Source organism: Ascidia mentula, chromosome 3, assembly GCF_947561715.1.
Source record: "Ascidia mentula chromosome 3, kaAscMent1.1, whole genome shotgun sequence".
Classification (NCBI taxonomy): Eukaryota; Metazoa; Chordata; class Ascidiacea; order Phlebobranchia; family Ascidiidae; genus Ascidia; species Ascidia mentula.
Genome location: NC_138568.1, coordinates 10,395,192 through 10,514,999, shown reverse-complemented (window position 1 = coordinate 10,514,999; position 119,808 = coordinate 10,395,192). Strand labels below are relative to the sequence as shown.

The window sequence follows — 119,808 nt, the reverse complement described above, 5'->3', positions numbered from 1 at the left end:
TTCGAAGCCACGCGATTGTTCGTAAACAATTGCACTGAATCGTGGCCAAAAAAATTGGTTGCTTGATTTGACACAGTTGTTGCTATGCCACTGTGCACTGTGTAAACGATTATGTTTAAATGTGCGATTCCGATATCCGTCATATTGTGTCCAGATTAACTGCCTAATGTCTTGAACACTCGGGCATTTCCGATTTGCTGCTTTTGTCAGATGTCATAGCGTCAGTTACCACAACAACAAACAAGATAAACTGCAAGAGAACTCAACACAAAATTTCAGTGCCAGGAAAACACATTTCGAATAGCCGTCATGTGTGTATCAGGTTATTCAAACCTTGAAACCTTTTTCAGATGCGTTTCGCTGGCCATAATCTTACCAACCGGACTGCTATCGAACGGATGGCGATCATATTAACTGCATAAATAAGGAAGTTCTGTCTCGCGCCATCGCGTTCTCACGAAAGCTATTTGACAAAGTGTAAGAGTTCACACTTCACCATTCCATAGACCGTGAAAGGCGCAAGCAGACAGGGAAATTAAACCGACAGGGGAGCTCACCAAACAGGACGTGTGGCTGCTGTGCGGATGCAGATGATTAAATCAAATTCACTTAACCAAACAATTAAAGGGTTGCCTATTTAAGATGTGCAAACTACTACTGTCTACCAAGAAAATATTAAAATAAGTACCGGTAGCCATACAAAATAGGAACAAATTCTGCAAGAACTAACATTTCTACAATTGTTTCGTTTACCTTTCTACGTTTGACCTACTGCCAAGTTCGAAATTCAATCAACTTGAATCAAAACTAGGCGGGGCAAAAAAAAATTTCTTAAAAAATGTGGGTGTTTTAAAAGGTAGTTCCAGCGGCAACCAAGCTGAAATTGCAGACTGATGCAGAGAGTCAAAAAAAAGCCAATCGGTATCGCGTTACAGTAACGCAAGTGCGGGCAATCAAGCGCTTGCAATTCTAATTTCTAATCTCCGGACTAACGCGTCTACTTCTACCGCGCAACAAAATACTCACGACCGCTGCTCGCTAGAGTGGTTTCGCAGAATGTCGCTGGCTTTTTTAGTGACAGTGTATCAAAATATCACTTTCTACATTTCGAAAAACCTAAGTTTTAGCTTTTTTGTCTTTACTTTGCTTTTTTAAAAGCAATTTTCTCTTTCCTTTCATGTACATAATCCTGCAGTAATTCCAGGGTTTTCTGCGCATCTTCGGCATCTTAGTTCGTTGTACAAAGGCACAGGCGACGCGGCGCCCTTTGAAAGACAACAAAAGCCAAAGTTTGTATAAAAACTTTAGAAAAAACCCAACGCTGACGAAGAGGGAACGGCCTTGCAGTCGGTGTTTATACAGAACTTGCTTTGGCTGACAATTCAGCTCTTTTGTCAGCTGGAGTAGAAGATAGCACTTAACTTCTATCTCGTTGCGACCCCCGCAGCCCGAAACTACAACCGTCAACATGTTTACCCGCCGTGCGTCTATCACATCTAATGACGATTGCCCGCAACTAATTGTGCTGACCTGGACACGCCAACATTGCTTGAGACTGCAAAACGAAAATCTGCTTACCGTACTTTGGCACCTCATTGCGATATTCATGATCACGTGAGCAGCACGATCGGGCAGAGTTTTTATGCGGCGTTATAGAAAACATCTTCGTATAATTGCAGGTACGTAAAAGTACGTAAGCAAACTGAACTACCTTTTTGTCTTCACGTGCATTGATTAACACTCTTCCTATTTATTATGATAATAAAGTTCCAGAAAATATATAATTGCTAGCTTATTTAAATCTAAAAACGCCACAATTGCATTAGAAGCCACTTCCGAAAAGCAAGCCGTAAATTGTAAGCACTTGTATCGCTGAGAAAACGACGTCAATTTTCAAATTTGTACAAACACAAAAACACAATTACTACGAAGTCAAGTTTATCATGCACACTTATAATACCTTAAGCCCAGTACTATACCGCATACCCCGAACTGTTGCTAACTGGCCACCAACCAAGACATTGCGATCTGAGCGAGTCGCTTAGCGGAGTATAGTACAAAGTCACGTGACCGCCCCCCATTGATGACGCAAGCAACGAGACAGGCCTGAGCGCGAAGGGCGGTCGTGAGTCACAGCAGCGTAGGCCAGTTGAGAGGCGACGTGGGATTAAGGGATTTACATTCGATTTCCGTTTTCACAATGGTTCAGACAACTTATGCTGTTGCTGTCGTTCGCAAAGATAGATACAAAAATATTCAGAATGTATTCTCGAAACACAAAATATCAACGCAATTAACACATTCAGGAGAATATTGGTTTACACAATCTCTGAACAAAAACCGACGACCACATTCGCACAAACCTATCGTCATCATATTTCGCAATGGTTTGTTAAACAAGGCGTAACAGCTTGAAAAATGCCGCCTAATTATTCCCCAAGAGAAAACTAACCCCTAACCAAAGGGCGTACAACAGGATTTATTTCTATCGATTCTCCGTTTTTTAACTCACATTAAGAGACCGCTCGATCAATCGACCTGTCACCGTCGCAAAGGATTCCCATCCTTGCAAAAGTGGTCGGAACGAAAGCCTGCCTGGATCTGATACCGGGCAAGAAAGCTTAATTTGTCGCGCTGACCAAACGGACAGATCAAATCACATTATTGGGGGTGGTTTGGTTCGTAACTGACGGTAAACTGGACCGCGTTTGACACGGGGCTATTCGTCTCTCTGTGTCCTGTCGTGAAACCTGGGTAAGATGGAACGATGCAAGATTGTTGTTGGATTTTACACTGTCCTTTGAGATGCGTTTTAATACAAAAAGGCTGCCGGTGAGGTTGGTTTGATTAACAACACCCAGTAAAAGGCAAAAGCGTTTGATAAAATTTCTGTCTTGATTTAACAGATAACATTTCAAAGCAAAAAATATCAACAAAAGTTAACCCATTGGCTATTGAATTTAGGCAAGAAACGATTGATGTATTGATATCGTTCGTTTCTACTTCCAAATATGGTGCTAATATCGCCAACTGGAGAAACGCCCTAGTTACCAACACAAAAAAACACGAGCCAACAGCATAGTCGCGATAGTGGAGACGAAATTAGTGCAACGGGAGGCAGTTAACACTGTCCAGGCGCCGTTTGGAGTGTACTTTAACATGTCTGCATTACGTCGCCGTCCGCTCTTTCTCATGTGAGTCAGACGCACTTGCACCAACATGGGAATTAACTATAAGAATAGCGAGAGAACTTCAACTAATCCAGGGTAGCCATCATCAATCGCTGGGCGGCAGAAGGGTCGCCCGCTCCCGTATAGTAACCCACCTGACTCAGCCCGCATGTTGATATTGTTAATCCCCGTAGCCAAACGAAAAGGCTCGCGACCCCATTCGGCGCGCAAGCAGTGGTTTCGTCACGTTTTTATATTAAGGCGACTTGTTTTCTCCCCAGCGCAAACGGATAACTGACGCGAATTGAAAAATTCCGGGGTTCGATGTTTGGGGGATGTTTCACGATCGGCTGCTCCAGTTAATCCACAAACCAATAGTGTGGGCCAAGAAATAATGGACGGGAACCAAATTGGGAGGTGACACATAAAACACTACAGTTGTTCAGTATAAAAATATTTGGTGAATTTATCAAGTATCTTGCTACATCGATTTTTTCTTTAGTTTAGTTACATTTTGCGTTTATGTTTACACCGTTAATGTTTCTTTAAACAAATTATTCTCTGTACAAAGCCTACAGTTCAGTCATATACACTTGAAAACATATACAATACACTACACTATACTGCTTCCAGAAGTCGTGAAAATACCTCCTAATTACGACGAACATCAACCCTCATTACTAATGCAAGGAACCTCAATTATACATGCGTCTGTGCCAAGTCGAAACACATCCATAATCAGTTGACACCTGGCACTAAATCCTGCTGTCTGACATCCTTTCAACTGTTCGACCTAAACTGGAAGAACCTTACGGCTTACAGGAACTTTGCATGGTGAAAACGCTGCGTTTCGTTCGGTAGAATGATTCGAAAAGGTCCCACGCGGGCGACGTCATGCCGACCATTTGACCTTAATCCATGACGCTCTTCATAACCGGTGACTACAGCGTCGACTGCGTCGAATCTTCGACCGCAATGCAAGCGGGACTTGGCGACCCAGTGGGAAATTTTGAGCTGCTTTCAGTGTGGAATTAAACAACATGATTTGAAATGCATTTTGTCGTGGTTGTGCTTAGACCCTATGGTTTAAGTTTTGCCTTACGGCGGTTTGCGGGTTTGGGTTTCCTTTCGCTAATTATCCGCGGTTAAGTTTGTCGCCGCTATAGTCGCGGTATACGACACCGGATGGCAATTACCGCGCGACAATTTGTGAAACACGATCGTTTAAACTGTTGTTACAAGTCGCAGGTTACGTCTCGCACGAGTAATGGTTTGGGGGAATTCTCCCCCGATAGAACATGAAAAAAGCCTGTATGAAGTGTTTAAGTGAATTTTTTTCCTGACCTGTTTCTACAACTTGACTCAATGTTGAGCGAGTCTTTTTTGCTCGTTACTTCAAAATAAACACGTGTAAACACAAAAGGTTCTATATTTTTCTTTCATCAACTGGTATTCAACCCATTGGTATTCAACCCAAATAAATCTCTGTCTGTGCAATACCTGTGCACTGATTTAAGACAAGCAATCGTTTTGAATGACCTGATTTTTCTGCATTATTTACGTCTTCCAATATCCACTTCACCAATCTACGTCACTTCTGCCATGTGAACAGACAACTGTCAATCTCACATACAATTGTCGATATCTTAAACAAGATCGCGCTGCAGACAAACAAAAAAATACCTAAGTCTTCTCCGAACTTTTTAATCCGCGTGATGTTTTCCTTCCACCAGTCCAGTGTAACTCCGCGTGTGAATTCGCAACAACCAACTGCGAAGTTCACCTCGCTGAGAAATCGATACTGGAAACCGTTGTCTTGTTCCTCTGAACGCCTATTTGGAAAACAGCGGGATTCGTCTCAGCGGGTTTGCTTTCCCGCTGACAAAAACGACGTCGTCTCCCGAGCTTGAAGAAGCGACCAGCGTCGTAATAATGCCGCGTCCCGCTGTGCAAATAGGGGGGATGCGTTCATCTGGAGTGGAGCGCCATCGGTGAAGCAGCGTTTATTGTTTGGGTCTGTCATAATGGGATGGCGGGGCATAAGGCGATGCAGTTATCAACGAAAGCTCGGCATGATTCACAACATTTCGGCGGCAAGTTGCTTTTATCCAGCGGGCGGGAGAAAGAAAAGTTTGGAATTCTCCTTTATCGTTAAAGTTCGCTCGTGGCGACGATAGATTTTATCCATCCAGTAGCTGACCGTTGGGTTGTTCCGCCTCCCGTTCGACCTCTGGCTTATCTCATGTAGACAAAGTTTTTAGACAGGGGTATATTTTAGACAAGATTTTCAGACGTTCTTTATGTCTCGGTTATGTATCACTCCTCACAACATTCTCCCAACACAAAATACCCACACATTTTATATATTTGTGATGCTTGTGAGTTAATGAAAATGAGACTAAAATTGATTGATATGAGAAACGAGCACATAAATGAGAAACGAATTCTGTTTGTGGCAAACAAAGTCTATCATGGTCCATAGAAACAAGGTCCGGATATTTAATTAAATAGCTTTCATCATATTTTTGGACAAACTGTTCTCATGGATTAATTACCCACGTTTTATTGCATTGCGTATAGCTGTTTAAACCCGCGCGAACTCCCATATTTTACCCTCATTTTAAAACAGTAAAATTAATTTTCCGCCCATTCGGGGCAGAGAAAAGTTTTAATATATCAACAGATTGCGGACAAAGTACATTACAGATAGTTCAATGAGGTTAACCGGCTTAACATCAAGGATTTTATCCGGTCTCCCTTCACAATAAACTCGTCGAAGCGTTTAATGAAAGCGATGCGCTGCGAACTCCCAAGCCAATTATAGAGAAACATATCGCCAGCTTACAACCACCGCTCTTCCGTGCACTCTAAACTCTGACTGCTTTACTTTGATGCGGTCGGTCTTTCGCCACAGCTGTCCTGAGTTATTTTTGGTGAATGAGCATTGGAAGGAAAATAGTGTAATAGCGTATTTGGCTTGGCAGTAAAAACACTTCTTTCTGCACCGCCACACAACACTGTACAATGCGATTTTCACGTGTTTGCCGGTTCCTTCGTTGATGCTTGTTTCTACCCCACATTGAATAAAGAGACTTTTATCTTTACATAATCCAACGTTCAGCAATTTTTACCCGTCCGACCTTTGAAGGAAACTACAAAGTATAATGGAAGGATAATTTTGTCATATACTTTTTATGATGTTTATTTTGTCAGATTTACTTTAAAATGTACGACACAAAAAATATGTGCAAATATGCATAACTAGTTGTAAATTTCATATATTTGATACACTTCCCTAACATGCAACTAGAATGTGCTTTTGTCCCGTCCAAATCGCAGCAGAATGTAGTGAACAAGCAGTTGGATATGAGAAGTATTGATTCAGTTCGCAGTTCGTTATTTCTCAAAAGTTCGGTTTGCTGAGCGCCGTAACACCATGGGAAGCGATATCGCCACGACTGTCTACGTCTGACGAAAACCAGAGCAAAAAAACTGTCAGTTCGTTTTACCTAATTTTAAGAAATCGGTGGGAAATTGCTGCAGTCACAGCAATAGAATTTGAAGTTATTTTGCTTTTAAATATTTTATGGGCACCGGAAGAGGAACGTGAAAGATTAAATTGTTTGTGTATCAAAATATGGATGCATATTTCTCTTCAGAGAATTTAAATTCTTTCCTCTCAAACTTTTAAAATTCAAACAATCTGTCTATATTCTCATATAATATCACTTGTAGGTCAATTTTATTGCATTAAAAATTTCACGTAATAATGGGTCATTTTGAGCGATTGAAGGCACTGTACCACAATATACAGCTGTGCAATGGTCAGTAACCATCAGCCACCGAAAATATATTATTTCACTGCGGTTTCGGCAGCATTTTATGCCTAACTGACGTGAAACGCCCAATTCCTTTCATCTGTGCCCATTAGAGGAGAGCATTCCCACAGAGGCTCACTTAAATATATATGCATATACATACGGGATCCAAAGAGGACAATCTTTTGCAGCAAACGATCGGTACTTCATGAAACAAGCGACGGTGTATCAGTTTACAAACCAATCAATAAATATGTAAGACCTACTTTCAACATTTAATAATCGACCACGAATCGATTAAGAAATGAAAAATTATCGAACTTATGGCCCCTGGGAATGATTGATGTTCACTAATTGTTCTATTTACCAAGTGTGTTAACAGTTGTATCTGACCGAGAGCTTCACTCTGCACTGCACAAGAAAAAATATTTCAGCACGAAGGTTAAAATATATTATTTGTCAATGTTTTTATAAGTTATATGGACTACACAAGTGTGGCATTTGAAATTTCGAAACTTAAACCAAACAATGTTTCAAGGAACTACATGGTTGTGCTGGTTGGTAAATTTTGTTTTGCGAATAAATATTTCAAAGACTGATTTCAGCAGGGTTAATACCGCCGTGTATTAGTAAGCATGTAAATCAAGCAAGTTATATTATATTGATAAGTTTGTCGGCTCTTCATTCTCCTCAACTGTTTCACTACTTCCCATACTCCGGTAGAAATGGAACGTATTTTGAAAATCTTGAAAAATGGTAATGAATTGAAAAAATTGCTGCTTGAAAGAAATTAAATCTTGCAAAATTGTTTGAAGGTTGACTTGTTACCTGCAGCAATTAGTGGGTATGGGCAAATCATAGCATTTTGATATTCTCTTCTTTAGTTCGTCCTCACTTTCTGTTTTTAAACCGAATTGCGCCTTTTTCCACGTTTCAATTCCTCTTTCCTTCTCTGTACCTGTTGATAGTTTTTTCATTTGTTGTAAAAAATACAAACTAAATTTTTTGTTATCTTTGTTAAGAAATGCGAATCTGAGCTCAGAATCATGTTCAAAACGCCGCGTATGTTGTGGGATCAAAACACGACCCAAAAAATGTTTTAAATATTTGATTGCAAAATAAAACGAAACGAATATAACTAGATGATGATGATACCTCCAAGCTTACGAGTGGGCAATGTTGAAACTATGACATAACTGACCACAAACTGTGAGAAACAAAATACCCTGGACACGGATATTACTGTGAAAGTATGGAGATACAGGCTCCCTGAATAAAATAGTCTATATAGCAGCCTCGCACAGGCAAGGAATAGGCAGTTGCTATCTTATAACCTATATCGGGCGTTTCGTGGTTACTGGGGAGTGATGACCCAAGTAAACCCAACCAACCAAAACCACCGAGTGAGAGAACAGCAAAAAGCAATTGCTTACCTGGAATGGTGTTGTCAAAAATAAAGGCTAGCAATCCCCCAACAAGCATTGCAGTCTGAAGAAGAACTGTCAGTATTTGATCAATCTCAACTACCCCAGTGTTAATCACACCAGGATTCGCTTTCATCCATTCGGGAACAGTCAGTCCCATGAACAAGGAAAATCCAATGATAAAAAGATTTCTAAAAAGTATTTGGTCACGGATTGAAAGTGTTTTATGGCAAAAGAAAGATCATAAAATTTTATTACACACCTTGACGAGTTAAGATCGACGTATTGCAGGTTGCTGATACCGACGGCAGCAATCATACCGAACATGACACAAAACAACCCCCCGACAACCGGATCTGGAATGGCGACAAAAATGCTTCCAAACTTACTTAACATTCCGAGTATCACGAAAAGACCACCAGCAATTTGTAGCACCTGCAATGATCATGCAGTTGGTGAAAATGTTAAAACCCCATATATTATAGGACATGTTAGTATGCTAAGGAAATAGGGGAAGGTATAAATTTATGTGTTTTTTAATTTTCGATCACGGTGGCCACATACCAAGAAGGCATAGTGTTAAACATATTATACCCTTCTGCTGCCGACTCTTGTGATTCCTATGGCTCCGATGTTTTCACTAAATGAAGTTGTTGCCGTTCCTGTCCCAATTACTCCCGCTAGAACACAACCGAATCCTTCCACCAAAATACCCCTGCAAATTATTGTAACATTAACTTGTTTCCTAACAAAGAAAGTATTGAAAGCCCACCTGTTAATTGCATGGCTCGGTGGATTGGGGGCGCCAGACAGTCGTGCGCATGCGTAGTAATCACCAACCGACTCCACAAAACCGGCTATAACTCCAGCAAACATTCCAATCACACCAGCAACTGTGACTCGCGGCAAACCCCATTGACCAGGATATGGAAAGCGGAACCTGTTAATAGTTATAAAAACATATAATGACCCCAATTTCAAAGTTTCTTGTGTGGCGGTTGGTATAAATTTACACGACTCTTTAATGACAATTTTGTGAATACTGTACTAACCAAGGTGCGTTGGATATGACATTGGCTCGAACATCTGTTCTTGCTCTATAGTTGGGATGGTTTGAATCAGTTGGAAATACGTTTGTTTCAGTAAGTATTAGACTGAGAATCCAGGCAATGACGAGAGCGAACAACACCTAAATATCATTAAATTGAACATATGAACTTGACATGTGATTAGTGCCGGCTATTGTGATTGTGCGGTTTGTGTAGTTTTCAAACTAAATGCGGACACACACGATGGGCGCATTTAAACTAAAACTTACACGTGAAGTTTTCAGTTGAAAACAAAACTACCTTGAATGTAGTTTACGGTGACACGAGTATAGGTAAGCGTACAGTGTAACAACACAATAACAACTTACCGGAAACATCTTAAAAATGGGCGTTCTGGTAATGTGGCACTTCTTGGCCCTAGAAAAGGCCGGCAAAGGTACCTTGACGTTTTTTAGATACTGGGAGCACAAAATCATTACAAACGCAGTACTGAAAATAATAAAAAAACAGTACACTCCAACAGGTTAATGTAAAGAACCAGGACTTAAGTTTATGAATGGTGCTCATGTACCACTGCCTTCTACACACTGAATCGTAGTCCACAAACCATTTCTTACACGTGTGTAATATATGTATCTTTTCCATAGGCCTGTGGTGTTCTTTATCATTTGTGTGGTTATTTCATCAACAAGAAATTACTGGAAGTTCAGACACTTACAACATTGCTATTCCCCACTGTACAGAAGCATTAAAGTAAGCTGCAGAAAACAGGTCAAGTCCAATTAATGCCACTGCTGGTGCGATGGTGAGTGGACCGATAAAGCGCAACAAAAACCCAATGGCTCCAGTTAAGCCGAGCACGACCTGAAGCACTGAAGCAACAGCGATAGCGCCCTGCACCTAAAGTAATAAGAAAAAGTTTATTTGTTGCGAAATTTTACTTTTTAGATTGTCCACCTTTAATTTTAAAGAGGAAATCCCAAGGGAGGTTATTTATATATACTATTAGTTTCGTTTAATATTCACAGCAGTTAGATATTCAACCTTGATGTACGAATGCTCTGTCTTATTTTAGGCAATCCGTCGAGCTTTCATCGCTTATAAATGTCCGGCATAAATTTTAAACAACGTTTGTGACGCGCTGGCAGAATATGTTCTTATCCCGGCATAACTTTTGCGCGATTTTAACCGACCAAGATACACGATGCGAGTGGCGAAGCGTGACATACCGTAAAACCAACGTGTGAAACATTTACTTAAGGTAGCAGATTAGGCAGCGTTTAACCTAACTCTGGGCAAACCCTTATGTAAACCCTAACCCCAAACCTGACAGGACATTGTACTACATGGACATAATTATTCACGCTTAGTTGGTCGCGGGACAAAAGTTTGGTACTTTTTGCCAAAAGTAACTGCATAATCTGCCAGGACATTAACACATTCGTTTAAAAGTTATGATGACCTGACAATGATAATCACAGAAATAATTGTTTGGTAAGCGAAATTTTGCAGTAATCTGAACTAAACACATGTCTACATACAAATCCCTGGACAACTAATCATTTTACCTCCCTCATTCTCCTCATCCAAAGTTCATCTCCATTCACAATACTTCCATCTGTATCATTGTACAAAGTCTCCGAGTTGTTCTGGAATCCAGGAGGAAGTGGAGGAGGACACTGATTGTGAGGAAGTGAGAGGATGGCAAGAGTGGGAGGCAAAAAGCTGAATGTACCTCCTTGCATGATCGGGAGTCTAAAACGTTATGTAAGTCTAATAAACTTGATGGCATCGGTTTTCTTGGACGTTGCAACTATAAACAGCGCCGTCACCCGCGTACATATTTGCACGTTGGGCAAATAATTCAGTGGGTGTGAATCCCCTTGCGAAGAAAAAAACGTTCTCAGCAATGCCAGTGTTGACAGAGCAACTGAATACAAACAAAAGCTTTTTGGCGGTCATGGTATTTCAACAGAAATTCTTTGCCTGGGGCGCCAGTTTTATATACGATTGTTCGTGACCTTTTTAAACCTATAATGATTCTACACTTTCGTATATTCACATTCACTCAACTAATATTATGGTTTGCTGTTCATGATTTTCTTCACCAAAAACAATTAAGTTTTCATTTCGTGGCGTTTCCAATCCGGATTATTATCAACTTGTAGATGACCGCATAGTGTTAAAATCTTCATATAATTTACTGTTTACTTGAGTTTTTTGGTTAATTTATTCATGAGTTTTCAAATTCGGTCTCAAGTTTTGCCACTAGTATATAGAAGTAAGTCATGCTTGAAGTGGTTCAGGTTCTGTAAACAAGAGAGGCGAGTTTCATAGTTGTGCGTTGTACAACTCTCAGCGTTTTGTGTTTATGGTTCGTTTACATGATTACCTCACTCCGAATGTGGTTTGAAGTAAAGTGCAAATGCCCGAATTAAAAAACAGGCTGCTGATTAAGAAAGCTCTGGCCACGTCCCCGTTGTCATCGTTAGCAATACATAAACTTGGTGCCAAGAGTAGCGGAAGTCCAACCAGCGCACCGACAGCAATCAAATAATGCTACAAAGCAAAATACACTGCAATGTGAATTATATCGACATTTATTGAAAGATTTGCTTCTGGGGTTAAAATATGTTGACTTTTCGTTTTCTGAAGTCCATAAATTTGGTCAAAAGCAAGGGTGGAAATCGTTGTGATCATACAGTGCTGTAGAATGCATAGTGATTCCCGGAATCGCTTAATAGGATGGGCATTATAAGTTAAAATGTTTTATTTCTAACGTTTTGCTTTAATTTATTGTTTTACACTCACAGAAAACGAAACTTTAAACCCAAATGATTTATCATGACATCGATTATCCCTTTAAACCGGTTCAAATGAAACGCTCGTAGGAAACCTGCCCTCTGGCATTTTTAAACCTCAAATGTTTTGCCAACGGTCAACAACTGCGGCTGGTGATTTTTCAAAACTTCGCCAACTTACCATTGGACGGGAAAGGTTAAAAACAGATACTATGACATAAATGCATTAAATATCGTTAATGGTGACGCAGCTAAACCACATCGCATTTTACACTTTCACAAATCTTTTACGAAGCGAGATTTTGCCGCTTCTAAAACATGACGTCACTAACCTGCAAGCCGAGCACAACACATGTGTACCACGCCGGGGTATCTTCAATACCATAAAGTAGACCTGATTCATCCGACGAATTACTTACACTGTCAGCCCTATCTCTCCGTTGGATTTCAACTCCTGTTTCCTAAAATTACCAATGTGAGTTTGTTATCAATTGTCTTGCTCAAATGTCAATTATTCACAGTTGACTAAAGACACTTTTTGCACTGACCATTTCAAATACCGGATTTTCCGCTCCATTTGTTTGCTCCGTTTTACTATCCGCCATTGCCGGTAACAAAAATAGCAGCCACTCACTAAAACACAATGATTTGCGCAACACTATTCGCAAGTAAGCCGTCTTCAAAAATCAACCTCGGCAACTTGTTGCACGAGGGGATTCCCCGTTTTGCTGCGGCCAACTTGTGCCGCGACGGGAATATTTCTATCATGTTTCGCCAACCCACGAATGACTCACACATGAAAATTTGGTTTTGATATAGGAACGAATCAAGTTTCCCTTTTTCTCATTCAACGATAAATCCCAATGACAAGATATTCGACCTAGCAAACTACTTTGTGAATTAGTTTCAAACTAATTGTGTTTTTATTCAAACAAAACCGAGGAGTGGTTGGCTAACCCCATGCTTTACAACAATTACACTACATTGCGATGTATTGCTATTTGCTCATACAGATTATAAATACGCAAAATGTGACACTTTAGACAAAAGTATGACTTTTCATTGCAAAAGTATGTCCAAATATCTCATCCAAACAATATTTGATTTTATGACGTAAGTACAAACGAGGCTGAATCCGAAAAACTCAACACAGAAAAACTAAAGGCATAATTGTTTTTCACTAAAATGTAAAAATTTTCACACAAGGTTTTGTTACAACAACAAAACAAAATTGTACTCAATAAACATTGCTTTGAACTAAAAATAGTTGAAGTTAAACTGTGAATTTCTTTCTTGTATCAGTTTATCTGTGTATTTTCGTTAGATCTTTTACAAATATTATTTATCGGTGTTTCGGTAAGGTGACAAATTACTACGTTTCTACAACGTGATTATATTTCTGCTTGCCTTCTGTGAATGTTGTAGTTATAAATGCGACACAACTTCTGCTTCGTTTAAAATAGGATTTTCCTTACCAAATTCGGGTAAAAACGGAACGTACTTTGAAAATCTAAAAGAAATCAAAAACATGATGTTCCTATATCAACATTTATTCAATCTCCTACTTCATAAATCCCAACCACACTGGAATATAAAGGTTTACCTGCAGCAGTTAGTAGGGAATGGAAGATTATAACATTTAGAAATTCTTTTCCTTATAGTATTTGCGTCCTCTTCATTCGAACCGAACTGAGTATTCCGCCAAGTCATTATACCACGTTCCTTTTCAGTTCCTTTTATACAGTTATATAGTTGTGAAAATGGTTGTCAGAGACGCGATTTTTATCAAATAAACCGACTAAATTAGTGCCGAATTCAAAAAAAGTTTTCGATTGGAACATAATAATATAAAACCTCAGTTTCTGTCGAATAAGCATCCCTACTTTGCTGTTTTCAGTTCAATACAATTTTGTTCGGGTATGTTTTTTAAAATTTCACTTTGCCTTCACAACAGTTTTGCCAAATCAGTTAAAACATGGGATAACATAAGTCTTCAACACCGGGAGTTAATTGGAGGAAAAAGGTTAGAAATCTATGCTCTAGAGCAATTAATATGGTTATATTGAGAGCGACAGACAGTGCCGCTGTTTCAAAATTTATCAGGTTTGTACTTAGTTTGGTACCAAACTATACCTGGAATGGTGTTGTCAAAAATAAAGGCTAGCAATCCCCCAACAAGCATTGCAGTCTGAAGAAGAACTGTCAGTATTTGATCAATCTCAACTACCCCAGTGTTAATCACACCAGGATTAGCTTTCATCCATTCGGGAACAGTCAGTCCCATGAACAAGGAAAATCCAATGATAAAAAGATTTCTGTGCGTGTTTGCAACGATTGTAAAACAAAAAAAAATTGAAATTTTACTAAAAGGTTTAATCACCTTGGCGAGTTGAGATCCACGTATTGCAAGTTGCTTATTCCAATGGCCGAAATCATTCCAAACACTACACAAAAAAGGCCTCCAATTACAGGATCCGGAATGGCGACAAAAATGCTTCCAATCTTGCTCAGCATTCCGAGCACAACGAAAAGTCCTCCAGCCACTTGAAGCACCTTCAATGAGTTATCAATAGGTTTGGATCTGTTTAAGAATTTTTGACATTTCTAGCAATATTACTCTTCTGCTGCCGACTCTTGTGATTCCGATGGCTCCGATGTTTTCACTAAATGAAGTTGTTGCCGTTCCTGTCCCAATTACTCCCGCTAGAACACAACCGAATCCTTCCACTAAAATACCCCTGCAAATTATTGGAACATTAACTTGTTACCTAACAAAGAAAGCATTGCAAGCCCACCTGTTAATTGCATGGCTCGGTGGATTGGGGGCGCCAGACAGTCGTGCGCATGCGTAGTAATCACCAACCGACTCCAATAATCCGGCTATAACTCCAGCAAACATTCCAATCACTCCAGCAACTGTGACTCGCGGCAAACCCCATTGACCAGGATATGGAAAGCGGAACCTAAGTAAAATGTGGTTCAAGTTAGGCAACCTTTATGCCAAGGGGTAAAATGAAACAAGTTTATGTTTGGCTTCAGTCAATCGGATTAATTCCGGACGCAACGAATAATAACATGGTTAATTCTTCAAGCCGTTTGTCCTGGCAAAAGGATGATAAAATCCCTAGTTTAACAGCAACTGCCACTGAGATCAATGAAACGAGGAGATGTAAGTGTGAAAGAAACTGTCAATACATAGTGAGATACATAGTGAGATAGTGAAATATCCAAGTAAAAACAGTCAGATAAGGAAAAACGTAAAAACAACAATGTAACAAAATAAACGAAGCTAAAGCAAAGAAGTATTTGTTTGCACCGAATCAGTGTGAGTCCACTTATCTTTACTACGTACAGTTACATCAAAAACTTTAATCAAATACGTTCGATTCAGGTACTTTCAAAGGAACTTACCACGGGGCATTTGAAATAACACTGGCTCGAACGTCTGTTCTTGCTCCGTAGTTAGGATGATTTGGATCGGTTGGAAAAACGTTTGTTTCAGTAAATATAAGACTGAGAAGCCACGCCGAAACTAACGAGAACAAAACCTGTGGAAAGAGTTGTGAGAATATTGCAACCAATCAAAAGGAAACAAAAAATACCGGAAACATTTTGAAAATTGCCACTTTTTTAACACGACATTTTCTTGAACTGGAAAATCCTGGTATCGGTACTTTGACGTTCTTTAAATATTGAGAACACAGAATCATCACAAACGCCGTGCTACAAAACATATAAGCCTAAACTCAGTACCACAAAACAATCATATTTTCAGTAATTCAATTTAAATTGCTAATTAAACACAATTTTGGGGCAATAAAGTGTGCGGATCTTCTTAGATATTAAGTTGTTGTTTTCTGGGATAATAATTTAGCATGTGCTTTGTTTTGTGCGATTGGCAAACAATGTTTCAAAATCTCCGTTGCGAACACCACTAAAACTTCTTTTCATAATTTGTACTTACAACATAGCAATGCCCCACTGTACGGATGCGCTAAAATAAGCTGTGGCAAACAGATCCAAGCCAACCAATGCCACTGCTGGAGCGATGGTAAGTGGTCCGATGAACCGCAATAAGAAACCAACGGCTCCAGTTAATCCAAGTACAACCTGAAGAACTGACGCGACAGCAATGGCGCCTTGCACCTACACTTTCAAACACAATTGATTGATTTTTGTTTCGTTTTTTTTGTACAATGAAATTTATTGTATTGTGTTTGTGCACCTCCCTCATTCTCCTCATCCAAAGTTCATCTCCATTCACAATACTTCCATCTGTATCATTGTACAAAGTCTCCGAGCTGTTCTGGAATCCAGGAGGAAGTGGAGGAGGACACTGATTGTGAGGAAGTGAGAGGATGGCAAGAGTGGGAGGTAAAAAGCTAAATGTACCTCCTTGCATGATCGGTAGTCTATCACGAGTAAGAAAATGATAAACCTTTGCAACTAACAAGGAAATAAACATGTTGACTTTTATCATTTGGCCGAAAAGTCCTCGCCATTTTATCATACAATTATCTTGATAATTTTAAGACAGTTAAAACATTTTTTATTTTAATACCTGACGCCAAAAGTTGTTTGAAGCAAGGTACAGATTCCGGATGTGAAGAACAAACTACTGATAAGTAAAGCTCTTGCAACGTCCCCGCTATCATCGTCAGCGATGCACAAATTTGGAGCCAGAAGAAGTGGGAGTCCAACCAGGCCACCAACACTGATTAGATAATGCTACAAAATTAATATTTTTTGAAGTCCCACGTTTTCAAGATATAGGACGCCTCGTTTTCCCCATTGCGTTTTTACACAAGAATTTCAGTTGTGATGTTTAACTTTGTAACATAGAGAGGATTGTTTCAATTTTAAAATAAGCAATATCATAGGGGGATAAAAAAACTACTTGCGCTATTATGATGTTGGCTTGCACAGCACATAACCGCCATGTGCTGCCGCATACAAAACATCAAAACTATTTACGGGAGTTGTATGTTGTTGCTTCACCCGGAGATTGCATTGTTACATTTTCAAGGAATAAAGTTTGTATGGTTGAAGATATTTAACACCAACTCATCCAAATACAATTATTTGTCAGAAATTACAAACACATCTACAAACCATTTTACTACAAACCCGTTTGTCAAATTTATTCCTAGTTACAAACGCATGCACAAAATCTCAGACAGATCATTCATCCTTAGTTTTAGGGAATAAAGTTGATTGATGGCAACAAAGTAATGTGTCGCACAACTTTTTAAATTATTTTGACTTTTCGTACAGCAAACTTTGTAACTTATTAACTTGGAACGCAATCTCGGCTAACCAAATATATTTACTTTTCAGCCATTCTGGATTCCACCAAAGCCACGATATTATCGTTTTGTGTACCACAACCGATTGTTTATTCCGACAATTGCAGTTACCAAACATTTTGGAATAAAAACATTTACGTAAGTTTAACCTGGAAACCGAGTATGACGCACGTGTACCACGCTGGGGTATCCTCTACACTGTATAATAACCCTGTCTCATCTTTTGTTTCACTGTTGTCGTTGCCGGTTTGCTCAGAATCATCTTCTATATCGTCTTTCTGCAAAGGCTAAAACATCAAAACTTGGAATATCTCATCTGACAAAATTATATAAATTGGTTAACCAAGAGTTGCCTGTTCTAAAAACATACCATTTCAAATGCAAGATTATTTTCTCCTTTTCCACTTTCCATTTTGAAGGTAACTTGCAAATATTATTATCGTTATCGCGCTTTGCTCAAAGCATTTCCAAGCAAAACCGTTTTAGATCCAGAACAATAAAACCTCAAATCACCTCCTGCCGACTTTGTTTGCTTAGCAGTGCAGTTCTCCCACTCGCTGTAACAATTATTATCAGTGCCAAACTACTTACAACATGTACTGCCGAAAACTTGCTCGAAGTGAATGAAACCATGCAGTCACCAAACTACGCCATATGACTTTATTGTTAAAAACAACGCAATAACGTAAGAGCAGAAAATGAAATATAACATGCACGAAAACCAGAAGCAAATCACAGTTTAACTAGCTTAAGTGCAAGACAAGCATGATCATGTATTTTTTTCTTCTTTTTCTTGAGTTTAGTTATCAAAGTCAACATCGCAAAACACAAAGGGCATCAAAAATGTACAAAAACATTGCAATGAAGAGTTACAAGTGCAATATAAAAACTTAAAAATGTCCCCAAAATGGGTGGATCCGTCGGTTTCTTATTTTTACTAATTAGTCATAAAGGGCGCTATCATTTGATGGACATTACTATGCTTGGTGCAGTCTGACTTTGATTTAAACTTTTATGCAATCGACTGAAAATAAATTTGGTAATTAATCAGAGAAATGAACTTCAGCTGTCAGTCGTGACGTGATCGAAGGTATTTGCTTCATTTTTTGTTGAGACTGAAACTTAAAGGCCACAAATCGGTTCACTCTTGTAAGAATCTGCAATAAACAGTTACTTTGAACTTAACTTTTTGTTCAATTTTTATTTATTATCGTACATATCGCAATATACGATTAAGTTTGAAAGGTTTGTCTGGCTAATCAGGATAAAAATGATATATGATAAACATACTCTTATGGGAACGATCAGTATCAGTCACAGCGCTCAACGTATATCGTTTGGGCCGTCAATAGTATAGTTTGATCAACGAACTATTAATTTATAAAAAATAAGGCCAATCAAAACCTGCATGAGTTCAAGTTTTTTTCCATATAACTGCAAGCAGTAACATAGAGTCTGGATGTATGGTGACCCATCCTCGGTGTTACGCCATGAGTAGTAATCTGCAAGTGCAATTAGGAACGGTCAATTACTTCTGCTTATTTTCATGTCATTGCGACGCCTGTTGTTAATTTTTTGAACATAAAAGTCTTTTCCAAGGCTTTGTCAAAACGTCTTGCATAACTTATCTTCCAAATAGACGCAAAAACAGGTTACTACAAATCAATTTTGTGCAAAATATTCTAGTTTTTGTAAAAAGTTATCGTTAAAGAAGCGACTCGTTAATTAAAGAATATAAATTTAAAATGTATGAGCATATATTGTGGAAGCTGTCGGCAAAAATTGTTTCTAACTATTAGACATCAATTAGCAGCAATAGTTGCTGGACACTAATTGGTAGTCGCCAACCATTTACTTGGTTTAAAGTAAGTTAAGATGTTCACTTTTTTAAAAATGCCATAATCCGCTGTACGCAGAAACAACCTTCTGTGGTCGAGTGTGCAATGAGGAAGTCAGCTTCAACAGGTATGATGAAATGTTTAGTGCTTTCATCCACGCCGGCGTTCGATCCACCGATGGCGTCACATTGCACGTTATTGTAAAGTGGAGCTCCGTGATCTAGTTTTGTTCCCCTGCAAGCCTGTGTGGTAATTTGCTTTAATGACAAAACGTAAAAGAATTTACTCGACAAAGAGCCTGTACACGACTTTTGCTGACATTGCACATTCCTCTGAGTAATTATATCAATATAATAGTAATTACCAGCTCACATTGGCAACTTTTTTGAAGTCTGTAACAAACTATTTACAGATGTTTCGTAAGGTTTTTTATGCTTTCAAAGTTGCTTCAAGAATATTCGAAAACACACCTAGAATTTGAATCTTTTTGTTTTAACAAAAATACCTGAATGAAAAATAACTTGGGTTTTCCCGCCAAATCCGGGCATAAATCGGCTCCAAAATGGCGAATGAGTTCCTTGAGAGAATAAGATTTGTCTCTGGCATACAACCGATCTTCTTCGTCGCCATGCGTAAGAAAAGCACAAGCGAAACAAGCGTAATTGGAGAGATCAGACACAAGGCCTGGAAAGTTTGTTGGGTCGTTTTAGCATAAACTTAATGTAAACAACTAATTGAATTTAAAGACTCATTGGAGTAAACTTAATTTGACTTTCATACCTAATTAGATTGTGCTTGTATACTATTGTTAATGAAAAAATTAAACAACATGTTGTGACACTCCAGGTTTTTTAACCATTTCTTGTATGGCTTTGTAACACCCGCCCATTGCAAACCATATACATTGTGACGTAATGCCTTGTTGGCAGCAGTGCACAACTATTGCAAGCCCCGTTACGTGATGCATCGTATGTTTCTTTACTATCGACCTAAGTGTAAACATATCCCTATATTAAGTGCCAAATGATTTATTCACCGGTTGTTTTCTAGCAAAGTGATTCATTCAACATCCTGTGTTACCGGTGACAAGACACTGCTATTATTACTGAGACTCTACAAGCTATTATTCGGCTTGAAATTTGTTCACACAGTCTGATAATAAACTGTTTGTTGGGATTCAAGTGTTTTGCTGGTGAAATCGAGAGAGAGATATTTTGGATCGACAATTATAGAGACTCACGCTTTAGCGCCATCGAAGCATCATTAAGAGTTAGTCTACTGCAATACAGAAGGCAAAAACCTTACATCTTTGAAGTTACCTGTCAGGGCCTAACATCAATATAGGAATTAAATTACAAAGCGGATCGTTTATCATTAATTTATCGCCTGAATCTGAGCATATTTTTGACCACAGACAAAATAACGATATAATATTTTACTCACATTTGTCGACGAAATCAAATATTTCTCGCACAGTGAGATCTTCCATCACTTGAATTGTTTCAAAACCCATTAACTTGGCTGTTCGCTTAAGGTTAGCGGCATCTTTTCTTGAACCTTCTCGTGTTGATCGTGTTTTTACATCAAAGTTCTTGAAATATTGACAAATGAATAATCGAGTATTTTACAACAGTTCGGCATACCGGAAAATGCAACTATACCAAAATATTTAAAGTAAAATAGTCAACGAGTACAACAGTTTAACACCTCATGGTTGAATATGAAGAAACATCCGCGTTCCGGGCATCGCATCTTGTAAGAGAAATTTAAATCGGAATTTACATCCTTCTCCCTGGATGTAGACGTCTGTCTTGCTACACTTCCAATGTGTGGAACAGAGTCACTATCCACTGTGTCAGTTGAAGCTGGGCTGCAGTAAAATAAGTCTTTCATGCAGATTTTTGATGACATCAGGTTTTTAGGATGACAATTTTTTCGCTCCGTGGGGGCGACGTTTTAAACCAAACACTTTTGAAAACACCAATTCACAAAATATTTGACCCCAACCAGAATTTCAGACTAATGGCTATGCATCTGGTATTGATGGTCTTAAATTAGTCCAAAATAGTCCAGAAAACTTTGATGGAAACAGAGGTTTAGTGAAAAATAAACTATTTTTATCTATTCTCCACGTCACTATCGTCGCATTTGAATTCAAAGTAACTGGGAATCAAAAGGCAAATGAAAACATTGCACTGCAGGCATTTGAATCTGGCGAGGCTCAAGTCAGGTTTGAAATCAAATATGGACTGAACGTTTGTTTGTACATATCTGTCTCAATTTATATCATAATAAATATGTTTGGATCAATTGCGGTAACCTAAGTTTAACCCCAAAATACTCGACATCGCAATGTGACGTCACAACTATTCAAAAGAAAACTTATAGTCAGCTGCTATTTGTGGACAAAAAAAGTTTTCTTGCTTACCTGAAAAATTTCCGCATAAGCTCATATTCTGGGCTGATTTCGTCGTCTTCATAACGTGACCTGACACAAAATTTATAAAAGTTAAACCTCGTTTTCTTAAAAACATCAACGCGAACAAAGCTTACTGGTCTCCAGAAGGATACATCTCGGGTCGTAGACTGCACTCTAAAAACAACAAAACTGTTATCCAGTTGTAGCATGACGATTGCAGTGCGTGGTGATCTCGTTCGTGTAAATGACGTGCGTGGATTGTGTGGTTGGGAATGACGAATGTAGTGGGATGGTAGAATAATATGACTAAATATGATAATATTTGTTTCGGTAAACCAGAGAAATGCTGGTCATTTAAAATATCGAAATTATGGCCCTTAACGTTTTTTTTTACTACAGTTACATTTCATTTAACATTTTTTCGAAAAATAAAAGATTTTTTGGCACCTAATGGCGAGCCAGCAATGAGCGTTGTGTGCTGTATTTAGACTTGGACAATTTACACATTGTTGTTTGCTAAACTTAACCAAAATCCAACACAAGTATACATAATACATTATGTGCAATGGTATAAAATGCAAACAATTATTGAAGCAATGGAAGTTAAAAATTCTACACAGCATCTCAGTAGCATGGTATGATACCAAATTACCATAGTTAATTGCAGTCACGACCGGTTGGGACTATACTGTCTTAAAGGCAATGGCGTAATACTAACATTTAACGTGAAACTGAGATGTTCAGCTAATATGCTTTTTACCTGCTGCCCCTGTATGCTCCTTCCGTGGCATGCTTGTCTCTTAGCTGAATTTTGCGTGATCAAATAAAAATTATGTCGCAATTTGTGATCATTAGCCGTTCTTAACCCTGCCCAGCGTTGCGAAGTTAACTACACAAAACCCACGTCCTGCCATATGAACAGAGCGTGGTGGAGATGCCGGAAGCTTGTGTCATGACGTCACACGTCGCTTATAAACCTGCCAGTCGAGGTCACTTTGGGAGATTCAATATTCCTCCAGCATGTTGCATAGGGTTTAGATAGTGCTTTCGAATGCTGGCTTCCCAAAATACCCATTCCTCACCACACTTTCATGCATTTGAATTCCGGTTGCAACCCCTTAATGAGTTTTCGCTTTTAACTTCTCCATCAAACATAAAATTCAAATCCCAACAGAAGATTGGATTGAAGCTCTTCAGAATCAGTGAATATGCCAACAAGTCATATCATTGCAAAAATTGTTTTGTTTTATTTGTCAAGTAAACAAGTCAACAAAAAAAAATGATCGGGTACAATTAACCTTGGATTAATATTTCCAAAATCCTGTGTGGACATGTAAACATAAGTAACGTATGTTCGGCCATTACAGAAAAGTTGGTTTAGGAAACAAATGCTCACACCAAAACGTTCTTATTGCACCGAGTGCATTCTTGAGATGGCTTTCACAATAAAAGCTAAGCTTGTATGTCAACGATACATGTCTTTAAAATAGCAAAACTACACCAGCAATACGTTCACAATGAAAGCTTCAAAAACAATCATCACCCGGTTCTGAAAATAACGTAACATACTCAGTGAAGATCCTGTGCAGGTTTGAAATGTGGAAAAAAGCACAAATTTGGGTTGATTTGAAGTTTCAGAAACACCAACTCCGTAACGCACAAAAAGATCTTCACATTTATCATCTTGGGATTTTTACACTAAAAAACACGGTTGAAGTTCCTAAGGGAATCGTAACTGTTTTTGGCAAACCATTTCCAACAATCCCAAAAATTGAAGCATAATTCATACAAAATGTACAACTTAAAAGTAGAAACAGCGGAATTGTATTTATAGCTGGTTGCTTTTCAAGTGGTAAGTGCAAGCTATACGCACAAAAGGCACCGTCGGTTTGTCAGCCAGGCATTGAAAACTGGATGGTTTGGATTGTATGCTGGCCATTGATCTACGTCAGTAAAATAGGCGCGCAAAAACAGTGGAACGTCAGTAGGGCAAAAAATCTACAAGTTTAAGAACATCAAGTAAAACGCGTACAAACAAACATACTGCAAAAAGTTTTTACAGAATGTACCAGCATAAAAATGCTTGCTCGAACAAAAAACAATAAACTAGAAAAATGTACAAAAAATGTAATAAATATTCCTTAATCAGTGAAATGAAACTTATATACATATCGCATGAAAACTCAACATCAAATTGTCTGGGTGCGCTAAATAAGTTCTGTCCTCTATGAGGCAAACTTGCCGCGCAGCTTTTTCGTAAAAGACTTTCGCCATTTCAGTAGCAGCAATGAACATTCGGATTCAACGTGTGGTTTTTCACGTTCAAATGTCGGTTTCTAAATATTCTCTTCTTATTTGCATGTTGCCGACCTGCAGGCGTTGATCAGTGACCACCACTCGACTCGCATCCACCGGAAAACTTCGTCTGTGTGCGGAGTTGGATCGTGGTCGGCCAAAAGTAGGGGTGGTCTCACTGTGGTGCATGTGTCGGTCGGCTGAGCTACTGTAAATGTTTGTCGGAACGCTGACTTTGCGGAGGTTGTTGATCGGTAGAGGTTTGGACGAGGCAGAGGTACCAGGCACACAGAGGGTGTCATTTTTTTCTTCCTTTTTTGTGTTCTTTTTCGGGGGAAGCGGAGGAGGGTAGAAGTTGTCTGGTGGCGCCATAACGCGGGAAGTCCCAGCGGATAACTCTCGGTCGATAGGTGGCGCATCGGAGTTAGACTTAATTCGCGGGATACTCCTGTTAGTGGAATCAGGTTAGATATATTGCTTCAATGTTCTGTAAAACGATTTAACACGAATTTGCCACGATGGATGTTTACCACAACCCAATATGGAAATGTATGTTACATAATTTCAATTTAGGAATTTGTCAATGAAATCCTAAAGTTTACTGTTGAAATGAAAGCTCGTTAATAAACTTACTGAATGTTGTAGTTTCCATCGATTCTCCCTCTGGGATCTTCAACCTGAACAATGTATGCATTGCATTATAGAATGGAAGGCTACGTATAAACTGTGTAAATGACCGAGGGTTTACCTCAACCGGGCAGTGGTCGGTTTCGATTCGTTCCTCTCTTATCTTGCGGGGGAAATAGACCTCAGCAGTAAGTCGTGTGGTAATCGACGGAATCTGCTTTTTCTTATTCATTTTGTCAGTGTCCGAGGACGAATGAAATTCATAAGCAGTCATGCGATTGACTCTGGTCAAAATCTGAATGCAAAAGAACATTTTTAAATCACATGAGCAAAAAAGTTTCACTTCCGTGCTGTAAGCGACCCCATAACATTAGCAAAATAGTGGTTATTCCCAAAACGTTACGATCTATCAAACACATTTCACATAAAATCACTTTGCTTCATGCGCAATCGACAAACAAACCAACGGGAATATTAAGCAGGCAGTTATAAAATTTTATAATGCAAAGGGTAACAATTGGATCCGTTTTTTTTTTGAAGTTGCAACTCCAGTACGTGTTAAAACAATTTATATAAAATAAAGTTGGTTTTAATATCGTGTTGATTTAGCTTTCAAAGCAGACGTACTTGGGATATAAAAGTTACAATACCCCCAGTGAAAACTTTCCAGTGATTCAATAAAAATGATGATTCACCGTCAAGAGATGACAAACTCCGCGTTGAAGCGATGAAACGTTTAACACGAAATGACGTAACCAACGTTATCGCATATTGTCCGAAAGGATCCGACAAACAGTCTCCAGGATTGCGAGGCAGACAAGAAAAGAATCAGATAATCGCCATTACGTCACAAAATACAACCTGAGGTTTATACTCATTACAAAAGTCCAAAGCAACTAAACGTATCATTATAGAAGGAAAAGTTTCCTCAAACAATGCAAAATAGTGTGGAGTTACACAATCATCTACGACGTCTACTCACTGACGACATGAATATTGCGACACTTCCAGGCATTACGTCAGCAATTAACATACAGCGAGTAATAACGACAGGTGCATATTATGACGTAATTGGCCAACTGACATGTCGCAACACGCCCAACAACATTACCGTTTTCACTAGGGGAAGTCCCGCGGACAAGAGGGAAGGACGCTTGGGTTGGGAATATTGTGCAACGTTGCGACAGACGAAACGTCCCGTTTTAAGGTTCCCTTTGGTGTAGGTTTCGGCCACAGAACACGACATGTTTTGCCTAAAGTTTCGCAAACACACAATAGCGTGCAAAGCTGAGATATAGCGCGGCAATGTCAGAGGGAGGAACAAGCTTCTGCACCCAGGGAAATACCCTCGAATTGTACCAACAGGGGGTTTATGATATCAAAAAACGGAGGTCGCGACTCACGAGCTCGGCTTACAAACGCAAACAAAACCAAACATTCGAGAACCTGCAGTTACCAAACCTTACAAGGCAAATCTCCTAAACTCTAGTTTACAACAGGAGGATTCAAGAGTTGGAATCCACCCAGGTTATCAAAAATAGCAAACAATTCATGTAATCACCCAGTCAAACTTACCAGTGAAAATTTAGACAACCCAGTCCAAACTTTTTTTTGTAAAATGGACGAGGTGGCCTACGACCTTAACACAGCATTAACCTCATACCATCCGTAAGCCAAATTAAATATTGTGAATTATCTAGTTGGCATAACATATTTTATAAACTAAACAATAATTTATTACTGAACAATTTGGAATAAAAACACAAACCTGCATGAGTTCCATTGTATCACCCCATTTGTGCATACAAGCACACAGATTCTGAACAAATATTGATCCGTTCATTTCGTTTCTCCACGAATAATATTCTGTAAACACAAAACAATGTAACAAGAAAACCAAGTTTTTCCTAGTTGCAGTAACCTTCAGCACTAGTTTAACAGAAAATCGAATGACAAAAAAATAACATGACAATATTTTGGACCCTTTTTTTCAATATTTTGGAATTCAAGTTATCCAACAAAACATTGTTTTGTAGATTTTATTGATTTGTAGATTAATATTGACGACCTGTTCATTTCACCATCACACCCCACAAAACTAACCTGGGACAGTGGATTGCCCAATTAGAAAATCAGCTTCCACGGGAATAGTCTTAATCTGATCCAACACTCCATCCACACAATCGTTGGATGCAAGCCGTATTCCGTCAACTGCATCGCTTTGTACGCTCGGAAGCTGTGCTCCTTTATCAAGTTGGAATCCCCGACATGCCTGGACGTCATATTTACACATTTTTATGTGATAAAAAGGAAGAAATATTCGATGGAAAGTTACGCCTATTTTTTTTATCTTTTTGTCAAACCCCTTTTGAAAATGTGGGTAAGTCCAAATTGTAGCAAAGAACCCGTGCAACACGCACGCCTGTTCCCAATATAAATACAAGCACCCCCATACAGGAGACCCAGACCGTAGAAACGTCTATAAATAAGTATAACTGTCGCACCAAATCCCGTTTCAAAACACTGCGGATAGCAAACACCAAGCTCGCGTGCTGAGACTCATAACAGCACAAAGCAAACACGGCGTCACAATCCCAATCGACGAAGTCCCTCAGCAGGAAACCAAGCGTGACCCATTGCGCCATTGTGACGTAACACGGTAGCATTTGTCCACGTGACAATATTGTACTGATAGAGTTAATAAAATTACGGAACAGGGTTTTCACAAAAGGGGTCACAGTTGAATGGATTCATTTCACGAAGAGATTATTTGCGCAACAAGATGTTGAAAAAAACTAGTTCCACGTTCCGCCATAAAAGATGGTAAAAAACAAACCAATATTTCCTCAAAGCTTTTGGGTAAAAAGTAAAACAAATGTGACACGCTTGCACCTACCAGTAAAATTGCAAACTTGCTGAACAAGCGCCTTGCGAAGCGTGACTTAGCATTTTTAACAAAAATGATCCTGCTTGTCTTTTATAAATATTGGTTTAGATCGCTTACTTCGCGGTTACATAAGACGGACTTTTGCTGTTGCTAATATACCGGCGCGTATAAAATTCATTTACCTGAATAAAAAACATCTTCGGTTTTGCAGCCAGGGATTCGCATTTGTCTGGTCTGAACGGCCGAGTCAACTCTTTGAGTTCGAACTGTTCATCTTTCGCGTAGAGAACATCCTTATCTCCACCGTGCGTGAGAATACAAACCACAAGACAATCGTAGTTGCTGTGATCGGCCGTGGATACTGAAACAAAACAATTAGATCTTAAGGTTTTTCTAAATGCAATCACGACACTTAGTTGCACTGTACATTTACTGGCAGTTGAGAAAACGATATGCTGTGAGGGGAAAAACAGATTATAAACTTACGCAAGAAATTGTACAAAATATTTGCCAACTGGTATTATCGTGCTACCACGTGCCAAACTATGGGCGACTCGATGTTTATTGCAAAATATAACACATGTGCAAACAAACCCTAACGACCAAAACACGATCAGGTGTTGAGTTGAGTCCACGCGTAGTTATTGCAACATATAATGGGGTCAACAAACGCAAAAGTGGCAATTGAAAGAAAACCTTCTGATCCTAAGCAAATACTAAGCACGGGATACTTAGACCGTTAAAATCAATAGAGGATACGTGCGGACCAACTTGCTGCTTTGCTCGGCATAAAGTTCGAGCAAACACGAGTTGCAACACTTATATAACAAATGACATAATTATATATGTACACATGAGGCCTAGTATTCAATAAATTTACTGATATATGACGTCACGTCAATTAAATATCAACATATTGCATTGTTAAGTAAAAATGGGAGAGTAATACATTTGTAACTTCTTTCCAACATATTATTATTGGAAAATTTACCACAATCAAAACTTGCTTTTGAGTTGACTTGACGCCTTAAGGGACTTCGTAATAAGTTAACTTGTCCTGAGTTAATCATTGAAAGTCAGTTTGGGACCAAACTTCATGTTGTACGGCTGCTTTTTAGTAGTAATTAAACAAGGATTATTTTTTAACGACTATGATAGTAAAATGCAGAAAAATACGTCAAACTTACGTGTTTTTATCCACCATAGCATTTCCTCTTTGGTGCAATCATTAAATACACGAATGTATTCGAAGCCGAGATGTTTTGCTGTGTTTTGAAGATTGAGCGCATCTTTATCAGTCCCATTTCGCTTCAACAGTTTCAGGTGGGGATCAAAATTCTAAAAGGCATACTTGTGATTAAACCGCCTCAAAAAAATAAAATATTGCAAAATACGGCGCAACAATTCATTTTGGACTTTTAATCAGTGATATATTCGTAACAGCTGTGCTTGAATGTTCTGATTCTCGTATAGAAACAGAATTTACAGATCTGAAAATTTTCGTGTGAATTTGTTTTTAGGCAAATGACCCAATTTGAATGCCAAATTGCATACGTCTATTAGAACCTAAGCCACAATAAAAAATTACGCTATTTTCCATATATCGGCTCTTTGGTTGAAAATGCAATCATGAATAAGATTGCATTATCTTAACCATATTGTTTGGTAAACTTAAATAATATGCATTGTTGCCGAATTGTAACCTTTAAGGCAATAATAATTGCAACAATTGGTGACGAAACGAGGGTTTACTGTCAGTTGTAATGACCAGACATCATTAATACGCTACAGTACATCGTTGCGCCACAAATTAATACAACAAGACCACTGGTAATTAGCGCACTTCAGTGAAACATATTATTGCGCCAACTGACAATAGTGCAATTGTTGACATAACCATTTTACTTGCGTCTGTGTTATTGTGATTCAAAGGACAATTGGGAATTAGACGTAACAAGTTGACAAACGCAAAATACATCGTGTTTGAAAGTACAAGAGTTAAATGTGGCTTTTTTATGTGCACAATTATCTGCCAAAAAAACATGCCGAAGGTATGTCACAATATATTGCACATTCTTTTACATTTCTTAAACTAGAAACATTTGCCAAACATCCCAATTACCTTTTATAAACAAAGTTTTTTTGTAAGAAAAAGCCTTTACATATACACTGTTTCTTTTTTACAACTTGAACCTTTAGGTTATATTTATATGTATGTTTAAGGTAGACTTCTTGGCAATTAAATGAAATTTTACCAGCAATAATATTATGGTTTGGGGCGCAATATTGGTAGGTTATGTGTTGAATTTCATTTAAAAAGAACCCTTGTCCAGAAAATGGTAGTCAATACATCTAGACAATCTTACCATTTGGTTGAAGATGACAAAACAACCTCTTTCCATATGGTTCATGTCGTATTTAAACTCTTGCTCCACAGCAAGAAATGATGGTTGGATGGGTGCAGCGCCACTGATTTGACGATTAAACCCAGGAAGAGTTTGATCAGTCCAATCTGGGTTCGCATCACCTCCAGCGTCGGTAACATCACTTTTAGAATTTCTTGGTTTTGCTGCTACTTCCTTTTCAGCAATTGTCTTAAAAATATAATGCTGAACTGCACTGTTCGCATTCTCCGGTTTAAAAACAATTTCATCGCCATCTGATTCATCAAACACTTCTTCCAGAGTGATTTCTTTGTCTTGTCTGTAGGAAGAAAAAAGCCAAATTTCAAAATGTAAAATTTACATCCATTTGTACATTATATTAAAACAGGGGATGTTCTTTCTAAATATCTAAAAAAGAAGTCAACTATTTTCAAAGTAACACAACTTGATACAAACAAACAAAATTCACTGACGCAAAACTTCCGAATAAAGCTTCACCACCAGACACTCCTTTGGTCGTTAAGGAAAGATGTCGAGGAGGTTGTTTGTTTAACAAAACTGGACCTGAAACCCCAATGGTCAACACATTACTTCACATAACTTTCTAAAAAATTTTAATGAGAATATACAAACTCTATAAATACGCCTGTCAAAAGGTTTAATTTGTGTAAAAGTTGTAACAAGGCAAACCTGCTGGTTCTCGTCTGTCTGACTCTTGTGGTGGTGACATAGGTGGGGTTGATATATCCTCTGAAAAAATTTGTATAAGCCTTTTATTTAGTGAAACTAATCGTCAAAATGATATTATGAATACAGCAATACCATATGCAAATTGTATGTCTTGATGTAATTCATCATCCAGTCCTGGTCCTAAACATACCAACAAAAGAATAAAAAATAAAGGTAATGTAACAACAATTCTTATAGTTGATATTATTGAGAACTACAACCAGATGTGTTTTAACTATAGAAAACACAAATTTTGGGCATCATTGAATATTCTTTTACCTACTGTAGGCAAGAAAAAAAATCATGCTGGATATAGAATTTTTAAAATTCCGCAAAAAAACCTAACAATTTTATTTTTTTTACCTGTTTGGTGTGATCCTGGTGCCAAATAGAGAACTGGACTTCCACTAAAACCTCCAGCATCAGTCACATCCTGTGTTTGGGCACTCTGAAAAAAGTAAATTGTAACCGCATTAGTTTCTTAAAATTCATAGATGATATTGTAAAATAAATTATAGATCAAGTTAAAGTGTTTTCAATTTAAACATAGACAAACAGAATTTAAAGTCACAATGCTGATCATATTAAAAGTTATCACAATAATGGAAATAGTGGATGACAGCTAAAAGAAAACTTACATAAGTACCACCCAGGTCATTATCGCCTGGTGATGACATTTTTCTCCACAGTCTTCTTGTTGACAAAATTCAACTTTGTTGTGTGAATAAGAAGGTAACGTAATGATATTAAAGCTTCTTGCTAATAACTGTCAAACAAATTCAAAATATTTTGGCTGAATTGACGTAAAACGTTAGATCGTTTGTAGTCTCTTCTTGGCTGATTTACTTCTTTCCTAAAATTATGCTGTTAGGCACAACTGCCCTTCTGATTATAAAGGCGACAGAAATGTCGCAACAAAGGAACTACGATCACCTGATTGCTTTCACGACGCCACGGCTAAATTGAATGACGAACACCTGAGAAAGTCAGTCAGTCAACTGGAAATTATACGGAGTCAACTTGCACTTGATATGGATGAATGGCTGAGTGAAATTACCGTGAAAAAATATCTCAAGCGACTTTTTCGCAAAAGTTTCAAAAATGCTTTTAAAGTATGAGTGGCATATCCTTGGTAGTTGAAAAAAAATATTAAAAAATTAATGTAATAACTCTAATCTGAGTTTCATTTTAGTTAACATGATTACGCGTACTGTAGTTTCAACTTTCAACCGTGGTCAACAAGGTCAATATGCAAATACAACCATAGAGTGCAAAAACAATCTACAATTCTATTTTGATGAATTCTCGGAATTAATTTCATAAAAAAATTATAATGCTTGGTATGTTTTCCCGTTTGCTATTGGCCGTCCACACGTTTATTTTGTTAAATGAAAACAGTGTTGTGCAATAAAACATAAAAACATTGAACGAACATATAACCCACAATAACCCGCAGTTATTGTGGTAAAATATAATGATTTTCTTTTAGCATGGCATACTCATGTGAGTATTCTATGCTCCTACGTTTTGTTTTAGGAGTATCATTAATAAATTTGTTTTTACGGTTTCTTATGCTTTACCGTTAATCAGTTGTACAATTTAATAATTTACACCTTAGCTCAGTATACTTTCTATTTGGATGGACAAAACCGCTTGGTGCCGCTGCTGAATTGTTATGATGGCACAATAACAGTAATTAACTAAAAGTTAACGTATTGACAGCAATGCCTGCACACAGGACATGCAGAAAAGGCGGTTCAATAATTTTGCAGTGCATTCAAGTACTCACACTAACGAATACCCTTGGCGAATGCTTTAGCTGGATTTGTTACTTGAATACCGAAATGAATGAACATGGAAATGAATACAAAACTTTTTCGTGCAAGACATGGACGTATTCCTTTTTTTCGTTTTATCGAACGCCACAACTGCATTGACTATTTAGTTTCCAAATGCAGCGTGGTGTATGTGTATTGTTTCCTTCGTAGTAACCGAGTGACGCATATGATGATCGGCAAGTGCTCAGAGGGATGGGGTACGTCATACATCCGTAGTATAGCGAGAAGCATTGTTCCGAAATGCAAAGTGTGTTTCCCTAAACAGTTTAAGAAACGGAAAGGGTTGAAAACAGATAAATTGACAAGGAAAACGCTATCTTTCGTCATGATTTTACTTCTAAATTGAATTTCAAGCAAGACAGCTCAAAACTTATTTTAATCAGTTGTATACAATTAAGCCAAACAGAGAACCAAATGTTAAATGCGCCTTTTTAATAATTAATCAGACGATTTCGTACGATTGTGGTTAGTCGTGAGCTTCTTTTTGTTTTAATGGGCAAATGGCAAAAAAATTCTAAATCCAGGCAAACTGAACCAATTTGGAATGTGAGAAATGACTGCCTTTTTCAAACGCTAATGAATAAACTGCCATAGCCGACTGATGTGCTGTTTTGGTGTTCACGAGGGTGAATTGATTCCTTTTTGCGTGTTGATTGTAAAGTATGGAAAAAAGGAGTATTTGTTCAGTCATTCTTGGTAGGCCTTATGTAAACATACTAAGACCGAAAGTTAGATATCAAAGATTCTTTTTAGGTGACAGCACCTGTGCACCTAAAAGAGACAGGGGTTTAGTAAGAGCTAACAAAAGAAATGTGGCTTATGCCATTTACTTGTAAATACCATAAGGCTTATGTCAAAAGAGATCAATAATCAAATCAGTTAATCATTGTGCATTCTGGTTGCACAAATTTAGTAATCGGTAATCTATTTTTTCTTGACTGTGCATGCTTACAAGGGAATACCGTGGGATGAAATTTGTTTTGTTAACGACCACTCGCCAACAATTGCTCTCGAAGAACCAATGCGTTACGTATAAAATGAGTAGGCGATGATGCTGCTAGAAACAGTCAAACACGCACTGAGTAATAATAGCACACGAAAGCTGCAACACTACGTAAGTTAGCAGTTTAATGTTAATTGTAGTGGTAGATAAGCGTGAACCTGATCAGCATTCGACTATTGTTTTGTATTTTTATGTTCAAAATCCTGCCAGAAAGTAGGGACAATTAAACCACAATAGCTTGTGTTTGATCACAAATGGAACATTCTTTGTTGGTAAATTCAGCTTTTCTCTGATTGTTTTTTAGTTATAGTTGACAAAGTTTACAGATTGCTCGAGCGTACAGTCAGACTGTACCACGCCTAATGTGTAAATACGTAAAACCACACATAGTCAGTAGAGCATCACCTTTGCTGGTTGTTTGCATAGAAAGCTTTTACTTTTTTCCCCAACTACAGTTTTAAGTTAGGCATATTCCCTGCAAAATGTTTCGCAAAAAGAAACTCGCAAACACGCGGGGCAGGCGCGAAAAGGACATGGGTCCTGACAGGACACCTATGCGGGACCTTCTCAGAGAAGGCATATTTCGAACTGAACTTTACAGCAAACTGCTTGAAGTTATTGTCAACCGATTACAAAGCCAAACAAAAGAAATATCAGAAAGTGACTTGACACTGTTCGTACAACAGCTTTTCCGCGTGCCAGTAGATGAACACCGAAAACTGCTTGAAAAGGCAAGGAAGAATGGCCTATCTCAGCAGTGCGTGGTCAGGGTGCACGTACAAAAAGCTGAAAAGCTAGCCGCCAAAGACTCGAATGGCCTGTCTGATCCTTACTGTATGCTGTCCGTACTTCGGAACGCCCAGTTCGTGAACTTGCAAACCGCAAAATTGAGTGTTGTCAAGTCAACAAGTGTTAAGGAGTCCACCCTTAGCCCTGAATGGAATGAAACATTTGATATATTTGTTCCTCGTGATGAAATTGACGATTGTCATGTGCAAATACAATTGTGGGATTATGATGGAAACATCCAAGGGTCCTCGAAAAAGTTGCGAGGCATGAAAGGCATGGGGAGGTAAAACTACAATGTATACTTGGTTTTCGATATTGCATGAAAAATTCCTGTTGCATGATGATTGTACTCCTAAAATCTATCATATTCATCATGACTATCTGTATAAAGCCACTCCTTGTAACGACACTTCTATAAAAAAAATCGATTTATAAGTAACGGCAATATGTCCTATGTCCCATTCCACGTTAAACCACTTGAGCGTAAACGCTCTGCAATTAACTTACAAAGCGGATTTATTGGCCTGAAGGGTGTTTTGGCACAATGGATTGCCATCGTGTTTAAGGATTGGTCGCTTGTAATTTGGCCAAACTGTCGATGATTTGTTTTTTATGCGGCAATGCAATACGGTTTATGAGCACAATGCGTAGTCTACAATTTAAATACACTACACACGTAAGCGCAGTTACATGATATATTGGATATGCCTGGATACGTCAATAACAGGAAAATATAATTATGATCATAAAGGAATGCAACTACACTTAGTAAAAATATAACTCACCAAGCACAGTAATATTAGCTTGAACAATTTCCAGTTCAGTTGTTTAGCGAAAATGCGGATGTAAAGTGGTGTGCGGAAAGATGACAAATCCATCATTACTGTAGTGAACTCATATACTGCACGTATAGTGCGATCATTTTTAAACGTCACTGCTTTTCAATATCACATTGCAGTTTATTTTGCATATTCTACAAAAAAAGTTATACAACTAAAGTTTCTTACAACTAAGAACACGTTAGATTTTAATAATAGCCAATAGAACACGACGGATTTCTATTTCGTCATAAAATATTAACGGTCACTTTGCCGATTAAAACATTTCATTCAACACTAATTGTTGTTTGGAACAGGAAAATGAAGGAAGTAGTTACAAACAAGGATGACGAAGAAGATGACTTCATGGGTTTCAACTCAGTTCCTCTCACTAAAATCCCAACTGAAGGTCTGGATAGTTGGTTCAAACTCCGACCCGTTCATGCTTTACAGGTGACACCACAAGTTTATTACATGCAGTCGCACATTTGTCCACAATACGTTTCGGGCTGTGGTGGTTAGACTATTATAAGATTCGGAGCATATATACAATTGCATTTTGGAGCGTATGCCCTTCACATGCATAATTTACTTTGCTTCATTTGGCACGAGCTTGCATTCGAGAGGCGCGTCAATAACGTGTATAAATGCTTGAGTAAATGGCTCTGTGAAATGATTGCTGGTTCTGCACACAAGTGTTTTACACTTACTTCATTTCCTTTGCCTAATAAATAAAATAAATTTTAATCGAAACGCAAACCTTTAGCATTTGTTTTTGTCGAATATTGAGCACCAAAAATAGTTTTAAAAAAGTGAAAACTTGAGTCGTGACCAACAGAGCGGAACAGAAATTTATCTACACACTGCAACCGAAAACAGTGATGACGGTTTTGAAACCAAAACTTTTGCGTTTCAGAAAGTAAGCGGTCGCATTCGATTCAAACTCGAATTCAACCCTCTCGTTCATTCTCCTGGTGACGCAAAGCATTCCGATGACGTCATACTGGCAGCCCTTTTAACTGCAGTCGTGGATCGGGCCTACGCAGACTTCGAGGCAAAGGTGCTTATTTGAGGATTTCAATTAATCAGCAGGTTAAATTTAACTGGAAAACACAATAGTAATGATCACTATATATTACCCATGGGGTTGGCTGAATAAACCCAGCAATCATACAAGAAAACTGCACATTTTCGTGCTGGTTCATTTTTAATACCGGCAAGAGACAACCAACTCGTGTGATAAAAATAACATACAATACTGTCCAAGTTCTTTCCACATTTATGACAGATTGTTGCATGTACAATGGTCGTTTCAGTTACTGTGCATTGACATGGCGCGCACTTTAAAGCAATATGATTATTTGCCATCTTCCGGGTTAGTCATATAACCTACTCATTACCGCTGTGCGGAAGGTTTTGTTTAAGCGCAAACGATTGACTTTAAGCGACCGCCTTTTGGTCCCAGCCCAGCTTATCACTCCCCCACTTCCCGCATTACGTGCAAAAAACTGTGAAAATACATCAGGCTCAACAATAGCGACATCGTGATAGTTTCGCTTTCTTGTTCTTCCCCACCACAATGGCAATATTATGTAAGTTCAAAGAACTGAAATATATTTCACTCAAAACTATAATTAGTTCCCTTCGTGTCTGTAAAGCAAAAGAGTTTCAGGCGAGTTATTTTGTTTACTTTTTATGAAATATTCATATTGTCTCTATGACATATGCCCAAATTGTGAAGTTTAACGAAATAGCGAGCCGGGTTTTCGCTTCTCTTTAAACAGTGATTGTGATCAGAACCTTCACAACTTTTCAAAAAAACTTGTCGAACATGTTCATGCTTGTTGCTTTTGTGCGAATATTCGAATACGTCACTGCGTGTAAATAGAACTAGAAAGCGAAAAAGTGACGTCATGGCAAGTTCTTGAAAGAACTCACACCCGAGGTTAATTACAATAACCTTTCGAAACGCGAACGCAGCAAAACTTCCTTGTCGAGGTCTGGCGTCTGGTGTGTGCGGCCTGGCTATTGTCGACAACCATGTTACCTCAGTCTGAGGTTTCACCCGGGCCTTTGTTTGCTTCGCTCAAATGATCGTATGACGATTGCGCTGTCTGGCACCCCAAGTCAAGTTTGCAGCCCTGAGTTTTAGCGAAGGCTCTGATATATTGTTATTCATTAACTTTCCACTTGAAACTCGAAATCCTAAATAACAGCAAGCTGGTGTGTTTAGAAACTTTTACTGTTAATCTGCGATTTTTGTTTTTTTGTCGCACAAACGGTTTTATTCAGTATTCAATTTTATTGTTAGTGTATATTTCAAATAACATTTGCCACCTTCATCCAAATTGTTATTCGCATATTCCAAATATAACCAATTGGTCCATTTTAAACAACATTCATATGTTACATTTTCTGCAAGTTTCGTACTTGCGGGTTTAATATAAAAATGTGCAAGCAATATCAAAAGGCTCTCGATGTGAGCACGCAGTAAAATCACGCAACTGCTTAAAATGGCCTTCAAACTTATCAGCGAGCAAACAGACTGTGTTGACATGCGAGGGTTTCAGAACCTTGACATGACGCAAAGCATGGTTATAGTGGAGCTGGTGAGTGGCTAAACTAAAATAAATATTGTTGAAATCACCAGCTATATGTGGTGGTGACCATGATTTCAGTGGGTTTTTGCGATGAGCCACATAAGTGGGTCGTTAGCTGTCAAACTTGTATCGGGTATGTGGGTGGTTTGCGCAAAAACAACTGAACCAACAAAATTGTTGGACCCGATTAACCACACTGTTGGCAATATGTTTTTTACATAGGCAATTGCACATAATTAAAGCAAATATTAACTAGAGAGCTGAGGGAAGTACTGAGGAGTGGGACGGTAAGCTGCCTCGATTCGGCCAAACCCTCATTCAAGCGTTTTCCGAACAACATCTTGTAAAATTGCTTACGCGCGCCATCGTGCGGTGGGAAGTCTACATGGGGATTCACCTAAAGGTTGGAAAAATAAAGATTCTTGTTTATTTTGAAAACGATGTAGATTTGAATCTGTAATATGTTAGTTAACTGGTAAGTACAAAGAAAGAAAATTTGCTTCTGTGATCAATACTGATTACAATTCAGCATATTACCTTAAAATTGTTTCTTGTGCTCATAGAACGAAATCGGCTTGGACGCTCTGTTCATGGATGGTTTATTGAAGACCCTTGAAGCGAACAGTCAAGATTCACAAGAACAAGAAGCTTCGAGCGCAAACATTGCTCCGAGCAGATTCACGGTTGATGCTCTCGGCGTTTCGTTGTTCGACTTCATCAAAAAGGAACTGACAAAGATAAAGGATCACCGAAACGTGTTTTCTGCGCAACAGGTTAGTATTTGCCAAAATTTAACCAGCCACGCAACTTCAAAGTTTAGTAAATTGCTTTATAAATACAGAGTTCACACTAGGAAGGTTTTTGAAAAGCAAAGTCTCGTCAAGTGTCATCTTTTATAGACACGTGGGCATTTTAGTGACACATTGAAAAACAAGTTGTTGACAACAAACAATGTTCAGGTTGACGTTTTTCTCTTCCTATATTAATTCATTGCTTGTTTCGACTTGTTGCAGAATAATTACATCATAAATCTTGGTAACCTGCTTCTCATCTTCAAAAAAATTCGCAACATGAATTTATACAAGAAACTGCACAAGCGCACCCCCTCCCCGCCAACAAGTCCTGACGTCAGAGATGACGTCATCGCTTCACTCGTCGAGGGAACTGAAGATTATTACGTGACACTGTATGACAAAATGCAGGATGAGTCTTTGGAGGAACAGGATGGCGAAACCAGTGGAGATGAATCTCCGTTTGGAGGTACGTATTGTTTACATGTCATAATATAAACCTGTAACGCCAGTCATATCTAAAACCAACACTAAATGCACGAAACTTAGTGTTAAGTAAGTGCCATGTGTCACGATTTCAACATCATAATCTACTGGTAGGAAAAGCAAACATAGGAAATCAATATAAATCCATTTTTTTATACTTGTGTTAGGCCAAGAAGCAAGAATATTCATACGGATCGCCGAGCAGCTGTTCAGGGATCTTTCGTTCGGACAGACGATGTATCACGGGATTTTTGCAAAGATTCTCGACATCGATTATCATTCATACATTTTCCGGGTGGTGGAAAAAAATCTCGCCAAGGATATTAGCGAGATTATGTACAAAGTCAATAAAACGCTCAGCCTTATTGACGGTGAGGATCTCGTATTTGTCACTACGTACGATGGTAATTTATTTTCTAAACCGCTTTTTGAAAGCATCTATTTAAGATTATTTGTACATAAGATGCTTATTTTTTTTCAAATTAATGGCTAAGTTGGTATTTCTCTTTTTAATAAACGCTTTTGGCCTATTTTTAAGAAGAAGACTTATTTATTTTATTTGAAGTGCACACGAAAAATAATTTTTTACAGTTTTAAACTGGATTGAAAATGAAAAAAAGTTTAAACGTAACACTTTTAGCGTATATAGTTTTCAATTTCTACAAGTTTAATGAGAGTACAAAAACATTAAAAAAAAACTTTTTGGCTTCTTTTGTCAGATCCGAATAACGTCGAATCGGAAACGAAGAGCATTCTTCTGTTCAGACTCTACCTAACTATGAGGGATCTTTCCAGTCTTGCAAAGACCGCAAAAACACTGAACATAGAAATCAGATCCAACTCAGCGCGATCTTCCATTAAATCTGATACAAGTAAACATAGAAGTTAAAAATTTAAAATTTTTGAAAATTACTATAGATGACAATCTAAATTGTGTCTTTTTTATCTACTTTTGCTGAACTCCGACATTATTTCTGATCAGTAGATTTTCTTGGGTGAATTCGACCTGTAGATTGTTGGAAATTTTGGGAATCTAGCAGAACTTGTTGATGCCTTGCATTGAAAAGGTTTAAATTCCACTCCTAACTTACATAATATTACGACTTAACAAACATAAAGTGTAAAGAATCATCAAAATCCTGCCATAATTCACAACATTAAATCTCGACGTTTACAGGCAACGTCAGCGAAAACGGAATCACCGTTACGGATAGTGCCGATCCGAACCGAAACACGACAGATTTGTCTCGGTATTACGACTGGTTCCGACCCACAGTGATTCGATGGCTTCAGATGTCAAGAGGACGAACTCACGATAGACTCCGCAAGGCAGTGGCTCTCGATAAAACAGTAGCAGTTGACGAGATTGTGAAACACACTTCATCTGCTGTGGATACGATCGGATGTTTATCCGGGATAAGTATTTTTCTATTGTTATGTAACATATTATATATGCTTCCTACAAAGCAGAATTTTTCTAATTTTTACCGAAAATCTTCTTTTTTAACACCCATATTGCATTTTTTTAGGAGCTTTGTTGTTTAATCTTGTAGTGGTGCATTTAATTTGTTTTTGCTTCTGACTTCTATTTCACTTGTAAAATTAAAATATTACGCGCCCACCAAAAAATAACAAGCGTATAAATACATTAGAGATAGCTTTTACATAAAGCTCATTACTTTTGAGCCGAATTATTTCCGAATACCAGATTTATACCTTGGCCTATGCTTTAGCACGTGGTGGCATTCTGGAAGAGTTTAAGTTGGCCGGACCCTGTTGATGCTTACACTATCGCACTTCGTATGACCGACGACGTTGCGAACGCCATTGAACGTTACGCTGATCTCGTGCATAAAAAGCTTAAGGAGGTTGGATTCTTCGATGACGTGGGTCGATTCGACGTCACTGAGGAACTATGTTTGACCTTGAATAACCTACAGGTGTTGTTTGTGCCAGCTATATAAAGCTCATAAATGATTACGCATACTTTTATTTGTAGTACGTCAAAAGTTTCGTTGAAAATCTTCCAGAGAAAATGGAATTCGAAGCTATTGCCAAAAGTGTTGGTGAGAAAATGAATCACCATGTTTTGTTTGTTTATCTTGCAAACTAAATAATGGAATGTTTGTTGTTGATGACAAATAAACATAACCAGTATTTGGACAATACTGAAATATTTGTTTGACAAAAATCTTCATTTTGCCAAATATTTGTTACAATTCTTCGAATGCATTTTCATGGTACATCATGGCAAAATACTCTGACAGAATCACGATGAGAAGTGACTTAAATTTGATTAAATTTGCCTGAATTCAAATGCCCAGAATGATTTTTTCAATTTGAATCCAGATCAACATCCTGAGGGGTTAAACGCCGATCGTGTTCTGACCACATTCAAATCCCTCACATCTGTCGCCAAAATTGGAATGGACAAAAAAATTCATTCCATCACGAGTGTGGTCGGCTCCAAAATGAAGGTGTGATTAGCTGATAATATTGACGGGTGTTTAAATTCCTTTACACAAAATTTCGAAATCTTTTGTTGGTATAACTGATTAGTGTGTAAATGTATTGTTGTATTGGTTTTGTCTGGTATTCGTCTGTTTTGGCGGAAAAAAACAGCGACCAGAATTACAACGCTCTGGGAAGTGAAAAAGAACTTTTCGTTATTTTTTTCAGCCGGATATTAGAAGGTTTTTGCGAAATTATGCCCAGCAAGCAACCAGATGTGGGTACGGAGCAGATTTCCATCAAAACCAAGACCCGGCCAGTCGAAAAAAACTTCTTGGTGCCGCTAATGTAGCAGTGCGCCCTCTAATGGAGTATTTACACGAAAACACGAGGACATTACACGAATGGTTGTGTGAAGTAAGTTGGTAAATCTGTCCAGGGATGTTTTTTTCAATTTGGTGTAAAAATAGTTAAGGACACATACTCAAATTGTGCAAATAAAATGAAAAAGTTGGCTGCAGTTATTTAGGATGCGATAGAATCAATATTTCATAAATAAATCGACGTCGTTTGTTTTTTTGAATCACTACGACACGACTCAGTGTAGGCCTACTATCCCGATATGCTTGCTGTTTGTAATGAAACATAAATGTTTTTTTTTTACTTCTATACGTTTTTTTTAAATTTTCAGCCCAGCTTCAAACAAATCCTCGAAGTTTTGTGGAAAGTCACTGTCCAAAGTTTCCGCAAGTTGGCGCTCTCTGAATACGCGGAACATCGACCCTTTTTCTTCTTCCAATGCAGGTGCAAAGAGTTCCATTATAAACATGTCACTAAAACATACATCAGTTCGGTTGTAATTAAAGAACGAATACAAGTTTACTCATTTTCTTAGACACGTTCTCAATCATCATTTCGTTGACTTTTTCCACGCTGAGGGATCTGGGATTTCTATGAACCGCATGACTAGCAGTGAAGATTACCGCATTCTTGATTCGGAATTGAAAATGAGATGCGCCAAAACACAAGACCTGATGAGACTTTTCTATATGCAGGTTGGCTTAGTCTGCCAAGCATGTGAAAATAAAGTCAATATCCTGTAATAATTGAACAAATACTGATGCGGATTTGTGTCTTGTTCAATAACACTATAGGCAACCTTACACTGTTTACAGATGTACGACGAACAACAGCGGCTCGCAAGCAACCCCTTGTACGGATATATAAATGTGCACGCGTGGTACGACCCATTAGGAGAGGAAATCAACATTGACGTCATCAGTGCACATGAATTGAAGCCGCTTGACGTGAACGGGTTAAGCGACCCCTTCGTTGTCGTAAAGTAAGAATTTTCGCTTTGAAATTCTTCAAGTTCCAGTATGTATCAAATGAGAAATTACGAAAACTTTTCCTACGTCATACTCTGCTCACAACACCAACATTACATTATATATTTTATTCATGTGTGAAAAAGATATTTTTCTGCAGCTGGGGGGTATTTCATAACATGTGTCGAGATTAAAAATCATAACGGCGGGAATTGTCGTTCCATCCGGGGTCGCTACATAAATTCACTGCAGCGAATCAACCGTGCTATTTTGCAGAATTGCTCCCACAATGATGTTTCGACATCTCAGAGAAGAACAAACCCTTGTTGTGAAGAAAACTCTCGACCCCCTGTTCGATAATGAGAGTTTCGTTTTTTCGGTATCGAAGGATCTAGTGCAGCTAGATGGCGCTGTCCTGCTCATCACCGTTCTTGATCATGACGTCATCGGCGCGAATGACCTTGAAGGCGAGTCGGTGCTTCCCCTAAACATGCTGGACGGGGTTCCAAGGTAGGTGTAAATATTTGTAAAAACTTGATGTTGTTCAAAACCTTTCACTGCTTTCCCTCAGTGGCTCAAACGGACAAACGAACAAAATATCTCGAAATTTCCGTCTTCCGCTCACACAGCCCGGACTTTGGTGTACCAGAACTAACAAACCGAAATCCAAACAGGTAACGTAAATTTTTTACTCATTTCTGGAACAAGGTGTTTTGCAAAGATTCAAGTAGTGTAAATGTACGGGTATTTCGACACCCTGTGTCGTTTCAAAATCAGTTTTCTTCAACAAGTGTCATGACGAGTATTTTTGTTCAGATAAAAAGGGATTGAAATAAAGTATTTGATAAACCCATAACAAACAGTAACAAAACAGTTTGATCGTTTGAAAGGCAAAACATCCTTTTCTTGTACATATAATACTACTTAAACTCCTGTTGCCCCACAATATTTGCTCGTAAAATAACTGAAATGAACTTGACCTCAGGTTCGGGAGGCGAACTTGCAACACACAATCAGTCAAACACTTTCAAGTTTGAGTTCGTCTTTCTCGGGTTTGAAACTGAACGAGGACGGACTTGACTTCGAGTCAACACAAAACGCAAGCCCACTTATTCTCATCAGTGCAAGGTCGAGTTTTGATAAGGATGCGGATGAGTTTGCTCGCACGAGAAAACGCATAAAATCGATCGCCGAAATTGACGAGTGATTGGTTTATTTATTATTCAGTTGAACTTCTTTGTTATCGTGATTAAATTCCCAATGCCAGTTCCAATTTATTTGTCCCGAACCTGGTACTCTTTGGTCGTGTTTGTTATTGTGTTCTGCTTATGTCTCTGTGATCTTATTTCTGCGTAAGTATTCTTAATATATAGTAAGTTAAATGTGAAATAACCGCACTACAGTCGCTCCATTCTGTGCTGCATTTAACATAACGATGAACTAATGAGTAAACTCGTCTACGCAATCGTGTGATTCTTATCAAGGAAGTGCAGTGATAGCTATCTGTCTGCAGCTCTCAATGAATAATACTGGAAACAATTGCACGTTCTATTCCAAAGACGTCATATACAGCAAGTAATCATATTTTCTCAAACAAGCAAGCAGTTCATTGTAATGCAAGGATTATTTTTGGTAAACACTACTACACAGCAGTTTTTGAATTCTATTACGTTGGGAGTTACAATGGACAAACTATTTTCAACATTTTATAAGACAAGAATCTGATTGTTGCTTTTTAGGTGGTCAATCATTTTCTTGCAAGGTTCATATTCACGAAGACTTCGTGTGCAGCCAACCATAACCAGTTTGTGTTTTGCCCGCGTGAGGGCGACGTTGAGTCGTCTCCAGTCGTTGAGAAGTTCTCCTTTCTGTCACAGAAATATCGATATGTTATAGCATGGGTTCTCACCCAGTGAAAATTTACGGATTGCAAGGAAATTTTTTTCAAAAAGGAATTGCTCTTTTTTATATTCAAATCTAAAACGTTTATCAATTGTAAAAGCTTAGTTTCTATTTTTAGTATCAATGATAAAAACTGAATTTTCATTGGGAAGATTTTAACTTTAAAGATCAGGTATAGGGTCCATGGAATAAAAAGAGTTTTGAGAACCACTGTGTTAGAGCATAGGCAAGTTTACACAAAACGTTACAAGTTGTGATAAATATCTAATACAGGGAAGGGCTACATCGGGATAAATAATAAAGAATGCAGCAATATCCAATACCTTTTCACCCAGTTCACCTTCCTTTGCTCGAACGAACGAAACTAATATGACACTTTTATCACGACCCTGATATTTGTCAACAGTGTTGATTTCCACATTGCTGGCGTCATCACCTGCGTCACAAATGCTGCAAATTAAAGAACCACTAACATGGGCGTATACGACACACTTGGACAAAGTACTCGCACTCTTACCCTAGTTTTGGAAAGAATTATTCGAAGCGCTATGTGTCAACTTAATTGAATTGTGATCACAATTCCAATAATAATGTTCACTGTTTTTATTGAACAAATGTTACCAATGTGAAAAAAGAGATGACACATGATAAATTGTCTGACGAAACATCTTGGTTGAAAATAAAACTTCGGTTTTCCGTCATTTCGGTTTAACTTTACGGAAATTTACCGCTGAGTTTTTTCATTTGATCCTCGATAGCTTGTAGTTGTTTTCGGAAAGGAGCGATGACCCCAATTTGAGAAGATGGACAACCACACTAAATATATTACATCGACCTCGTATTAATTAATTTGCACGTCACACGACAATAACGAATTGAATCTCGTCCTTAAACCAGTAATTCCCAGCCCTTCCACACTTAAATTTAAAAACTACTTATACAGACAGGTAGTACTACGTGACAAAAATCTAAACGAAATCGTTATCTTTCACCTTTTTCAGGTGATATACATAGGCCTCGCATTTTTTTCTTATTTGTCCCAACGTTACCCTATGAAGCGGCCCCGTGATAGAAAAAAATACCTTGATGAGATTGTCAACAATTTCATACAGAAGTTGGGCTTCGTATAAATTTTGTATTCCACCTTCCACTACTTGTTCGTAGTTGGACGACTGTTTTTAAAAAAAAAACTTTTCAAATTGTTTGCAACTTGGATGTCGCCAAAAAAATCAAAAACATGTTCATTTGGTCAAGAAATACACAGAAGTTAGTAATAATTGCGGGAGTTCAAATATTGTTAAAACTTTTCACACATGTATGAGTGCCGGTAACTATTATAAATAAGCAGCATATGAAAACTACTTGACGTACGTCACTTGTATCCAAAAACAAAACACTTGTTGTTGGTTCCACTGCTCGAATCAACCAACTTCCATTATCACAATTCTTCAGATCTTCTTTCACCAAATTTATGCGTTCCAGTTTAACTTTTGCGTTGGCGACAGAATCGTGAGCGCACTCCAGTCTTCCTTCATATGTCACGTGATTGCTGAGAGCCATGATGTCACTGTAGCAAGAACAAACGTGATAATATAAACATAAAACGAACGAAGTGGAAATGGCCACAATATGTTGCATCAAAACTTTTTTTCCATTGTAAACTGAGTGCCCGGACAACATATGTCATGGTAGTGTGAAGTGTAATATAAGTGATATATGTGGCAGTGCGGGTAACTTTCCATTACAGTTAGATTTGTTTGCAAAACATGAAATGAGTTGCTACACATGAAGAAATACCTGTTCATCCTATATTGTAAAGTCAGTTCACACAAAGCTGGTTTGTGGATTGTTAAACGACGAAACAAGCTTTCATCTGCTCCCATCAATCTGCACAAAAAATCAATTATTAATGTACAAAAGGTGCATCAAGTTCCCTATTATTTTAACCTTGCATCACTGCTGACCACTAGTGGCGGGAGTTGTTTGTGATCTCCGACCAACACAAACCGCTTGGAGTGCAAGAGAGGCGACAGACAGGCGGGTTGGGCGATCTGTGAAGCTTCATCGACGATACAAATATCGAATAAAGGTCGGGGTTGAGCAGGAAGTTGGAAGAAGGCGTGTGAATAGATAGCGAGACAAGTACAACCCACAACTCTCTGAAATAAAAGGTAGAAGCATTTTAATCCTTCGTTTGGAATTCTTTTGAATTAAAATAAGTCGTGATTGTTGGGTGAAAAATGTTTGGTAATTTTCCAAAGTTCACCTTTTATAGTTATGATCAATTATTACGTTTATTTAACACTACTTGAGTAAAATGGTCACCCAAGAACATTAAAAGTGCAGAAAAAGGTTTTCAATTAAACCCATTTTCAAACCCACGGTAAATATAGAGTGGTATTTTTACTGAATGCAAGAAAACAAGTAAAATTTTTTTTACTGCTTCTTGGTAGAGTTTCTTCACTTGCTCTGGACTTTTGCATTCCCGTGCTTGTTCCGAGTAAGGGAGAACACTGGGATGGATGGAAGAGGTTTGACCGAGTCGAAGAAAATTCACCTTGTTGGGTTTGTAAAGATACCATTGACATTCACAAAATGCACAAACACGTGTAACATAGTTATAAACTATTTAGTAATATGAACATAAATAGCAAGCGAAACTTGAACAAATTCCTAATTACCATTTTTGAATGAAATAGGAATGCTTTTACACAACTAGAAATAATGCTTGTTAAACTTAATAACTGGTCAAGTGAGTTCACACTTACATTGCACTTAACCAGTTTCAGCAGAAGATTGTCGACAGCTGAATGAGTATATGAAGAAACCAACACCCGTAGTCCGCACATCAACAATATTCGAATCATCGCAACAATCGTCGTTGTTTTCCCACTACCTGGCATACCTGCAAATCAACTCGTAAAAACCCATTCGGTTGCCATTGCCCAATAACATGACACGATTTCATCACCGAGTTATAGAAGTGACAATTTTATATGTTAAAGCAGTATATGGAAAAGTACTTGTCACTTAGAAATGCAAAACAAATATCTCTAGAAAAACATTTGCTTTACTTGTTTTAACTGCATTGTTGGAAACTTGTATTTCTGTGAGAATGTTTCAGTCGGTTTAACATAATCATTTTTCACAAATCACCCTTTAAGGTGCTCTGGGGTATTTGACCAAATGTAATTTGGAAATATGCTCTAATCTACTAACCGACCACCAGCGTGTAATCGTTGGCAAGAAGAACCCGTTTAATGGCTTGTCGCTGGGTTCTGTTCAGTCCGCGCAACATTATCGCAACTTCATCTTTAGAAGAACGAGGAATGAAATCCAGGTTGCTTCCAAATGTCGGTTCACTGTCATAACATAAGAAATATACTCCCAATAAACACCACGGAACAAATAGATTGTAAATGTTAAATAACTGTCTCTAAATAAAAACTGTTTAAAAATGATGATTTTGTGATACTCACATGTGACCAATAATGATTGATCGGAGTCGGTGAAAATGCTCATCCAGATCCATGAGAAGAGAGAGGTTACTTAGTGAAGACTGGAGAGAGATTTGGTTCATCCAAACTTGACGGTCGATGCTGTATTTCATATCAGTCGGATATTTCGAGAAATCACTGTGATTGAAAATAATGTTGTTAGTGGATTTAAAACAAAAGTCCCAAATTGCGTATAATGACATAGAAAATATGAACTGAATCATCGGTAAAGTGCAATTACAACCAAAGTTTATGCTCCAGTCAATGTTGGCGTAAAGCTCAAAAAAATCCGAGTACACTCGACTAAGAGAAAGCGAAATTCGCTTCCCGTTCGACCACAATATTAAACACGGTAGAAAAACACACAGATGAAGTGCTTTTACCTTGAAAATATTTTAATAAGTCAGAGTTTAAGGTACAGTATAAGCGTAATAAAAGGCAATCCTGTGCTGAAATATCCAGTTGACTTTATTGCACAATAATGCACCAGCAACGTGAAGCCCAAATATAGTTTATCGGAAAATATGAGTTCGGCATTTTTCTGACCGTGAAGTGCGAATGGTGACAAATTCTTTGGATATTTTGATGATGGTCCCTGAAGCAATTGCAAGGTATTCCGGTTCTCTGCCGCTGATTAAAATCCCTTCACCCAGGGAAAAAATGTGTTTATCCGCTACATTCGAAATTCCATTTCTACAAAACACCGCAAAAAAGTGTTAACCTATTGTGACTTAGAAGCTGGCAAACCACTTGTATCAGATAAACCTGCACTATCAAACCAATTATCTTACTCTGCTTTGTTGAAACGTGTTTTATCAACAATTTTTAAAATTAATAGAGACAATCGTTTTTTTTCGGTCAAATACGTTTCAGAAAATGTGAAAAATAATTGTTCGTTGGGAAATCGTTTGGGAAATTACAAATATTTAGTGATAAATTTAGCTTTTACATCACAGTTTCAAAGCCACAATGCCAAGCTGTTTTTAAAAAAATATCATAATATATCGTGTTAACATTTTTTGCCAGTTTTTTGTCACCTTTTAAATGTTTGAAAGTAAAGCTTGTCATCCTCGGGTTTTACAGGATTTCCTGCCAGACTTAATCCAGTAATGCAACTTCCTTCAGATGATCTACAATATCGCAGAACTTAACACAAAAATTTAAGGAGATATTTCATAAAATCAGAAGATATTTTAAACCTTTCTTCCGGCGTCTTGAGCCAGAATCTAAGCTGAGTATTTTTTTTCGAGCTCTCCTTGCTTTCAAGCAACATACAAGTTATCCAGTGTTCAAAATACTTAAGTTCTTCATTGTTAAGATGGGCAACAAATTGGGTCATCAACAATTCTAGGTCGTTTGCAGGCTTTCGTATGTTTTGCAATTTGTCCACAGAACTACAAAGACATATAGTTGCGGAAAATTATTCAGCACAAAGTTTGTGCATAATTTTTATTAGGAACCAGTTTTCATTAACAAATGTGTCGAATTATTCATGTGTAGGTTGAGCAAAAGTGTTTTTTATTCAGCTACGATACTACAATCACATGGTAAATAACTGCTTTTATGCATTAATTGTTAGCATTTATTGTCAAACGATTCTTAAACAAAGTTAAAACTAAGACGTATTAGGTCGAAACAGTGGCCCTGTTTGCAGTTCACTATAAATAACACTATTGGTTCTCTTGCCTATACAAAGTTTAAACTTCTCATTTTCGCTTTATGTACAGAAGTTTGAATATTGTTGAAAGAAATGTCTTACTGATAAATTAAAGAGCAGTTGCGAAGCTGAGAACAATAGTGACAAATTCGAGTGTTTTCAATAGTTTCTGGCAGTGGTTTGGTGATGTACCGGTCTGTTGCACTTTCTTCATTAATATGTTTGACGGTTTTTCTGAGATGATCAGAAATCTATGTTGCAAAAATGAATATTTTGATTAAAATTTTTTCTACATTTATTCCCAGAAAAAAAGGGTGTATTTGATCAAATGATAATTATTGCAATGATGGATTTTGCAAGACTTTAAACAAAGAATGTTTGTGGATCACATTAAGTGTAGAAAACAAATCAAAATACAGTAAGTTCAACCTTAGCTAACAGAAACAATTCACACTGCTTGCTTGCTATGAATGTAACTTGTAACACAGCAAAAGCTGATGTGAAATAATATTTAAAAATTAAAAACATGTCAAATCTATTTCACCTTGTTTCTTAGCATCAGCACACCAAGTTTATCAGATCTTTTAAGCGGAATGCTCGACATTTTTCCAGATTTAAGGTACAGCAGCAATCCAGCTGGGAGGGAATTCATTGAAGATTTGGTATTTCGTCGTTCTTCGCAGAACATGGCATACACTGCAACCTACACATCGGAATAATCAACACAGATATAATTTCATTTTCAAATATTTTCCTGAAGAATTGGGTTATTGTCTTGTTTTTAGCAAACGCACGTTATGATATATAAACAAACATTAAAACATTACGTTGTGTATTTTTTAACAATAAAAATACATTACCAAATATGCATATTTTAGCATCTATATACAGGATCAATTCAACCAAATATAGTAACTTTTTACCTGTAAAAAGACTCTCAGTTGCAAGGGTGATTTTTGTGTGCATTTTATTGCTTTTATTATTACCACTACGTAATTTTTGCAGAAACTGACGATGCTTACTTAGCGAAATCGATTTTTTACAAATAAATCTGCTGACTTCAATCTGATCCTTGTTGCTTCATGATATTTTTACCTGTAAATGATGTTCCATAGAGTGACTGTCTTTTCCTGTTTTTAATTCCAATGGAAGAATTGTTTTTTTCTGCTTTCTTGTATTCACTTCCATTATTGTAAAATCACCAGTAACATCAATTTTGCCTTTCAAACCATATTTAGGCGACCAAATATTTTCCTCTATATCTCTTACCTAATAGAGAAGCCCAATATCAATAATAAATAATACATTTACACAGTATGAGTATATCATAATTGTCAAGGTTTAATTTTTGGCAGTTTTGCCAAAACAATTATTTAACATGGTATGTATGTGTGTTACCTCATTCATTGCAATACTAGCTTTAAACTTGTGGGTCATCATTTTATTCTTGGATTGAGAATCCCAAATGTTTGGTGGAAGACAAAAGTCTATCTGTCCATTGCTTGATGGTTTTGCTATAGTCGAGAATTGATTAATCCATCGAATTATTTGTGGAATATATGTTTGTACCTCGGCAAGAATTTCATTGTGTGATGTATTTAATGTAATTCTGCACAAAAATAGGAACAAAGATACACAAAAATATTATAATCCTATTCCAAAAAACACACAAGACAATTGCCTTGTCATGAAGAACTCACATATCTGCTATAAACTGTTGGGACGTGACAATTTCTTTTGCCATACTTAACAACTCTTCTGCTGTCATTTTACCATTGTATGCAATTGCTCTTTGAAAGAGAGCATGGACAACTGTTCCAACAAACATAACCGGACTGGCTTTTGCATCATCAGGTGCTCTTTCTGTGTTCTGTTACAAAATCAAATTGCTGCTAATGTAGCTTTATGCATTTTTTTGATTAGACATTTATTTTAAAATAAGAACAAAACTTTGCTGTAAAGAAAATTTTCAAATTAAACTTAAACTTTAATAAATTAAATTAAACAAAACTCTAAAAAAAAATTTTACCTTAAACCATTCATTAAGAACAGCACGTCTCATGCAACCAAGTGAATTTGACACAGTGGTTCCACTTATTAGTTTATCAGGGTGATGAACTAGCAGATTTTCTTTTGTACTCAGGGTTATCTTATCACAGTTTAACGAAGTATTATCATGTATCACATTCACAGTATCTCCACATTCCAAATTCAATTCTTGCCTTGAAAGTAAATTGCTTTTTTGAAAATACAATTTGTCCTCCTTCAAGACAAACCTTTCACAATAAGGAATATGTTGTATATTATTCTATGGGTTTTAAGGGAAATTAATAAGCGAAAAAAATGTAATTTCTCTTTACTTCAAGAAACTTCTTTTTAAAGTGACTAACCACTGATCTTTTAGATGAATTTTGGTAAACTGCTGCGTAATGTCATGCATTGCAGAACAGGTTTTTGCTGAATATCCATAACTGTCAACACTATTTTGAACATCTACAATTTTGTACCTATATCTTGATAAAGAGTTTTCTTCACTGAAAATCATAAACAGAAAAACGGTTATGCACAAACACAAAAATCAATACTATATGCTTTAGGTAACCTTAATTTGGTTCCATCTTTGAATTTTAGTTTCATTTCATTTAAAGTATCAATTTTTTGCATTGCTTCATCAAACAAACTTTCGTCCATTTCAAAATCATCGAATACCATATCTTGAGAACGTGAATTATCTTTTTTCTTACCATCTTCAGAGATTTTTGTTAGGCTGTCAACTGGTTTGGGGTTACAACTATTCTTGCAAGATGTTGATGCATTTGTTTGTGGCTTACTTTTGCGATTTGGGCTCGGTGGTTTACAAGTAAGGTTGTTCTTGTCTTCACAATTTAATGATAGACATATTGTACCACTAGATGACTTAGACTGATGTTGATGAAAATCATCTTGTATTTTGGAGGACATTTTGTTATTGTTTATTGCTGAAGATGTTGGTTCCATTGTGGGATCAGGAATATCAACCTCAGTTTTCACCTTTTTTGTACTTTTGACTGCAAAGGGTGAATGTTGAGCTTCTGATTTTCTTTTTTCTGCAATTGACCTTAAAGTAAAATAAAAATGGACATTAACTGACAATGTTACCTTTAAGTGTGTTCTCGCTAACAACACAAATCAAAATAAACAAAAACTTCACAAACACAAGTCAACATGAAAAAGCAAATCTGTACAATATTTTTGTGCTTAGGTTGGCAAACACAAAATTTGCATGTATAATTTACCATCACCCAAAGGTCAATCAATGCAACTTTATTTGGTCAAGTTTTTATAACTTGCCGGCATTCAGATTTGGGTTTCATGAAGATGTCCATCCTTCCCTGTTTTAGGCCATCCTTACTTTGTAGAGCTTTGTGGCTTGGTTGGTTAACCGCAAATGCTGTAATGCTTTCTGCAACAACATTAAAACATTCATGCCAGAGTGCGAAAATACTTTTGTGAAAACTTACCGATAATCCGCGCAATATTAATTAGCTAATACATTAATATACGAAAAAACGTTGCAATCGTCCGCGCAATTAACGATCGCCGAAATAAATCCTCCACGCAAAAAACAAACTTTCCAATCTGGTAGTGTAGTGATGTAACAATAACATTAGTCACTTGTTTCTGTTTACGATATTTTTTCACATAAACACCTTGAATTTTTCTTGGTGGTCTCTTTGGAACTTCATGTCGTGGCATGATCAAATAAATCACTTATCCTGTACTTGTACCAGAAACTTACGTTTTCTTTCCGCTTTGTTATTTACATTCAATAAATTCGCGCGTGTATAAATTGGGAAACCCCCTATTCAGAAAAGTGTTGGCCACTAGGGAGGCGGTCCTTCTAAAATGTGCTATGTGCAACTATGTGGAGCTATGTGCAACTATGTGGAGCAATGAGCAACTATGTGCAACTATGTGGAGCTATGTGCAACTATGTGGAGTTTTGTGCAACTATATGGAGTTATGTGCATCTATGTGGAGCTATGCGCAACTATGTGAAGCTATGTGCAATTATGTGTCGCTATTTGCAACTATGTGCAGCTATGTGCATCTATGTGAAGCTATGCGCAACTATGTGAAGCTATGCGCAACTATGTGAAGCTATGTGCAATTATGTGTCGCTATGTGCAACTATGTGCAACTATGTGCAACTATGTGCAACTATGTGAAGCTATGTGCAACTATGTGAAGCTAGGTGCAACTATGTGGAGTTATGTACAATGATGTGAAGCTATGTGCAACTATGTGGAGCTATGTATAACTATGTGGAGTTATGTGCAACTATGTGGAGCTATGCGCAACTATGTGAACCTATGCGCAACTATGTGAAGCTATGTGCAACGATGTGTCGCTATGTGCAAATATGTGAATTTATGTACAATAATGTGAAGCTATGTGCAACTATGTGGAGCTATGTACAGCTATGTGGAGCTATGTGTCGCTTTGTGCAACTGTGTGCAACTATGTGGAGCTATGTGCAACTGTGTGCAACTATGTGGAGCTATGTGCAACTATGTGGAGCTTTGTGTCGCTATGTGAAGCTATATGTTGGTGTGTATGTTGTTACTTCAACATATCTTTGCGTAGTTATTGAACAGTAGCCTTTATTTTGGCATTGTCTTGCATTGTTCTCCTTAGTTTTGTTATTGTGCCATCGCTGCAACAGTGTATATTCTTTGGTTAAATTTGTTTCATTACTAGTGTTTGCAAGCTATTTTGTAAGGAAAGGTATATTGGGCCAATTGGTAAATGAGTAACCTTGGTAGTAGGCGGTTTATAAGCGCGTTGGAAGACATATCATGACCAAGGCGTAACGTTACTTTGACATTGCTATAATTTCGCCTCATGGCTGTTTTGTGTAATAAGGAGCAGGTGGTTTGGGTCGATTTTTTTGCACTTTGGCCATCATGTGTTCTGGCCATTTGATATATTTTTTTTTCACATAATGTGCTGGGTATCTGTGCTATATAGACGTTATTCTATTCGTTTCACATCCAGAAAGTGGGGAATGATTTCAGTATTCCCGTAGTAAGACTGCTATTTTATCACGCGCAGCATTAACATTGGTTGTGTCTAATTAATCATTTGCAGGGTATTCTGTTTCCCTGACAAACGCAATGAGTCTCAAATGAAGGTCGGCTGACCTTTTGGCTAGTTGTCACTGAATTATCTGTTCACCTGTGCTCTCGACTGAGATGCGGGCAGGCAGAATAATCCAAATTATAGTTTATTAAAGTAGTCTTGTTCAAAATAGCATAGAATGGAATAGAATGGTCAGAAAGGCGAAAGCGTTACCGTATAAACTGGAAGTCACGTGATATGCGATATTGTGAGAGAAAGGCAGTGTTTCACGGAAGATACTTTTACACCAGGTCACAAAGTTTTTTCCAAACTTGATCCACATATAAGCCTATGTAACATGGAAATCTGTGCGAATATCAAAGCTGCGATTTCGTGTAGTATTTTAACTTAAATATATAAACTAAAATAACTGGTGGTGGCCCTGTTCACGCCTAATCATTAAAATTCGAACAGATTTCTGATTTACACAGACTTATATGTGGGTCAAGTTTGGAAAAAACTTTGTGACCTGTGACCTGGTGTAGTAGTATTTTCCGTGTTTCACGGGAAAAAGTTCTTATCAACACAGCTTCAAGCTGGGGCGTTGTCCCACAATGCAATTGCGATGCCAGCACCCTGGGCGTTTGTTGACATACGGATGAAATGCCAAAAAGCTATGGTTGAGAGGCCCCTAACTAACTTGTATCATTTTGAAAACCGAACTAACGCTGGTTCGATGAATTGTTTGATATCTAAACCATACCCATTATTTATATATAAAGTAGTGTAATGTTTGTAGGCACATACAAAGTGACTTTTATATTAGAGATACATTTTCAGCATTCTAAATGAATTTACAAACAGCTAATTCAAATTAGTCGTACAGGTTTATATGTACCGAATACGAAAATTTAAATGAAGATTTAGGCTATGAAACATGTAGCATACAACAATCGGCACAGTAGGTGGCACTTCGCTTTCTGCAATGCTATATTTTTGGTCATATAGTATGATCTTATTCGATTATGAATGATCCCAGTCTGTCAAATAATACGTACAATTTTATTCTTACCAATCCCGTTTAACGGGGCACAAGACAGGCACGATAACTTATCTCTTGTTACATAGCAGTTCACGTGGCGAACATACCTGGCACAGAACTTAGAAGCAAATATTTGAAAGAATGAAAGGAAATGAAAAAATTCAGAGGAGAATTTCAACAGCATTTGAAGACACTATACGCTGTGTTTACGCTCGCGTTGCAACAGTTGTCGCCGGTGATCTTGACTATTTGGCATACATTAAAAATAATTATCAATCCATATAACGTCAAGCACCGATTTTTAAAAAAAGATTGCAAGAGACATTTATTATCAGTATAGGATATTTCATGCTGTCTAAGTTCCTTAAAAACTTTATCTGAAATGTTGCAATCCGCTGGTTTTTCTCTTGTGTCAAAAGCAAGTTGGACTTTGTAAATCTCGAGGCTGTGTTGAAAAGGGTGTTACCCATCTTAACGAGGTTTCTCTAGTGTGGATCCGACGGTAAAGGTTCACGATATATTCCTTGCAGAAAACGTCCATTACATATGTTGTATGTTTTTCAATGATTTCTTTCTGGTATGAGTTTTAAGGTGAACATCTCTCTTGCTTTTTTGTCGAAACGTTTTTTCGCAAATTTCACATCTAAACGGCTTTTCTCCGGTATGAATTAGAAAGTGACTTTTTAGATTCCATTTTACAGAAAAACATTTATCACATACGTTGCACTTAAACGGCTTTTCTCCAGTATGAGTTCGAAAGTGCTTTCTGAGACTGCCTTTTTCAGAAAAAGATTGGCCGCATATTTCACATTTAAACGGCTTTTCTCCAGTATGAGTTCGAAAATGGTTTCTAAGACTGCATTTTGCTGAAAAAGGTTGATCACATATTTCACATTTGAACGGCTTTTCTCCAGTATGAGTTCGAAAATGCTTTCTTAGATTGCCTATTTCAGAAAAAGATTGATCACATATTTCACATTTGAACGGCTTTTCTCCAGTATGAGTTCGAAAGTGCTTTCTGAGACTGCCTTTTTCAGCAAAAGATTTATCACATATTTCACATTTGAACGGCTTTTCTCCAGTATGAGTTCGAAAATGCTTTCTAAGACTGCATTTTGCTGAAAAAGGTTGATCACATATTTCACATTTGTACGGTTTTAAACCAGTATGAGTTCGAAAGTGCGTTTTAAGAGTGCCTTTCTGAGAAAAAGATTTATCACATATTTCACATGTGAACGGCTTTTCTCCAGTATGAGTTCGAAAGTGCGTTTTAAGAGTGCCTTTTAGAGAAAAAGGTTGATCACATATTTCACATTTGTACGGTTTTAAACCAGTATGAGATCGAAAGTGCTTTCTAAGATTGTCTTTTGCAGGAAAAGATTGATCACATATTTCACATTTGAACGGCTTTTCTCCATTATGAGTTCGAAACAAGTGCGTTTTGAGAGGACCTTTCTGAAAAAAGATTGATCACATATTTCACATTTGAACGGCTTTTCTCCAGTATGAGTTCGAAAGTGCGTTGTTAGACTGTATTTTACAGAAAAAGATTGATCACATATTTCACATTTGAACGGCTTTTCTCCAGTATGAGTTCGAAAGTGCGTTCTAAGAGTGCCTTTTTCAGAAAAAGATTTCTCACATATGTTGCACTTAAACGGTTTCTCTCCAGTGTGAGTTTGACCGTGTCGCCTCAGATCACCTTTGCGGAAAAACCTCTTTGAGCAAAACGTGCATTGGTAAAGTCTGTCGTCAGTGTGTGTCCGATAGTGCGTTTTTAGATCACTTTTTCTAGTAAATGTTTTTTCACATACATTACAGCGGAATGATGTTTCTCTCATGTGGGATTGAATATGCCTCTTCAGGTATTTTCCACTGCTAAACAACTTTTCACAAATATCGCAGCGAAAACGATTTGCTGTTGTTTGAATTTCCATTTGATCTTCACGTTTCTCGCAAATTGTGAATTTGCTGCTTGTGCAAAGTTTTTGTGTTTTCTCTGCGTCACTAGAATGTACTCATATATCCAGACAACATACGATCAGTCCCTACTCTCTGCTTTCACTTTGCACATATATGCCACTTATATAAGAACCTGCGCTAAGTATATCCTGGAAGTGAAAAGCATTATTAAAGATTTCGTTTGTTTTCCTGCAATATTTAATGATCAAAGGTCACAAAAAATACTCTTTGTGTCATCTAAAGAAGAATTTGATATTACCTCTGATGAACTTTCTATAAGTTTGACCTTCCTGTATTGATTGTTAAAACCACTTCGCAGACGTTATCATTTTTTTGAAATCTAACTTCCATTCCTACGTCATTTCAGTAACAAAATTTACGACCAAGCTCATGTAGTGAAAAGCAGCAATAATTCAAGTTACGATCAGTTGCGATAACTCACACAACCTTACAAGTTGTAAGTTACAACCGCCAGAGGCAGAAAATCATCGAACCGTATCAACGTTACACAAAGCTTCACATAGCTTCACATAGTTATACATAGCTTCACATAGTTGCACATAGCGCCACGTAGCTCCACATAGTTGCACGTAGCTCCACATAGCAATAAAATGTTTTTACTTCATGAAATCTACCTAACCAGCAACACTTCTTTCACGTGACACAAGTTAACCTTCAATTCAATTTTCAATGTTACTAGAACAACTTTGTGTCCACGCTTCTGATTTTATAAAACATGTTTCGCTTTTTATTAAAGCACCTTTAGTTCTACAAATAACATAAACAGAAAAGACATAGTTAGATGCTAAAATGATGAAACGATAAAAACTGGCCGAACAGTAGAAACCTCTGGTGCTAACATACTGGACGACGCTCTGAGCAGGTGATGCGAGTGACCTACTTTTTTATCACCACAGGCTCTTGCTTAATCAGGCGAAACAACGATCAAAAAATTATAATACGAAATCATATAAAAAATGAAATGAAATTGGCGGGGCTCGCGTAACTGACGGCAAAATGAATTTTACAAAAGCTTCACATAGCTTCACATAGTTGCACATATAGCTCCACATAGTTGCACATAGCTCCACATTTTAGTCCAAGACCGTTATTTATGGCTTTCGCAAAATAAGTAAAAATTACGTCAAAAGCTTGTTCAAAAATGTTGGTCAAATGTTTTCCAAATAGTTTAGTAAAGTCAAAAATTGGGAAATATGTCATATTGCCACAGCTTTGTAAAATCGATTTATGCAGCCTATTTTTAAGTAGTATGAGCAACATGCATCGCAACATGTTAAGTTTACTATTTCTACGTTTATGCAGCAGAACCAGACAACGTTCCGTTGCCAAATGGCTGCCTCGCAGTTGGGTCGGAGAACTTTAGTTTAGAATCGTGTGCGGTAATAATATTAAAAAAAACTGGCATGTGAGGACAGTATACCAATGGCGATAAACGTATTTTTTTCCTGCTTACACACAGGAAAACTTTTGAAAGTTATTTGCAAATAATATGGTATTCAAAATTAAATTTGTGTTTTTTAATCAAAAAAATATTGGCTCTAATTATTGCATTTTGCTACAGTAACTCTACGGCAGACAGAAAAATGAAGAAAACATTGCAGTGGCCTCAAAATATTTCCAAGATACAATGGCAATCGTTTCAAATGCAGATTTGTCGTTTATACATTATATTACTTATTCCTTGTCCTTTTTCATTAAGTAAGTCTTAATTTCGGTTCCAGATAAAATCAAAACCTAATGTCGGTGATGAATCTAACACTGAAATTATGTACTGGGAGCTTTAAACTATTTGAATGTCTACAAAGCTATTGCGTGCTGAACAAAAAACAGAAAAAAGCTTGTTCAATGTTTCCTTGATAATCACTTGACACAAAGAAAAACAATGGATGCGAAGTCCGGGCAAATAGCTCGGGACGAAATAATAGCACGAATAACGCAGGGAATGCTCACTCACACATAATCGTAGTAACATTAATATTAATCAAAACAAAGTTTCAACAGTAAGTCGGTACAAAAATAAACAGGGACCAAAAAACGCAAAATTATAAAGACTGGGTACAAGAAATAGAAAGGACAAGTTTCTGTTGACGGAACAAAAAGTTATAGATTTAATTTATTCAAACACCGGGGTTGGGTTGTGTAGTTTATTGCTACACGTGGAATCCACGTTTGTGCTTCAAAATCCGATTGTTGAAAAAACGCAAAACGGAAAATAACTGAAAAACTAATTGTGATTGATGTCGCCGAAAGAAAAAAAAAAAAACGCTTCTCAAGGCGAAATAATAAATAAGCAGAAAAACGTAAATGCTAGTGAACACAATCGCAAATCAACTAAACGGAAAAGGAATCGCGCGCACATACAATGTACATTATTGTGTGTTCAGTCGGTGCGCTATCAGTGCAAAGTTTTCACAATTTAAGGGAAAAAGAATAAACATTTTATAGGGAATAGCGGTTTTCGAAAGAAGGGGTTATGGGATCGCCATACTGGCAACAGTACGCATTTTGTGAGGGAAATAAATAAGGATGTCCAATACACACGATATGAAATGTCGGCACGTAGTAATAGGCCTTTTTTGCAACGATACATTGTCGATTGAGGTTGCACTCACACAAAAATAGTTGGGAAGTAATTTCACGAGCAACCACTTTGTGGTTACTTTTATTTTTACGTGCAAGACGACTCGGGGTTTATTTTCGAGAAAATATTGGTTTGTTTTCAAGTGTTTATCGCGGAAGGTGCTTGGAGCATTGGAAATATCATATTTTTTCCGTGGGATTATATTGCACTGCGACCTGCGGACAGAGCTAAATATACAAATAATCATCTTTTAATAGTATCTGTGACAGATACATACGTATATGAAACGCGACAATTTTTCTCACGGGGCAACTCACAATAGGTCAAGTTAAGTACCGGCGCATTCGTACAAAAATAAATGCCTCTTCCTATTCGTGCATTCAATAACCGTGGCACAGTTCAAACAGGACAATCCGCTACGTCAACGGGCCCCTTGGCGTCATGGTGTGGGTGTATTGACCCTGGGGCGTGTACTGGGGTGTCTGGGGGTTATGAGGTGTAGAGTGAGGTTGGTAGTGGTAATTCCCCATATAGTTCTGCCCTGCAACCGCGTAACGCATCGGTGCGTAGTGTGACTGATGAACGTAAGGATTCGACGCTTCGGTATGATGGGTGGGCTGTGACGTCAAAGCTGGATGGCGTGCATACTGCGGGTAAGTTTGTTGGTGGTAGACGTACTGCTGATGATGTTTCTGCGGTGGTTGGCTCCAGCCTGTTGGTAACCTGCTTTCTATAGAATACGACCCGCTGATACCACGCTGTACGCTAGGTGGCGCATTGTAGCTGCTGGAGGTGTGACGCATGTGGCCTGATGGGGAAAAACCATAACCATAGGGCTGGGCGTTGGAACCGTGCTGTTGGTTTGGTAAGCTTAATGTAGGTGTTTGTACTGCAGCATGAGGTTGGCGTGGCCATTCATTGGAAGTGGGCGTGGAACTGAACCTTGGAGAAACGAGATTTTGTTGATGTGGAGACATGTGGCGATGTTGTTGGTTGGATAGTCGTTGTATATGTACATGCGGTTGCATGTGTTGCTGTTGTAGTGTCTGTTGTAGCAGTTTCGTTTGTTGTTGCTGTTGCAAAACTTCTGCATTTCGCTTTTCTTCCGCCAATTTCGCAGCCTAAATGGACGTAGAAATGGTTAAAAAACTTTAACCAAAACCAACATCCTATTTTATCCCAACCCACGCAAACACCATTCATCCACCCAAAATAGACATCATAATTACGTATATTTATCTTTGATATACAGCTGTTATGTCACACTAGAACTTGACTTATTTTAAATAAGATGCAGACAGGCCCACTTTACCGACCTATCAGTCTGATCAGTGCAGTGCCTCGGGACAAATCTATTAGACTTGACTAACAGTGGACATGTCTGTACCTCACAAAAGAAATATTTTTTGGTTCCTTGGTTTTAAGATGATTTACTTTATACCGGGTTATACTTTCCATGCTTTGGGTTTGAAAAAGGAAAAAAAATAATCAACATATACACTGTATTCAATACCGTAAAACATGCGACTGCTATTTACTTTTTTAAGGGTTCTTTGAGCTTCTTTTTCTTCATATTCGGCTGCACCATGGTTTCTGTAATTCATGTTCTTGTGTTGGTAGAAAACCATCGATATTCGGGATGGGTTGAAACGGTCGGGTTTTAGAAGTGCAGTGGTTGCATGTAACTCACGTTTGGCACATTCAATCAACACCTGTTACATATGTACAGTTGTGCGAGATGTTGGAAAATTGAATGAATTTATTAATAATTATCAAAAGTCATTTCAATTAAAATATCATTGTTAAATTAATATCAGGGGTCGATTAATTCGTCAATACTTTTATTTTTAAACGCGTGTATAATGTTACGGCAGTAACAAAACTATATAAAATTTGTTCGCTACAAGAATCGTATTTTAATAATTCACGATTATAAGGTGAATAATTTGGGCTGCCGCTTCTTACATGCAGTCGAAATCAAGCATAATGTTAAATTAGAACTTACCGAGCCATGCATGGGTGCGATCGCTACCCCTCCAACTTCACCATCTCCGAAACTCTCTCTTGCGTCCGAATAAAAAGTAGATTCCTCTTTTTTGATTTGTGGGTGCTGTGTTTGGAAGTGAACCCCGTGCGCTGGTGAATTAGCAGCGTAACTTTTCAAATTAATCTTCGGATCCGGATACGACTCATCGTTGCAAGGCTCTCTTTTGACTGGGTGGGTGAGAAACTGACCAGTCCCAGGATGGTTGGGCATGGAACCCATGCTGGGTAATGGAGAAGCATGCGGTGGAGTTTGGGAAATACAAGGAGAGGTGGTCGACATACGACGACCAAACTGGAAGGGCATGGGTGAGGGGGCCTGTCGCGGGGTAAGAGGTGGGGTGAAGCCGCAGGGGGGAAAGGTGGTTTTGGGGGTTTGAATTTGAGTCCCCCCAGGGCTGAAGATGCTCCCGATCGATGGAAGGTTATGATCGACGGACGGGGAGGGCGAGAAAGAGGGGTGACGACGATAGGGCCATCTAGGGGGTGGTGAAGCGATGGGGTCCATTTGGGGGTTCATTTGGTTGGGTTTGGAATAGGGTGCGAACATTGGGGAGTTGTGGTGTTGTTGCATCTGGTGTTGGTGTTGATTGTACCTGAAGAAGATTCGAACATGTTTGGAAATTTCTTGCAAAATTGCAATTGAAAGTTGTCGATGTGGTTTTCAATTAATGTAGTTGCTTCAGAAACAAAACTAGTGGATAATTACATTGTAATGACCACCAACACAATAAATATCTACAAAACTCTCAATAATAAAGTTGTAATCCGATATGTGGATGTAAAATGTTACCATGTGCTCTCCATCCTCTGAATTTGAACCATTTGTTGGTTTGCTGCAGATGCAAGATCCTCCATAGAGTGGGATCGCTTTGGACTTCTTCCCCGCTTCTTCTTGGGAGGAGTTGTGTAAAGATCACCTCGTCGCTTCTTGTCTTTGCGTTGTTTGCAAGTTCCCAACGGTTTGTCACGAAGTCGTATTTGTCTCGGGAAACTCGAGAGAATCTGTTGAAGTTGCACGAAATTCTTATTGTCAGTTGTGCACAAAAATACGTTGGGTATACGTTAGGACAGGACATGTTTGTTTCAAAAAGATTTGAAAAAAACACCATAATAATGTAAATAAACCCCACACGGAATTAAAGAATAAACTTGTGTTCACATTGAAGTGGTTTTACTGTGGCAAGTAGAGACGCTGGGATTTACCTCAATCGCTCCGCTCTCTATTTTCTCCGCAACACCGTCATAAGTTTCTTGCTCATTGGATAGATCGAGTTTGTAAAGTGGTAAAACATGAAGTTGTTCGTCGGTCGGTTTCTTTCCAACATCGCGAATTTCCGGTTTCGTTAAAGTAAGAACCTGGAAAGAGCAAAAATTCGAATTGTTTAAAATTATGACCTGATGACGGCATGAGTTGTTGTCGAAACGTGTTAAAAAAACAAATGTCTATGTTTTCTGCAATATGCTAAAAACTTTTTGCTCACAAAATTTTTCGTGAATAGCGTTCTTGAATGCTTTTCTACTTTATTGTGAGGAAAATTTATGCATTATTTGTAGATTTTATGTTCTTTACGCTTGATATCAATGAATTCAAGATTTTTTTCATGTGACATTCTCACCACAGTCGATCCGTTATCCATGTTGTTTTGATCTTTATGTGAATGAGCGCAGAAATCCATACATAAAGTAACTCCACTAAACGGTCTTCCCACCTCTGGTGGATTGAGACCAAGTCGACATTCACTGCCCTTTGCTTCATTTTCCGTCTGTAATATGAGGAGATGCTTAACTATTATTTCAAAGTTATTTCAAAAGAGATGGTTGTGGCATGAATTTATAGGATGAAAACGGTATATTCCTTAACACGTATTGTCTGATATTTTTTGGCGTGCTGAAATGAACAGCAGCTGATATTGCTTACAAACAGAACAGCATTGAAACTATTTTTATTTTTTTAACAATTTAATCGGCGGACAGAATATCTTTCATTTTGTGTCCATTAACTCAGGTATTTTTCGGACAAACTGTGTACAATATACAAACACTCAACGAAGACAAACTTTCCGCTCGCTTACATAGAAACCTCGCGAAGTTAGCAGCATACTGCGAGTAACATGATCACCAATAGACCGCCTACCTGATTCATATGAGCGTCGGGGGCAGCCATCCGGTATTTCACGCTCATATCCGATGCCAGATTCTGGCAGATTTTGGTCACCAGCTCTTCGGCTTCTCCATTCTTTGTGCCGTTCAGTTTAAACTTATTTGGTTTCACCGATCGAGCATATTTACATCCGTTGTAAAACATCGACCATGAGCAACCGAAGGAAAAGGATGCGCCACCTAGTGAGTCGTCGAAACCTTGACACGCGCACGTTCTCCTGGTAAACGAAGAAGTGTTACCAAGATGTGGTTTGTCAAGTGTTGCGGATGTTATGCGCCAGTTACTACTGAAAATACTGTAACATGAAGTCGGTTTTTCTTCGTGAAAATCCGAAAGTATGGGCGGAATTTTACAAAAAACTGGTTCATTTGCTTACTCTTCGTTCGTGGCACATCGTCTTTCAGTCGCTTCGCCGTTCGTAGGAACAAGTTCCACAAATTTACTGTAAACATAGTCGGCAGTCGGTCGGTCGACTCCTTCCCATAACATAATGATAATGGCGACAACTGCAGTTGGACAATGATGCTTCGGTCTCTTCCTGCAAACAACTAAGACTTTCTCGTCGACTCCAGATCGCCGTAAAATCTGAACAGGAATAAAAAATCAGTTCAAACACTTGTTGAAATTACAGAACTATACACACAAAGCACAAAAGGTAAGATTCAAATGCGAACATCAGAAAAACAGGGATCAACATGTTTTTTGTTGGTCCTTTTAATATATTTACAAACTTACCCATTTTGCGATGGGGCAGCCATGAGCGGTTTTCCCTTCTTTTCCAGTGTACTGAACCTACAAGCAACAGAGTGTTACAGCAACGTTCGTCGGTCAATCGCAAAGCTACTTGTTTATACGAAACCTTTTCAATGCGAAGAGCTTTCCCCGTGTGGCCACATCTCTTCTCAAAGAGTTTCCGAATCCCTTCTACTGATGAGGCGGCCCCCAGGTGAGTGTAGTAAGGTGCATCATCGTCAGTACCGTCAGAGTCTACGGTGACATGTAACACTATATGACCTTTCAAACTGATGGGCAACCTCTCGTAATATTAACATAAAGTGCGATGACGTATGATGCAGATTATTTATACGTTTGGTTACCTTTCATGACCTACGGTCAACATGCAAATTTTATGAACATTTAAATGTTAGTTACTGCGAGGTTTAACATTAGACGGTTTGCTTGATTTTTTTGGAATGTACCAAGGTAGCGGTACATGAACCGATTACTACTGTATGTCCTACAGAAGTTGGAAAAAGTGAGTTTCCATATCTATCCGACCAACAGCAACGAAAATATTCACACGCAAGCTTGAAACGGAAACTTAAATCATATTCACAAACTAACCTGGCAGACACGAGCACGGCGGGAAGACGGATTTGCGAACGGTTGTGTTGTTCGCTCCCTTGGTTGTAACAACCCGCCCCCTGAGATCGTCTGTGTTTACAACGGGAGTGGGGTGAAGTTTGGGGAAGTCTTCTGGGTGGTGTGGGGGCGTTGGAAGGGTCAAACCGTTCCCCGAACAAGGTATCGACTCAGAACTGGATTTTCTCGGGTGCAAACTAAGTGGAGTTTGAGGGGGGGTGTCCAGTATGTTGTATTTAACATGTTGATGGGGTCGGAATGTGGGCGGAAAATAGGGGGTTGGGGTATTCAGAGGAAATCTGGGTCTTGGTAAGGGGTTTTTTGGTTTAGTCAGCAAAATCCTGTCAGTAGTCGGTCCTTGGTAGCTATAACGCCGCAAGGTCACTTTGGGAATGTCTTTTACTTTGTTTTCACTGCTCTGCGAACTCAAGTCCAGGGAATGACTTCGCGGCTTGGCCGTCACTTGCGTGACGTTGCTAGGCATCACGGGCGTCGCCACGTAGGAGGTTGAAGCGATTGATAATAGAGGTAGTTGGGTGTGCAACAAAGATGAAAGGCTCGTAGCATCTGCGGTTGGTTGGACCGCAGGAAGAACGACCTCGGCAGGCAACGAACTCGAGTCCTGGCGCGGCTTCTCTGAACAAATGCGTCAGTTCAGCACACTTTGCAACATATATATTTTACCTAATTTCAATTGCAATGATCCAATATGCGGAAACTATGTCTTTGCGAATGCCTAGAAATGGTCGGTTGGCAAAAACGTGCTTCAGTATGCTAGCTACACTACGTTCTACTTCAAAGTTCTTTATTTTTGTAAAAAGTAGCAACAAAATCACACGAGAGTTTCGAATTAAGTTGCATTTATTTTTCGCCATGTCGCAATAAATTAGAGTTACTGGGGACAAATAAAAGCACAGTAATACAAAAGTAATGGCGGGACTTTAGTGCACAAAAAACGTTCGACAAAAAAATGACGCAAAAAAACCTACGCTACGGCCTCACCTTCTTTTGACGTGGGCACAACAATGGCGCCCGACGCCGAAGAGCGATCCGCGCTAAACTCGAGCATTCGTTGGGTTTCGGATCCCACCGAGGCCGCATACAAGTTTTTTGGCTGCTCGTTTGGATTGCTTCTATCAGCGTGTGCCAACAGCACGCCTTCGACGCTAAGTGATTCCACGTCTCTGGGCTGACCAGGCGCGGGTAGAGGGTGATGGTGGTGGTGGTGCGAATTATCGCTCAGCACCGAGGAAAGCTCAGCCGAGTCGTATCCACTTTCGCCTGGCGAAATGGTGGACTGCACGTCAGCCGGTGACGACGCTGCTTTCTGACCGATGTCTGCGTGGCCCTTATGGGCGGCAAAACCTTGTGGAGGTTTTCCATACAGTACTGAGTTCATAGTTTCAGCAAACGCCTTGTCCGAGCTTTCGTAAGCTGCGGTCTGATGTGGGTGGTGGTGGTGGTTGAGGTGATGGTGCCCCAGTTTGTTGCCATTACTTGCCTGCGGACTGTCTGGAACCGATAACCTGGCAGCAGCGAACGAAGCGCTGCCTACGTAGCGTCCCTCCAACGAGGTTCGCCGGTCGGCAACGTTCGCCCTGTTGTACGGCAGGCCGTTGATTGCTCCGGGCTGATGGGGTCGACTATCAAGACTGCTGCCAGGTCGGGCTAAAAAATGATTCGTGGTGCTCGAGGCGGATGACAAGGAGTCGGGTTTCGTCGGATCAACGCTGGATATTGTCCGAGGAGGACCAGCCGCCGTTTGCTGGTGTTCGTGCCACGGTCTGTAGGTCTGCTGGACGTTACCCAGCATTGAAGAGTTCTCAGCCGAAGGGTTGGCGCCAACATTAGGAGAGGTCGATAGATGAGGCATGGTAGCAACAGACGGACTGGATGTGGCTGGGTTTTGGTACTGAGAGGCCGGGGATCCAGTTATTAGCGCCGACACTGGGCTACGAAGGCTGCTGCCTGCCGAGCCGGCAAATGGACTATGTGTGACCCCGCCCTGTCCAGCTGGTGAGCTTTGCACCATGGGGCTTCGATTGGTGCTTCCATTGCTATTGGACTGGTCTGATAAGTGGCGGCTGGCTGGAAAACACTCGCTTGAAGTGTTTCGGCTTACGCGACGATTGCCGGCATTCGTATATGAAGGAGGTGGTTGTTGGATGCGCTGGTCGGTTTGGTTTCCAATGTTAGGTGTGGTTCCCTCATGCGACGACTGCTGTTGGATTGGACCAGCAGACATCCTAAAATTCCAGTTGTTACCATTTGGTATGGGATGGTTCATATTGCTGGTCATGTCGCCTGATTGCTGCCTGATTTGCTGGTGACGTGGAAAGCGTTGTTGGTCGTTAAACTGGTCAAATTGTGGTTGCTGGTTGTTGTAAGTTGCACCATACTGGTTCGGTTGTTGTTGGGGATATGACGCTTTGCTGGTTGGTTGTTGAAACTGGTACGACTGCGGTGGTTTGTGGTTGAAGTTTCCTTGTGTGTTGGGTGCAGCCCCTGGATGAAAGGGTGGTGGGAATTGTTGTTCGCCGCCCGCAGGATTGTAATCGACGGCCCCTGGATACTCAGGTCTTCCGTATGTCCTGTTCGGGTCTGCGCTGTTGGGTGGCGGAAAAGAGGGGTTGTTTGCAGAAAACCCGCCGTTCGGAGCGCTAAACGATCCAGAAGGCATCATTCGAACGTTTGTTTCCGCGGACATGGCGTCGTTGGGATACTGAGATCCTTCACGCTGAAACATCGTGGCTTCGTTTAATGGTCTTTGAGGCTGTTGATGAGTTGACGTGGGATTTTCTGAGCTGTGGTTTCCAGAAAAAGGTCGACTGTGAGGATCAAACGATGGCTGTTGAGCTACTGGTTTGCTGCTGTCAGCTGGTAAGGAGTGTTGTGAATGGTTTGCAGGGGTCGCATATCCTTTCTGGTTTTGCGGGTTTAAGTTGTTGTTGTTATATTGAGAGACCTTTGTTGTGTCCTTGATGGGACTGCTTTGTCCGTGAAACGGAGCAGAAGAGTTAAACTTACGCAAGTTATTTAGCAACTGGTCGGGTAACGCCTGACTCTCTGCACTCCCTGACCCAGGTCCCGGTCCAGTAGGTGGAGGTGGTCTTCCAGGGAGTGGTGGCTGTTCAGGGTTTAATGAAGTCGCCGGTTTTTCGAGTACGTTCTGTCCCCAGTAGGCACTATCATGCTGCGATACCCGCCGTTGTTGCGGACTCTGAAGCTGCTGTAGTGGTTGACCAGACGGGGGACCTTGGTTGTGCAATGGCGCTCCGATGTTCCCAGAACCAGCAGTGTCATTTAACGAGTTGTTAGAGCTGGGTCCCGCACTTGGCTGGTTAGCGCTGATATTGCTTTCAATTGCTTGCAGAGCCTGGTTTATGAAGTCGGATTCTTCGTTTGGAGGTCCAGTGGTTGGTCCACTCGGTTCAGTGCGTGGAGTTTGCTCCGATGAAGGATATCCGGTTTGGTGGTAAGGCGTTTGTTGGGGTGGGCCCTGGTCTCCCGAGTAAAAGGGTGGGTTGCCTGCGTGAATGTAACGGTGTGTTACTTGATTAGACGAAAGGAGCAAAAACTGACCATTAAGGTTAAATTAAAGCAACAATGACTTGTATTTTTGTTTTAGAATTGTGACGGAATACATTCTTGAGCCTTACATTTGTTCAAGTTATCGCAACGCGCACGGAATACATTCCTACCTTGGCGTTGGTTTGCAGGGTTGGCACTTGGTAAAGGATTGTCGGTAACTCTCGGTTGGTTCCTTGATATTGACTGGGAAGGTCCGTGCGAGATGTCTCCGAATTCCGCAAAATTCGGGTGCAAAGTCGGATGTACAAGTCCCTAAGATTAGACAAATTACATCATAAATCACTATTTGTTTCAATGTAAGACAATGTCTGTTTAAATATTTTAAAAGAAAGATTGTTTGAAAAAGTTTGAAAAGTTAAACGGCCGAAATTTAGCCGACTAACCTGAGGTAGATCGGCGGATACGGAATCGTCGGTTTTGCTTCTTTTCGATTCGTTGGGCACAAATTCATCAACGTCCTGCAAGAAAAATTTGATGTTAAGTCAGATACAGGTAACATGAACAAAGTCAAAGAAAAATAATGTTGCCGAGACTTTCCATACAAAAGCAAACCCATAGGCAACCGGTTGGGGGTTTTACTTGGCAACGGATTGATTATTGTAGGGGTTTCAAGGGCATCAACAAGTAGTTAATGATTAACAAGCATTAGAACTGTTACTACCAGTTGAAACGTCGGGTTTTATACAAACATCCGCAACCATAAAACGTATTTATCGATCATGGGCTAACTACGACGCTTAACATGTACCTTTCTTTCAAGTGCAACAAACACAATTGTCCTATTGCATGAAAACGCAAGAAATTGGTAGCCGTGGAAACCAGCGGACGTAATAGCTGGCAAGCTGCAAACGTACACAGCTGTGCCTCGCTATATAATCGATGACGGGAGTCACGTGAGCCGCTTCAATTCGAGTGACGCGAACAAAGGCACGTTCCAATATGACTTGCGCGTGTTTGTTTGCGTGTGCGGGTACGCCTACATGAGTGTGCGTATGTATGCACGGTTAAAGCTGTGTGAGGCTGGGACTGGGCGTTACCACACAGCGTTTCGTATTGTTTGGCATTGAACAAATGGCAACAGGTTGGGTACTATTGTATATGATACTAAGGAGTGGAATAATGTATGTGATGCATTTTGGGATTTTTACTAAAAATCACACTGTGGGTTAATTTAACCCCATTGGCATATTTAAGGGAATTTCATGGAACATACATTTCATCTACAAAATACAAATGACAAATAATCATGAGATAGGCTACTTTTAATTAAAATTATTGGATGAACAACATTTTTTAATTTTTCCAGAACCTCTACAAACCTATATTTATTTATATTACAGATATGCTGTATATATTTATATGAAAGTTGCACATTATGAAAATAAACGAGACAAACATGTATGCAAAACAACCCTTGCACCGGGACGCAAAATTTGGAGTATTGAAGGGGATTTTTTTCTATGGCGATGCAATTCTCTTTAGTCGACAAAAACAAATCCACATGGCAGACCGGCTAGTGACGTATAACTATCAAGGTTTAGTGTTGGTATCGGCCCATTTGACAAATTATTATTAGTCATTTCATCAAGAAACAAGTACTATTTTGCAATCAACTGCAAAAACCATCAGCCACAACATATGATATTTATTTACAACCATTCACACATTTACCCGTGCAACCTTTCAATTTAAAGAAATTTTATTGTGATTTCACTTACAATGTAAATAAAGTTTTAACTTGAAAATATCTGCTCATTGTTTGTATTCCGTCTATTTAAACTGGCACTGTAATATTATTCAAACTTATCAGGTAACACTCTTCACCGGGACGCTATTGATCACATTAAATTGTTTCAATCCATTTTGGCACATACCTTATTGATGATTTTCTCTTAATTGAACCAACAGAACTTATTAATCTCTTTTATGCAGAAGGCACTTTTTGCACAAATTATGCTGCTATGGAACAAAGGCTTGACTTTCGCTGAGTTGGGTATAAAGCATAAGCAAACTACACATTTACAATACAAAAACCTTCAAAAAGATTGATCAGTAAAAAATCTTTCTTTTAAACAACAAATGGGACAATTTCCTAGATCCAGTGAGACTTTGAAACGTATCTTGTGACCAAATGCCAGACACATTTATAAACGCGAATCGTTGTCACGCACTTTCTGGGGTTGTATTTAACCTTTCAGGAACAAGCTAACGAAAAACACTTTTAAAGGACAACTAATCTCTCCAACAGTTGCACAACTCGCAGGCACTTGTCTAAGCTGCATTAAAGAAATTGCGTGTGTTTTTTGGCTTATGTCGCAGTACGCAGGATATCCTTCTGGCTAACACATGCACGGAGCGCAACAGTAACGCACCACAGTCAACTCGATTTCTTCTTGCAAACGCACCTCGTCCGGTCTCTGCATAAGCGCGCGGGTTTGTGTATTTCAACTATCGACGCTACATCCCAACATAAGCATAAACTATCGCCGTTTGTCATGTCTATACCCCCACACGGAAAATGCTCTAAACTGCTTAAATCTCCGTAGTGACGTTTAACATTTGCAAAAGACTGTTAGAAATAGAGAGTTAGTCCGTGCGAGCAGAGTTGTACATAATACAAGGCCCGGAGCTATGGAATCGGTCTGGCAACGTTTTAACGCACAGGCTATCTCTCACTCTGAAGCTCGTAAGCATCCTCTCGTCGCCGGTTGACAATTTAGCGTAACAACCCGCCAACGGCTTTCACAACATAACGGAGGGAAGCTAACCGCAGATGAGAACGCGGCATCTGCACAGTAGGCGAACCACAATCGATTCGCCCGCGTAAAGGAAATGAGACGAGAGAGCGGAGGAAGAACGCTGAGCTCCACAAATGTCACGCGTGAGTGGGAGGCCGACCGTTGATTTTTGCCGACGTATTTTCGACACCAAACGAGCGTATCCAGCACAGCGAATTTCAACAATGCCACGGGTGTTGGTATAACGTAACGGTTTTTGGCGACTTGGAGTATTTGAACAAGGGCCCTCGGAGGCACTGATGTGTTTGTCTGACCCAGAAACGTGATTGTTGGTTGGTCATTTAACGCCCTGCTTGTCAACAACGTACATATATCGGATGTAACCAAGTAGGCGGAACATGATCAAATGCGTTATGTGTGATTTGACCTAAAACTCGGTCTTCTTCATCTTTAAGTACATGTACAACCAAACATCACCCTAGCGAACACATTAATTTCAGGGTTTGAAAACACAAACATATACATATTCTACCAATAGAAAAACATATAGATGGATATTATGATTATATATACCGCAAACATTGCAGTAAAGCATAAGATTTGGGAAACTGTTTTTGGTTTGTCCACACAAGTGTTTCCATGGCAAATACTCATTTCCCTCTGAGTGCACTCGACACCGCCGTCTTGCGGTCAATCAAAATGAGATAAGTTAACCGCTAGGTCGCAACAATGTGATTAAAATTCAACATCATCGCAACGCATTTCTGTCCAGTTTCTCGCCAACGCGTGAGTTTGGAAATCACCAGAATTAATGACAAGTCATGTATAATACGACACAACTGGAAACTTAACCAACACAATTGTGCTCAATTGGTACAGATTTATGAAATTACCAACTTTCGTCTAGCTCTTTATAAAATGAATTTGCTTTATTTGGGCAATTTCCTTTGCCGATGCAACACAAGCACATGCTCAAATACTTCGCACAATGAGAACGGCTTGCGTGACACTGAGCTATTTGGTAGAGGATGCATGACCTGTTTTGACAAGCGGTTTTCCTGGCGAATTTTTTGCATTTGACCTTAAACCAACAGAAAAAGAGATTCAGGGTCACGTGCCCTTCTGCATGAATATCCTAGTCATAACGGCTTGTTACGTAAAAGGCAGCATTTCCTCTAAAGTTTTGACGTAACAGAAAATGTATTTAATGCACGTATAATTTTACAGAGCGTTACGGCCAACAACATATAGCATAGTTTGTTTACTAACGATTCAATCACCACTGTTAAATTAAACATATTCCATCAAAAATATTTTTAACCGTGGATAGAACGACAGCAAATTGCTGGTGAAGCGGAATTGACAGCAACAAAAAAACTTAAAAAGTGGCTTTCTAATCCGTACACAAATCGGTCCACGGCGTGCCTCGCACTGTCGATGGCAAGGTGTTTGTATGAACAACCAACCGATGTGTGCATGTTTATCCGTTGATCTCCGAAATTAGATTGGGAGTCTTGTAGAGTGGTTAGCGAGATTGACATCAATACTGCTCCTTCTTTTGTTGAGGTCTCGCTTGGGCGATATCCCAAACCGAATTATGTTTTACGTCACGAGGTAAGTTTAGTCGTTTCAAACGGGTTAAAATTTCATCAATGTCAGTTTATATACACGTTGACGTTTTAACTTTTATGAAAAATAAACGAAAAAAGACCGAGTATTTCAACTCGGTAGATTTAATCATTTTGCCACAACAAAGCGCTCAAATCAGATACGCGCGAACCGGTTTGACCCCAAGCACTGACATGCGTTAACTTTTGATACGAAGTCCCCAAGTTAAACTCATAAAGTATAAACCCTGAAAGCACTCACTTTAATGCCAGATTATTTGGCGTTGTTGCATGCAAACAATTGTCAATTACCACTTGCCCAACTTGCAACGCAAGGCATTGGATGGAGTGACGACATGGTAAAAACGAGACGATCATTTGCGTACAGATGATTAATTACACCCAACAGGACTTTCCAACTTCGCATCTCAATTAAAAATACATCTCCTCCCCGCTTACATAATTTTACAAACAAACAACAACCATGGGAGGTTTAACAAACGGCTGCATGACTGATATCAGTTCAATCGCTTCAAAGTTTTTTCGGTACAAATTGTCGTCAAGTTATACTTTTAAGGTTACTGTAATGAGGCGATCGTCATCATTTCCAAGTACAAAGCCGACAAGGAAATATATGGGGTCAAATTACAGTCAAGTTTATTGTGAGCATGCGCGGTTGGTTTTGATCTTCCGGACTGCGTTGCATCTGAGTGATTTATGTTCCATTACGTGTTTTGTTTTGACCTCCAAATATAAGCCAGGAACGATAATTGGCATTTGAGTTTGTTGTGTAAACACAAGCTGCGCCCGCCTCGAGCAAAACGCCTCCACCGCAATCAAAAGAAAATAAATTTGTTCCAACAATTCGCAAGCGATGGTAAAGTGAAAATGAAAGACTGCTGTTTCAATGATTTAATATTTTCTGCGCGATGTGTGAGTTCACAACATGGAACGCCAACCCGTTAGATCAATAAACAAATATATTAAATGACAGAATAAATAACAAAATCTTTTCTATGGTGCAACGCCCCATAATTAAATAAAGACCGGTAGATAGTATGCGAATAAACAACGTGTCGCAGATTCAAAAACTTTTCTCGAAACTTCTCTACCATGAACTTTATGAGCAGGAGAAGAATTGCGCTTGTCAGTTCTTCAAACATGAACTGATGGCAAATTTACCTTTCTTTTTTCCTGCTTTGATGGCGGTTCGGGTGTTGGGATATATGGAGTTGTTCCAGGCTATAAAACAAAAAATATATAACATTAATCGAAATGAAAAAACCGTTTTTGCCAACATGAAAGCAAACTTAAAATTTGCTTAAGTTTGGTAGTGAAGCCAAATGGGACAGTTTGTGTTCCGGGATATAAAAAATTAATAGGGGGTCCATAAAACTGACCAAGGGTATGGTCGATTTTGAATAATTGCAGCATAAGGATTAGCTACCACACAGCAAGAAGGATCGTAATTTGTGGCAACGAGGCTCTCTTTTCAATCGATAATATTCCGTTGAAATATTGATGATGAATGCAAAGTACAACTTTTCTTCCTATGTACATCTTCCTAAACATCATCCACTTCGTAGAAATCTCCAAGGGCGCGTTTATTAAACATGTTAGCGCGCTAATTAACGCTCCGACACACGCGCTATATGGCTGAACTTCGGCCAGGTCTTGGAAAGAGATCGCATCTCATGTAGATTTTATCTGCGTTTCTGAATAGGTCAAACCTCTGTGTTGGGAAAACAAGCTTCTTCCTTTCTAACTGAGCGATACGTGTGGCAAGTAGACTCAAACATTGGGAGCCTTTTAAGTTAAGCGGTGACATTGAACGTTTACACAGGATTGGCCTACGAAGTGATACGTGGTTTCGGCCGAAGTTACGCTCACAAATATGCAGACTCAAGTCGCCTAATTTGACTTAAGATGTCGACATAGATCAAAACAATTCTGTGCACTGTTTTACCAGCGTAAACATTATTTGGTTTGTAACACCCAACTTACAACAATGATTTGTGTTTTCAGGTGTAAACATACGGTTTCAAATATACAAACCCTGGACAACGCGAAACATGAAGCAAAATATATTTTACAGCATGCAATTTGCACGACTACCCGCGGAAAACATATGTCAGATATCCGCACAGATATAATGCCCTGTGGGTCGAAAGTGGCGGTTAAGCTTATTTACATTTTAGACTGCAATGCATCGCGCGATAATATCTCTCGGCATCGTGGAGTGAATTGGAAATGTCGCACAACTCATTACACAGAAACTTCCGAAACCTTCCATTGTATTTTTTGTTTATTTCAATAAATACGTCTTTGCTTTGATAAAAGGTAGCTTGATTGATGGAAATATATTCGGGAATTATGGCAGGATTTCGAAAGATTTTTGATGCAAATGACATGAACCTTTTAGTTCGAAATGTAAACCAACGTTCGTCCTTGTTTTTTCTAAAAACCGACACTCTGGCTGCGCTATGAAATGAGTAACCGATTTTTTGTTTGTTTACATAAGAACACTTTCGACTAATTTCAGAGGATTGACTCAATGCACAAAACAAATAAATGCCGGGAAAAACGCCATACGGTACTTGTAGACTTAACACAGGTTCCGGCACTCAAAAACTTTTAATTAAAATTTTTTTTCCCGCGGGCCATTGATCGCTTTGTGTGCTCGAGTGTCAATCACAAAACTGGTGAATAGGCAGGTAAACAATCAACACCAGGCATGAAAAGAGCACTTGCCTAAAGGAACAACCACAAGCAATGGCTCCACGCCAAAGCGAATAATGGACAAATGTTACAGTTACAAATTGGCGGGATCACGTGATGAGCTCAAACAGAGAAAAATCGGAGTGAAGGAATTTTCCGAAATTCAGTTTCCCGTTTAAATCCAAGAAATTGCCCAAAGTTTAAACCCCAAAGCGTTGGATAAACTCCATGCAGCTTCAACGATCAGTTTGTTAAATAAGCAAATCCACTTTCCACAAACAAATAAAACTTACATCTAGTGACACATTGCAAAACGAAAGATCCATCTTTTAGTTTGGGGTCAAGATGAAATTACAAAGAATGCCGCAAGAAAATCATAGAAGGCCAAGAGCATCATTTCACGTGCTCGATAGATAGTGTCATTCGATAGCTGACAACCTGGCAACAAGCAGAGCAATGACCCTTGAAATGTACGTCAGTAGGTCAAAGCGCTATGGAGGCCAAAAAAGACTATTTCCATTCATTGGCAAATATTCGTCATCTTTAAAAATGCGTTTCTTAAAAATGGCGATACAGTACAGTGCACATATTTTAGCTTCACTGCGTGTTTTAAAAACCTGACAATCAGCCAACAGCTCATCAAGACTCCGTCAACGGGACGCCAAGCCACAAAAATGTGCCACAAGAAAATTATTTTCCATGGATGCTTGCAACGAAATGCCGACTATTGTCAAGTTGGAAGCGCAACAAAGCCACGAGTTGGTTCGATACACTTTCAAACGAACAGATTTTGGTAACTGGATCGCGGACACCTGATCGAGATTCCGCAGTCCATTATGTAGTAACAAGACAGTGTCGGGTTGCGCAACTTGAAATACATGTTTCGGTTAACGAAAGTGGCGGGGTCCAAAAAACAGCGGTAAAGCGACTAGACAGACCCTGTCCTGTCTGTAAGGAAACAAAAACAAAACGTTTTCGGAGGTCGTGGAAAACGACACTCGTTTTGCAATCGGTGCGTGTAAACTATACAAGCAAGAAGTGGGTTGATCGCTAATCAAAGATGAACAAAATATAAAATACCAGATATTTTGTCCGACCCATGACATTATACATACCCAGAGTAAAATTGTAACGAAATAAAAGTTTATCTTATCTGAACATAAAACGTGGTTTACATACAAAGCATGTATTCAAACAGACTTAAAAGTGGGCAGAGTAATATTTGAGATTTATTTGCCGCATTATCGGCATGCTTTCATTTGGCGCGAAAATGGAGCTGTAAAAATAGGTCGCCCTGATTGCACGCTATCCCCTGTGGGTTTGATCAACTACAATAATTTAAATTGAGCTTTCAAGCCGCGTGGGTATCAAATTCCGCACACGGCATTTCGCTGGGAAAATCTGCTTCGTGGCCTATAAACAGTATTGACATGCAGTGAAGGCGGTACCCATAACGTGTGGGTTGATAAAATCTCGATCAGATAAGAAGCAATCCTGCAAGCTACCGCTGTTTTATGCAGCAGAATCATTCCAACGACATTTGAGAATCTGTCAGGGTTACCGCACAGGTTAAAAGTGTAACACACTAAACCGAGGGAGGTCTCAACGGAAAACTCTCGCCACAATACCATATCGCCAACATACAAACCCTATTTAAGCGCCCATTTCACACCAGCTTAAGTTTTCTAAATAAAATAAATAATATCATATTAAAATATAAAAGGTTTTTTTTTCGTCATCAGAAACACACGTTTTTATGGTAAGATCAGGCGTGATTATTAAATTACTAAACATGTACACGCAGGAAGTACTGTATGTGCACACATCAACAGAAATCGTCAAACCACCAACGCACACATATATACACATTACATACATTTAGATCCACGAACACACATACACACACATTTGCGCACGAGCTCACTACGCACGGGGATAAATTAATCATGAAGGGTGCACGCCTGACTGAGTGGCAGCGAGAGAACCATTGAAATAAGGCTCTATTTACACAAAATAAATTTCCTGTTGTTCGCTGACACAAATTTCAATTGGACCAAGAGGCGCTGTGTAGTGTTTGCTCGTTCTCCTCTCACTCACTCCCGAGGAGCTCCCTCTCCTCTCGCTCACAAGAGTGAGTTCACCCATTCGTTCCCACTTTTTCCAACCCCCTTTCAACCCATTCTCCAGGCGTTTAGGAGCCAACGACTCGAGCGTTCCACGACGATTTATCATTGCTGTATTGTTTTTTCAATAGGAATACGCGGCTTTTATGTTGTGCGCGGAAGACTCACAGGTACTTGAAAGGTGAAGAGTCGCCATACATTACAACCTTTTTGGCAAAAAAACTGCGATATTTTCCCAGTGGACTCCAAACCTGCGAATTGTTTCGTCAACGTGCGATTCAAAGCGGATGTAAAATGCATTTTACACACCGGGGTTACCCCAGAAAGCGTAGAATGATTGGCTATTTTGGTGATAATTAAGCGGAAAAGTAGCCAAATGGTCAATATCTGGTGTCATGACACGGAACACGTGCGTCACACGCCCGATTTGTAACGCAACCAAAGCGACGCGTGCTGAGAAGGCAGCGAGAGCTCTAATTAATTGAAACGCGCTCAGAATAATCGCGATCTCAAACGCGTAATTGTGGTTGGAATTACAAGCTTGACTTTGCCACAAGTGGCGACCTGTGCAATGAAGGGACGGTCCATCAAAGCCACCACATAAGATGGTGATATGCCGCGACAGTAGGCGAAATTATTTCGTCCGCGTGGCACTTTCCCCGGACGCGTAATTGGCGGACATCTAGACGGCGTGGCTATTTTTACGGGCAAGGGTGTTCAATATTCCCATTTGATAGCTGGGTTGAGGCGGAAATTTGAAATCCCTTTTCGCACGGGTATCTCTACTTCTTGGCTGAAGTTTCTCAGGGTTAATGTTTTAAAGGCATGTTGGCAAAAAAAACAAGAATAAATGGCCGCGGGGCTTTCAACAATACCGGAATGAAGCAATTCTGACACGAATCATATTTGCCGGCAAACAAAAGCTTATGCGTAACCACACACAAATAAGCTTTCTTCCCGGAAAAGAACCAACGAGATTATCCGCAAACTCACGTATCATCCCAGTAAGTTACTGGCAGTAACTAATAAGGTGTGAAAATTCGCGTGTATTTCAAGGGTTGGCAAAAGTTGCAACACCGAATACTATTAACTGTTTAGGAAACCGGAGCCCTTCTGCTCGCTGTTGGCCGAAGAGACAAAGCAAACAAAACAACACGCTTTAAGTGGCCGTGAGAAAGCGAACCGAGCCAACTGTTTTCGGTGCAACAACACTGTTCTTCCATAAAAGCTAATGGGGTCAAACGGGGTACTCAAAAGTGAATGGGCTACTTCAGTCGAATCGTGGTGTATTAGCTTGGTTCGCCCGACCTACTAAATTTGTAAAATTATTCTCATCCTCGGCTTTGTAATCATAAATATTTGGGTTCCTTTAAAATAGTCCAAGAAAGCATGGTTAATATTTTAAGCTCTTCCAACAATTCGACCAGAAAAATAATGTAACCCACAAACATACCAATTTCGTTTTTGAAAAGAAAATTTACCTCAAATGGTAGGAGTTGATAATTAATATAGACAGTAGCAATAACTATTCATCAAAACAATCTGAAAAATGTTAACAAATACTAACAACTAGTAAAAATCCAATTGGGTTTAAGTGATAAACGCTCCACAATTGATTGCCATAGAGATTGATTAATGAAACTGGCACATATCAATCACAAGCTTGCAACTAATAAACAAAAACAAACCAGATATTGATTTTTTCTGGCTGTCTAGGTCAAGCCGAAATGTTGAAACATTGCCAAAGCTCGCAACAAATGGAAAAGAATTGGATTTGAATGATTAAAATCAATGACAAGAAAATGCCAGTAAGGACAAAAAGAGAGGGATTTTCCATCTTGTAAATACTTTCAATAGTCCTAGAAACATAATCAATGACCAAAAACAACCATCAAAACAAGATGAATTTAGACAAACATAATTTTAATTTTATTACCAGTGAATTAAATTAAAAGGCTAATAGAACCCAATATTACAAATTTGCATGAAATATTGTCACATTATTGTAAACCCCATGGTAGGCATAATATGTCTCTTTCTTGGACTCCAAGCAACAAACCACTGGGAAACCTTTTGTAGAAAATGACAAATGACAAATGACAACAGGAAATTCCAATTACATGCCCAAGTTGGCCTTTTTACAATGCCAAGCTATTTACTGTCACTGGGGTGAAATTACATTATGGAGTTTAAAAGGCATGACCATGTTATGAGGCTTTACCTCCAAGCTTTGGCTCAACTGAATAAGAAGATGTTAATGGCAAGTATCAGTACAAAACTTTTTTTAAACCAACCGACAAATTTATAAAATATCTCTTTTTTGCAGAAAAATTCAAAATTACATCTGAATAAAGTTATTAAAATGAAAACACACAAGTTGGCATTTACATCCTTTGCTCAGGTGCCCTTTTGTTGCCAAGAATCTAGACATCTTAAAACAACAAACAAGCAGGCTAATGTTTGTAGAAGCACCACAGATAAGCATTTAGATTTTCTTGTGCTGGCAAGAACCGTGCAGTGAAAACACAACCATTCACGAACAAGACCTCAATCTGTCAACATAATAGAGCCAAAGGGTACAAAAGAATGGAAGAGCAATACTACCCCATTCAGCAACAACCGTTATTACTGAGCTTCCTGTGTTAAACAAAGAGGACACGAATAAACGATGGATTCAACCCATTACGGCTGAGATACATCTACCCACGCAATGGAGTATGGGGATGTCTTTATCGTCTTAATTCAAATCATTTTGATACGACACATTTACTATGAGAGACAATTTTAGAAACTCCTAGGCATTTTTTTGAGAAACCCTTAAAAAAATCGTTTTACCGCAATATTGTTATTTAACAATATTTTGGTGATTGGCAAGGTGGTGTCTATTTTATTCCAATTAAAATAATATTTTTTCTTCCATTATGAACCTTCAATCAAGCATATGTATTTTTTACAGATAATAGCACACCAAAATAGCAAGCCATAATTTTGTGCTGATTAAAGGGTCTCCACCCATGTATGTACATGTAATCTTCCTCTCTACACAGGTCATTAATCCACTGCTTAGCATCAACTACCAGTGGATAATCATCATTGTAATCACTAGTTGAGCTCTTGGCTTTAAAAAGTGGGCCGAAGTGACTGGGTCAAAATTTAAAGCAAATAGAAAATAAGTGCTAACCCCATGTGAATTGAACGCATCTGTCACAGTCTTATTTGTAAAAAATTCAGAACATAGCTGTACATTGTGCAGACATATGCTAAGCAAACAAGGCCTTTGTTTGCTGCTATTACACATAGCGAAAGAGGACAATTACCTTCTTTTTTAATATTTCACATTTTCGGTGAATGCATATTTGCTTTCCCTTAGCACGATTGATGCAGTTCATACATGATCCACAATTTTCTTTGCGCTGGCATGGACCACAGTGCCCACATGCTTTTCTCTTTTTGCGTGAGTTCTGCAAAAAAATATGTTGAAGTATATGAGTGAATAATCACATATTACATTCACAGGAGCATTATCTTTATCCAAAGAGAAATTACATTTTGTTCCTTATCCAAGCTTATTAAATATTCATGAGTTACATTCTGTTAAAAAATTTTGCATGTGCACTAAAATAGTTTTGCAATGTAAATGATCCTGATAAAAGGTGACACATGCCTGGTTCACTGGAAGATTTCTATGTTTGACAGGATTATCTCACAAGAAACATAGGAAGCATTGATGTTATCATAATACATACATTCATTTCGCTGCGTGGATCCATCTCCGCCCCATTGCTAATGTTAGTGGCTGGTGATGATACAAGGCCTTTCCGATCTAGATGACATTTGAATAAAAAGAAACATGACAATGACAAATTACTCGTAATTTATCACAGACTCTAAAGAATTTGAAGCATCACCTGGAGGTCCTGACAATAATGATGTAAATGGTGGTCTCAATGATGCATCTGAGCCCATACCATATCCAGAAAGTGGTGAACTTCCACGGTGGTGTAATCCAGGAAATCTATATGTCAGCCAAACGTTAATTAGGGAAGTAGTCTTTCATAACAAATATAAACTATGTAAAACCAGACCTATGGAAAGGATAGCAAGCTGACATAAAACATCAATATTATTGAAACTGATTTAACAATGAAATGCTTGAGAAAACAAGTTATTAATGTGGGATAAAATACAAACAATAGTGACAGCTGAAAATGAAATTGTACATCAAAGGGACAAAAGTCAATAATGTTGCCCAAAGGTGCAGCTGCAAACAAAGGAAATAAATGGCTGAGTGGGGCAAAATGTCATTACAGGGAAGAAAGCAACACTTAACATTTCATAGAATACTTTTAGTCCAGTTGGTTTTGAATAATTGATAAGATTGTCGGTTTTGAGCCACTGAAATGGGGGACTGCAAATCTAGTTATAATGCATGAGGACTTGCCCGACTTTAAAGGCACAGCATGTTGTGGACCAAAAATTATTTTCGAAAATCCAATTTGGCACATGTGCACTACTGTTTGGCTATTGCTTTGAGTGATTGATTTTGATTTCATGGCTTGCAATAAACGATATTTCTTTTAAATTATCACCAAGGACTTGTGCACAAAAAAATGTTTTATACCTTGATATCATGTGTGGATTAAATAAGAGGTTACTTCTATCTGCCATGGATTGACTCGGTGGAAGATGCATTGGCAGGGGGTTAGAAAAACCGCCATAAGAGGGGGATGGAAACAGAGGAGGTTGTGTTGGTGGCTGGATTCCAGTCTGGCCATAATTTAATAAACCTGGGTTTGTCCTTGGGATTGTGTGCAAAGGATGGGCAGAGGGGTGATATGGATGGGACCCCAGCATGCCAGACCCAAAAAGTGTTGGGGCGATGTCATTAATTCCACCAAACGGAAGTGACGACGAGCTGCTGGTTGGATTAGGGAACACGCCGTCGCGATTGTAAGGATTGGCAAGACTTGAACCTCCGTCATAAGGAGAGACGTAGGACTGTGGGTAGAGGGATTGGGCCGCTGACCCGGGGTCGGCACCATGTGTAGACGGCGAATAGCCGACCGCTGGCATTGGTTGCATTGCACCTGTCAAACGATCAGTAGCTTTGCGAGACGTGATTTCCGTCACACTTGCATTGTTATTTGAGTTCATGTGTTTTCATCTTTCTGTCTTTTAGTTGAAGTAGGACGTTTTCTCGCTTTTCCGACAAGTTATGTGGTGTTGGCGACAATGTCCTGGCGAAGTATGGTCAGTAATATTCATACAACCGCTTTTTAGCGGCGTAATCCATCGGCGTTTAACCAAAGCAGGCAATCCATATAACCAAGAATACACTTTGCCCAATAAATAAATATATCCACTAAATGTATCTGAAATGAAACAAGAAAATTGCAACCACGTACAGAAACCAGTCACGCTGAAAACAACGCGCTTCGGGGCAAAATAACTCGACCACTTCAGAATGCAAGAGATTTGTTTCTCAAACACAACTCACCAACTGTAATTGCACAGCAAAAATGCCTTCCGCGCATCATCCACTCGGGTTTGACCTTATTAATCTCGTAGATATAATTTAACACATTTTCAGAACAGCCAGCAAAATTGCCAGACCTGTTACGCAATAGTAACTCAACCAAGTCCGCTACAGGAAATGGCGCGTGATGAAAGATTTCCACTATAAACCAAACCTATCCTGTATTCTCTTGTTCAACCGTCAACAAAAACTTGTGTGAGACCTATCCGCTGTCATCTCCATTTACAGCAGCACAAGTCGATTGTAACAACACAACAATGTCAAACGTCACGCGTTTGGTGATGGGCGAGTGACTTGCTAGTTTTGGTCACTCCGCGCAAACAGTGAGGCACACTAGCAAACAAAACATTGGCCGAGTGTGCTGTCAGGCGACCTTCTAAAGCTGCTTATCGTACCCACTGAGCAAATACGACAAAACCTGACAACTTTTCTCATATCTTTCCAAGTTCGCCGAAAGTGCCAGCGATTAGGCCAGTTATAATGCGAGAGGATATAATGGAAAAAAATAAAAAACAAAAAGCCGACTTCTAACCCATCAGCAGTTAGCAAACAACAAAACAAACTGACTAGAAAATTTGCGCGCGCCCGAGGTTAATCTTTAACTTCAGGGCGCACACAAACAAAACTAGCATTCTCTTTTCGCCCTGTTGACTTTTGCAATGCACCTTAACGCAAAGGCAATAAAGCAGCTCGAATCAATAATGCCATAACAAACACTGGGCTCTAAGGCGCATCGTAAATCCACCGCAAGAGTAAATGGGACGATCGTTTATTGAATCGCACAAATAAACGATTCGCTTGCCTGTGGCTTGCTGCCTGCCAATACAAACTGCCTGTAATTGGGCCGCAATGAATACGAGCCATAAACAGAGCACCACTCCTTAGAGCACAGCTTTACAATGTAACCTAATCACTGGTTAATGCTTATGCGCGCAACACGCCAAGAGAAAACACAATTGAGTTGCGAATCAAACCTTTATTGATTTTGCTGTTGTTTTTCACTTCAGTTCTGTGTACACTGCTCTCAACGCGCCTTTGTGGGCCAGGACGCTTAAACGGCCTCCAAGAAAAGCGACCGCTCAAATCAGCGAACCAACACACACTACAACCCTGCCTAATGCGCCCCAACTATACTGCAGTGGACATTTGCCGTTAATCATCTCGCGCGCCATATGTCAGTGTGCAGTGCAAAGCGAATGCGATTGGCCCTCGGCTGTGCAATTCCACTTTTTCCCACGAACGATCGATTGAGTCTTGATCTGAACAATGCTCGACAAGCTTGTTGCTGATGCGACTTTAAATGTCGACGCCAATCCAAATTAGGCTTCGTACAAGAAGAATATTTTTCTTCAAGATTTCAAGGTTCAAAGTTCGCTTCTCATTAACATATTTATAAGTTTTCATCAGTAATCCAAAATACTTTTTCCACATTTTACGCAACGTCACGCCAAGTATTACAAAAACATTTTGAGTATATTTACTGCCAAACGAATTAAAATAACACACAGGCGCTATATATAAAATCTATATCACATGGCGTAACGTAAATAGAGCACGCAAAAACACTGACTGAAGCGACGCAACGCATTTGGGCGTGAGTTACATCAACTTTGCGCAGCCTAACTGTGACGCAATCACTTTCGTCATCGAGTTTCTTCCGTCAGCGTGACAGAATTGGACACGTACGGAAATAAGCGGCTGCTCTCTGGTAGTCGGTGCGATAATGATGTAAAAAAGGCGATCTCCTTAGAGGTATGGTCATGTGACACCAATACAAACACTCTCTACTTCAAACCGACAACGACCTTTTTAACCATGCTTAACGGAAAGGTCAAATTTAAAGCAATGCCGTAACACGCTCACAAATTCTTATCTTGCATTGCAAACCTTGGCTGCTGGTCTATCTGTTTGCGTCGTACAGTCGTACACTCAGCTAAAAACGGTCATGTCTTGCTTTTTATCGTCACACAATTTTGTGAATCACACTGAGGCATGTTTCTTAAAATGCTATCGAATACCTAAGCTGAACTTTTATTAGAAAGACTCGTTTATCTGTTTAACAGTTAGTCCTAAATATATTTCAACATGTGGAGGCACCACGTGTATTCGGTTCTGGCTGATACTTCATCTGGTAACACTAACCCTGTCCAATACGCAATGCTTCTAAAGCCCGACAAAACAGCAAGGACAAACTTTCGTATAATAGGGTGATCTTGAAAAGTAAGTCTCAAAAACTATTTCCCGCTGGGGGCAACATCCTAGGCCCAAGCATTTGGCCCCAGGGCACAGTGGGCCATTTTCAGTGGCCCTTTGTGTGGCGGCGACATGACCTACTTTGGAACACACCGACAATGGCATGCAACCTCTCATTGGCAATTGACCACACAATAGACACAATGGTTAAAAAGAACACCCAATCGGGATGCACTGCAGCCATTTCATTGAAACAATAGGCAACTCTAGCCTTGGGCTGCAGAGAAAAAGGCAGCCCCGGAAAAACAACAATATTGATGAGTTGTTTTCGTCGGCAAACATTATGCGGTTTTACCCACAATTCAATGTTCCGACTTTACCAGTAAACTTTCTTAATGTCCGGTGTAGAAATACATCAAGTACCTGTATTCACTAAGTCGAACCGTTTCACAATTCTATTCCAGATACTATCGGCTTCATGGTCAAATATAGGTTAGACAACGGCATTACAGGCAGCTCAGCTGTTTAAATCACAACAAATGTTACCACCAGCTCAATCGTAACTAAATATTATAACATGACTGGCACATGCAGCACCCAAACCCAATAGAGCAATGATCAAATGACTCATATTTCCGTTTCCACTCGAGTTAGCAAAGAAATACGTGTAGAATAATCACTGCATGCCACTTAACAGGTCGAAGCACAACGTGTTATTAGAAACATGGTTTTTTATCCGGCTTCGAAGCCACTATTTCTGATTCATAGGAAGAAAAATCGTAACAACATCCTCACTGTAATGACATGATACAATGCAAGAAACCCCATGACTTTCGAAAGTGAAATCTGTCAACGGGAAAATCTGCGGAAATGAATCTATATAATAGTGAGATGGTGTCATTTTGTATCAATGAAGCATTTTGTGATGGATGTATCAAAGCTGATAACGTCTGAGCTTTAGGCTATTGAAAACTGCTAAAGTTAATGTAAACCAAGCGATGTGTCATTCAGCCTAAAAGCAGTTTTCAGGTGTATGTCACTGTAGTGTTGTCTCCAACAACACATATTTCTTTTGAAATAAGCCCCAAATAAGCCCTGTGAACAATTATACGAAAAACCACCAATCAGGAGGGTGGGGAGATATACGGGCTGCTAAACTCACTTCCCACGTCCGCCCACTTCGAAACGTAAACAGAAGTTGTGAAATGTTGCCCTCGATTGCGTGTGCTGATGTCGAGCAGTCCACTTCCGATGGATGTCGATGCAGCAGTGGACAGAAGCGTGATCACTGGTTGCATGCGGAAGCAAGGTCACAAACTCCCGTGAATGCCGGCAGAGAGGCGAGCGCATGGTGCTGTGACACACAACGAAAATGAACACATAAAACTTCAATACTTCCCCTTTCGCGCAAAGAAAACGCCGTCGATTTGGATCCGTATTTATCGAAAATTGAAGGCACGACACACCGACAAAGCACGCTTTAAAGGATTTGCCTTTTAAAGATCATTGATAAGCTTGAGTATGGCCATAAGGCAACTGTCGGGAACATCAACATGACACACGTTCCACGAAAATGGATGTACACAGCAACTTCTTAGCTTTCTCTGAAAATGACGTTGCCTCTGACACAAGACCACTGTGTTCAACTCACGTTTAAAACGTTTGCTAAACAGAAGCTTTACGTCGACCTGCGGTATCGGCTGGCATTAAAAATTTGACCGCAACAACAAACAAACCAAGCACGTGTTTTGATAAATTCGAACACGAATTTCTTTCCGATTGGAGGATCGATAAAATGCCCACAGTAATGTAGGGTGATGTTATTCACATACCAAAAATTGGCAAAGAACAAAACATGAGAGTGGTAGCCAATCGCACATTGCACTACAGTTTATGTTGTTCTAAATTGAAACTCTCTATGCCGGAAACTATCTATCTTTCATGCTAAACTTTTGAACAAACTAAAAGAAATGAAACAGCGAGATAACAGACCCAGACTGATCAACAAATTTTTAATTTCCTTCAAGCTATATTTCCTAAAAATAAGCACAGAATTTGGAAAAGCTGAAACAGTCCAAGAAAAATGCATGCAAATTCGCCGCCACCACACAACAATAATGGAAACAAATGCGACGCCAAACGCTTGGAAAGAGACAGCCTAATTAGTTTGTCATGTAACGTCCTTTCCAGCAATGACGGATCGCCGGAACTAGCTGCACTATAAAGATCACCCCTTCGTTGCTGTTTTGTTTGAGAAAGCCCAGCAAAGCTCCATCTAAGCCAAGCCAAATAGTTGATTTGAAATACTTTTCTCCGTGATTTTGGTGGAATATTGTGACTGTATAAATGTATATGACACAAATGCACTTTCCGATGAAGTTTATTACCACAAGCAACAACTTTTACACCAAGTTAGACTGATTACTTCCTACCACACACTGTCTCTATATAACGCATCTGCACAAAAACGCTTCTAATGAATCAGTAAAACCTTTCAAATGCCAATTAATCTTATTCAGTCAGGTAAGTAAAAAGGGCTGACATGCAAGCCGGCTTACCTGATAACAATCAACGTCAGCGAAAACATTCCTTTTGCCATGAATCTATCGCAATATCTGACAACTAGCTACGTTTCCTGGTGTATCAAATGTCACCCATTCCCCCTTGGCATTTGTTGCTGACAAATCACACATTTTCTGCAGGGCTTTAATGTCCGATGCCTTGTGACGCTTCCTGTGGTCTGCAACAATATGTAACACCTTCCCTGAATTGCAAGCTTCCCCGCTGCAATGTAGGTATATGATATGACTCAGGCACCAAGCAACAATCATCACAGACTGCACGTAACCCACTCTCACTACTTAAACAACACAAACCTTTGTTTTGACAGGCGTCGTTGCGCAAATCAAAGTCTGCAAATCTTTGTATCATGTGTTTTGAGAGTGTACAGGTCCAACAGAACCACCCAATGTGCGATACACCAACTAGCCTATAAGCACAGGGCAACACAGTGCGACGCATATAATACCGGAAACGCATCACAGGAAAATATTGGGGCAATTAACAAGACGGTTTGTTCCACCTCATCGTTCATTCGGTGCTGCATGGGCTGTTAAGGACGAAAGCAAACGAGAGGAGAGTTTGCAATTTGGCCGCAGGAAGCGTGGGAAAAGATTTACGCCGATTTGGGTTTGTCTGTTTTGTCACAAAAGCACTTCCATATTCGATAACACGAGAGAAAGATTTAAAAAGAGAACATTACCAAACGTTTGGGATATCGTCATAAAATAAAGTTCATCAACGAAATATACCAGTCATAAGACGAGCTCGTACTACGTTTTCGTCGACATTGTATGCAAATGAGATCGTAATTCCGTAACACGTCGGGACGTCACGCCAGGTTAAAACGTCCTTGAGGGAAAACTTGAGAGTATTTGCATTCGATACAAACATATGTGTAAATTTTGCATCTTGTAAACTTACGTTTTAAACTCTATCAGCAATATTTAATTAGGCCTACATACGTTAATTTTTAATAGTATGGACCATAAAAACTAGTGCAGCAATCACGCAATGGGGACTTTATACAACAGACAGCCAAAACGACCACGGAATTGTTGCAGTGGTTTATTAGGTGCGATTCGATTTTCGATTTTAGTACAATTTCTCTTGCTCAATTTGCGTGCTGAGATGACACCGACTGATAAGCATATGAAAAGACTCCCAAAGGTATGCCGCAGGATTGCACAATTCAGTGTTCGGGTGCAAAATTTGGATTGAACATGACAAGAGGACCGATTTGACAACACCCTAATAATGTTTGCCAAGTGTGGTTCCTAACTGTATTTTTTTTTAGATACAACAGTATTAAATCAAATGTTAAGACACCACCCATACAAGGTCACACAAATGTTTGGAACGTGTTAGATATAAACAACAAATATGGTACGCACAATTAATTTAGCTGTGCATCCATGGCTGCCGCGAAACATGACTCCAGTATACGCGTCGCAATTAGGTTTTTCAACCCCGCAAGTTACGTTTTTATGGAATTCAGTCACGCAGGTGCATTAGTTTGTCAACACAAGAATATTTTTCTTGCAGATGCTTGGTACTGATATGAAGGTGTCCATTACTCAGGAATTCGACCCCCGAGGGCCAATGGCAAATTAAATGTAATGAAAATTGCCAACCGACTATAATTAGCATGGCCTTGTGAGGCATTGTGAAAGATAAAAAATAAATGTTGCTTTGTCATTGTATCAACACAGTGTGTCGCCTGCGGCTTACCTCTTGTCAATCACTAATAAAAACATGGAATTAAACTGCGATTGTGGCGATACATCAATAGTGCTAAATTCAAACAGTGTCAATGCCACGCTAAAATCTAAACTGCGTTTGCCACGAAATCACACCATAAAAAGTTGTTTCTAAGAGTTGTTTTTCTTTTTCTTGTTGTTAAGTAACAACCAACACAGTCCCAAATTAGTCAACCAGACAAAACAAGTTAGGTTATGTCTCTGTTTGTGTATATAAACACTGCATTAATAATTATACCTGATTATACAAACTTCGCCAACATAATTTTTCCAAATTCTTTGAATTGCAATTGTTCACGGAACACTATTTTATGACAAAATGTGATTTTCTACATTAGGACGACCCTGATATGCAACAGGTTTAAACTTTCATATAAACATGTTTTATTTATTTTGTGGATATTGTGTAATTAATGACCTCACATCCAGAAAAGCAATTTAAGAGAAATTACCACAGAGATAAATCCTCGACCTATTCATATGAGCTATTGATAAAAGCAATTTATATTACAGGAAATCAGTTTCGCAAACCGTTGTTTGCTAACAGCTGTGTTGAAAAAACTAAATAAGACCATCGTTACCAACGGTCTCACAAGCACACAACAGGAGATACTATAAGCGACGCACGACAAGTAGATTGTTGGACGAAATAATAACGGACTGAGATTTGCGCAGGTGCTCCTATTGTTTTCGGAGTAAACACATACGAACAGTTGCCGGGTAAACGACTTTAATTTCCCAACATTAAACATTATAACCAACCTGAGCAATATGAAGCCCGACCTTTGCGTAAGTAACGGTTAAATTGTACTCGAACGTGGTAATAGTAGACCTGGTAGTTTGGGCCATAAAAAGGAATGGAATTCGCACATCAAGTACCAACCTACACTTTCAGTTCTCAACAAGGTAAAAAGCAATGACAGCAACCAGAAATCATGTCGTTTAGTAGTATTTTTGGTGGCGTGCAAATTATTTATTTGGTTTGACATAGTCAGTGTACAGTGAGGTCAATAAATACAATGTCGACACTGGACGTTTTTCACACTTTTATTTTAACCGTTGTACATAACCGGTTAGCAGAAAACGTGTTAATTTTAAAACTTTTTAAATTACGCACTGCGGGTATTTAATCTGGATTTTCACTGCTTGCATCAATACACTTGATAATATATGTATGAGAACTAGTAATGAGCGCTTTTTATAAAATCAAAACCTTTCTCGGTATTTACCAGACCTGTTTTATGGCAAACATTAAAACGCATCTTCAAATAGCACAGTATATATACAACGCATGGATTGAAATAAACACGCGGTATTGAAATCCTAACAATCCACTACCTGGTAGCGCTATTTGAACAGCAAACAGAAATTATAAAAATTGCCCGACCAACCGAATGTGGCAATCAATACCGTTTTCGATGACTTGCTATAACGCGTGGGAGCCTTTTTGGAGTGTAACACCGCAATTAAGCACTTCGGCACACGTGAAACCGACTAACAGCACCTCGTTATTGCAAGGTCAGAGGTGGTGATGTGCAGTATGGTGTGACCAAATCATGGAGCGATCAACAAAGCGGAAAACTTCAGCTAAGCGAAAGGTCATCGCTTTCATTCCAAATTTCTCACGACAATTTAACAAACCACAGAGTTCGTTTCAGAGAAACTTGTGAAACTTCCACCTTGAAATGCGAATTAATAAACGACTACCGGCCAGGTTTTATTAAAAATCGTTGTGTGATACAAATGCCTTGGCTCATTTCGTTTTCTGCACTAATTAGATAGGACTTTTTCTTAAGTATGAAAATGTTCATGTGCTTTAACATTAAATAGAATAAATCATTCCACACAAGTGTTTGCAAGGAAAACAAGCTGTACATTATTTAGTGCCTCATAAAACCGCAAAACGTTCAATACACTTAAATATCGTCAACAGCCATATCTGCTTTCAAGTAGCTAGGTAAACACTTTTCATAATATATTGTAATTCGAAGTTGGGATTTATTTTGATACTTATTGTCTAGTTTCCAATTTCAATTTCTCGACTTACAACTATTACTGCTTTACTCGCAATAAATGCAATTTGTTCGAATTTCCTTTTGACTTTGCATTATAGAAACACGATCGACAGGTAACATTATTGCATGAAGGTTGTCTGCACGCAGACTGACAATTTTTCGTCAAGGTCCGGAAATGCAAAGGGCTCAGCATGGAGATGCCTGAACACTGCAAGAATGCAAACAAGACCAGGGTGAGTAAGTCAGTTTTGTCAACCTGTCAAGGTAAGTCCGCTACACGGCAATGGAAAGGTAAACACAGTACATGGTGTTGGGGAAGGTTACGCAAACACGTTGAAAGTGTTTGCACATGACAAACCTCTCGCAATAAATGGAAATATCTTGTGTATAACTTGATGAGCGATCCTTATTTTGTTTGAAACTGCATTTTATATGCCGTGTTGCAACTGTATTTCACACGGGGAAAGTCGCGATAAAACGTTTAAGTCAACAACAAAACTAACTGATGTTGGTCGCTGAATTTATACCGCATTGACAATAAAGGTATGCTATTGAAAAACATAGACAAACTGGAAACCAATTACAACCTACAAAGCGTGAATAAAAACCCCTTCGTCTGGATCTCGTGTTTTGTTCTGATGTGAGGGTATAGGTCAGATCCTTTTCAATAAAACTTTCTTGTTTAAAATAGCAGTTACGAAGACCGAAGTGGTTGATTTAGTCTGCCTGCTAACAACTGTTTCCATGCCGTAATTTGGATTGACGTTTTTCTGCTTTGTGGGCAACGGAGCATAAAATACAATAATGCACTTGTTACAACTTAACACAAATGGCTTTAACATGTGCACTAAAAACCCTTTCTTACTCAACCAATCACCGAGCCGGAGGTATAGATAACAGTCTCAAACAAAACAGCTTTACCTGACGTATATAGAAGACTGTTAACGAGCGCTACGGCTACGCTGCAAATCGAATGAACGCTTGCAACATTCCCCAAAGGTCAAATTTGGAACGGGTGTGATATTTGTATTAGGTTTTACGACGGGGTTTGGTTTGATCACCTTTGCGAGCGCACCTAAACCAACACTTCCAAGTGGTCAGACAATTTAATTAATACAAACAAACAACTAAAGAACCTTTTCTTAAAATAAAATCTTCGCTTTGCTTTCGTAATTATTAAAAATAACAGAGAAGCGCTGAGGCTCCACCAGTATGTCCGATCACACTCACTTCATACTCTAAACAACACAAAACTGCCATTCTCCAAAAGTTGTGAGCATGCCAATACAATAAATCGTGTACGCTCGACTGAGTCCACGTCAAACAATGACTTGTCGCCATTCGAGAGGTTTCATTAAGCAAGAGCATGTGCTTCACTCTGACTCATCCACTCTCTACCACTGGCAGCAATGTGTGGCACTTTTTCCCCTACGTTTCTGACTCACGTGCCTCGCGCTTTTGTTTGCCCGAAGAAAACCTTAACGCCACGACTATAGCTTGTCAATATACCCTGGGTTATTGCGTAATCGCAACAAACACAAACCTGGGCGTGGTTTAGATACACAAGCACATCTTCCTCGGCCAATACGTGAATTAAAGTCGAGCGACCTGCAATAACAAGTCAGTGAAAATATTTGGCTAGGCGAGGCTGCAGAATGACGCAAACGGCAGTGACATCAGGTTTTCATTGTTTTCCCGGTGATGTCATCGTAGTGGGTTAAGCGAAAATGAGGCAATTTGCTACGAAAAACGTTATGAATACCAGGTGAAAAATGTGCAACATGTGGGTGGTCTTCTGTATTTGGCAAATACAATGATGCCAGGTGCCTCCAGCAACACCGACAACTTGCGAAACGACTTGCATTTTCATATAATCAACTGCTCTGCATCGTGCTTTCTATTCAAATCTTGCTCTTCCATCACCGACCCTCCACCATATGTATCAACTAACAAGAATCCACTAGTCAGGGATTAACTTAAATCATTACGTTCGACACTAAACTGAAGTGGACTAATTACCCCAAACCGTAGTTGACCAAATTCCGCGACTATGAAAGTTAAGCCACAGATGTTATAACAACTGTAACAAACAGAGGAGATAGAGAAGTTCTACACACCACTTATTAGCAGAATAAAAGTTCACAAAACAGACCCCTGCGGCAAGTAAAACCCATCGATAGTAAGTTGAGGTCTGCTGTGTTTACACCATCAACAGCAAATTATCCTTCTTGTAATGCCCACTGACTTGTACTGGTTTTGATTAATGGTGGAGAGAAGGGTTTTAGGAAATACTTCCACCGTTATTACTTGGGCACTCGCGTCACGCTTGGCTACTCATTTGGCTGTCGTATACTAAATATGACAGACAATTGCTTTTACTTTCATATGGCGTGTAATTGACAAAAGTGCATAATTTATCATTTCAAAACCGCTTGAGCTCACGAGTTGTAAATGTCTTACTGCATTTGGCATCGTGGATTTTGTGGCCACTATATACTTGTCCAAAGTAGCAAATAAATTTGAATAATAGTTTATCCAAACACAAACAACTTACTGTGATGTTGACACTGTTTAAAGTTTGAATTTCTGTAAAAAACTTTGTTGAAGAAAATTGAAACAAAATAATTTAGTACTTCCCTCTTGCAAGTTCGAAATAATGTCCGCAATACAATACGAAGTGTAATATCGAACAACAACAAGTACAATTTAACAAAATGATCTTTGCTTTGAAAAAAATTGACAAAATGGCTGTTAATAGACAACATCGGACCAACTTTAAGAGTGTTTCCATGTCGGCGAACATTTTTAAAACGGTACGTTTACGAGGCATCCCGGCCAGTACTGCGTAAAATAAACGAACCAAAGTACAAAATTTGCCTATTTCCCCTAAAATGCATCAAATTTAAATCACTAATTGCGTTGTTGTAATATAACAGAAAATATTACATGGAACGACACTCAAATTGAACTAACTACATAAGAAGCATTTAAAATAATTTTGCGCAACAATCAAGCGCAAGAGCGGTTACGACCCAATGAAAACCGCACTGAGTAGGCCAGTTGTAGGTCACCAATTGACGCAATTTCGACAATTGACTGGAATTAGGCAGAATAAGAAAACCCTAAGGAGCGAGCTTCATTGGTATGATTGACAATCGATAATCTGACGAACAAAAACACGGCCGTGTTGACACAGGCAGTCATTTTATGATACTTAGCGACATTCCTGCGAAACCGCCAATACAAATATATATGTTGTTATGTTGAAGGACAGAAAAACCGCCATGCGCCGAAAGCTTTCAGCTAAAGGTTGAAAACTGATATTTCGTGTTGTTTCAAAAGGCCTTCAGCCCCTTAAAAAACAACTTACAAGAGGATAATTGCTTGCAAGTAACTCTCTGTGTATTCAGTGACAACATTGGCGTACCTGACATAAAACTTGAACATGCTTAAGATGACTGATGGCAGGAAGTATGGTTGGTGCCGCACAGCGATAACTCTACTTATGGTTTTACCTGGAAATGGGACAACTGAACGATCAACTTTTTTTCTGGGGCAATTCCACGTCACCAAGCCTCACAAAATGAATAAAATTGAAGCAGCAACTTTATAGGTTATTGAATAATTTGGCAGCGACAAGGGTAAACTATTTTTGTAATGTGCAACACCAATAAACTGCCACTAATTTGACAATAAAACACAAGGAAACTTTTGTCAATAACTAACGTTTCCAAAAAAAATGGAACAGGCCAGGACGAAATACATCTCTCGCATAAAGCGACCTATTTTTCGCTACACCCAACAAGGGCGTAAAAGCGGATGGACAGAAAACAATATTTACCAAGCAAATGTTGCCGTAGCGGAAATCGACACAGGCCCATTAGGCGACTTGTGGCATTCACTTTTAACTGGGCTTATTTTCGGACTCAAGTTGTTCTGTTTCCGCATTATTATTTCCTTCCTGTCTGGACAGAACAAGTTGCTTACCAAACAATTGCGACACACAGACGAAATGTATCAAATTTAATGTACGGGGTTCACTGCCGAAATATTTGCGCAAAGGCGAATATATTCATTGCAAACGAGGCGTGCCTTCCAATAAGCTGTTAGGCGAAAACGGTTTGACTGTGAAGCAAGCAAGCGGGACGGAGCATGACGCAAGGCTCTGGCTAATTTGCTCGAAAACCAAGTCGGGAGTAAGTGACTATGTCAGACAAAGTTCGACAGAAGTCAAAATTTCCTGCCTATTGAGACTACTGGAAGTGGCCACGCACCAGCGAGCAGCACGAAATACTTCGAGAGCGCAAGCGAAATTAAACATGCTGTAATAATAGTGATTTGAATGGGGAACCGAAAAAAGCGAAGTCTGTAATGGGAGCAATAAACCAGCGAGGTATATTGACAAACGAGCCGATGTTCCCAGACAAAGACCCACTCTGTGTCAATCCAAACAAAACCATACAATGCCATGTTACGACGCTGTGCAAAGATTGACATAAACCTGTGTTTATGTACAGCCCATAATTTATCCTGTAGCAAACAAAAAACTGCATAACAACATTAGCAAAAATAGTTTTTTGCCACATTTAAAACCCTGACATTACTCAACCATGTAATGAAACTTTCCAAACCTAAATAATTTAACAAACACCTAAACCCACAACACAAATCTTGCATACAAACTATCACTGGATGTGATCTCATATATGTAAATCCCTTATCTAACTTCATGATGTTGTTAGGATTCCTGGCCCATACCTGCAATGGTTAGGCAAAGGTGATTTTGCATATACTCATTTACATGCACTCTGTCATAGGCAACATAACTTCACACCTCCAGCTGATGGCAGTAGACAAAGCCAAGCAAACACATACCGATAAATAATGTATGTTCTGTTTGTTCAGCATTAAATCATTGTCAACTTCCTGAAAGAAACATATGCCATGCACAAAACCCAACAAAGCATCAGCAAAAAAGGGACTTCAATGCCATCAACTGCACCAGTCATTCGACAAACATTTCACATTGCTCAAGGAAATGACAGATAATGTGAGTCATACAAAACAACACAACACGAGTCCATGAAATCATCCACCTGAACATGTTAGATGTTTAATACTTTTAGTTAACACAGATAAAGTTGTTTAGAATGATTGTGGAGGAAACAAAATTGCCTCAGGATAAATTCTAAAACATGTTTTCTAGTCAGTAAGAGTCAGCATGCAAAGTTTTTGGAATAAACAGGTTCAAATTTATGAAAGAGCACAGTTATAACAATGTTTCTATAATTATTTATTTGATAGTTTTATTTAATTCTTTGATTTCAATAATTTCTTTAACCAAACACATGTTTACAGTGACTTCATGGTTTAAGACAATTCATCCAAAATAGCTGTCATCTTATTTCATCAAACAATCAAAACATTTAATACTATTTACAGTGTGGCTGGGTTTGTGCTTACAAAAGTCTGCACATCAAGTTGGGATCACTGGGGGTGCCAGGCCATTTCATTTGTTTGTTGCTTGGGATATGTAGAATGTATGGAGTAAAACTGTTCATACAATAGAAAATCAAGATTTTCAAGTTACAAGCACAATTACAAAAAAATGGCCGTTTATTTGCCATATATCCTGCCACAAAACCAAACAAATAATGGCATTTCAATGCTGCAACGCAAACCACTCGTAACTACTGATAATACACAAATTTGTAAATTTGTATGTTTCGCGCTAACAGATCAAGACGCCCGAAAACGTCACAGCTTTAACACTCGGACACCACTTAGTGGTAAAAAAATATCAGTTAAATGATCCAAGAAGCTCTGCAGTGTAGGTCTACTCAGTTTAAAAAATAAGTATACAACGTTTTCCCAAGTTACTTGTGAGTTCACGCTTTAAATATGTTTACCAGTCATATAGTTTAAATTTAAGAAATACGTATTTCTGTACAGGTTTACAAATTTCTTTTTACATTTTCTGCAATTTACTTATACTAGGTACTGGGATTACATATGTCAAATCACAAATCGAACAGTCTGTCGGAGTTCCAAATTTTGAAAGGAGGTTGACGGCGTTCCGACGACCTTTGTTTTGATCAGGCGGTCTGGGCATTTTTCGACACTTTATCGTTAGAAAAATAGTTTTTATGATCCAAAGGAATATATGCATTGGCTTTTGGGGGATTTAATGCAATTTTTCCTTTCAACAAAACTATTCTGTTCTTGCATTGCTGCACATTTGATAAAATACAATTGTTTTGGGTATTGATTTATTGCGTGATTGATGCAGAGGCATGGTAATTGCAACCAAAAAAAACAACGTATAAGTAAAGACACAAAACAAGCTTGCCCACAAAAATTCTAAATCCTTTATGAAAGGCAATGCGGAAATGCAAAATTACATTACTTCTGTCGGCGAAAGCAGGAAAAGTTCTATACAAGAGTTTAAAGGCTTTCCAAGCCGCACAATATCGGTGTGGTGTCCAAACGTGTCGTGCGCTGTGTTGCAAAGACGTGCAGTTCCAGAACAACGTGCGTATGAGATGAAACCTTTGTAAACCAAGTGTGAAACCAAAACAGTGACTCAGTATGTGAAAAAGTAAACGGGAAGACTGTCACTCATAAATGCAAAAGACAAAAATATGTCGTCCAGTTCGCAACAGCCGGTGTTGATAAATATTTTCACACAAACAATTTGTTTCAACGCTAAAAGGCACCGCACTTCAGACGCGCCCGCGCGGATATATGCGGCAGTTTAAGCAATGATAGACAAAAGGAAATTTGGCAATCCAAACCAAAAGCCCCTTTGCTGTTTTTGGGCGTCAATCGAAAGTTTAAACTAGAAATATTTCTAACAATGAAACAGCAATACAAACTCGGAGACTGTGTATGCCGGTGCGGTTTGTTTATGCAGTATTCACTTCAACGCGGTTTAGCGAGTCTTGAAGAGCTGTACTGCTGTAACTAGCTCGAAAACCCTTCTTGTTAATTGTTGCGTCGGAATGAAATCGAACCAATAACGAGTCTCCAGATGAAAACAGTGTTGATGGGGCCTGGAGACACAATTTAGGTGTTCAGATTTTTGTTCGTTAAACCGTCTGTGATATGATTATGTTGTGAATTTTTTTAGTTTGAGAACTTACCCTCTGTCCACAAAACCTTCCGAATCTAACCGCAGTGTCACTGTTTCCATCATAAACCTCAACGAAGTCATAACTGCAGTCGCTCTCGTCTTCGACCTCAAAATTGGGAAAAAACAATTCGACTCCATAGCCCCCTTCAGCGGTGATAATCCAATCACATTCACTGCCGCTGATGTAGTTGGTGTCACCATATTGCGGGTGAGAAAAGAACTCCATCGTCTGAGAGGAGGCTCCCAAATTTCCTCCACACACTGGTAAAAAGACGGTTTGGTAAACACATAGTACGAAAACCAACACAAACCGCATTGAGGTGGAAAAAGACACATTTTTACATTTGAGGTTAGACTAAACTATCATTTTAGGTGGAAAGTTTTAATAACAACTGAAGAGCAAACCTGTTTTATAGGAGGCTTGGAATCCACGTTTCTGTACAGATGCATCAGAAAAGAACTTTGCAAACATCACATTACCACTGGCAACAACTTCTGGCGGTTTTTTGGCACCGCAATAACGTCCCAAAATCGGGGTGGTGCCATTTGCCCCGTCGAAGATTTCAAGATGATCATAAGCACACTGGGGCTGATTTTCCAACTCAAATTCGGCGAATACCTGAAAACAAAGTCTTTCTCAAAAGCAGAAAAGTAATGAATTTGGTAATCACGTCACTTCAAATATTGTCTTTGCACAGAACATGGTAAACAAATTTTCACACATGGACACACACCAATATACATTCAAAACCCTACGCTGTTACAACACTTGTAGTGCGACTTACAAGTTTAACTCTATGTCCAGCTCGGGTGGAAATGTGCCACGTACACTCTTTTCTGCTTGGATATTTGTTCGGGTAATTGGGACTCGTGATTTCTCCAACATGTGACGTAATCGTGTGCTCGCATCCAGCTGAATAAAGAAGTAGTTTTCAATGAAACTTAATGCACTCCATTTGCATTTAAATCAGCTACTTTCTGGTGCTTTTACAAACGCGTACATGAAATTAAACTCGTTTCTATCGATTTTAAGTAGCGCTACTCAAATGTATTCAAGTCAAGATTTGATTTGGCAAACATTCAAGAGGTTTAAGGTTTTGTCAGATTGGTGCAGGTAACGTTCTTCCAAATATTGAAATGCACAGCTTACAGAAGGGTCCAAAAACCATTGCATATAATATCTTTGCTTTTAATCTCTGAGACAATCATAATCGATGAAAAAACAAACCTTCTTTGCAGTCTCGGCCGTTGTCGTGAAGAATGAAGCCATTACGACATGAACAGGTAAAACTTCCTACAGAGTTGTGGCAAATATGCATGCAACCACCGTTATTAACTGCACATTCGTTTCTGTCCGATGTGAAGCGAATTCTAAAACCTGACAAGCAAACGCAAAAAGTTAGGCCTTTTTCGACTGCTTTGACTATACATTTGGTTTCGGCTGATATTGCATTTATTTTTTACTTCACATGCCATTAACAAGATACTTTCCAGAATTGTCATTGCATTAAAAGGGCTCAGTTTTGATCGTGTTACCTCGTTTTGCGACAGTGTCGTCAGATGAGAACTTGATTCGCATTTGATTTGAAGTGGAAGTAATAACAGGAGGTAATTCAGCTCCACAAAACTTGCCGTTCAGTGTCGATACGTCAGACAAACCACTACGAACTTCAACATAATCGTACTTGCAAACCTACATAGAAGGAAAACGAAAACCAAGCTTAGTTGTGGTGAATATTTTAACCAAAAGTTCCAGTCCTATATGTGTACTTTTTGTTACAATATAACAGTTGTGTAATTTTCTTTTTCACAGACTATCAAGTTAACTGTGTTACGTCACTCAAAGCGACACCCAAGTACTTCCCGTGGTCACAAAACATAAACAAACCACAATATCACAAATGTTTTAAAAGTACCAAGCGCTCACAGTAAACAGTAAACAAACAAAGGGCGTCCCAAGACAGTTCCTATTGTTCCGAAACAAACAGGCCATTGTGACGTAGATTGTTATGTCGGTGTTTCCTGAGTTAGAAACGACTTACATCATTTCCCTCCAATTCAAACTTTTCGAACTGGATCGTAATTTTGTGCTGTGGTGGCGCCACAATTTGCCAAATGCATTGTTTGTTTGTTGGGTAATCCTGCGGCCAATTTGGAGACGTGATTTCCCCGTCTAATGTTGTGACGAATCCACCACAGGCTGCTTCGCAAGTCCTAAAACAGAAAAGTACTTTGTTGTATGAAAAAATGACATTCCAGTCGCCATCCGATTTCACTTTGCCAGACACTAACTTCGCATTGCGACCGAAAGGTTGAAATTGAAAACCATAATTTCGGACCTTAGTGAAAAAGGAAAAACACAGATACTATGGTGACAAATAACTAACGACCACATTCACGACATAAGCTAAAGAAAATAATATGAACCGCATTTGGTTTTGTCAAAATTACAGCACCAACATTTCTTTACACATAACTTCATGGCTTGAAAATACTCTGTGCAAAAAAACACGAATACTGATAAGTTAGCAAGAGTTTTCCTCGGCTTTAATACGATAAAAAATGAAACCAACCTTCCATCTCTTCTCAATTCGAATCCAGGAAAACAAGCGCATTTATAACTTCCAAGTGTGTTAATGCACTTTTGTTGACAACCTCCATTGTTGGGAGTTGAACATTCGTTTCTCTCCTTGAAGAAAGATGCAGCAAATCCAGCCTTGTTTACCGACGCTGTAAGGAACCACAATCTTAGGCAAAATTTTAACAAACGTTTCTATAAATGTTAAATCAGAAGTAAACAACTTTTTGCTGGTCATTGTTATTCAGTGTTAGTACATTCACAAATCCATAACCTCTGCAGCAAATTATTAAAAAACTGATATTCTACCGTCAGACACGAATTTAATCCAGAGTGTATTTCCTGTTGATTTGATTGGGTTAGGTCGGTCGAAGCCACAATATCTTCCGATCAAATGAGAATCCGCTGTTGAACCATCCCGAACTTCAAGGTAGTCGTACGAACACGTGTCGTGTCTTTCAACCTTTTTTGAGAATTAAGATGATACCAGTTTTATCGCAGAGTTTCGAAGAAGAAATAAAAGTAAATCTCTTTGCAAAAAAATGCATAAAATTACTAATTACCTTGAATGATTGGAAGGATAACCCCACTTGAAATCCCTCATCGACGTTGACCGTCCACACGCATTCTTTATCTGGTCTGTAATCATCCGGATAGTTTGGACTTTGAATCTGACCGGAGTTTTTAAAGATGTCGCCACCGCACACCGCCTCATACTGTATTAAATTTGTTCGTTACAATTTGGGACCAAATTAAAATCGACCAAGTAAGTTGCCACCTAAATGTTAGTAATCTATTTTGCTGAAATAAACTTCGATGTTCCCGAAGGAAGCGCGTTTAGTTTTTTAATGTTTCTAAAATATTATTTCGGGTTAGTAATTACTATGTGTGTAACTCCTAGGTAAAATAATTTAGGAGTATTTATGGTGCAGAGTAGACTCGTGTTGAATAAATTCCTACAAACAAGAGTTCAATCGATAAGGTGGACATTGAAGGTGCGAGAGTGGCATATTAATATTTAATCTAATGCGTGCTTTTCCCCACCGTCAAACGGAAACCTCTTCCTTGGTAGTTGCTTGAGCTGCTAAACTTGATCCAGATTCGACTATCGCTTGATATTATCTGCGGGGGTAGATCGCTGCCGCAGTAACGACCTAAAAGTAACATATTGCCTATAGATATATTTTCCTACTTTTAATCTTGGTCAATGCATTTAACAGAAGTCCAAGCATTTGTAGCAAAAAGACGATTGACAATCTTTACAAAATATCCTTTCATCACAAAAAAATGTGGAAAATACAAAAAAAGTATTCAGAAATTCAATCGCATACCGATGAGGTTTGATTTATCCCAGTGTCCATCTCTGATTTCAAGATAATCGTACCAACACGTCCCACTATATGAAAGTTACAACAAGTTATTAGATGCAGAGTGGTTAATTTTTCCAACCCACCTTCTGTAGATATCCATAGCAGTGAAGTCGATAACGATTTTTTCCCCGGGCGTCACACTGATTCTCCACTCACAGTTGGAGTAGGATGGGTAAGCTAGTGGGTAGTTTGGTGACGTCACATTTCCTGTTATGTTTTGGAGTGTGTGGCCACAAGCTGTTCAAAACAAGTTTCTATAGGTTAGTTACACATTATTTTTAACATTTCTTTAAAAATAGAAGTGAAGTAAGCGTTCGATTTTATGTGTTTTAACATCAAGGTTATCAGCACTTACATCTACAATTGTACAGTTTTTTCGCCTGTGTGACGTCACCATCGCTTAAATGCGACCGCTGTCCAATACTTGGCCTCACTCCAGTATCTTGGTCAACCATGGGTCGAATTGTATCCAGAAACATACCTTGAAACATTGCAAACAAACACGGTTTAAAAACGCAGCGAGGTGTCCGATTGGGCAAAATATCGTAATCTTCAATTTGCCATTAAACCATGTTTTGGTTCATGCGATTTGGCGGTTGGGTGCCATAAGTGGTTGATGCAAACATCGGAGTAATACAGTATATAAATACGAATCGCCAGTGCAAATAATCAACCCCGAAACATGAATAATTGATTGCGGCCAAACCGCTTAGGGGACAAACGAAGCGGCTGAACGTGGTCGAGCTAATAGAAATGGACATAAAGCGAGGGGTGAACAAAATAGTCCAAGGACTTAAAGACGGCTTTGGTTAACGCATTTTGGCCGCGAGTTTATTATTAAAAGAGCGTTTGGCCTCCATGTATAAAACATGAATTCCCATGTTACATAAACCTGTATGGCACAAGTCGCCTGCACAAGGCTGACGCCAGTAACTTTGTAAAATTAATAGCGCACAAATTAGCGCTATTATTATTGCCGTCACAATCGACAAACGCATATTGTATATAATCGCCCAAGCAAATTTAAGTACGGTATCGCAAAAAAATCTCGTTACCTTTGCTGAACGTGTTCCGTGCGTAGTGCATAATGCTGTAATAATCGTATTTTTCCCCTAAAGAATTGATTTCACTGGGGTTCATCTGCTCGAAGTTATATTCTTGGCCTGAAAGATAGAAAAATACACATAAATACATGCTTTGCCTTGATATACCAGATGCAAAGAAACAGAGTCCACTTTTCGAACTTAATCGCGACACCAATTCAGTTCGGAAATATCAACCATGTTATAACCTTACCTTCTTGAATATTTTTATAAATGATTTCTATGTGTTGGTCGCGATCAGGTCGCGTATGTTCGTGCCAAAAACCGATCACGTGACCCAGCTCGTGGACAACAATGCCAAACTTGTCGCAGTTTTTACCGATCGAAATTGCTTGAGGGCCATCTCCTCTTCTACCTACGTACGAACAACATCTACAAAAAATAATACAAAATGGAAATTTTAGAAGAAGGAACACTTGCAAAGGAAGATTTCAAAACGGGCGACTTTTTGACCCATCGTCCTTCGAATAGCATTGAGTGTTTGAAACAGTTTTGAAGGAGCCAGGTTGTGTAAAGTATTTGATTTCACTCGGGTTGTGTTGCTTCAAGTGTTCAGGTACCAACACGAAAGTGGAATTCAAGATGGCGCACGTGTACGATGTCAACCCCAAGAGCAGCGATCACGAAGAACGTTGAAAAATGTCGACAAATTACGAAATAAAATACAACGCGAATAAGGTTTTGTTACCCGCAGGGTCTGTACGTGAACTTGATATAAGAAACTTCGTCAGTTCTTTCAATAAAAGTGATGCATGTTCGACTTTCCCAATGCCTCATTGCTTGCTTGAACATGGCACGCTGAGAACCTGAATAAAGGGAAGGGTTTTATTAATTCAATCGAAATCAGTGATTAGTTAAATCAAGGCTTCCAACAAGTTACGCATGGTGATTAACAACGCTGGTAACAAAAATGCGTTATAAACGAAAAAAGTGCGTTTATTTGTAGCGTGCTGTGCTTGTTTGCTGTCTGGCGGATAAACATTTTGGAATATCCGATCCGACGATTTGCAAAACACGTCACGTGTTTACTCCTTGTGTTCGGGGATTATTTTTTATCGCAATTGTTAGTTTACTGCAAGACTCGACCAGACGCATCCCTTCCATCTGTGGCCTTGGTAAACTTATCTATCTAACAAGGAGTGTTTTGTGTTCATAGCTTTATTAGCAGCCGTCATAGGCATCGAGTCAACAGTTCCCTGTCGCTGTACAAAGACAAACGACATCCAACCTTTCATTATTCACGTAAGTCTTTGCATGGCGGGAAAATCGCTACTGCGCTGGGAGAAGGGCTAATGGTAAATAGGGTCGACATTTCTGGGGAGCGACGCCACGATTGACAAACAGAGAGAAGAATTGTGGCGCTTCTTTGTAAAATAACCAGGCAATAAATCACGTTGACACGGATGTCGGGACAGGTGTAAAAAAGCAAGTGTCTTGTTTGTGGAGCACTTGGAAAACGAGCCTGCGTTACGTGCTGCCTCTATGTAAAGTTTCTGTGTTATTTTTTCTCCGACAGCAGTTACTCATGTTAAACTACTCCACGACGGTTTGTCTACCATATAAACATAATACTGTGAATAAGATAGGATTGACTGTGTTTATAGTGAGTTGAACCAACCACATCCACTAATGGCAGAACAAAAGCTATTCCATTCGTCTAAATGCAGGTGTTTCGCATTTAGTTGGCTTTGCAGCTTACCGAGGGTCTGTATCCCCAACTGTGTTGAACGACATGACCCGGTTAAATTGACAGGTCAAGGTGAAATATATGCGAACGGGTTTTACTGTGATCTTTAAAGTAAACACCACTCGCTTTGAAACGGTTATCAATGCCCAATTATTGCGTCACTATGGCGTAGCGTTATTCGATCCCAGCTCTTTTACTGCTGGTGAAAAGTTGTTAAAATGAACTGGCCCTGTCAAGATTAAGGGGTGGGTAGATTAGTTGTGGCGATTTGGAGATCGAGTTACTGGGAGAGTTACGAAGTAAGATTGATTTCATCTTAAAAAGGCCTTTGTAGATTACTTACTTGGTTATATACGTTTTACGGGTATGTTCTACAAACGTAACACTATTCTAGATATAAGACTGCCGTATAGGTATATCGGTTGATAACAAAAACAGCCATTCGGGTTTTATATGGTGATAATGATTTTTGAAACGTCACAATATACCTTGCCTATGAAAGCGACATTGTAAAATCGAAGCCTGGCCTTTGACTAATAACAATAAGGTATATAAGCTGGAATAGCAAGTGGCCGGAAACATCAGCGCTTTGATATTCAGCACGCGTGGAGTCCAATAATAAATACATCCGACATTAAACTGGTTTAAAAGCAACATAGGCTTGCCTTCAAATGGGCAGCACATTAACGACGGTTAGAGAAGAGTGAATCAAAAGTTTTTTTTCAAGCCACCCTGATGGGACCGGGAATGGTGGCAACGCCACACTGTGGCATGTAACCTGGAAACAACAAAGTGGCAGCTGTAATTTTGATTTGCAATTCGCCGATCGAAAGATATTTGTACACCAGCCGAGAATGGAAGATGTCCCGGAGATGTTTGAGTTTCCTAACTTGAAACGTTGACATTTGAAGACAGCAATCAATCATTTCGCTACAAATCATGGGATTTTCTTGGACAGTTTGACAGCTATGGAGCCTCCTGTATTTGCTAAGCGTTGTCAACATTAGCTAATATATGACGGTTCGGATGTCGCTTTCGTCAGAGTCACAAACTTTTTCTATTTTGTGAATACCCTACGTTACCAATAAAGTAACGCCAATGATAGATGAGATTGAACAGACTTTTCTAAATGGTGGTTTTGGACTTTTCATCACTTGGTTAGCGCATTCAATACTGTCTGGCGGGGTTTCCGGGACTTGGAAACTAGAATTTCCATTCAATAGTCTTAACGGCAACGATACAGTTCTAAGGGCTGTAGGTTTGTATATCGCCAACGTTTTTCGCAAATGCAATTTTGACGCAATGTTGTCAAGTTTACTGAGGTCAAACCAATTTGTCTGAAATCAAGTCAGATATGACTTCGATTTGAAATCACTTCGCTGGCAGAAAACCACAACCTCAGTCTCGCGAAACCAAACGTAGAAATTATTCCTCAATCAGGCAATGTTTGGATTTAAACCACAAACCGCAAGGTCCGCTGCAATTAAAGTCAAATTAATCCTAAAGTTTTCTGAACGGCATTATTGGTCCAAAAAGGCAGCGCGACTCGGGGCAATTTGAATAATGTGACTATTTTGGTGCCAACATTGCATTTAAATTCTTCCTGTTTTCCGGCTTTCAGGGACACAAAGTCCAACTTTGTCCGTTAAAGTTTTAGTTTCGTCGCTCGTCAGGTTTATTGGCAGTCATCCCTTAAAACCTGTCCGCTTCATTATTTCCTGAGCAGTTTTTATTGATCTTGAATTGGGGAGTAGTCAGACAATCGATTGAACTCGACCGTAACGTTTAAAATGAAAATCTCGAATAAAAAACGATCGAACAAAATGTGACCGTAATTGCAAAACAAATACTGGCTATTAGCTTCTGTTTTCCATGAACTTGTTTCAATGCTTACCTGTAAAATTTGAGCTGATATAATATGGAATAACACCCTTCGGCCAAATACGTTCAGGTCGTGCAGTAGCAGCTCGTCGCATGCGCCTGTGTACATCTCCCACTCTCAGAGATCGCTGTTTCGACTTCTTATTTCTGTTTCTTCGTCGGCGCTTGTCTAAAAGTCAAATTGCAATTTAGCAAGAATGTAACGAAGATGTAATGCCGGCCGAGACAGGATTGCCACACTGCAAACGCTTTTTATACGTATAGCGGTCTCAGTTACAACGTAACGGCAATTTTCCTAACATGACGAAGATAGATACGAAACATCATACGCTCGATGAGGTTTGAAAAAATTTACAGAAAAATTCCCTCACTTTTTCTTCGCCTTCTTCTTCTCCTTCGTTCTTTCCTGCTTCTCGATGTCTGAGCATCCCTCTGTCCTCCATTTCTTGCTTCTCCTCTTCTCGACTCTCTCTCAACGCCGTCAGCGATAACACGGAGGTTGGGCATCCCTATTTCGAGAAGATCTACATCTCCTCTTGCAGCACTCGGGGCGTTACTGGACATCTGAAGTGGAAAAATGTGAATTAAATCTCACATTTAAATAAAAAACCCTAAGCTAGTATGTTGTTGATCATATTACATTAAGTAGCAAATGTTTCGAACTCTAACTGGATTCATCGTGAGTACTATAGAGTTTGGCTTTTTTATTCAGATTAATTAACTCCAAGTATTTTGCACCCAATCTTATATTTTATAGCTAAGAAATGTTTGCAATATTTCTCTATACTCAATACCAGGAATGAACATAAAGGCTATACATCACGCGGATAACATTTTCCCCTGTTTTTTTCTAGTATTCAGATTATGTACGTTTCACAACGATCACGACCCTTGTACGGGACTACACTTAATGTTATTTACCACATCAAATGTTTCGTTGACATTATTGTTTCCTGTTCTTCTCTGAGAATATCGATCACGATGTAATGCCGGCGAGAGACTTTCCGAGTTGTCCCTGGGCCGACTTTTCGTCCTTGAACCTCGGCGCCTTTGAGGCAAACGTGACGTCATTTTGCCGCCCTTTGGCACTTGGTCTGCGTTGGCAATGAAATCGTCGGCGGTTTCACCGAAAATATCCTCGACATCTTGCTCGTCGAGCGCAATGTCCCCCAGGAACAAGCCTGTAAAAGAGATTGTAAGTGTTTTATGTACAATGACGTAATCGATTGCGCTGTGTAAGGTGCACGGTTACTTGTTACATCAAGTGGGATACCAAATGCAACAGGTGTGAAATAATAGCAAGAAAGTTTTACTTAAACGTTTAGGCAAAAACCTCTGTCCTATAAATAAACTGAATTGGGTTCCATTGGACAATTGCAAATCAAAACCTACGGTGATCCCGTCAATTTAACCAGTGTCATATTCCATACACTAAAAATTAACATCCGTAACGCCCTTCCCTAAAAGCAAGCAACCCGATGACCCGTCGTTTCTTCCATCGCTGAACACAGAAAAACGGAAACGAGGTGAAAAGGTTGAGTAACTGAAACCGCTATTAACCGGGAGAACACCCACAAACGAACTGGACTTTCTTACTGCACTCGACAAACGGAAACTGAGGAAATCGCAAAACAAACAAAGTACTTTACTATCGTTCTGGAAATAAGGCTTGTTGGGCCACTAAAATGAGAAAACTGCTGGGTTAGTGTGACGCTGCTGACTTTTGTAGGGTCAAAATGCCCTACTTACAAAAGGCTAAAGCCAAAAACACTCAAAAGCCAAATGACACGTGACCGCGTATAAGGGTGACGCGTGCGCACGTGGTCCGTTTGAATCACAACAAAGAACTGGAGTTCGTATTCACAATACAGCTGCTTATGGGAATTTACTTTTTCGTTGTTCTTTAAACGTGTTTAAATTGCTTGGCATGTGTGTTGTGAACTGTCTGCGTTCCGGAACGATTACTTTACTCAAATTTCATCAAAGTAGCATCAGGTGTGTGACTGATAGACCGTAAAATGTATCCAACCGACCCGGAATGAAGTTGAAAACGCCCTTTCTAATTCACTAAAACATTTGAATTGTTACAAAACCTAGAAATACGAATCTTAGTTTATATGCACAAGAAGTTGCTCGAAAGACATAAAAAAAGGGCGTATAACGAGTAAATCGCTGTAAGTACGGCAGTTAGCTAGACCTGGAATGTGTGGAAAGCTGTGGGCTTAAGCGTCAGATAAAACGGGGTCGCAATGGGGTTAATGTTGGTCACGGCTAACTGCCTTTTCACCGAAGTGCCGCGCGGGCATGGAGACGGAAAAGTGTCAGATGAAGTTACGTGGGGCGCGTGCGAAAAGGGTAAACACAGGGGGTGCCAATCAAAAGGCCAAGTCAAGTGGAAGGGGTTTGGCCAGCGATGGAACAATGCCCTTTCGATCTTCGGTATCATCAGACCTTCGGCTCAGTACGCTGCTAGAATACTGGTTCTGGCAATTGGTGAGCACCTCGGTCGAAAATATATTGCTTTTACGCTTCGGGGGATATCAAAAATAGGTCAGTGGGGAAAAATGCGAACTTGTTGTGATCGGTGTATTTTATATGGCATTCTTAGTTTGGGATCGGACGCATTATCTGTTTTGTTTATCATCGATAATTCTGATGGAAACGGATTTGGTTAAGATGAAGCGTACCTTTCACTGTGAACTCAGAGAATCTAACACAAACAATCCATCTTGACATTAACAATCGAGCAAAGCTAATTGACCAAACACTCGAAAACGATCAGCCAAGCTCTCCAGTCAACTCTTGAGCAGATAGGAACTCACATAGGCTGTGACAAAAGGCCGACAAAACGGAAAATCTCTCCCACGCAATACCTATGGTAGGTAACGAGTGACACAATACAAAACGGGTGAAATCGACCCCAAGACACCTGCGAAGTGACGTTTGCTGCACTTACGCTGAAGGGTTGTAGTGGTTTCTTCTACTTAAGAAAACAGCTCGGATATCCAAGATGATAATTGTGCAGCCCGTTGAAGCGCCATGAGAAACTATAGCAAAGGAAACGATCTGTATGTTTGAAAGGCATCACGTGATGCAAAGGACGTATTGATTGGCAAATTAAACTTACTGATAAGCAGACAGTGCCCTAAAAGCATATAGCCCACTGAAGCTAGTGACCGATTTTTCTAAGGAATACGGATTCTACATATTTAAAATTAAACATCGAGCAACGCTAAGCTTGATAATGAACAGGTGTTGTATAATCTGCCGGTTAAGTGACAGAAACCAACACTAACAAAACTGAGTCATCACCTCTCAAAGTGTGGGTGGCGGTTAAGTGTTTGTGGGTAAACGTTGAGATACGGACGTAAATCGTTTGCACAGGCAAGCTCTGCACGCGCCACACAAGAACAGCAGATGATGTGACCTCTGGCCAGAAAGAAACCTTGTTTGTTGCTGCTTTCCTATTCGGACTACCACGTGTTATGAACAGGTGCTTTCGCTCCATTCATCATAAACACAACCCAAACTTTGCTTCTGAAAAGTTTAAAATCTACCAAGTAGAATATACATTTTCAAGCTGGTAAATAAACATTATATCAGCATGTGAGTTTCTTCCATTATTTATATTCGAATGTTGTTTGAATTCGGGTGTGACCTCTATGCAAAGTTTATGAAGACATTATCGAAAAAGACGAATATATGTGTGAAAATAAACGTTTGTCTGCCGTGCAATGTTATAAAGTTAAACCATTGGGATTGGGATTTCTTTCAACGCTTCCAAACAACAAAGAAAAGTTCCAAACAGGAAATTGGACGATCAACCTTTGCCCCAACGCGTGCGCAGATAATAATGGACAGGGAGCGGTAACGATTTTTTATGTAAAAACCGCGTAAGACGATCCTCTGGCAAATGCATTGAGTGATGATGCGGCATAAAAGCTTGTACAAATGGTAGAGTTAACGAGTTTGGCGCCAAGCGAATCCCAACCGACATTCGCTATCTCAAAGCGAGGCAATTTGTTACCATTAGTGATTTGTTTTAAGCCAAGTCCGCTGGACTGGTTGAAGGCGTTTGGTCAGTCTCCACTGACACCGACAAAGCGCTTGTACATAAAAGATACGTTTCAAAGACGTTTCAAAAAACAATTCCGCTTTTATGTCTGTGATTTACTCTCTGGGTGAATTGAACTTTGCATAAGTTTACCTCACTGGGTTTTGTGGTTTTTCGATGTCATTTGAGAATATCGAAGCAACAGACAGCGCTAAGTGATGACGCATTTGAGTGCGGTTAAACCGAGTGCGTATGGGAAAACTTCATTGCGATACGTAACCTCTTTTCGAGGAACGACCGAAAAACAGACAATCGCTGACGTTGTGAAGTGGAAAGGTTTCTGCTTTTTTCAACTCGACTCGTGGAAACAGCGACAAGGACGTGAAGTGACGTTCTTCGTTGACTTTGAGGTGCCCGACTTGACAAAGAACCGGAAAGCGACTAACAGAAGTTCGGACCCTTATCACAATGCATCCCTATGACAGCAGCGACAACAAAACCACCACTGTGACGTCACAAAAGAAAGGTAATTTCAATGGCAACAAAGCTAATTATTTTGACTTTTGATAGTTGATACATCAAGGGCCTTAAACTCTATTGGCGCCAAACTCCTTATTGTGCTGCGTTGTTTCCGCGAACGCGACATCAATGTTCCAAATACGGGCCGCAGTGGCGAGGCAGCCGTTGGCAAATGTCGGAAAGATGGGATAAATGGACGTTTGTAGTAAAATTGCTTGAGTCACGGGTAAATAAGGGGAGTCGTTTAGGTTTTGTTGTTGCTGCTGTGGACAAATTACGGAGAATTGCTATGTACGCACAACGCGTTTGCATGGCAAAATAATTTCTGGTTGTCATGACTTTGTTGAACTTACAGGCATAAAACCGACACTGATTTGCGCCTGCTGATGACAGATATTGTACTAGATGATTGAAGTGTTTCCAGCGAACATTCAACTGATTGCTGGAGATGTTAAATAATATTTTTCCATTGTAACCCTCAAAAGTAAAAACAACAGCTATTTAAACAACCCGACATCTAACAAACATCAGGTTGTCAGCCAAAATTGGAAATATGCCGGTTGTTTACAGGTAGTATTCCTGCCTCTACCGTGGCATTACGGAAACACAGCAAACGTCTGAGATATACAAGTCTCCAGCAATCCGAACGCCACTCGCTCGTGCCGCGTCGCGAGGGAACAAAGGGTTGGATTATGATTTGACAAGCGCGACGCAAGTGATTTCTATGAAAAAAACATGTCGGATTAGACGGCGATATAGGGGGTACTTAGTACACGGATCTGTCAGGATTTCGACGCTTCCGAATGTCGCCAGTCCGGGAGCGAGGACTGGGCGTCTAATTGAAAAATGATTATACCGGCGGTATAAGTTGACATGTAATAGCGATGCACAAAAGCCGCGCAACCAAATGAGAGCCTTTGTCGCAAATGAAGTGATTGTGTCAATGAAATTTGCCCAACGCAGGGTCACAATGAGGAACCAAGACTTGGAAAACTTTTTCCGCTACCCCGAAGACCCCCTGCACTGATTTTCGGATGCTTCCAAAGCTGGAAGAAAGACTGCATTTGAGTAGATCACTTTTGTGATAAACGAGAAGAGCAAACAACGCACACGACGTAGCATAACATACAAATTGCTCGGAGAGTTGAACAAAGGCTGGATAAACATGGTTTCGCAGGAAATATCAAGAAAATTGCGTAAAGGAAGTCGCAGCAGTTAAACCGACCACGTGTGGTCCAAACGTGTCAAAACCCGCGTCTGGGCCGAAATCGCCGGCGCAGGAGGCATTGGGGTGCGCTTGGTTTGCACAAAAGGAAAGGCGGTAATTGGCATAGGGACGGTAAAATCGGAATGCACCGCGCGCGGCTCCTGGGAGGTTTAGCAACGCCAATTTTATTCCAGTGTAATTGATTTCTGTTTTGACTCACGCTCCAAAAATTTAACAGTAGCGTTTAAATGGCTCGGTTGTGCGGAGATGTTTCTATCCAATTTCTCGCAGGTCGGTGGTAAATAAATTGCTCACCGCGCGAGCGGTAATCAAATTATGGCAGGAAAAATTTGATTTTCAAAAAATTAAATCTGCGCTTAAAAAATTGTATAGCAGCCATGAATGAGTCAGTTTCTTAGCGAGCGCACAGAAAATTACCCTTTGCGGTAAAACATCTGTCAATCAAAACACACAGGTCGCGAAGACGCGACACGCGTGTTTATCGCGCGACACTTATGCGCCGTCAGCATTGTTTTGCGCACACAACGGTTAACCGACCTATGGGCCGATCGAGCGGTGAATTGATATTTTCATATTTAGAGATCGGTCGACGGATAAAGTTCGAAGGATTATCTTCAGGTCACAGTCTGGTTTGTGGATTCGCATGAGTTTAATTAAAAAAAAAAACTCCGACAGATGTTCGCTGCTGAAAAAGGCAGTTTAATCTAAGGAAGTTTTTCAATTTTTCCAAACGGATGCAGGGCTTTCAACCCAACAAACAGAAATGAATTTTTGTACATTTATTTAAACAAAGGATGTAAGCATTTATCTGAGGATGTTCCATGAACACAACAATCATCCTGCTTCAAATTTTCATGAGTCAATTTGCTTGACGTGTTGACGCGCTATGGCTAAGATCATTTTCATTGAGAACAGGTTGCGGGCGCCACACCCAAGGCCGATGGTCGTAATTATGATGAAACCACGGTTCGCTGACCCGGCGAAAAGCATGTAAGGTAGGGTCATCATCCACTGTTGAATTGCGCCAGCGCCTAACTCAGGAACTTTAATAACTTTGTGCGGATGTGTTGTATTTAACCAATTTGGGATCAGAAAGCCACCAAGTAGCTTCATTTTTGAGCAACTGAAGACAAAGAAATAAGGAAGGGCAGCGTTTGTTTTAACGGGATCGTGCTAACAACTAAAAATAGTCAAAGAAAATCGTTTGCTACAATGTTTTCCCCGTCTTGGAATCGCATGTAACGCTCTTGAATAGCGCAGTTCATAATTTGGACGCAAAGTGCTTTTCATCAGTATGTGTCAAGTAATTTCCTGTGAGATTCTTTAAAACAGGTGTTGCGGCATTTTGGTGAAATCGCCTTGACATAAAGCGTCTGCATATTAATTGCCGGCCTCAAAGTCTGAATGTAAAGGCGGTTTTTCTATCCCCCACATCCGGTCTGTTTTACAAAAACGACCTCGAGACTTAGCATGGCAAGTCACTCTCCAGGGACAAGGTGTATTTGTGGCGATCGCTTGACCACTATGCTAAAAGGACAGGAAATTGGAACCTGTTACGATTTGTATTCACTTGTATAAAACCACACAAAAGCCCGGTAATGCGCCTGACGCTTGATAATGAGATACTGGAAGTTATATATGACGCAAACAACATTCAGTATCAGTATAAAAAGGATCACCAACTTCTGTGATAACGTTTTCACATAACGTTTAAGTACAAGTTAATCTACATTCCACAGAAATGATACTCATCATAGTCTTAATTTGTTTTGTGTATTTAACAAACACAGGCTATTGACACACCTCTAAAAGTTGTTACCGATGTCTTCCCGTATCTATCGCACAAGAGCAACTCGCATTCCTAACGAGCCACGCGACACGTGGGAAAAAATAGAGTGAAGTTTTGTTGCGGAAATGCAGATAGTTTACTTGAGTTACCCAAACGCTTTGGGTTCATCCGCTAACATCAATACTTTTTACACTTTCCTACGCCACGCGGAAAACATCAATACATTTCCAATACCGACAACAAACATTTTGCATGACTTATGTGCCAAGTTCGTCAGGAAGGTAATTGAACTGGTTTGGTCCCAATTTCGCCAGATCCAGCTTTCAAACCAGCAAAATGTGACATTGCGAGCAGTTAGGCCAAAATCAAAACACTACGTTCGCTGCTCGTCCGACTGCGAGGCTCCAATTTTAGAGACTTGGACTGCTAAGTAGCAATGATAACGACCCGAGGCAAGCGATTCGAAGCGCCGCCATCACATGAAACCAACAGCAAACAAACTCAAAACACCAAACCAACAATGAGGAATAGTGACGTCGAAGCGCTAATTGTTGCATCACAGGGACGGACAATTAGCCTGTTCGGGATGGATTAAACCCCTTTTAATGGCGATGGAGAGGCATAAGGTGTCACAAGGGACCAGTATGGCACAATTTCGAAATTAAAAAACGTGCATGACCGTATATATGTAGCATATTCTGAGTTGCAGCTTGGCAATAATATGGCTTTTTTGCACATATATTCTGAGTCATTTTAAAATCTAAAATACATGTCAAAGTGTCCGTTTTGCGAGAAAAACAACCACTTGAAATTTACTGTTTTTGTTGGAAATATGAATTCAGTATGTTCAAAAATTACGATATAAATGTTTTTGACACCTTGTGTGTAATTTGTGTTTTCCACTTAGTAATATGCATGAAGTGTTTAAAACTTTCTTGGTACCAACAAACATCATTTTACTCAATAACATTTGGTTGACTAAAGTTACCCGACATCTCGGCTTGGCACAAAGATATCTCAAAAGACCAGCGTGATGAAAATTAAAAATGCAACACTACCAGGCATTAGGGCGAAACTTATACACGAGTCCTCATAAATATAAAATGTAATCGACTTACGGGCTTTGCAAGGGTCCTTCGTTGACACCAAATCCTCTACATCTTCAAAGGTTTCCCACGCAGCAGGTTCGGTGTCCAAGTTTTGGGTTGTGGAACTGGGATGTCTGACATCAGGTGCGGCGGTCGACGCACCGGACACCCCAACACTTGAAGTCAATTTTGGCGACAAAATGATGGCTAAAAAGCAGGCAAACACGACTGAAGATGTCCGATGTCTTCGGTGGCAGAACGATTTTAAGTAGCATTGTTTATTGGCTACAAAACAGCATCTCAGCGGCATTATTTTGGATTGATTAAGGCAAGAGCAGTGTTTCATCATCAATTGCATGCTGGAACTACTTTCGCTTGCGCTCTCCTGCGAAGCCATTCTGGTCGAAATCTTGTCACCTTGCCTGCATATATTTCTCCACTGCCTGTCCTTCACTTCTTCGTTCAAATAGTTTCTTCTTGATTGTAACAGAGAGGTTGGGTTGCTTAATTGTTACAAAGCACGTTTTCTTTCTTTCCCGTATCTCGCACGCAGTCGTAGCTGAATGGCAGAAGCGCAAGGGAGCGGGGTTTGAAAGAAGCGAGAAAAAGTCGAGCGTTCTTCTCGGCCCGTCGAAGTTGCGAGCTTCAGAACCAATGTAAACGCTCCAGGACGGACAAACTGCAAACAAATGTAATCGATAAGTTCTTTGCTAAGTGCATTACCGATCGGCCACAATCCTCGTGTTTGGCGTCAATGCTAATTGCCTTTGTTCCGACACAGTCTAATTGTTCATTGTGGAACTGCACTCTGCGGAGTGATCGCATTATTCTGTGTCTTCCGCTGTTCGTGCTTTACGAAACATAACTTGTAATAGAACTTAAATGCCAGAAATGCTTTAATCTGGGATGAAAAGTAATAACTTGCTATACTTTTCGATCAGACCACAAACCAGGGTTTTGTTTTATTGAGAAAAAAAAAACAGGCAAAGACAACTTGAAAAGCGATTGTTGACTGCAACAGCGTCCTTAATTTATATATTCTGACGATGTTACTGTACTGTGTGCAAAATGCCTAATTTTCCTTGACAGTTAAAAGAACTGCTGCGTGCCCGTTTATGGACAAACATATTTCTTAAACACAACTAATATTACAACACCAGATTTCGCGATAAACTTCCATCGACCCGCACCTGAGTCTGAGTCGCGTGATCGGGAAAATAGCAACAACGTTGTCAGGACAAGTTAAACTCACATACTGGAAACTGGAAATGCCAAATTCGATGGCATCTTATCTGCAACACATTCTGAGGGTGAGTGACAGCTAAACCCTGGCGATATGATCTCTAAGCGGTCATCACTAGCACGACACGAATCACAGCACTGGTGATACTGAACAAACCCTGTAGTCTGGATGTCTGTTGGCCTGACCACAGAAAAACATGTACTTTTTTTCGCAGATCAATTTCCATTCAAAACAACTTTCCTCTCAAATATACGACAGTAGTCACAATTGCTAAATATATTTAGCTGCAATAAGTTCATCCTGTTCTATAAGTTACTATTGACATCAAGTCAATATTTATATTAAAAGAATGTCTGCTGTATCCGAAAGGGGTATAAAGGCCTTCGACTGGATGTTTGGACTTTTCCTTAAGTCGCGAACAAAGTCTTTGCTACAAAGTCAAACTGCCGTTAATGAGACGAGTCGTTTGATTGTCAAACTAGTCTGTAGCGACAAAGGCCACGATAAGGGCAGAGGAAAGAAGGTGCGTTTGTGATATTTGCTTATCTTATCGTGTTCAATCAAAAATGCAGCAAGTTCCTGTTACCCACCAGGTGCGTAACTTGTTGCCGAGGGATGTATGTTTGTTGTTTGCTGGCTGGGAAACAAGCAAAACAATTTGGGCCAAATGGGAAGTAAATTACAGACTAAAACGCTCTGGCAGAAATAGTTCAGCAAACCACATAAAGTTTTATTATTTTAGTTTGACACAGAACAATAAATGTAAAGTACTAAATATGGCAGTTGGTGAATATCAAATAATGTTTACCAGCCGGTTAAATGCTCAACCAAATTTGTTTGTCTGTATATGACTCATTGTAAAAAATATGTTTTTTTTCAAAAGAACAATGAAATACTTACATTACCTCATAATTTATCATTTGCCGCTGTCAACGCCGAAACCACATCGACCACCAGAACACAACCTTACGTTGCCATACTTTGTCGGGCGCCAATCAAATTCCTAACATCTTCATGTGCTCAAGCCACAAGTGGCAAAATAAGTGGCTGCTTTGTATTTGTAAGCACATAATTTGCGACAGTAAACCGAATTTGGTGTTTCGTTTAATTACCA

At 39.3% G+C, this 119,808-nt stretch overlaps 8 protein-coding genes across 8 annotated transcripts; 1 reads left to right on the top strand and 7 right to left on the bottom strand.

Annotated features, from left to right (window-relative positions):
• Positions 1 to 7,194: 7,194 nt before the first annotated feature.
• On the bottom strand, positions 7,195 to 12,941 carry LOC145894874 (solute carrier family 23 member 1-like). Its single transcript, XM_082983541.1, has 13 exons — positions 12,811 to 12,941; positions 12,595 to 12,723; positions 11,854 to 12,020; positions 11,030 to 11,216; positions 10,180 to 10,361; positions 9,830 to 9,950; positions 9,465 to 9,601; positions 9,185 to 9,352; positions 9,007 to 9,127; positions 8,675 to 8,847; positions 8,422 to 8,603; positions 7,817 to 7,946; positions 7,195 to 7,733 (listed from the first exon to the last, which is right to left on the bottom strand). Exons 1-13 carry the CDS (start codon positions 12,865 to 12,867, stop codon positions 7,691 to 7,693), a joined length of 1,797 nt encoding a protein of 598 aa, XP_082839667.1. The 5' UTR covers positions 12,868 to 12,941; the 3' UTR covers positions 7,195 to 7,690.
• A 746-nt stretch (positions 12,942 to 13,687) lies between these two features.
• On the bottom strand, positions 13,688 to 17,980 carry LOC145895589 (solute carrier family 23 member 1-like). Its single transcript, XM_082984390.1, has 13 exons — positions 17,939 to 17,980; positions 17,718 to 17,855; positions 16,824 to 16,990; positions 16,488 to 16,674; positions 16,227 to 16,408; positions 15,865 to 15,985; positions 15,674 to 15,810; positions 15,058 to 15,225; positions 14,880 to 15,000; positions 14,643 to 14,815; positions 14,396 to 14,577; positions 13,866 to 13,995; positions 13,688 to 13,772 (listed from the first exon to the last, which is right to left on the bottom strand). Exons 1-13 carry the CDS (start codon positions 17,978 to 17,980, stop codon positions 13,688 to 13,690), a joined length of 1,833 nt encoding a protein of 610 aa, XP_082840516.1.
• Positions 17,981 to 18,213: 233 nt separating this feature from the next.
• Positions 18,214 to 22,727, bottom strand: LOC145893879 (caspase-3-like). The gene is made up of 9 exons (XM_082982252.1): positions 22,586 to 22,727; positions 21,960 to 21,999; positions 21,835 to 21,894; positions 21,114 to 21,276; positions 20,850 to 20,997; positions 19,912 to 20,090; positions 19,492 to 19,648; positions 18,973 to 19,070; positions 18,214 to 18,725 (listed from the first exon to the last, which is right to left on the bottom strand). Exons 1-9 carry the CDS (start codon positions 22,614 to 22,616, stop codon positions 18,612 to 18,614), a joined length of 990 nt encoding a protein of 329 aa, XP_082838378.1. The 5' UTR covers positions 22,617 to 22,727; the 3' UTR covers positions 18,214 to 18,611.
• Positions 22,728 to 23,052: 325 nt separating this feature from the next.
• Positions 23,053 to 31,588, bottom strand: LOC145893878 (uncharacterized). Its single transcript, XM_082982251.1, has 13 exons — positions 31,386 to 31,588; positions 31,111 to 31,195; positions 30,841 to 30,888; positions 30,709 to 30,768; positions 30,492 to 30,582; positions 30,001 to 30,337; positions 28,822 to 28,972; positions 27,817 to 27,995; positions 26,851 to 27,019; positions 26,516 to 26,613; positions 24,869 to 25,042; positions 24,754 to 24,797; positions 23,053 to 24,568 (listed from the first exon to the last, which is right to left on the bottom strand). Exons 1-13 carry the CDS (start codon positions 31,422 to 31,424, stop codon positions 24,148 to 24,150), a joined length of 1,896 nt encoding a protein of 631 aa, XP_082838377.1. The 5' UTR covers positions 31,425 to 31,588; the 3' UTR covers positions 23,053 to 24,147.
• Positions 31,589 to 34,038: 2,450 nt separating this feature from the next.
• On the top strand, positions 34,039 to 44,311 carry LOC145894303 (BAI1-associated protein 3-like). The gene is made up of 19 exons (XM_082982844.1): positions 34,039 to 34,660; positions 35,513 to 35,648; positions 36,112 to 36,255; positions 38,052 to 38,198; positions 38,359 to 38,568; positions 38,809 to 39,055; positions 39,240 to 39,443; positions 39,792 to 39,944; positions 40,250 to 40,488; positions 40,809 to 41,012; positions 41,072 to 41,138; positions 41,422 to 41,549; positions 41,752 to 41,940; positions 42,215 to 42,327; positions 42,419 to 42,578; positions 42,699 to 42,865; positions 43,128 to 43,361; positions 43,423 to 43,525; positions 43,837 to 44,311. Exons 1-19 carry the CDS (start codon positions 34,071 to 34,073, stop codon positions 44,056 to 44,058), a joined length of 3,657 nt encoding a protein of 1,218 aa, XP_082838970.1. The 5' UTR covers positions 34,039 to 34,070; the 3' UTR covers positions 44,059 to 44,311.
• A 173-nt stretch (positions 44,312 to 44,484) lies between these two features.
• LOC145894251 (DNA replication ATP-dependent helicase/nuclease DNA2-like) lies at positions 44,485 to 52,999 on the bottom strand. The gene is made up of 22 exons (XM_082982778.1): positions 52,510 to 52,999; positions 52,298 to 52,441; positions 51,937 to 52,129; positions 51,608 to 51,777; positions 51,306 to 51,516; positions 51,003 to 51,176; positions 50,452 to 50,610; positions 50,010 to 50,158; positions 49,450 to 49,644; positions 49,288 to 49,380; positions 48,797 to 48,943; positions 48,233 to 48,388; positions 47,973 to 48,115; positions 47,522 to 47,658; positions 47,194 to 47,310; positions 46,701 to 46,912; positions 46,551 to 46,640; positions 46,125 to 46,320; positions 45,836 to 45,925; positions 45,482 to 45,569; positions 45,077 to 45,189; positions 44,485 to 44,719 (listed from the first exon to the last, which is right to left on the bottom strand). The coding sequence occupies exons 1-22, from the start codon at positions 52,902 to 52,904 to the stop codon at positions 44,558 to 44,560; spliced, it is 3,534 nt and encodes a 1,177-aa protein (XP_082838904.1). The 5' UTR covers positions 52,905 to 52,999; the 3' UTR covers positions 44,485 to 44,557.
• Positions 53,000 to 59,876: 6,877 nt separating this feature from the next.
• LOC145894110 (uncharacterized) lies at positions 59,877 to 84,326 on the bottom strand. The gene is made up of 19 exons (XM_082982572.1): positions 83,581 to 84,326; positions 82,868 to 82,974; positions 82,706 to 82,782; positions 82,277 to 82,420; positions 75,301 to 75,360; positions 70,157 to 70,231; positions 69,884 to 70,025; positions 67,185 to 69,710; positions 66,165 to 66,818; positions 65,680 to 65,807; positions 65,556 to 65,612; positions 65,197 to 65,405; positions 64,794 to 65,037; positions 64,276 to 64,422; positions 63,863 to 64,015; positions 63,450 to 63,661; positions 62,619 to 63,252; positions 62,152 to 62,325; positions 59,877 to 61,734 (listed from the first exon to the last, which is right to left on the bottom strand). Exons 1-19 carry the CDS (start codon positions 84,111 to 84,113, stop codon positions 61,030 to 61,032), a joined length of 6,981 nt encoding a protein of 2,326 aa, XP_082838698.1. The 5' UTR covers positions 84,114 to 84,326; the 3' UTR covers positions 59,877 to 61,029.
• A 14,958-nt stretch (positions 84,327 to 99,284) lies between these two features.
• On the bottom strand, positions 99,285 to 118,005 carry LOC145895311 (bone morphogenetic protein 1-like). The gene is made up of 21 exons (XM_082984099.1): positions 117,482 to 118,005; positions 109,695 to 109,954; positions 109,145 to 109,337; positions 108,787 to 108,942; positions 105,894 to 106,011; positions 105,399 to 105,577; positions 105,158 to 105,265; positions 104,458 to 104,583; positions 104,186 to 104,339; positions 104,064 to 104,128; positions 103,777 to 103,886; positions 103,296 to 103,448; positions 103,042 to 103,195; positions 102,728 to 102,884; positions 102,197 to 102,368; positions 101,691 to 101,847; positions 101,383 to 101,532; positions 100,940 to 101,067; positions 100,560 to 100,773; positions 100,165 to 100,415; positions 99,285 to 100,074 (listed from the first exon to the last, which is right to left on the bottom strand). Exons 1-21 carry the CDS (start codon positions 117,846 to 117,848, stop codon positions 99,928 to 99,930), a joined length of 3,519 nt encoding a protein of 1,172 aa, XP_082840225.1. The 5' UTR covers positions 117,849 to 118,005; the 3' UTR covers positions 99,285 to 99,927.
• Positions 118,006 to 119,808: the final 1,803 nt, after the last annotated feature.

What these genes read in the sequence shown, in the direction of transcription:
- LOC145894110 (XM_082982572.1), bottom strand. Translation starts at nt 84,113, where the DNA reads ATGAACTCAAATAACAATGCAAGTGTGACGGAAATCACGTCTCGCAAA. An exon ending in AATCCACACATGATATCAAG is followed by an intron (nt 82,975 to 83,580) that starts GTATAAAACATT and finishes GCTGACATATAG; the next exon opens with ATTTCCTGGATTACACCACC. An exon ending in TAGAGAGCGGAGCGATTGAG is followed by an intron (nt 63,662 to 63,862) that starts GTAAATCCCAGC and finishes CAACTTCAACAG; the next exon opens with ATTCTCTCGAGTTTCCCGAG.
- LOC145893878 (XM_082982251.1), bottom strand. Translation starts at nt 31,424, where the DNA reads ATGTCATCACCAGGCGATAATGACCTGGGTGGTACTTAT. An exon ending in AGACAGACGAGAACCAGCAG is followed by an intron (nt 30,583 to 30,708) that starts GTTTGCCTTGTT and finishes TTGGGGTTTCAG; the next exon opens with GTCCAGTTTTGTTAAACAAA. An exon ending in GATGGAAACTACAACATTCA is followed by an intron (nt 24,569 to 24,753) that starts GTAAGTTTATTA and finishes TTCCACTAACAG; the next exon opens with GAGTATCCCGCGAATTAAGT.
- LOC145894874 (XM_082983541.1), bottom strand. Translation starts at nt 12,867, where the DNA reads ATGGCGGATAGTAAAACGGAGCAAACAAATGGAGCGGAAAATCCGGTA. An exon ending in GTCATATCCAACGCACCTTG is followed by an intron (nt 9,353 to 9,464) that starts GTTAGTACAGTA and finishes AACTATTAACAG; the next exon opens with GTTCCGCTTTCCATATCCTG. An exon ending in CAAGAGTCGGCAGCAGAAGG is followed by an intron (nt 8,848 to 9,006) that starts GTATAATATGTT and finishes TGATCATTGCAG; the next exon opens with GTGCTACAAATTGCTGGTGG.
- LOC145894251 (XM_082982778.1), bottom strand. Translation starts at nt 52,904, where the DNA reads ATGGAACCAACATCTTCAGCAATAAACAATAACAAAATGTCCTCCAAA. An exon ending in CTCAAGACGCCGGAAGAAAG is followed by an intron (nt 49,381 to 49,449) that starts GTTTAAAATATC and finishes GCGATATTGTAG; the next exon opens with ATCATCTGAAGGAAGTTGCA. An exon ending in GTGGTCAGCAGTGATGCAAG is followed by an intron (nt 46,641 to 46,700) that starts GTTAAAATAATA and finishes TTTTTTGTGCAG; the next exon opens with ATTGATGGGAGCAGATGAAA.
- LOC145894303 (XM_082982844.1), top strand. Translation starts at nt 34,071, where the DNA reads ATGTTTCGCAAAAAGAAACTCGCAAACACGCGGGGCAGGCGCGAAAAG. An exon ending in AGATGAATCTCCGTTTGGAG is followed by an intron (nt 39,056 to 39,239) that starts GTACGTATTGTT and finishes TACTTGTGTTAG; the next exon opens with GCCAAGAAGCAAGAATATTC. An exon ending in TGAGACTTTTCTATATGCAG is followed by an intron (nt 42,579 to 42,698) that starts GTTGGCTTAGTC and finishes CACTGTTTACAG; the next exon opens with ATGTACGACGAACAACAGCG.
- LOC145893879 (XM_082982252.1), bottom strand. Translation starts at nt 22,616, where the DNA reads ATGCCACGGAAGGAGCATACAGGGGCAGCAG. An exon ending in CCAAGTTATTTTTCATTCAG is followed by an intron (nt 19,649 to 19,911) that starts GTATTTTTGTTA and finishes ATTACCACACAG; the next exon opens with GCTTGCAGGGGAACAAAACT. An exon ending in TGCACACTCGACCACAGAAG is followed by an intron (nt 19,071 to 19,491) that starts GTTGTTTCTGCG and finishes TTGCACTTGCAG; the next exon opens with ATTACTACTCATGGCGTAAC.
- LOC145895311 (XM_082984099.1), bottom strand. Translation starts at nt 117,848, where the DNA reads ATGGCTTCGCAGGAGAGCGCAAGCGAAAGTAGTTCCAGCATGCAATTG. An exon ending in GAAGAGGTTTCCGTTTGACG is followed by an intron (nt 103,449 to 103,776) that starts GTGGGGAAAAGC and finishes AATTTAATACAG; the next exon opens with TATGAGGCGGTGTGCGGTGG. An exon ending in GATTAAATTCGTGTCTGACG is followed by an intron (nt 102,885 to 103,041) that starts GTAGAATATCAG and finishes GGTTCCTTACAG; the next exon opens with CGTCGGTAAACAAGGCTGGA.
- LOC145895589 (XM_082984390.1), bottom strand. Translation starts at nt 17,980, where the DNA reads ATGGAAAGTGGAAAAGGAGAAAATAATCTTGCATTTGAAATG. An exon ending in ATAATCTTGCATTTGAAATG is followed by an intron (nt 17,856 to 17,938) that starts GTATGTTTTTAG and finishes TTGATGTTTTAG; the next exon opens with CCTTTGCAGAAAGACGATAT. An exon ending in CAATTTTCAAAATGTTTCCG is followed by an intron (nt 15,811 to 15,864) that starts GTATTTTTTGTT and finishes CTCTTTCCACAG; the next exon opens with GTTTTGTTCTCGTTAGTTTC.